Below are 144,179 nucleotides of genomic sequence, written 5' to 3'. Positions count from 1 at the left end.
CTTACTTTGAAAAGTTGAAGTACTGTCTTTTTTGAACAAAATATTCTCAACAGAAGCAAAGGCAATGACTGAAGGACAATACCCCATCATTAAAATTGTCCCTCAACGGCATTCTGTAGGCAACACTAAGTTGACACGTTTCGGGTTATCCACTCAACATCCATCTTGTTCTCTGTTTTGGTTGGTATTGTTTCGTTCTTTGTTTACAGGTGAATACCTGGAATAGAAACCTTTTTAGCGAAGGAAAGTTCGTGACAGATCTGGCCAAAGGCAGGAAAACGGAGTTATGTAACAAATCAGTTAGAATAACCTTAAATTGTGGATCAGGAGCAAGGGGTTCAACAACCTCATCCTGCCCTGATCGTATTGTGTTCCACATTGCAATGGCATGGCGATCATGCATCCAATTACAAACTCATCTCAGCAGATAATTCTTCAATTAAATTACATGGAGTCATTGATTGTAACAAATTGAAGTCGTATTGACAAAAATAGCTTAGATCATATCTAGAACAGCTACGCTCCCATGTATAAGAAAGGGTACATGTGTAGTCCAGATTAATTGCCACGACATCCACAACATTCACTACCTCCACTATGAACCCTCAAAGGAAGCAGTGTATTCCAGCTATAAGATACATTGCAGACATTTGCCAAAGTCCATTCGACAGCACATTCCAAGCCTTGGTCATCTGACGTAACAAGGGCAGCACCAACCCTGCAAGTTACAAAAAAAGTCAATGACCATCCTGACTTGAAAATATATCTCAGTTTTGCGGGTGTCACTTGATGAATATCTTGACTTTCATTCTCTAACATTATTGTGGGTGCCCCTGCACCAACGTGACTGCAAGAGTTCAAATGGGCAGTGCACGGCCACCATGTCCAGACAACAGTGTATGGGCAATAAATGATGGCCCAGCCAGCAATGTCTGATAGCTATCAATGAATAATACAATAATGTTTCACTTTTTGGCATCTGAGTTTCCCTTGCTGCGTTTCTTAATATATTTAGTCAATATTCTTGAATCTCAGGTAATAGAGAAGTGATTTGATTGAGGTGCAAATGTTTCTGAGTGGAAAGAACGTGATAAGGCAGATGGTGAGAAATTATTTCTGTGTGTCTGGGAATCCAAAACATGATGACAAGATCTCAGGCTAAGGGGCAACTTATCTAGGATTAAGATGATGTGAAAACACATCCCTCGAAGGGTATCAGCGTATTCAGTATTCGCCATTCCAACGATTGTGGATGCACTGTCAATGAATTCAGGGAAAACTTCTCAGAGATATGGAGGAGCTTCCGGTTAGATGATGTTACAATGATATGGAGATATAGGTTCAAGAGGGTGTTATAGATGAGGGGAAGCTGCAATAGAACAGGGAGATGACCGAGATACGGACGGGTGTATGTGCTGGAAGACTTTACAAATTTCGAGAAGGCTGTAAGGGCTGAAAGGCAGGAAGGAGTGGAGGAGCTTATGGAGATTGTAGCGAGAGGGTAGTATGGAATTGCTAGAGTGGGTTCCAGAGATATGGAAAGTATTCGTGATGAAGGAAGCCACAGTGATAAGAAGGACAGAAGATACTGCAGGAGATTACAGGGATCAGTAGAGCTGGAGGACTGGAAGATGTATGTGTTGATGGAGGTTATGCAGATAAGAATAGATTTAGGTGTTGGAGGATATAAGCGATATAGGGAGGTGTGGAGAGGCTGGAGGAGGTGACAGAGCTCAGGAAGACCATGGATAATGGATGAAGTTCACAGAGGTAGTGATGGGAAGAGCGGCTGGAGGAGTGTACGTTGATCGAGGAGGATGAAGTGGGTGGAGGAGGTACAGAGATGAAGAGGGCTGTAGTTACTGAAATGGGGAAGATGTAAGTGTTTATAGAACATAGTAGTACAATACAGCGCAGAACATGCCCTTTTGCCCTCAATGTTGCACTGACCTGTGAACTAATCTAGGACCAACTCTCTACACTGTCCCATCATCATCCATATGCTTATTCAAGGATTGTATAAATCCCCCTAACGTGGCTCAGTTAAGAACATTGGCAGGCAAGGCATTCCATGCTCTTACTACTCTCGAAGTAAAGAACCTGCCTCTGACATCAGTCTTAAACCTGTCACCCCTCAATTTGTAGCTATGCCCCTTCGTAAAGCTGAGGAAAAAGGCTTTAACTGTCTACCCTATCACAACTTTTCATCATCTTATATGTCTCTATCAAATCCCATCTTAGCCTTCTTCTCTCCAATGGGAGCAGACCCTCGTTTCTCAGCCTTTCCTCATAAGACCTTCCTTCCAGACCAGGCAACATCTTGGTAAATCTCCACTGCACCTTTTCCAATGCGTCCACACACTTCCTGTATTGGGGCGACCAGAACTGCACACACTTACAAGTGTGGCCGCACTAGCATGTTGCATAGTTGCAGCATGACATTACAGCTCCAGAACTCAATACCTCTACCAATAAAACCTAGCACACCGTATGACTTCTTAACAGCATTTCCAACTGGGTAGCAACATTCAGGGATCTATGTACATGGAAACCAAGATCCATCTGCACATTCACATTACCAAGAATATTTCCATTGACCAAATATTCCGCCTTCCTGGTATTCTTCCCAAAATGAATCACCTCATATTTAGCTGCATTAAAACTCCATTTGCCACCTCTCAGCCCAAGTCTGCGGTTTGTCCACGTGCCTCTTCAACCCGCAAAATATTTCCACACTGTTCATTGTTCCTCTGACTTAAGTGTCATCTGTAGACTTACTAACCCATCCAGCTATGCCTGCATCTAAGTCAATTATAAACATGACAAGCAGTTGTTTTCCCAGAACAGATCCTTGTGGTGCACCATAGTAACCGGACTCCATGCTGAATATTTTCCATCAACCACCACTCGCTGCCTTTTTTAGAAAGCCAGTTTCTAATCCAAACTGCTAAATCACCCTCAATCCCACGCCTCTGCACTTTCTCCAACAGCCTACCACGTGGAATCTTATCAAATGCTTTACTGAGGTCCATGTACACCACGTCAACTGCCTAACTCTCTTTAACATGCTCGGTCACCTTCTCAAAAACCTCAACGAGGTTTGAGAGACAAGATCATGTTGACTGTTTGTAATCACATTGTTGTTTGCTAGATGATTATAAATCCTATCTCTTACAATCCTTTCCAAAATATTTTCTACACACAAATAAGGCTAACTGGCCTGTAATTGCCTGGGTCATCTGTTAGGCCTTTCTTGAACAAGGGCAAACATTTGCAATCCTCCAGTCCTCTGGTACTAAACGTGTAGACAATGAAGACTCAAATATCAAAGCCAAAGGCTCCAACAACTCCTTCCTAGCGCACCAGAGAATGCTCGAATGAATCGCATTCGGCTCAGGGGACGTATTCACTTTCACTTCTTCTCGAATTGATAACACCTCTTCCTTACCAACCTTGATCCTTTCTCGTCAAATATCTCGCATCTCATACTTCTCTATAATATTCTCCTTTCCCTAAGTGAAAACCAATGAGAAATGTTCGTTTGGCACCTCTCCGATCTCCACAGAATCCACACTCAACTTCCCGCTTCTGTCTTTGACTGGCTCTATTCCTACTCTATTCATCCTTTTCTGCCTAACATACCTATTCAAATCTTCAGGATTCTCCTTTATTTGACCTGTTAAAGACTACTCCTATCCTCTCTTTGCTCTTCTTAACTCTCTCTTTAAATCCTTCATAGATAATCTGTAACTCTCCATTGTCTCATCATCACATAAGCCTCCTTCCCTTCTTAACAACAGATGTAATTTCTGTAGTAAACCATAGTTCCCTTACATTATCACTTCCTCCCTGCCTGATGGGGGCATGTTATTCAAGGACACGCGACGTCTGTTCTTTGAACCAGCTTCACATTTCGATTATCTCCATTCCCTGCATATTGCTACCCCTTTCTATGCATCATAAGTCCTGCCGATTCACATTACAATTGCCCTTCCCCCATTGATAACGCTTGGCCTGTGGCGTGTACCTATCGCTTTCCATCACAAAACTAAATGTGTTTATGGTGGTTATATACATAACAAAAGGTAGAGGTACTGAGAATGCCAGAACCATGGAGCAGTATGGAGAGGCTGGAGCACGTTACAGAGATCATGGTTGGATGAGGTTTACAAAGGTCGGGAGCGGGGTGTGGCTGGACAAGGTTACAGTGACAGGATATATTTGAGAGCAGCTTAGAGAGATATGTAGGGTTTGTAGGGGCTGAAGTAAGTCAGAGGTAAAGGGAGATATGTAGATGATGGAGGAGGTTAGTACGATAGGGAGGGATGTAGGGTTGGGAGGTGGTGAAAGAGATAACGAGGGGTGCAAATGTTGGAGGTGGTTAGGGAGAGAAGGAGGGATCTGAGTTTCGAGGAGGTTGCATAGTTAGGGAGAGGTGAAGGAGTTGAAAAGTATTAGAGAGATGGAGAGTGGTGTTGGATTTGAAGGAGATTAGAGAGGTAGGGAGTGCTGTAGGTTTTGGAGGTGATTAGAGAGATAGGAAGGGATCTGGGTTTAGAGTAGGTTGCAGCGATAGGGAGGATTGAAGGAGGTGGAGAGTATTGGAGAGATAGGAAGGTGTATAGTGTTTGGAGTAGGTCAGAGAGATATGGAGGGTGTAGGATTTGGACTAGGTTAGAGTGGTGAGGAGGGGTGTCGGATTTGGAGAAGGTTAGAGAGACAGGGATGGGTGTAGGATTTGGAGGATGTCAGAGAGATAGGGAGGGATGCAGGGTTTGGGCGAGGTTAGAGAGTTGGGAGAGATCTCTGTTTTGAGGAGGTATAGGAGCTAGGGAGTGGAGTAGCGTTTGGATGAATTTAGAGAGATAAGGAAGGTCTGGGTTTGGAGCAGTTTGCAGAGATAGGGAGTGTTATGGGGGCTGGGGAGGTGACAGAGATAGGGAGGAGTGTAGGGTTTGGAGGTGGACAGAGAGGTAGGGAGAGGTGTAGGGTTTGGAAGACGTTACAGAGATACGGAGGGGGATAGACTTTGGAGGAATTTAAAGTGGTAGGGAGGAGGACGGTTCTGCAGATATTTACAGTGATAGATTGGTTGATGAATGGGCAGACAAGGGACAGAGAGTAATTGAAGGAGTGAGACCTTGGAGTGTCTAATCACGAGAGCCAAGGAATCAGTGTCATCCACACAGGAGTGGCCCTTCTGCTGACTGTAATAAAATAAAAGACCCTGTAGACCCTGCAAACTCCTCCTTCCTAATGCATTGGAGCTTATGCCAGAATTGCGAGAGATGTCCTCCAGACTGCTCAAGCAACAATGTGACAGAAGAAAATCTCATCGGGTCATATCAAAGACTGAAACGGAAACCTCCTGCTGACTCCCCTCCCTCACCCTCACGGTGTCACATCAAACATTGACACAGAAAACTCCTGCTGACTCTCCTCCTCAGCCTCACGGGGTCAGATCAAACACTGAGATAGAAACCTCCTGCTGACGCCCCTCCCTCAGTCTCACGGCGTCAGATCTAACAATGACACGGAAACATCCTGCTGACTCCCCTCCCTCAGTCTCACAATGTCATATGAAACACTGACACAGAAACCTCCTGATGACTCCCCTGCCTGAGCTGGTGGATCTGTGTCCCTCCACATTGAACAACACTTGGAGGAAGCACTGAGAGACTGACAGAGCTGGAGGGTGGGCCATTTCAAAACCACCACCAAGGGGAGCTCAGCAGCAGCGTTGCTGATCGAGGTGGACGAGTCCAAAAGGACACAACTGCTTCACTGCGTCTGCACCGGGTCAGGGGGAATGACTGATAGGGAGAAACATCCTTGACCTCATCCTTACCAACCTACCGACTACAGACAGATTGTTCAATGCCCATATTGGGAACGGTGGCTACAGTCACACTCACAGGAATCCGATTCACTAGAGAGGAAGAAAAGGACAACCAACTCCGATTCCTAGACGAGATGGTACAGAGAACACCGAACGGAGAATTCACCACAAAGGTTTACAGGAAAGCCACACACACAGACCAAGTCCTAAACTATGAAAACAAGTACCCCAACACACACAAACGAAGTTGCATCAGGACACTATTCAAAAGGGCCACAACACACTGCAGCACACCAGAACTACAAAAAGAGGAAGAGGAACACCTATACAAAGTATTCGCCAAAAACGGATACCCTCGCAATTTCATCAACAGATGCCTAAGGGAGAGACAACGGAACGAGGACATGCCGCAACCCAAAGGACTAGCCACACTACCATACATCAGGAGCATTTCTGAATTGACAGCCAGACTACTGCGATCACTAGGACTCATAACAGCAGACAAACCAACAGCCACGCTCAGACAACAACTCACCAGAACAAAGGACCCGATACCCAACATGAGCAAAACTAATGTAGTGTACAAAATCCCATGGAAGGACTGCACAAAACACTACATCGGACAAACAGGAAGACAGTTAACGATCCGGATACACGAACACCAACCAGCCACGAAACGACACGACCAGCTATCCTGAGTAGCCACACACACAGACGACAAGCAACATGCATTCGACTGGGACAACACTACCATTATAGGGCAAGCCAAACAGAGAACTGCCAGGGAATTCCTAGAGGCATGGCACTCATCCACAGACTCTTTCAACGAACACATCGACCTGGACCCAATCTACCGACCACTACAGCGGACAGCTCGAACTGACAACCGGAAGCGGCAGGGACAGGCCACTATAAATGCCGGAGGAAACAGCACAGAAGCACTTCACAGGAGGCTCCCAAGTACTGAGGATGTCACCTCGACAGGGGCCGAAACGTTTGCAAAACAAATTTCCAGCTCGGCGAACAGAACCACAACAACGAGCACCCGAGCTACAAATCTTCTCCCAAACTTTGTACAGCACACAGTATTTCTGGAGACCATGTTCCACTTTTACGTTGTGAAGACCCCCTGTGTATGTGTGACACCATCACTGTGCTAAACAGGGCAGATTTCCAATAGATTTTGGAATTTTGTACTGGCCCGTGTGAGGTGGTTCGGGTCATTACCAACAACAGCAGATTTGTACTCCAGTATAATTTTCACTATCACTGCCTGGTGTACACTCCACTTTATCCTGACCATCAAGCCAGGGATACAGCCTTGGAGAATGGAGAATACAGGAGGGCCTGCCTATAGTATCACCAAATACACCTCAGAATGAGATGAAGTTACTAAATTGGGCCATTTACTCACCACATGGTATAAATAGCAAATGATCCATAGATCTAACCGTGAATCAGACCTAATTTCTGCAATCCTCTCGCAGTCTGGGTGAGTGGTGGTGGACAATCACACAACTCACTGGAGAAAGAGGACCCAAAAATACCACCTTCTTCAAAGATTGAAGAGCTCAGCACAATAATAGAAAAGCTAAGGCTGTATGTTTCACTAAAGTTTTCAGACAGAAATATCGATGAGATGATCTATTTCAGTTGAAAAATGTGTTGCTGGAAAAGTGCAGCAGGTCAGGCAGCATCCAAGGAGCAGGGGAATCGACGTTTCGGTCATGAGCCCTTCTTCAGGAATCATGCCCGAAACGTCGATTCCCCTGCTCCTTGGATGCTGCCTACCTGCTACACTTTTTCAGAAACACATTTCTCAGCTCTGATCTCCAGCATCTGCAGTCCTCACTTTCTCCTACTTTTTCTATTTTAGTCTCCTCCACATGGCAGTCTTCAGCTAATCCTATTCACTGTGTGTGGTATTTACAAACAGCTGGAGGGATTGGAGAATGCAAAGGCTGTGCGCACTGATAACATTCCATTCAGGCTGTTCCTGCTGGGATACAGCACTGGCATCTATCTGACAATGTGGGAAACTATCCGGGTGTGTCCTGTACACACACAGAAAAAAAATCAGACAATCAATGACTGCCCCATTGCTCTCATCTCTATCATTAATAAAGGGATGGCAGATGTCACCTACAGTGGGATCAAGCAGCACTTCCTCAGCACCAACCTGCTCACTGAAGCTCAGTTTGGGCTCTCATCCCTTCGGCTCATTGAAGCCTTGGTTTAACGATGTCCAACAAGAAAACACATAGAGGTAAAGTGAAACTGACAGTTAACATGATCATAACTGCATTCGACCAAATGTTGTTTCCAGGATTAACAACAAACCTGGAGCAAATAGGAATCGTCTGCATTGGCAAAAGTTATACCTGGTACAAAGGAAGGTGGCTGGGGTAGGTAGAGAGCAGCCATCACAGCTCTCCAGGGGAGGGTTTTTTGGGTAAGCCTGCAGATTAGAAACGGAAAGATAGGGCACCATACCAGACAGGATGATAGGACTACTCTCTTGTTAGACAGAGACGACGGGTGGTAGTTTAACTGGATAGTCATCAGGCCTTAAGTGAGGGAGAGCTTGAGTAGGACAGCCCTTTTCAAACACCTCAGTCAGTGTAGGAATTGAACCTACACTGTTAGCATTAGTCTGCATTACAAACCAGTCGGCCAACTGATTGAGCTAACCAAGTCCTCACTCGACTCCTTGGGGAAGATACTGTAATATTATTCCATTCAGATATGTTGTTAGACACCTCTTGAGCAGGTCATACGAGAAGCAAACTTCCTAGTTCAGAGAGAAGGACAGCATCACTGAGCTGTAAGTGAGCTCTCTGCCCTAGGCGCAATAATTTTCAGCTACTTCATAGATGACCATCTCTACTCAAGTGAAGTCACAACTGGGGATGTTTGTCACTGATTGGACAGTATTCAACACTATATGTCATTTACTGAAACAATCCTTATCCAAATGCTACAAGGACCTGGGAATATGAAGGTGTGTGCTTAACCGTGACAAGTACATTTTCCATTGCACACATGCCAGACAACGACTACCTCTAACAATTGAAAATGGAACCATATCCTCTAACGTTCAATGCCACCACCATCACTGAACTCCCAACGACCAATATCCCGGGGATTACCATTAACCAGAACTGGACCGACCACATAATTTTATTACCCATTCCTGTAAAGGGCTTATCCTAAAACGTTGACTCTACTGTACCTCAGCTGCTGCCTGACCTGCTGTGCTTTTCCAGCGCCACACTTTGATGCATATAAATTAATTGGCTACAAGAATATCTCAAGGGCTAGGAATCCTGCAGAAATAACATACCTCATGATTTCCAAAAGCCTGTACACCATCTATAAGACACACATTGAATGTGTGTGTGATGAAATACCCGCCCCCTGCCCATTTGCCTGTGAATGCAGCTTCACCCCTCAACCACTAACACTCAGGAGCATCAATACCTGCCATCTACACGGTGCTCTGCAGAAATTTTACAAGGCTTCTTACAACGTAGCTCTGAAACCATGACCGTGAAGATGGACAAGGGAAACAGATACATGGGATTATCATCGTGTTCGCTTTCCCTTCCACCATCCTGATTGGGAAGTATATTGGCGGTCCTTCAGTGCCACTATTTCAAGTTCCCTCCTAATGGTATCGTAAGTCTAATTACAGCACATTGACTGCAGTAGTTCAATATGGCAGCTCACCCTCACCTTCTCAATGGCAACAAGAGCTGGGCAATAAATACTGACCCAATCATATTCCATGTATAAATGAAAATGAATATATAGTCCAGACCAGCTCAGTGCTGGACACTGTGCTTTGGGTTTTGTGAGCTCAGGCTGTTAGGGTCCAGGAAGTAACCTGTTTGTTGTGAACAGCTGAAGGGATATGCTGTTTTAAACAATCTGTCAGTCTCTCAGAGGCGTGGCCGACGTACCGAGCATCGCACAGACACTGACATTCACATTACACATTACCGAGCTCTGAAATAGACCGAAGCAATTCAAAATGTACTCATATCTGACTGTAACATGTTTAAAAACACGGTGATATTGTTGCCATGAAAGTGATTATGAGTGAATATCAGCAGGAAGAAAGTGAGGACAGCAGATACTGGAGATCAGAGTCAAAAAGGGTGGTTCTGATAAAAAGAAACACAGCCGTTCAGGCAGCGTCTGAGGAGCAGGAGAGTCGACTATGTGTTCACAATATTAATACAAGGGAAAATAAATGAATACTTTCAAAGTCCTTGTCCTTAATAATAATGTGGTCTTGGGTGTGGTAATGAGATTCATCATTTCAATGCTCCTTACTGTGAGTTGGCCACTCACATCATATTGTTGTTATAAAAGTGAACGGAATAAATGGGTGGAATTTGTGCTTATTGGGCAATCTAAAAGCTGGTATTATGAAAGGATGTCGGAACTTCAGTGAAGAGACTTTGCTGTTAATGGTTAGAACAATCCTGTAAACATTTGCACAGAGATTTCCAGCTCAAGTCATACTAAATGACATTGGGCTGGGATGATTCTGGCCATCAGTGGGGCTGCACAAATCTGTTTGGATACTGACATTGTGGAGCTAACATACCCAGGATATGGTTAATGATGGATTCAGTGTAAGATGCCATGTGTTGCAGGAGCCCATCACCTTTATAACACCTTCATTCAGGATTGGGTCCAAGGTACAGAATTACAGAGTTTAGGTGGCACATAGAAGAGATACACATGCAAGACATGGTTGTTTACAGGTCATTGTTACAAATGTTGAACTGCGTCTGGATTAGCGCCATGTGCTAGTCCATTGACCAGTTTTCCCCACTTACATCTCTCCGTTGTTCAGGTATGTCTCCAATCAGTCTATTGTGAGGGATTGTGTAAGTAACTGCCCAGATCCAGTTTGGAAGCTGTCTGGGCAGATTTTGAAGATGGTCAGTGTTTTGGAGGTCATGGTGAGGGCCAGTAACACTGTGTCTGAATTCAGGCTTTTCCGCAAAGTCATTTCCAACAGCTTTGCTGCCTGCAAAACGGTGTGTTCACTGATCTGAACATGAATCGGCTGTTTACTACAGTCACTGATTTGTGTAATAGTTAGGTGTCTTTCTGGTATTTCAATTATTGTTCACTTCAATTGTTTTCAACTGAAAAACAATGATGTTTCTTTTATTTTAAATTATATAAGAAATAAAGTGATATGAACACTTCATTATACAAAATGTAAAAGTGACTTGTTGTATATTTCCCATGGACTAATAAAAAAAACAGTCAGATATTGCCTGTAAAGCAGGATTCTGTGAACGCGACTACGTCCCTGGTAACTTCACCACCCTCTCTGGTAGGTTATGTCCCACTGACAGGACATAGCCAGGCTGAGGGGGCAGCTCCTTGGTATATATTAAATACAGTGCTCAGCATTGGTGCTGGATCCTGCGGCTGCTATACAGCTCTGTGGCAGGTTATGATGGAATCAGTAAAAGGGAAACATATAATTGACCACATTATCACCGATCTGCCTACTGCAGATACACCTCTCCATTTCATATATCGGTAAGAATGGTCACTGCACAATGGGGAGCAAGGGCTAACTTCACATTTTGTAGACCCAACTCACCATGATATGGGTTCCTAATGGGACAGATGTTAAACAGATTGAGCAACAAATGATGATGCATCTATGAGGTGCAATTGGCCAACAGCAGCGGTCGAATCATACTCTGGGCAACTCAGTCTGCAACCTCACAGCCCGACATACCTCCCACTGTACAGTAACAGTCACAGCTCGACATACCTCCCACTGTACAGTAATAGTCACGGCCCGACATACCTCCCACTGCACAGTAACTGTTAATCGCTCAGTGCTTAACACTACTGCCCCACAGCACAAAAGTCGTAGGTTCAATTCTGACCTTGGGCGACAGTCTGTGTGGAGGTTAGACATTCCCTCCGTGTCTACGTGGGTTTTCTCTGGGTGCTCCGGTTTCCTCCCACAGTCCAAAGATGTGCAGGTCAGGGGAATTGGCCATGCTAAATTGTCCACAGTGTTAGGTGCATTTGTCAAGGGTAAATATAGGGCAGGGGAATGGATCTGGGTGGGTTACTCTTCTGAGTTAGTGTGGACTGGTTGGGCCGAAGGACCTGTTTCCACACTGTAGGGAATCTAATCTTTTCCAAGTTTCAAGTCAGGAATATGATGGAATAATCACTTGTCTGAATGAGTGCAGCTCCAACAGTACTCTCATATGGACTTACTAGCAACAGGCAATGCAGTTGTGTAGGGAAGATCATGTCTCACAAACTTAATTGATTATTTTGAGGAAGTGACAAAATTGATTGATGAGGGCATGGGGCTGGATGTTGGCCGTCTGGACCTTAGCAAGGCCTTTGATATGGTTCCTTATGGCAGGCTCATACAGAAGGTGAAGTGAAATGGGATCAGCGGTCAGTTAGTAAGATGGATAGAGAACTGCTTGGTCATGGATGAAAGTGTAGTGGTGGAACAGTGTTTTTGTGACTGGAGATCTGTAAATATTTTGGTGGAGTTGCAGATTGTGAGGATGATTGCCAGAGAATACAGTAGGATGTAGGTCAGCTGCAGACTTGGACAGAGAAAACGCAGAAGTAACCTTATCTGGACTGCTGCAACGTGATGCATTTTAGAAGGTCTAATGCAGGAGAGAAGTTTAAAGTGGATGGAACAACTACTGATTGCATCAACATCCGAAGGGATCTAGGTTTACAGCTCCACAATTCCCGAGGAGTGGCAACACGGGTGGATAGGGTGATCAAGAATCTGAGGCAAACTTGCAGACATGCATCGGAACGTGCAGTATGAAAATAAACAGGTCATATTGTAGCTGTAGAGAAACTTAGTTCGGGCACATTTGGAATATTGTGTACAGAACTGTTTGCCACACCAGCACAACGATTTGGAAGTTTTGGAGAGGGTATGGAAAGTTTGACAAGCATGTTGTCTGTTATGGAGTGTATTAGCCAGAAGGAGAAGTTGAACACACATGTTTGTGTGCATCTAGGCATCATTGACTATGGGACTACATGATAGATATTTACAAAATTATCAGAGGCATAGATAGAAGGACAGTTAGAAGCTTTTTCCCAGAGTAGAAATGTCAATTACTCAGGATCGTAGATTTTTGGTAAAAGGGAGAAAGTTTAGGAGATATGATCAGCAAGGTTTTCTTTTGCTTTTCCAGACAGAATGTGCAAGTGCCTGGAATGCACTGATAGAGGAGAAGGAGCTAATTTAGCAAGGTTTAAGAGGGATCTTTGCACAAATATGAGTAAGTAGGGAACAGAATGACATAGTGGGTGTCGGAGCAAAAACTTTCGTTTTAACTTGAGAACGGTATCATGTGTCAGTGCGGGCTTTCTGGGATGAAGGGCCTGTTCCTGTACTGGACTGATCTCTAAAACATGATTTGAGTGCAGGAGTGGCAAGATGTTGACTGAATAATTACTAATGATCAACAATCACATTCAGTGGATCTCTCCTCAACAACTTGCAGCTTCATACCCTCCCTTCCACAGTAGGGAAACTCAATATGGAGAATTGGACGTGAATGTCCAAGCTGGTAACTGAAGACTCCATCTCCTCCCCCCCCCCCCCCCTCCCCCGCCCGCTCCTGCAGCCTATCTTGGACAGCAGCATCTCGGGGGATTCTGCACAGACAGAAGCTGCATGTTCTCCACACCCACCAATGCTGGCATCTGTCACATGCTAAGTTCACCATGCCGTCCCAGCACATCGCCGACCCACTGACACTATGCTTCTGTACTTCAATGCTGCAGCTCAGGGTGCACCGACAACTCTCATTGAATGCTTCTGCAAGGATACCGTGCTCAAGGACACACACCTACCTCATGGACTAACCCTCTGGGTTTCTCACTCCGTGTTTGTACACAGTCAATGCTGCTGCAAGGAAACTGTGCACAGGGACACCAACCCAGCTCATGGACTGTCCCTCTGGTCTGCTCACTCCGTATTTGTACGCACTCAATGCTACTGCAAGGACACTGTGCTCAGGAACACACACCCAGCTCATGGACTGTCCCATTGGGCTGCTCATTCCATGTTTGTACACAGTCAATGCTGCTGTAAGGACACTGTGATCAGGGACACACACTCAGCTCACGGGCTGTCCCTCTGGGCTGCTTTCTCCGTGTTTGTACGCACTAACTTTAAACTGACTTCAATGCTCACAGAATTATTACCTTGCCTTACACTGCCCTCAGCAGTGTCTCCCCTCAGCCAGGGCTACCAGGCTCACCCGCCTGCTGTATTGTCTTGGTGTTTAGCACAACCACAAAACCAGGAAGCCTGATATCATTTTCCACCGTCAGTCACGGTGCCCAGCACAGATAGACAAGGGGTCTCTCAGATATCAGTCCGGGAGCTTGGACACTCTCAGTCAGTCTCTCGTGGTAGTTAGGGTCAAGATCCTTCCCCTGTGATGGGGTGAGGAGCTGAATGTTGGGGACCCCCCTATCTCTCTTAGTTCTTTCTCTCCTATTGTGTGATGGTTCCTTCTCGGATGTGAAAATTAGCAACAGGTATAAAGGAGATGGAAGTGTTTGTTACAGCTGTTCGTGCTGGGACAGCTGAGGGAAAGGTGGGGAGGTGGCCTGAGTGAGTGAGTAGGCAATACAGACACCAGGCAGAGTTGGCTATAGGGGAAGAGATGAGTTTGGAGAGACTGAGAGAAGGTGCTGCATTTAGTTAGGGTGGGTAAGTCACATGCAGTTACAGGTGTGAGGGTGGGAGAACATGAGCCTTGGTATGAGGTGGGTGCAGTAACAGGGAGAGAGTGAGGGAACGTTTAGAAATTGCAGATAATGGCACTTACCCTGGTGGTGTGGAGAAGGTCACTGACCTTCTTCCTCCACTGCTTGGCATTCACCCAGAAGGCTGGCAGCTCATTAACACAGGGGTCAATCTTGGGTGAAGCTGGCAGGGTCTGGTGCCAGGGCCTTCCCTGCCAGTCTTTGAGGAAGATAATGTCCCGCTCCTGCACCATGTCATCTACCAGAATTTCAGGGGCTTGTCCACAAAGTGGGGCCACACTTTTACCAACTCTGCCATGTCTAGGCATTTTCGGACTGACAATCCAAGAGTATAATGACTTTTTAAAGACGGCCACAGTAACAGGGAGGCCGGTGCATTCTGGGATATCCAGTCAGTCGGCAGTTGTTATGACCAAAGGGAAAAAACATGGGGTTAGTGTCAGATGAGAGGAAGACCACGTGGGCAGGGAGGGTAGTTAATGAGGCAGATTGGGGATGGTAACAGCAGAAAATGCACTTCATCTTGTAGAGACTAACCCTCCATGAAACCCGACTAAAATGGGACTTGACCAAATCATAAGATGGGTTAGGTTTCTTACTGTCTGAATCAAATAGAGATGAAGTATTGGGAGCAACAAACTTCGAGCGGAGAATTTTACAGGAGATTCAAATCCTTAAAAACGGGCAACACAATGTTCCAGACTGTTAAAAGGAGCTGGGGAAAATCCCCTGCCTTATTGTTACCTATACTATCCTATCCTCACTGGATGCCGGGATGGTGCCAGAGGACTGGAGAACGACTTACACCGTAGCTTTGTTTAACGTGGAGAAAGGGACTGACTGAATAGGTCGCGGCTGGAATTCTGAGACAGTGGATAAACGGTCACTGAGAAAGTCGGTCTGGATTTGTTCAAGGAAGATCGTGTGTAATTGATCTGACTGTGTCGGTTTCAGGCACTGACCTGTAACTGCATGTGATTCCTTGGATTTAACGAGAGATCCGATGGCAGACTGTTTCAAAACAGAAACTGTCGGATCCAGGTGAATAGAGCAAACGACCCAGAGAAGTGCAAGGCAAGGTATTTAGGGACATCAACAATAGAGAGGAATGTACAATAAATGAGAGTATGGTCAATGTGGGCAGATAAATGAAGGTAGCTGGAAACGTCAATAATCTTAATATAGCAAATGGCATTATTTCCTCTATCAGACAAAATAGTCTTCAGAGCAGGAAGCTTATGCAGGAACTGCATAAATAATGAATTCAGTCACAGCTTGGGGACTGTGTGCAGTTCTGGTCACCCCATCACATGGAAGGATGGACTTGGACTGGAGAGAGTACAGAGGAGATTCTTCACCCTGTGACAGTGGAAGTGCAGTTATGAGAAAAGATAGGAACGGAGGATGCTGAGAGGAGATTTGATTGTGGTGCACACATTGTCAGGGACCTGGGTAGAAAGGGAAAGAACACTTTGTTCCTGTTGGAGAGCTCAGTTACCAGCGGTGAATATTTAATGTAATTGGATGAAATATTAGAGAAGTGGTGAGGAAAGCTGTTATTTTACCCAGAGTAAGTCGGGATCTGGGAGGCACACACAGAAGCGGACTAGAGGCAGAAATTCTCAAACCATTTTAAAAAGCTGCCGGGTTCTGCACCTGAAGGCCGACACTATCCGGGGAGACAGAATGTTACATCTTGTCCAATGTTACATCTTGTCCAACGCAGACAGTGGACAGTGTGATCTCCTCTATACTGTGCTATTTTCTGAAGTTTTCAAGGGTTACCAATGTTTGACAGGATCAATACGCAGGGCTGAGGGAAGAGGGCAGGGAGGAGCAGTGTGTAAATTGATTAGCATCACAATAATAGTGATCCCATCCTTTATACACAATGCTACTTCACTGTGTTGTCCTATTTATCCTTCCTGTAGAAATTAGAAAAAAAAACTTTGTTTATCCAGTTCTCAGTCGTGGTCACACTACAGCCCCATCTCCATAATGAGAGCTACATCTGACCTGGTTCACACTATTGAAAGCTACCATTTCATTTGCCTTTTTGACAGGTTCCCAGCTTTATTCTTGCCCTATTGAAGCCTGGTCTTAGTCAACTAATGTTTCTCACTCTCAATTTTGTATATGATTCTCTACCATCATCCTGAACTTTACAATAAATGATCGCTACACGCCAAAACGCTCCCCTAATGGCACTGTATCGATTTTCCCCACGTCTTTCCGTGGTTCCAGGTCGAACAGTACATGCTCTCTTCGGCTGGACACATATTCCTGCAGTGAGCTCTCCTCCATGTAATCCAGGAACACTTGCCCCTCATGACCCTGCACCACCAGTAACTCAGTCAATATCTGGATAAATTAAGTTTCTCAGTACAACTAATCTTTAGTATTGTCATCGTTCTGAAATGACCCTGCATATTTATTCTCCATCATTTCTTTGGTTGCTTGCTGACAGACTGTACCTCACAGTGTAATTGCATATTTTTTGTTCTGTAGCTGCAGCCAAATTCATTCTGTCCTTGGACGGATCCTGTTTCTCTCGGACTCCTTAACTAACGCTAATCAAAACCAATACTTCTACCTTCATCCTTTCCCTTCCCTTCTATTATTTCAGAATCCTTTATACCCAGCAATATTTAACACCCAGTCCTACCATTCCTTGAGCCAGCTCTCGGTGATCAGTCCATCAGATTTCCACACACCAATCTGCATCTGGAACTCCCCAAACTCTGAGTATTTATGTCCTTGCAAAGTACCTCAGATTAAGGCTTTCTTTCTTATTCCATCTTCCACTGGTAAACTTGTTGTTCTAAATTAGTACCAAATGTATCTCCCATGATGTTGAGAATCCTAGTAGTCTCCTCTACTATGCCTTTTTGGATCCTAAGCACACACCAAGTTATTTTCAATTCCTCCCAAACACCCCGTAAGAAATTCAGTCCCAGCTCTATCACTTGTTAGCCCATCCAGCTTGTATAGTTGCTGACTTCCTCAGAACCAGTCCCGATGTCCCAGGAATGTGATGCCCTTCCTGCAGCACCATCGTTCCAGTCACACTCTCATCTATCTAAAATTCCGAGTTGTGTTCACACTTGGACACGACACTGGGAGTATTCCAGGGATTGTTACATTTGAGGTCACGCTTGCTAACCATCGAGCGAGCTCCCTAAATTCTGATTCCCAGACCACTTCAGCCTTCCTACCCACGTCATTCCTACCAACATGAACATGACCTTTGACTGCTCACTGGCCCCCAGAGGAATGTCCTGCAGACACAGTGACATTCTTAACCCCACTATCCTGGAATTATAGACATGCTGACATCTTCTTCAATTTCCTGTCCCCCCTATGAATATTGCTCCTCCTTCCTTCTCCCTCCCCTCCTGTACAGTCAGGCTGCATGTGGTGCCACGAATTTGGCTCTGACTGCACTCCCCTGAGCAGACAGCTTCTTCATCAGCTTCGAAACTGGGAAACTGAATTGGGAGGGAGACACCAGGATATTCTTGTATTCCCTGACTGTTTCTCTTCGATTGCCTAATCCCCCATTCCCTTACTTCTTCCATGCCGTCATGTCTGCAGGGTGATCTGCTGTGTGTGTGTGCTATCCCCCTAACTCTCAGCATCACAGATGCCCCATAGAGTCTCGAGTCATTGTCTGAGCTCCAAAAACCGTGTTCATCTAGGGCACGAGCAGGGGCTATGACTTCCCAATGTAACAGACCGCATTTTCCATCTGACAAACATGTCTTGCCATGTCTTAAAATGCAACATGTTTAGAGTAACTTAATTAATTATAGAATGAAGTTAACATCCGTGAAATAACAATATGGTTAAGTCCCTTTTTTAACTGTGACTTACTGAGGGAAATTTAGTTCATTGGTTCACAATTTCACTTGTCCCTCTTATTTCTGTTGTCAAGCCTCATTTCAGAAGTTGAAAAAATAAATTTGCTGACTTACAACAATTAAATGACAGTTGCTAATAACAGTGTATTTATCAGCAATGAACTTACAGCCTTTTCTGTGATGGCTCTGCCACTTCTTTCAAAGTCAGTGCAGGCAGGTCCCAGCAGCAGAAAGTTATCTCTGTAACTCCCAGGTACATGTAATCCTCCAGCTCCCACTCCACTCTGCTCCCTCACAGGGTCACTGTCTCTGTAACTCCTAGGTATGTGTAATCCTCCAGCTCCCACTCCACTCTGCTCCCTCACAGGGTCACCATCTCTGTAACTCCCAGGTATGTGTAATCCTCCAGCTCCCACTCCACTCTGCTCCCTCACATGGTCACTGTCTCTGTAACTCCTAGGTATGTGTAATACTCCAGCTCCCACTCCACTCTGCTCCCTCACAGGGTCACCGTCTGTGTGACTCGCAGGTACATGTAATCCTCCAGCTCCCACTCCTCTCTGATCCCTCACAGGGTCACCGTCTCTATGACACCCAGGTACATGTAATCCTCCAGCTCCCACACCACCCTGCTCCCTCACAGGGTCACTCTCTCTGTGACACCCAGGTATAACTAGGCCTTGAACCTCTTTGCTGATTTATATCCTCTCACTTTGCTGCCTCTGTCACTCCCCGGTGTGAGTGAGCCTCAAACACCAGCTCCAAGTTGCTCCCTCAAATGGTCACTCCCTCTGTGCCTCCATGCTGATTTTCAGCCTCCTGCTCCACTGTTTCTCCAATTTCAAGTCCCAGCTGGCCTCGGTCCTCGTTGCTGATTTATATTCTCCCGATCTGTGCCTCTCTTTCTCAGGTTCTCTCCCTTTGTGACTCCCAGGTAATTGTCGGCCTCAAGCCTCAGCGGAGATTTATGACATCACATTCCGCACTGCTCTCTTACAGGATCGTGGTTGTGTCTCGAAGATTGTGGAAAAGAGGAGGATTAGACAGAGCAGATGGTGTTACAGTGATTGAGCGAAATGTATGGAATGGAACTGTTTATCTTGGGAGCTGGGACGACCTGCAGCAAATAAAGACGTTTACTGGAAGATACAGTGAGAGTTGCAGACACTGAAGAAAGCAAAGGAAAGAGAGAGATTGTGGCATGTTCATGACGGAGATTTGTAGAGTCTAAAGGGCTTTTTCTGAGCTGCTTACAGAGATGTGTAGACTTCAACAAATGCAAATTGATAGCCAGCAAGTGTTGTATGGTTCTGGATTCTGGGATGTTACAGAGTTAGAAAACTTGCAGTAACTGGGGGGAATGTAAACTTTTGGAGCACTGGTGTGTTCAGGGAACCCCAGGACATGAGGAGGTGCAAAGAATGGGAACATTCCAAATGGTCGGATTGTAGGGTCTGGACGTCCTGAGATGGTTACGGAGGATGAAAAGTGCCAATTTAACACATACAAACATTGCATTTATAGAGATTTAGGAAAGAAATCTCTGCTGTCATTGATTGCAGTTAGATGAAGAGTTACAGAAGCTGAAGGGGTTACAAATTTTTAAAGGGAGAGATTTCAGGTGATCAGAAGTCTAAACAAGAATAAAGAAATTTTAGAGATCCCTAGCACAGATGGGTATGCAGGAGGTAAGATATTGTGAGGAACTATAAGTGGGGGAGGATGACAGATATAAAAGGGAGAGCTGAATTTTCTGTGTGCAGTTATAGACGTGAGATTGTGCTGTAGCACTTGCTGGAGTGTACACAGATAAGAACAGTTCCAACGGCTGGTGAAGGGACGCAGGAAGGCAGCTCCCCACCATATACTCCAGGGAATTACAGATGGGAAGGTAATGGGGAAACTCTGCTGTTTACAGCCAGACAGAAAAATAAATCCAGCAGTGGGTGTGAAATGAAATTTCCCTGTCACAACAACATGCTGAGCATGGATAGAGGATTTGTATGATTGCCACAAGGCAGAGAGAGTGAACAAAGTGGTCTTTTTCACGATAGGAACTGATGATTAGGGGAGCGCCGCAGGGGTCAGTGTTGGGACTACACTCTACACGTTATTCATTCAGAGTCTGGACAAAGGATGTGAAGGGGTATGAGGAATGGGTTTCCAAGAAAGATCCCATGGATGAAATTCATGCCATATAAGGAGCATGTGAAGTCTCTGGGTCTGCACTTGATGAAGATTCGAGCCGCGCGCAGTATCTCATTCAGACTGACAGAATACTCAGGGGTCTGGATGGAGTGGACGGGGAGAAGATGTTTCCACGAGAGGAGAGACTAGGGTCAAGGGCACAGCTTCAGAGGGAAGGGACCACCCATTGGAATAGAGAAGTGGAGGAATGTATTCAGCCAGAGGGTGATGGATCAGTGGAACTCACTGCCTCATGGGGCTGTGGGTGATAAGTGACTCAGTGTATCAGACTCCGAGATAGCTAGGTTCTTGATAAGTAAGGAGATCAAGGATTATAGGGAGTAATTGAGAGAATAAGCTTTAGAAACAATTCAGCCATAATCGAATAGTGGAATAGACCCGATGGACCGAATGGCCTAATTCTGCTCCTGTACATGATGGTCTTATGGACTGCGCTTTTTCCATAGGTCTCTAACTGTTCAGTTATAATTTCTGGCATATTGTTTACCATACATTCCAGCACCTTCCTGATTACTGTTGTCACCTCTTGGTTTCAGATCAACTGCAGAAAGCTACATCACAGAGTAACGTTGGAATCGTTGTGTATAAAGCTCAGAACAGTGGAATACAGGGTTAGCAGGACATAGTGAAGGCAAATGGAAAGCTGGCATTGATTCCAAAGGGAATGCAGAATAAAAATAGGGAAGGCTTGTCATAAATATAGAGGACTCTATATAAAGTCACACAGAATATTGAGAACAGGTTTGGTGCTCTATCTGGAGGGAAAATGTCCTTGCATTTGAGGCAGCAGAGAGGAAGTTCAGCAGGCTGATCTTCAAAATGGAGCGATATTGATGAGAAGAGGTGGAGAAGGTTGAACTTGCAGTCGTTAAATTTTAGAAAATGAGGCAAATTTATTGATACAACAAAGAATTTTGTGTTCTTACAGATTCGGTACTGAGACATTGTTTCCCTGAGCAAGGATCTGTAACGGGAGATAAAGGGGAATACAGACAACAGACAGACGAACATAGAAAAGCTGTGTTGTAGAGACTGGAGGATGTTACAGAGTTCGGGTGGTTTGAGATCACTGTTGGTGGTTGGAGATCAGATGGGTTTTCGGACTGACAGATGTCAAGGAGAGATACAGGGTTATCAGTCCTGAAGGAGTTACAGAGATCGGGAGGAATATAGGGACTAGAGCTTAAACAGATAGGGGTGGTTGTTGGCGCTCCAGGAGATACAGAGAGGGGGAGGCTTGTCGGGACTGGAGATTACACAGAAATTGGTGGGAGTTGGAGCTACAGAAGGTTTTAGAGAAAGGGAGAGTTTTGGCCCTGGAGATTACACAGATGGGGTGGGATTTGGAGCTACAGGAACCTATAGACAAAGGGAGCCTTGGAGGAACTGGCGACTACACAGATTGGGGTGGTAATAGAGTTGCAGGAGTGAATAGAGAAAGGGAAGATTGTTGGTGCTGGCAATTACACTGACATGGAAAATAGTTGGAGCTGCAGGAGTGAGTGAGTTAGGCAGGGTTGAAGGGACTGGATCAGTGCACACAACCAGGGAGAAGTGTAAGGGTTGGAGGAGCCAGAGATACTGAGGGTTGTAGGGCTGCAGGAGTTCAGAGAGTTGCTGAGGACAGTGAAGGCAGGTTTGCAGCATTCCCATCAGTTACACAGAGATGTGGAGTGCTGTTCTGGAGGAGGTTACAGAAATCAACAGGGTTGCAGATACTGCAAGATATTGCAAAGACAGTGAACTGTCGTATTTGAGGAGGTTACAGCGACAGGATTCATTGAGGAGTTGGAGGCAGCTAAAGGTTTTAAACATGCTGCAAAGGTTCAATAGCCTTACATCGATCAGGGGGATTTGAAACGCTGGAGATAAAGAATTGCAGTGACTGAAGAATATCACAGAGATGGGGAGTAACACATGAGTTAGAGGAGTTATAACAGAGATGATCAGTAGGCAATGGAGTAATAGAAGATACAGTGTGATCTGAAGGGACTACAAAAGGACAGTGAGGCTTTTCAGTGTAGGACTGGGGCAGTTTACGCAGACAGGGAGTATTTTATGGAATGTTGCGATTTACAGAGATTAAGAGATTTGTATAGATTTGAGGAATGAACAGAGGTATGCACGTTCATGAAGACCTTTGTTGATGTCGGATGCTGAAGTTCTGGAAATTAAATGGACCGATAAGCTGGACAATCTGTCAGATCTTACAGAGACAGGAACAACAATCGAGCCTGGAGACAAAAACACAGATAGGGAACATTGCAGACACTGGAAGAGGTTTCTGCTTTAGGGATGGTTGTAGGGGAGTGTAACGCTTACACAGATAGAGGTGTAAGAGCTGGAGAAGGTTATGGAGATGATTAGATTGATGGGGAGACTGGAGGAGCTTACATTGACAGGACAGGTGATAGCAACGGGAGGATGTTATGTAGATAGTAAGTCTTGTAGAAACTGATCAGGAGAGTCACAAGCATTGGAGTTGGTTCCACAGATCGGGGCGTTGCATGAACCTGTGAGGATTAGGCAGATCGGGAGGATTGTAGGATGTTCACATGTTCAGGACTGGAAAAGGTTACACAGATAAGGAGGAATGTTGGAGCTCTGGGAGTTCACAGAGACTCAGAGGTTTGAAGGGTTTGGGGCTGTTTATGGATAGCGGCATATATGTAGGGACAGTAATATGAACGCAGAGGGAGAGATTAGATTAGACTCCCTACAGCGTGGGAACAGGTACTTCTGCCCAACAAGTCCACACTGACCCTCCAAACAGTAACCCACCCAGACCAACTTCTCTCTGACAATGCACCTAACAATATGGACAACTTAGAATGGCCAATCCACCTGTCCTGCACATGTATGGACTGTGGGAGGAAAGCGGAGTACCCAGAGGAAACCCACGCAGACACAGCGAGAAAGTGCAAGCTCCACACAGCCACCCAACGCTGGAATTGAACCTGGGTCCCTGGCGCTGTGACGCACCATTGCTCACCACTGAGCCACCGTGCTGCCCCGAATTGCAGAATTACACAAGAGAGAGTGTTTGAGGTGCTGGTAGGGCTGCAGGGAGTGGAGGAACAAGCAGAGATGTAGACTGCTGATGTGGCTTGAAAAGTGTCTGGAGGTGTTTACATACTTTATTCATTGCTAATGCTTGGTTTGCATTTATAACTGTATTTTCATACATTCAGGATTTGTGAATGTGCTTCATAGCAACTGAAGTCATTGTGAAGTGTAGTCACTGTTGTGGAAGATACAGCGGATAGGTTGTGCCGATGTGCAGTGGGAACCCAGTCCCACAGTGAGAGCACGTGAATGATTTCTCATCAGTGTGAACACATTGATGGGATTTCAGTTGCTGGGAACTTATAAAGCACTTCCCACACTCTGGCATTTAAACAGTTTCTTGTCACTGTGAACCCGTTGGTGTATCTGCAGGATAGATGAATTAAGTGCATCTTTTCCCAAATTCAGAATGCCAATGTGAATTCTCTGGTCCCTCAGTGAATTTGATTACTGAGAGGTCCTTCCCCACATTCAGAGCAGGTGAATGGCTTCTCTCCAGTGTGAAAACATTTGGATTTCAGCAGGTTTCTGGAATCAATTAATTTACTCCCACACACAGCAGATGAGTGGTCTCTCCTCTGTGTGATCTCTCTGCTGCTGTCTCAGCAGACTGAATGACTGACTGTATCCTTTCCCACAGTTACAACAGGTGAACGGCCTCTCTCCAGTGAGATTGCAGATGTAAAGTGAGATCAGATGTTGGCCTGATCCCACTCCCACTTTGAAAACACTTGAATTGTTTCTCATCAGTCTGAATATATTGATGATGCATCAATTCCTGAGAACTTTTAAAACATTTGGCGCACTCTGGACAATTAAATGATCTCTCCTCAGTGTGAACCCACTGGTGTAACAGTAGGTTAAATAACTGAGCAAATCCTTTCCCACACTCTGAACAGGTGAAACGTTTTTTCTCCCAGTGTGGCTGCACTGATGAATTTGCAGAGCAGACGGTTAATTGAATCCTTTCCACTGTTAACACACTTCAATTTCTCTCCAGTATCCCTCCAGTTACATATTGAAAAGACAGAAGATTGGCTGAAGCGCCGCTCACAGACAGACCACAGGAATAGGTTCACTCACCTGTGAATTGTGTTTACTCCTTTCATTCTCAAAGGTCGATGAGATTCAGGCGACATCAAACAGAGCAACTCCATCAGATTCTGATGTGATGCTTCATTTCAGTTTCCCAACTGCAAATCCTCATCTTTAATATTTCTAAAATTAAAACAGAAATAGTCCACTAAGAGAGAACTTTTAAAAACACCAAAGCAGAAAATTTCATTCCGCATTGGATGTGGATATTCCAGATAAGGGCAGCATTTATTGCCCATTGCTAATTTTACTGGACAAGGTGACGATGGGCGACCTTCTTGAACAACTGCTGTCCATTTACTGTTGGTAAACCCAAAACATAAAGAATGCAATTTCAAAATTATAACACAGTGACACTGGAGAAATGGCAAAATATTTCCAGGTCAGAATAGTAAGTGATTTGTAGGGTTTTCCTATCTATCTGCTAACTTTTCCTTTTAGATCCAAGTGGTTGTGAGTTTGAAATGTACTGTTTAAGAAGCTTTGGTGAATTTCTGCAGTGTATCTTGTGGATAATGCTGACGGCCTGTCTGAGTGTTTGGAGGTGAAGTAAGTGGATCTTTATCGATGCTGTGTCAGTAACGTGGTTCTGATCAATTCGGCTGCTCTCTTCTGGATGTTGTTGAGCATTGCCGTATTGTTGGAATTGCACTCAGGAGTCCTCAAGAAGGTCATGATTGAAATTTCTCTTGCTACTTCGATGCTGCCTTATCTGCTGTGCTTCACCTGCGCAATGCTTTCTCAACACTGCACTCATCCAGGCAAGCAGGGAGTATCCCATCGTGTTTCTTACTTGTGCCTTCTAAAGCAATAAACGATTTTTGGGAAAACAACCCAAAGAAAAAGAACAGTTGACAATGGAGCGGAGAACAATCAGGTTCAGAGAGTGAATAGCTGTTAATGGAGACTGCTGGTCACTAAACATAGGGGGACTCTAATAGCAGGTTATCTGACAGATAGGCTTCAGGGAATAAAGAAGTGTGTTATTCGCTGTAGAAATCCAGCCTCTGACCTGCTCTTGTAGCCACCGTGTTCATATGGGTGGCGCAGTTAGTTTCTCATAGAGACTGTGACTTTCACAGCACTGAAACAGGCTTTTTGATCTATCACACCAATGTCAAGTATCAAGCAGCTATCCACTCTCACCCCATATTCCAGAACTTGGTTTATAGCCTTATGCACGGTGGTGCTTCAAGTGATCATTGAAACATATTTTTAATTCCACTAGCTCCAGCAAAATGCCATCACCATACACATATTCCACTTCCATCCTTTGTCCACATTCTGCAGGGAACATTCCCTCTGGGACACACTGGTGCATTCTGCCTTCACTCCCAAAACCTCCCCCCACAGCCCATGGAATCTTGCCCTGTAATCTCTGACGAGGTGACCCATGCACACATACACAGCAGATAAGAACGAGGAGCAGGGGTAGGCCATCCGGCCCTTCGAGCCTTCTCCACTATTCGATAAGCTCATGGCTGATCTTTCCATGGACTCAGATCCACTTAACCGTTCTCTCACTGTATCCCTCCCTTCCTTTATTGTTAAAGAAAATCTTAGCTTTAAAAACGTTTCCTGAAGTAGTGTTAACGACTTCACTGGGCAAAGAATTCCAAAGATTAACAATCCTCTGGGTGAAGAAGTTCCTTCTCCATTCAGTGCTGAATCTTCTCTCTCTAATCTTGAGGCTACGCCCTCTTGTCCACGTTTCACCCGCTAGTGGAAACACCTCTCCACTTATGCACTGAATTTACACTGTTCCAACTTTCAAAAAGTATACTCAGCCTTCATCACAGTGTGCCAAAGGCAACTGTTGGCTGCCCGTGTGGTATACGAATTCCCTTTCTGACAGATATCTGGGCAGAGCTGCGTTTTCACCGTAGAGATCATCAGCCCCTTTAGACAAAGGAATTCAGGTGTTTGTCTTCATATTGGCACTAGAAAGAGTTCCACGCTGAGTCAGTGTTTGTAACATGGAGAAAAACAAATCACAGTATGAAGTTTGGGCTGAGTGTTGTTTATCTATCATTTTGAACATTGTTTCAAATTTGCAGTGCTTATCTTTAAATGCTTGTTCTTGAAAGTGGTAGCAGATGGAGTGCGGGAGGTTGAGGAGTGACATTATGGAAGTTTATCAAATCATGAGAGGTATGAATAGGGTGAATAGCCAAGGTCTTTTCGATAGGATAGGAGACTTCACACATAAAGGACATAGCATTAAGGTGAAATGGGGAAGATTTAAAATGGACGAAGGGGCAACGTTTTCACACAGAGGGTGATATGTTTATGAAATGAGCTGCCAGAGGAAGACTGATAGAAGTAAGAACAGCTCCAACATTTCTAAAACATTTGGACAAACATATGAATGGGAAACTTTTAGAGGTATGTGGACCAAATGCAATCAGATGGGACTGTTGTAGATTGAAAAACCTGGTCAGCATGGGCAGGTTGGAGCAAAGGGTCTGTTCGTATGTGATATGACTGTATGAATGCAGAAAGCGATGAAAAGGAAAGAAAATATTTGATGCAAGCAAATTGGCAGGAAACATAAAAACAAGCATCATAAACTTTCCTGTGTATATAAAAACAGTTCAAGATGGCTGCGTGACCTTTGGTAGAAATGAAGTCAGGAAAGTATATTGAGAACGTTTGGAGGCTGTGACTGGGAAATTGGCTCAAGGGAATAGGCAGATAATTTACACCGGTATTTTACATCATTCCGCATGGGGAAGGCACTGTAAGTACATCAATGATATAGGCAAAATGGTAATAGGAAGGAAGTTCTTGGACCATGCCGAACGAAAGGAACAAGGTTTCGAAAAAGCAGATGAGAGTAAGTGTAGACAGGTCAGCAGCAATTCTGAGTTGATTTTAAAAGAAGTGGCCACAGTCTTGGGATCATTGTTCCCCCTTTATCAGATGTTAGTTCTGCTGTTTGTTTAAGTAAGCAGTAAGTGCAGTAGCTTTAATGGATTGTCAACAGGTTTGGTTATACATGGTTCTGACCCTGGCATGTTCACCCGCGCTCGTGACTGAAACATAGCTCAGCCTCATGGTAATGGTAGATTGCAGGGTTATCCTGGGGAAAATGTTACAGATTGTGGTTGAATATAAGTCTACTGCTGCTGCTGCTGTTATGATTTCAGCATCAAATGAATGCCCAGTTTGAGCTGCAATATCTGCAATGCAATTATGCTACATGTCCCCATTTCATACCGGGACCCATTCACTCATCACCCCTATACACAGTGACCTACCCTGGTTTCTGATGTAGGAACACTTATTTTTATATTACTATTTTCATCCTGTTAGGGTCTCTTAATGATGTCATGATGCAATTTATCTCATTTCTCAAAACCATGTAACGTTTTCATCTGAATCTTTTACCCTCCAGTAATGTCAGCTTCTGTTTAAAGTGATTGCGTTTCCCTCTGTTTCTCTCCCTTATCATGATTAAGAGCTCTTTAGTGTCAGAGATGCCAGCCTTCTGTAGTTTCATAACAAATGAATTAGTGCGTTATTGTTCACTTCCCGATGTGTGGCGCTCCATGTTGGAAAGAGCGTGTGAGCAGCTTTGAGAAACATATTTGAAATACTGAACAGGTCTGGCGGCATCTGTGGAGTGAAAGCTGAGTTAATTTTCAGGGCCTGTGACTGTTCTTCAAAGCTGCCAGTATCTGCAACAATTTTTGTTTTTGTTTCAGATTTCCTGTATCCAATGATCTTTGATATATTGAAAATGTGTTCTGTGACTTTTCATTGTTGAAGAAACTCAGTGGATCTGGCCACATCTGTAGAGACAGAGAAACAATGTTAATGTTTCAAGTACATTGTAAAACTTCTTCAGAAGTGTAAAGGATTGGAAAGCGAGCCTTATAGTATCTTGGCAGAGGTGGGAAAGAGTGTTTTGCGGCCCAGTGCGAAAGCCAAATAGGCTTGAAATTGTGGTGAAAGAGTCACAGATGTAAAATGTTTGTAAATTAATGTCTAAATATTAGAAATTGATTTTCTCTCTTGACTGCATGATAAACAAAACAAAGTCGTATGGAGGCCAGGAAGGAGTCTGAATGAAAATGGAGAACAGCCATAATGGGGTCAGGCTGAGAAGTTATGGAATTAAATATTAACTACTACAGGCTGCAACATACCAAAGTGTAAAGTGCGGCGTTACTTGAGCTTGGGTTGTGCTTCATCGGAACATTGCAGCAGCCTGCATTTTCTTAGAATCCCTAAAGTATGGAAACAGGCCCATACTGACCCTCTAAAATGTATGAAAACCAAACTCATTCTCTACCCTATGGTACATTGACCCTTGACTATTGCACCTAACCTGCAATCCCTGAACACCAAGGGCAACTTAGCATGGCCAATTCACCGAACCTGCACAACTTTGAGCTGTGGGAGAAAACCGGAACACCCACAGGAAATCCACGGAGACACGGCAATAATATGCAAACTCCAAGCAGGCAACACCACCAGCTGTAATCGAACCCAGGTCCCTGTTATTGTGAGGCAGCAGTGTTAACCACTGAGCAAACGTACCGCCCAGGGCCGAGATATTACAAGGCCACAAAACTATACGTGCAGAAATGAAGCCATCTGGTCCATCGACCCTGCTCCACCATTCGATCAAGACTGATGGATTTCCCTCAGTCTTGTACAAAGCTCCCCATCACAGAGAAGGAGCTAAATGTGACATCCTCTTGGGAAATAAGGCAGGGCAGGAGACCGAGGTATCGGTGGCGAAAGCCCTTTGGGACAGTAATCAGAATTCTCTTAGTTTTGAAATATAAATGGAAAAGGAATTACGATCTAAAAGTTAATATTTTCTAAATCGGAGGAAGGCCAATTTTGATGATATTAGTCAAGGCCTTCCAAAGTGGATTTTGACAGATATTCGCAGGTAAAGGATTATTTGAGAAAAGGAAAGCCTTCAAAAATGAGATGTCAAGAGCACAGAGGCAGTATGTCACTGTTCAGGTGAAGGGTAAAGCTGAGATGTGTAAAGAATGCTGGAGGATTGAATAAATTGAGAGTCTGGTCACGGATAAGAGGAAAGCATATGTCAGGTAGAGACATCAGGAATGAAGGGGTTTTTTTCTGTATTCATTCACGGGATTAGGATACCACTGGTTGGGCCTGCATTTATCCCCAATCACTAATTGCCGAGAGGGTAGTTAAGAATCAATCACATTGTTCTCAGTCTGGAGTCACATGTAACCCAGAGCAGGTAAGGATGGATGTTTGCTTCCTTCAAGGACATCAGTGAATCGGATGGGTTTTTCCAACATCCGAAATGGTTTCATCCTCGGCATCAGCCTCTACATTCCAGATTTAAAGTGGTTGTCCAGAAGAATCTAAAGCCAGTCGGAGTAAACTTAAGAGGGAAATCCGGAGGCCATGAAGGGGTGATGAGATAGTTTTGACAAATAGGGTTAAGGAGAATCTAAAGGGGCTCTACACAAACATGAAGAACAAAAAAGTATCTCGGGAGAGTGTTGGGCTACTTAAAGTTCAGCAAGGCTGCCGATGTGCAGAACAGCAAGAGATCGAGGCGATAGTAAGCAAGCATTTTGCAACAGTATTGACTGTGCAGAAGGATATGCAAGTTAAAAAACTTGGGAAATAAATCATGACATCTTGAAAAGTGTTTGAATCACAGAGCAGGAGATTCTGGAGTTCGTAAAGCCTGTAAAGGGAGAAGAAGCCACGTCACCTGATCAGGCGTACCCGAGAAGTCTGTGGGAAGCTAGGGAAATGATTACTGGGCCCCTTGCTGAGATATTTATATCTCAATTGTCACATGGCAGATGCTGGAAGATAGGAGGCTTACTAACTTTGTTCAATTACTCACAACATTTAATAAGGATGGCAAGGAAATGTTGGGGAGCCTGAAGTCAGTCGTGGGCATGTTGTTGGATAGGATTCTGAGGCACAAGTTTGCATGTATTTTGAAAGGCAAGGACTGATAAGGGATAGGTAATATGGCTCGAGGCGTGGAAAATTGTGTCTCACTAAATTGACTGAGTTTTTTTAAAAAGTGACTAAGAGGATTCATTGAGGCAGACAGGTTACATTGTTGACATGGACTTCATGTTGACAACTTTCCACATGGTAGACCGGTTAACAAGGTTCATTCACATGTAATGCAGGGAGAACTAGCCATGTGGATACAGAATTAGTTCCAAGGTAGGAGACAGAGGGTGGTGGCGGTGGATTACTTTTCGAACAGAAGGGCTGTATTCAGTAGTGTGCTACAAAGATCGCTGCTGGGTCCACTGCTTTTCATTATTCATAGAAATCATTTGGATGTGAACATAGCAGAGATTGTTGGTACGTTTGCAGATGACAGCAAAATTGATGGTGGAATGGCCAGAAAAGAAGGTTTACCTCAGAGTACAATGGGATCTTGATCAGATGGGCTGATGGGCTGATGGGCTGAGGATTGGCCGATGATTTTTAATCTAGATAAATGTGAGATGCTGCATTTTGGAAATTTAAATCCAGTCAGGACGAATACACTTAATTGCATGGTCCTGGAGGGTGTTGATGAGCAAAGACACCTTGGAATGCAGGTTCATTATTCCTTGAAAGGAGAGTCGTAGATATATAAGATAGTGAAAACGGTATTTGGTATGTTTGCCTTTATTGGTCAGTGGTTTGACTATATGAATTGGGAGATCACGTTGCTGCTGCCCAGCGCATTATTTTAGCCATTTTTGGAGTACTGGATTTAATTGTCGTTTCCCTCCTACTGGAAAGATATTGTGAAACTTGAATGGAGTCAGAACATATTTACAAGGATGTTGCCAGGATTTTAGCTGTAGGGAAAGTGTGAGTAGGTTGGGGTGCTATTTTTTTTTTCCTGGAGCGAGAAGGGCATGTTGAGGGTGAATAGTCAAGATATCTTCCCCAAAACTAGAGGGCATGGAATTCAGGTGAGAGGCGAACGATTTAAAAATGACCAAAGGAACAACTATTTCCACAGAGAATGGTGCATGTGTGGAATGAGCTGTCAGAGGTGGTGGTGGAGGCAGCTATGATTACAACATTTAAAAGGCATTTGGATGGGTACATTGATGTGGGCCAAATGATGGCAAATGGTACAAGCTTATATTGGGATATCTCATCAGCATGGAGGAGTTGAACTGAAGGATCTGTTTCGTGCTGTGCATCTCGGAGAATCGATTATTCTGTCTGACCTCATACCAATATCACATTAATTAATCATTCGCGGAAATACCAACCAATGTTACTAGATGCCATCGATATGTCTTCACTTCTGCATTCTGAAACTTGCAAAACCATTCTTCCATAATACTGACTCTGAGTCTCTGTTCACTGTCTATTTCTGAACTCCGTCCTATTTGTTGGTATTTAAACTGTTGGTATTTAAACCCTGAAATCCAGTTTTAATTGTCCAATTTTAATGTGAATAACTAACCTATATCTTTCTCTGGCCTTGAATGTTGCTTACCCGAGAGCATCAGCTTCCAAAATTAAAAAGCCTAGAAATAATAGTCTGAAATCATAGCTTGAGTTTCTTTGACTTCCCAGTGTCCTGCGCTGGGCTTCATGTTGGAAGGTGGGTGTCAGTTTTGAGGCACTGCTTTGTAACTTGTTCTGTGCCAATCCATTGATCGCCTGTGTTAATCAACCTCTGCTGATCATGTGCTCAGTAACATGATGAATCCCCTCCACTGTTACTGATTAAGACCAGACTTATCACTTGAATTTGACTGACATTTGACTTAATTCTTGTTTTGGAACGTTCGTGGAAATGTTGGGGATGGTTTCCTGGAGGCTGTGTTTTAAGCTGTTGTGGAAATTCAGGAAGACCAGATGTTTTGGTGACCCACTCTGGATGAGTCACGGTGACTGTGTTTACAGCATATGGGTCTACAATATGACCAACAAATAGAGCAGCGACTGCAGAGAGGGGAATCTCTGAATGGAATGAGGGAATCAAAATCAGATCAGCCATGGTTATAGAAAATGTTGGAGCAGGATTGAATGACTCGCTCTTGCAACTTATTCAAATATTTCTGTTAATAACGAGCCAATTCCTCTTCTCTCCCACCGTCTCACAGTGATGGGGAGTGAGTCACCTGGGAAGTAGAAATCTGCGGCCTCACTTGCCCCCAGATATCCCGTGTCCCAGTCTGGAGCAGTTGAGTGACTGCCTCCTGTTCCTGTGTCCCAGTCTCAACAGTTGAATGACTCCCTCCTGTCCCGGTGTTTCAGTCGCGAGCAGTTGAATGACTATCTCGTTTCCCTGTGTCCCAGTCTCAAGCAGTTGAATGACTGCCTCCTTTTCCTGTACCCCAATATCGAGCAGTTGAGGGATTGCCTCCTGTTCCTGTGTCCCAATCTCGAGTAGTTGAATGACACCCTCCTGTCCCGGTGTCCCAGTCTTGAATAGTTGAATGGACTGCCTCCTGTTCTTGTGTCCCAGTTTCATGCAGTTGAATGAATGTCTCGTTTTCCTGTGTCCCAGTCTCAAGCAGTTGAATGGCTGCCTCCTGTTCTTGTGTCCCAGTCTCGAGCAGTGAATGACGGCCTCCTATCCCTGTGTCCCTGTCTCAAGTAGTAGAATAAGTCCCTCCTTTTCTTTTCGCCCATTGTCGAACATTTGAATGACTCCCTCCTGTCCTGTTGTCCCAATTTCGAGCAATTGAATTACTGCCTCCTGTTCCTGTGTGCCAGTCTCTGTGACTGCCCCCTGTTTCTCCCTGTTCCTGAGCAGCAATTTCAGTGCTGTGAATACTGTCTCAAAATTGTGAAAGGACTCGATAGCAGGGCATTTCAAACTAGGAGCAGCATTTCATAAAGATATCTAAACACTTTCCCACACGACATTTTATGCAGGCGGTCTGTTATTTTATCCCTGACCCTATAGAAATACGGTGAAGCCTATACAACCCAGCAGTGTTACAGCTGTACTCCCACATACAGGGAACAAAGATTTAAAAAATGTAAGATTTATAATTTATCCTTCACCAACCCCCATCCATTCCATTCAAACTAAGCAAATGTTCCCCTTTGTTGTGGTATGTAAACTGATGTACGGAACTAGTTAACTGAATCTGTTTGTTTGCTGACTGTGATTAATGTCAGTCTGTGTGGTTTCTAATTATCCCAGTGGAGAAGGTCCATATTCTAATGATAAATGAGCTCTGTTCAATGTGTTATCCCATAGCATGGGTGGGAGCATCACCGACGGCACTAACAGGGATCAGCAGCAGCAGAGAGAGGGGGCGGAGAGATCAAAATCTAAGAACATTAGACTGGAATGTTCCAACAATGGATCAGAATCTAAGAACAATAGACTGGAATGTTCCAACAATGAACAGGGGTTTATCCTATTATGTTTGGATTATTTCTACATATTTTGATGGGTTGTCATTACCAACGCGGATTCAATATGTACTTCGCCTCATTCAATATTTGTATTATCCTATCCTGGCTACTGTTGGTGTCCCTGGTAGGTTTGACTGTCCACTTACTATTTGCATTAACCATGTGCGACGGCATACTGTTCTTTTCATTTACTCTACTCTGTAAACATTCACTCTCCAAACCACTACGAACTACAGAGAACTTGTTCATTCTTCCTCTGCCTCTTTCGTTCTGACACTGTGTCTTGTCGATTGACCTACTCAGTTTCAGGTATGAATCAGGTGTCACTGCCCTTGCGATTCAAATATTGAAAGCTTGGAGTTCACTTGGAGAGAGAGAGAGAGGAAAGGTGCTGCATGCAGCAGTGAGAGTGGTGGAGCAGGAGCCTGGTTCGGTGGTCGGTGCTATAACAGATATACAGTGAGTGAGAGGGTTCAGAGACAATATGGTGACCCTTATCCTGACAGAGCGAGGAAGGTTATTGATGATTGTTCTGTATTGCTGGACATTTCTTCAGACCGCACTGAGGTGGGTAGTGAGCTCAGAACCAGGCTCAGTGGGTCTGGTGGTGTGATCCCTCTGGGAAGAGAATGGTCCCCTCCTCTACTTGCCCATCAACCAGGACATCCGTGCCCCTGTCAATAAACCGTGGTGTGATTGACCCTTATCTGCCATGCTCGGGTTAATCTGTGCAGGGCAGCTCCAAACTGAGAAAGCTCAACCGTGTGCCCATTGGCCTTTTAAAGATGGCACCATCAAGGTGCATCCGGAAGACTATGAGTACCTCAAGCCATGATGGGTGGGAGAATCACGCTAGAATTGCATGAGAGGGACACCATAGAGTGGGATGGATAGTCAATGAAGTGAATTTGATAAGGTAGCACCAGGAAACTAGCTCAGCCTCGTGCAGACATTTCCTCTGTCACACTCAATGAAAATAACACAGATTAATATTTGTTAGATTCAGCCCAATGAGGCTATCCTCACTCCGGGTTACAAAGCTGCAGAACAAATGCTCATCCAAAACTGGCCATCGTCTGAACTCACAGCAATATCACATTCACTCATAATTCTCCTAGTACTGACCCGTGTTGCATGATACTATCGAAATGGCTTCATTTCAGCATTCTGAAACCTGTGAACATACCCTTCCATGACGGTTGTTTTTGTCAGTTTCCCCCTCTCTGTCTCAACTCCAAAACACACACATTTACAGCCATGCTGAACGGTAACAGGCCATTCGGCGAAGCTGGTCCATGCCAACCAAAATGTCCATCAACACTCACCCCATTTCTCTGTCCTTATTCTGTATCCCTCTAATCCTTGCCTTTCAATGTATGGTCCAAATGCTCTTTCAATGTTGTTATTGTGTGCACCTCAATCACGTCCACTGGCAGATCAGTCCATATGCGTTCCACAGTCTGTGTAAAAAACGTTGACTCTCAGGTTCTTTTTTATTTGTCTGCTCTCCAAACATTATCGGATGCTCTGTAGTCCTCGATTCCCCAATCCTAGGAACGAATTTGAAATATTCACCCCTATGTACGCCTCTCATGATTTGATAAGATCTCCACTTCTGTAAGACGCCCCCACCCCTTTCCAACGCTGTAAAGAAATAGGTTCTAACCTATCCAACCTCTCCCTATAAATTAGACCCTTTAGCCCAGGAAGCATGTTTGTAAATTTCTTCTCCAACCTTTCTAGTTCAATAATATCCTTTCGAGAGCAAGGTGAACAAAACTGAGCACAATACTCCAACCGCAGCCTTACCAACATCCTGTACAACTGCAACATAACGTCCCACCCACTATACTCAATGCCCTGATGAAGGCCAGTGTGTCAACAGCCTTCTTCACTGGCCTGTGTATCTCTGACTCAAATTTCAGAAAACCGTGCGCCTGATCTCCAACGTCCTTTTTTTTCCCCATTACACTCCTTAATGCCCTCTCATTCATCATTAAACTCCCACCTAAATTTGACTTTCCAAAATGCAAGACGTCACACTCATCGATATTAAAATCCATTTGCTATTTCTCAGCCCACTTTCCCAGCTGGTCAAGGGACTGCTGCAATTTCTGATAATGTTCCTCACTGTAAACGATGTCTCCTATTTTAGTGTCATCTGCAAACTTACTACCCTTGTGTTGTGTACTCTCGTCCAAATCGTTGTTAGAGCTAACAAATAGGAATGGTCCCAGCACCGACCCCTGAAGCAGTCCACTAGTCGCAAGCCTCCAGTCCGACAAGCATACCTCCACCATTGTCATTTGCTTGCTAACATAAAGCCAATTGTCGCCAATTTGCCAGTTCACCTGGTATTACATGCGATCTAAGCTTTTAGAGCAGCCTACCTTGTGGAACCTTATCAAAGGCCTTACTGAAATCCATTTTAGACTATGTCCACCCCCCCTGCCCTCGTCAACCTTCTTGGTCACTTCCTCCAAAAACTTTAACAAAATTTGCAAGGCATGATCTGTCATGCACAAAGCTATGTTGACTGCTCCAAGTCAAACTCTGTTTTCCAAATGCATGCAATCTTATCTCTCAGAAACTTCTCAGGTTATATTTCCCAGGCCTTTCTTTGCAGACCTTCTTAAATAAGGGCACAACATTTTCTACTGCCCAGTCTTCCTGTAATTCGGCCCCTGAACTTTCTTCACTTCCTTCCTGGATATATCTGGTCAAAACCAAGAGATTTATCTGACTTTATGCATTCTACTGTGATATGGACTGTACCAAGATATGACAACCAACCCCTCCCCCCGCCCACACCCCCCCCGCCCCCCCCCCCCCAAATGTCACAGTTCTTCAAGGCTTTCTTCATGGAAAGAAAAGGTTAAATTGGGACTTCGCCCATCTCTTGCAGTTTTACATACGCATGCCCATTTTGGATTTTAAGGCATCCTATTCTCTCTCTACTTGTTTTTTTTACTATACTGAAAGAACATCTTTGGATTCAACTTAATCTTCTCAGCCAAGGCTATCTCATACCCCCTTTGTCGCTTTCCTGATTTCCTTCTTCAGTAAACGCATATATCCCCTGTGTACGCCCAGGGATTCCCTTTATTCCAGCCGCCTGAACCTGAGCTACCTCCTTTTTTTCTGGTCAAAGCCTCACTATCTCTTGTCATTCAGGGTTCTCTCAACCAGCCTCAACTTGCCAACACCTTCACAGCAACATATAAACCTTGAACTCGGGTTATCTCACTTATAAATGCCTCCCACTTGCCCGAGATCCTTTTACCTGCAAGTCCCTGTCTAATTCGAATAAAATTCGGCTTGCCCCAATTTAGAACTTGAATCTGTCGACCAATAATGTCCCAATTTTAAAATTAATATAACTTTAGTCATTTTTCCCAAAATGCTTCTCTACTTTACCTCCTTCACCTATCCTGCCCCATTTGCAAACCATAGGTCGAGTTTGTCCCTTCCTGAGTAAGACCCTCGACATGCTGTTTGTGGAAACGTTCCTGAACACACTTGATAAATTTCATCCCTTCTAAGTCCTTGATCCTCTGGAGAGCCCAGTCTATGTTAGGAAAATTAAAATTACCTATTATGACAACCCTATTACTCCTGCAAGTCCCCCCACCCCACCCCCCATCTCCCTGCATATTTGTTCCTCCAATTCCCATTGATGATTTGAAGGCTTATAGTGCAACCATTATAACATCACCATCCTCCTCTTACTTGTTTGCACCATCCACAAAACCTCATCGGATATTGTCTCAGTTATTTCATCTTTAAATCCTGGAGTGATAATCGCCTGAAACAGAATAATTGGTATTTAAATTGTTTCCATTTACATCTCATGCTCGCAGTGATTTTCACATCGGCAGCAGCCCATGTCAAGGCACAGTGGAGACATGGAACTTTAAATGGCTGGGAGCTGCACATCGTCTCACTTCCAGCATTTGGCTGCAAGTTTCCCCACACTTGGCAGTGATCTAACACAGTGTTATCGAGCAACGCAACAGCCTTTGAATGAGTGAACCAGTGCGGTCTGGGCAGCAATCCGCGCTGGACACGTAGCCCAGAATTATGCATCAAGTATTGGTGTGGGCTGCACAGAGTTCCACTCTAGACATTACCGGATTGCATGCAGCTGTATGCTAGTTTGATCTACACAGTGCTCCATCCTGAACGTATAATGGATGGGCTGGTTATGTGAGTTGGATTGCGAATGTGAGAGAACTAAACATGTGGCAATAACTTTATTTTGTGTTTTCATTCTTGCGATTGGACCCTTCAAATCATGACTCATTCGGTTAGACCCATCCCTCTGGATGAGTGATGGTGACTGTTGTTACAGCATCTGGGTCTGTAACATGACCAACAAATGGAGCAGAGGCTGCAGAGAGGGGTTCTCCGTAAAATGGAATCAGGGAATCACAATCAGATCAGCCGTGGTCTCAGTGAATGGTGGGGCAGGATTGAATGGACAACTAATGCAACTTATTCATATATTTCTGTTTGTAACAAGCAAACTCCCCTTCTCTCCCAGTGTACCATACTGGTGGGGAGTGAGTCACCACCTCCTGTTCCTGCGTAACAGGATCCTGGGACCTCACTAACCTCAACATTTCCTTGTGCTCCAGACTTGAGCAGTTGTATGACTGCCTCCTGTTCCTGTTTCCCAGTCTCAAGTAGTTGACTGACTGCATCCTGTTCCTGTGACCCAGTCTTCAGCAGCTGCCTTGAGTGACTGCCTCCTGATCCCCGGTTTGTGAAAATAGATGTCCTCCTCCTCCTCCAGAGTAATAGGCTCCAAAAGCTCTGTGCTCCACTGCTGCTCCTGTGGAATGGAGTTGACGACTGAATGGCCTCTTCATATTCCTTACAGCTTCTCTAGACTAAAAGCCTTTCTCCTGTTCTGTAAAACACCATCAAAATCTGTATGATGTACTTTTGTAGTTGACTATCAATAATTGAGCAAACAAACTGACTGGCAGAATTCAGAAGCTGAATAGCCTCCTCCAGTTCCTGTATTATACACTCAAGAGGCTATAGAGTTTCAGAGATGGACAACACAGAAAAAGACCCTTCAGTCCGATTGTCCATCCCCACCAAATATCCTAAATTAATCTCGATCCCCTTTGCCAGCACTTGGCCCATCTCCCTCTAAAGCCTTCCCATGCATGTATCCATCCAAATGCCTTTTAAATGGTGTAACTGGACCGGCCTCCACCACCTCTTTTGGCTGTTCAATCCATACACACAGCAGTCTCTGTGTGAAAATGTTGTCCCTCATGTCCCTTTTTAAATCTTTCCCCTCTCGCCTTAAACCTTTGACTTCTAATTTTGGACTCGCCTATCCTGGAGAAAAGACATTGACTGTTTAACTTATCTATGCCCCTCGTGATTTTATAAACCTCTTTAAGGTCAACCCTCAGCCTCAAGACTTGAAAATTGCCCCAGCCTATTCAAACTCTCCCTGTAACTCTAACCCTCCAACACCTGTAACATTCTTTTAAATCTCTTATGTACCCTTTCAAGTTTGACAACATCTTTCCGACAGCAGGGAGACCAGAATTAAAGGCAGTATTACAAAAGTGACCAAACCAATGTCCTGTGCAGATGTAACATAGCAGGCAAACGCTTAGGCTCAAAGCACGTACAAAAAAGGGAAGATCATCAAATGCCTTCTTCACTGCGCTGTCTACCTGTGACGGCACTTTCAAGGAACGGAGAACCTGCACCACAAGGTGACACAGTACCTCAGTGACTAGCATTGCTGCTTCAGAGCGCAGCGCTCTGGGTTTAATTCCATCCTTGAATGACTGCCTGTGTGGAGTTTGCACATTCTCCCCGTGTCAGCGTGTGTTTCCTCTGGGTGCTACGTTTTCCTCCTATAGTACTAAAATATATAGATAAGGGTAGATTGGCAATGCTGAGTTGCCCATATCACCCAAGGATGTGTAGGGTAGGTGGATTAGCCATGGGAAATGCAGGCTCAGAGGGATATGGTAGGGGTTTGTCTCGTGAGATATTGTTTAGAGGGTCGGTGTGGACTCGATGGACCGAATAGCCTGTTTCCTCACTGTAGAGATTGTATAATTTCTGGGGAGTTCTCCTTGCTTGGCAACTTTCGACAGGACGCTCCCTACATGTCTTGCCTTGATTTGTCTTGCCAAAATGAAACACTTCACATGTATCTAAAATAAACTCCATCTGCCACTCCTTGGCTCACCTAACCTAGGTCCCATTATATTCTGAGTTATAATCCTTCACTTATGCACCACCAAATTTGGAATTATGTACAAACTTACTGACCATACTTCATATATTCAAATGCAAATGATTTGTATAAGTGACAAAAGGCAGTGGACCCACTATTGATCTTTGTGGCACGCCACTGGTCACAGGTCTCCAAGTTCAATGAACAAATGTCCACTGCCACGGCCTGTCTCCAATATTCAAGAACATTTTGGATCTAACTGGCGAGCTTTCCCAGGATTGTAGGCAGTCTAACCTTGCTAACCAGTCTACCATGTGGAACATTTTGGGTTTCTTGCTGCATTCCATAAAGGCAACATCCACTGCCATGCATTAATGAACCACTTACATCACTTCCTCAAAAGCTTCCACCGATTCAGTGAGACGTGCTCTCCAAGGTACAAAGACCTCTTCAGTCCTTGTCTTTCCAAATGCGTACACATCCTTTCCCTCAAAATCCCCTCCAACAATTCAGTCACCATTGACGTCAGGCTCACTGATGTATTGGTACCTGGGGTTTCCTCAATTTCTTAAATAATGACACTATGTTAGCAGCCCTCCAGTCTTTTGTCACATCACCTGTGGAAGTCAATGATACAAATATATTAGCAAAAGGCTGAGCAATCTCTTTCCTAGCTTCCCACAAACTTCTGGGATACAACTGATCAGGTCCCAGGGATTTGTTCACCTTTATGCGTTTTAAAATGTCAAGCACTTCCTTGTAATATAGACACTTTTCAAGATATCACTATATATTTCTTGTTCTCTCGTTCTTGTAACCTCTTCCACATTAAATACTGAGGAGAAATACTTGTTTAGTGTCCCTCCCATCTCCTGTGGTTCCACACATAGGTAGCCTTACTGATCTTTAAGGTGCCATATTCTCTCCCGAGTTATTTGTTTTTTGGCATTAAAGGATTTTTAGAATTTCTTTAAAGCCTCAGTATCCCTATTTCCAAATCCATCTCTTGTCCACATTTTTCTGGCCCGATTTCCCCATTGACTATACACTTACTGCCCTTATACTCCTCTCGAGATTCACTTGATCTCAGCTCTGTTTACCTGACACATGCCTCCTTCCTTTCCTTGATCAGTCCATCAACCTATCGAGTCATCCAGCACTCCCTGAACTCACCAGCCTTGCCCATCTCACTAATAGGAACTCGTTGGCTCTGGATTCTCTGAATCCAAGTTTTGATTGCCTTGCATTTTCCAACCATCCCCTTACCTGTGAACAGGGTGTCCCAATTAGCATTTCACAGGACTCGCCTAACACTTTCAAAAAACTGGCCTTATTCAAGGTTAGAACTTTAATGTTTACATCGTATCTTTCCTATTCCATAACTGATTTAAAACTAATATTTACACATAACAGACTTGAAATGTTAAATAAACACTTCCTGCCACTCCGTAACAGTCTCGAGAAGCTGAATAGCCTCCTCCTTTCCCTCTGTAATAGACTCAAAAGGCTGAATGACCTTTTCTGTTTCTCTGTAATGGGCTCGAGGGGCTGAATGACATCCTCCTGTGCCTGTGTAACAGCCCGGGGACATTAAATAACACAGCTACCTGTGGATTATGATCAGCCTGTAAACTGATGGAGGTCCATCCCTTCTGAGTTACGGAAACACAAAAAACACAATGTACTCCAGGTGCTCTCTCAGTAACACCTCGTACAGTGCAGCGACACATCTCTTTGTTTTGAATGATTCTGTTGGCAAAATGTGCCAACATTCCATCTTTTCAAGTCTACTATGGTGTGAATAGCGTTCTGCTATCCCTCTGTAAAAGACCCATAGGGACAGAATTTCTTCGCCCAGTTGCTGAGCAGCAGTTTCAATGCTCTGTCTCAAGGTTATGAAAGGATTTGATAACAGGGCACTTACAACCAAGCGTAGCCTCACATTGGTCAATATGTACCGTACGTTTTGATAAGGTATCCAGAAACTTGACCACCTGACATTTTTATGCAACCGATCTGTTATTTTACAACTCCCTCCTTGAATAAACAAAATGGAATATATACAGACCCCTGCAGTGTTCTATTAATACTCTCATGTACAAGGAAATAAAGATTTAAAAAGATTGAAAGATTTATGGTCCAGCACTCAGCAACCCTCATCCATTCAATCCAAACCCAGTAAATATTCCCCTTTTATCGTGATATGTAAAGCGATGTTTCGAACTGGTTAACTAAACCAGTTTGTTCAGGGAATTTACTAATGCCAGTCTCCATGGATTGTAATTATCCCAGTGGAGGGTTTCCATCTTTCAATGATAAATGGGCGCCGTTCAATGTTTTATCCCATAACATGAGCGGAAGCATCACCGACAGCACTGACAAGGATCAGTAGATCCAGAGAAAGTGGAAGGAGAGATCAGAATCTGAGAGCATTAGACTGGAATGTTCCAACAATGGATCAGAATCTGAGAACAATAGACTGGAAAATTCCTACAATGGAGAGGGGTTTACTCTATCATATTTCGTTTCATTCGACATATTATGATGGGTTGTCATTATCATTTCGGATCTATTTTGCTCTTCTCATTATTAAGTATTTTTGTTATCCCTTCCTTGCTAGCATTGGGGTTCCTGGTGAGTGTCACTGTCTAGATGTTTTATTTCTATAAACCAGTTATGACTATATTTCCGTTATTTCATATAGTCTACATATCTTGTCACTGTTATTGTTCCTGTTGAATCTCGCAATCCAGATATTCACTCTACAGACCACTACTAACTACATCAATGAACGTGTTCAATTACTGTCTCCCTCTGCTCTGGCAGTGTTACTCATGGGTCTCTATGTTGACTGACTCAGTTTCGGTGGAGACCCACAATGCATTGCATCATTGCCTTTGCTATTAAGAGCATGGAGGTCACTGTCTACTGGTCTGGTGCTTCCTTCCACTGTTTCCATCGTATCCCTGGCCAATATCTGCAGCTGAAGCAGACAAGTCTCAACTGTGGGTGATCCCATTGACAATGAGCTGATTCCTGACACCACGCCCTGAACATTTTTAACTTGAAATACTCATCACTCCAGAATATATCTCACTGGTTTATTCCATCTGCTGTTTGAACTTTGAACTATGAAGTACATTTGTAAGGAAGACAAAACTCTGCTACTGAAACTCTCGGCTTCAAACCTGCCGAAGCAATTCTGATTCGCACTCACACCAAACTCCCATCCATCTGTCACTCATGCGCACGCAGATATATATTGCTATTGTGTATGGCAATGCCTTTACTTTAACATTCTCAAACACTTTATCTCATCAGTTTATGAAACCTCTCACGTTCCCTCTGTTGATTATCCAAAAGCCTGCCAGTTGTTCGTAATTAAAATAGTTTCCTCCATGTGTGTTCCTTCTCAAACAATGAGTTTCCTATTCCAGCACTCCAATCGCACACACACACGCACTCTCTCTGTTTCTGATGAGCACACACACACGCAGAGAGAGCAAACCTTCCCATTGTGGGCAGTAATCCGATGCGAGTATAGTTAGCATATGATAGTAAAGTTTGCAATACTCTCCATGCTGGGCAGATAGTGCAGTTTACTGAGCAACACACTAGCATGGTCTGCACAGCACTCCATGCTGGGCTGTCATCTTGTCCCAGTTTATGTTGTTTGTGGTGTTCTGTGAAGAAGATTCAGAATGATTCAGAACAAACCATTCCAGCTGATCTGACAATGCCTTTATTCAATGTTCTCATTCTTGTCATTTTAATCTCGAAGATCTCACTTCTCCAGTTTGCCCCACTGCCCTTTCTTTTTCCCCATAATTCCACAACATCTTTTCAGTTAATTTACTGTCTGTTTCTGTCTTTTATGTGAATCTGTCTGTCTCTCTGTATCGTTCCCTAGTCTTGGGTTTTGGCTCTTTGTCTCTGGAGTGCTGGCATTGTGCAGCTCAGAAGTAATGAAAGGGTGTGCATCAGGCTATTGTTCACTTCTCTGTATGTCCCATGTGATGGTCCATGGACAGGGGTGTTTCAGAAGTTATAAGACACATCCTTGTAACTTGGTCTGTACCTGTATTTGTACCTCTCAGGTTACCTTGCGATCAGTAACACGAGGAAGCCCCTTAAGTAAAGGACCAGACATCTAAATTGTGTGACAATGCTGTCACTTTTTAAAAAATATTATTTTCTCCTTTTTTTAAAATAAGAGATCTTAAAGGCCACACTGCCGGCTGAAAAAGGCTCAAGTAAATAACTTACGATGCTTTCAGGGCTTTTAATAAATCGTTATCTCCAGCTGCTACTCTCTCTGAAACCTGTCTTGATGCTGCTTCCTCCTGGATTGGAGAACTGTATGCAAGAATGTATGTCTGAAATTTCCATTTTGCCAAGGGGTTTGTTTCGGTGATGTTAGTATATTCGAACAGGTCATTTGTAGAAGGTACTGTTTCCATTATTCTGTTAAGGTTTCCAATAGTTAAAGTATTCTAAGTTCCTCTTCAATTTGTATGGATTTTCATTACCGTGTTTAAATATATTGTGTCTTGCTTAATGGTGAGTGGTTTGACTAGTAACATCACATCTGAAACAACCAACTCGCATCTACCTTTAAAATAAGAAAAGGTTGGCATCCAAGCTACCTTCTTAAAACAGTTTGAGGCAGTCTGGTTGGTCTGTAGTAAACTGGGAATTCTTGTCCGGTTCTAAATCGATAATACCAAATTCGGTTTAGAATTTCCAAACAGGCCATTCGACTCAACAAGTCTGCACCGACACTCCGAGGAGTAACCTACCCAGACCCATTCCTCTCCCCTATTATTACACATTTACCCCGACTAAGGCACCTAACCCACATATTCCTGAAATGAAGAAGAAAGAGAGAAAAGGATAGAAGAAAAGCAGAGAGTTTCAACTGAAACAGTTAGTAATTAGAAAGGAAAATTGACATAGAAGGCGGAGATGAAGGTAGATGGTCGGCGGGATGAGGAGGTTCGTGAGGTTGAGCAACCCTATTGTAACCAATTCCCTAATGGGGTTATGTTTAAATGCATCCAGGCATTATCTAAATTTGATGAGAAGGATGGGGAAGCCTTTTGATTTTCATTTGAGAAAGTGGCGAAACCAGTGACAATGTGGATTTAGTTGATCCAAACAAAGCTGATAGGTATTTGCATCCCTATCGGAGGAGGTATCTGGCCAGTATGGGGTAGTGAATAAAGCCGTCTGAAGTGCCAGAAGCTGACAGACAGCGTTTTAGGAATCTAAGAAAATGTCCTGGTTAAACGCACATTCAGTTTGAAAGGATCAAACTAAGTAATCTTGAAATATGAGTAAGGGGATTAAAAACAGAGCAAACATATGACACTCTTAGAGAGATTCTTATTTTGGAGAAGTTCAACACTTCACTTCCTGCAGTCGGGAGAACTCGTGTGGAAGAGCAGAGAGTTAAAACGGCAAGACGAGAAGCTGAAATGGCTGATGATGATAATTGATTTCAGAAATCAAGGTTTGATTTCTGTGAGAGATTGAGAAGAATGTGCGAGATTTCTTGAAACATTTACCTGTGAGAGTGAGGTTTATTGGCAAACGCCAGGAGTAGCAGGTAAAGAGGTTACAGCATTAAGAGGTACAGAAGCATGTAATTCTTTTATTCTGAGACATGAGGAGCTATGTCATTCAGAAGGACTATTGGAGAGATGAGAAGTGCTCCATTATGTAACGTGTGGTTGGAGTGTCCAGGGAAAACATCAACAGATTTATTCCACAATGAGGAAGGAGGCCTTGAGTTTGATGTTGGCGTCACAACATTTCAGAATTTAAATTGTGAATAACATACATGAGACAAATATTTATAACTGATTGTGACCCCGTAAAGTTTTTCGAGAAGTTTAGGGAGAAAAATACCTGTCTGTTTCGATTGAGCTTATTATCGCTGCCATTCAATTTGAAATTATACGGGTGACAGGGTGAGAAACTTAAGTTTGACACGTTGTGGAGATTTGGGTGAAGAAAGACAATGGCATTCTATGGGAGGAGTAAAATGACTGAAATCGAAACTAGTTGTCAATATTTGTATGCTGACAGTCAATGTGAAGCATATACATTTCAGTCTGCTAATAGTGGGAGATTAGGTTGTATAAAATTATTCCACCTTTGTATATTGATGGATGATTCTATTAAAGATGGAGTTGTGAGGATACTATCACTGTAAAAAGATTATTTTCTCCTGCTTTTTTAAGAAAAGTTTTAAAGGCAGACGTGCAGACCTGCTGACTAAAAACAGTTTAAGTTAATAACTGAGAAAGCTTTTAGGTTTCATTAAAACGGTGGTAACAATGAAAGGGCAGTGGCCAGCTCTCCCAGACCAGGTTTCCTCGCTTTGTTTTTAGCTGCAGCATTCAAAAGCTGCTGGGCATCTCAAAAGGGTTGGAAGTTTCAATACATGATTTCCAGCTGCTTTTCTCTGAGATCTCTGTTGATGTTGTTTCCTCCTGGATTGGAAAACTGCTGTAAGGATATAGAACATAGAACATAGAACATAGAACATAAAACAGTACAGCGCAGAACAGGCCCTTTAGCCCACAATGTTGTGCCGACCACTGATCCTCATGTATGTACCCTTACATTTCTGTGACCATATGCATGCCAGCAGTCTCTGAAATGTCCCCAATGACCCTGCTTCCACAACTGCTGCTGTCAACGCATTCCATGCTCTCACAACTCTCTGTGTAAAGAACACATCCCCTGACATCCCCTCTATACCTTCCTCCAACCAGCTTAAAACTATGACCCCTCGTGTTTGTCATTTCTGCCCTGGGAAATAGTCTCTGGCTATCGAATCTATCTATGCCTCTCCTTATCTTGTATACCTCAATTCGGTCCCCCCTCGTCCTCCTTTTCTCCAAAGAAAAAAGTCCGAGCTCAGTCAAGCTCTATTCATAATATATGCACTCCAGTTCAGGCAGCATCCTGGTAAATCTCCTCTGAACCCTCTCCAAAGCATCCACAACTTTCCTATAATAGGGTGACCAGAACTGGATGCAGTATTCCAAGTGCGGTCTAAACAAAGTTTTATAGAGCTGCAACAAGATCTCACGACTCTTAAACTCAATCCCCCGTTAATGAAAGCCAAAACACCATATGCTTTCTTAACAACCCTGTCCACTTGGGTGGCCATTTTAAGAGATCTATGTACCTGCACACCAAGATCCCTCTGCACCGCCACACTGCCAAGAATCCTGTCCTTAATCCTGTACTCAGCTTTCAAGTCGACCTTCCAAAATGCATCTCTTCGCATTTATCCAGGTTGAACTCCACCTGCCACCTCTCCGCCTAACACTAGCTGTCAATGTCACACTGCAGCCTACAACAGCCGTCTATACTGTCAACAACACCTCCAATCTTTGTTTCATCTGCAAACTGGCTGACCCATCCTTCAATCAACTCATCCAAGTCATTAATAAAAATTACAAACAGTAGAGGCCCAAGGACAGAGCCCTGTGGAACACCACTCGCCATAGACTTGCAGGCAGAATATTTTCCTTCTACTATCACTCACTATCTTCTGTTGGCCAGCCAATTCTGTATCCAGACAGCTAAGTTCCCCTGTATCCCCTGAACTTCTGAATGAGCAAACCATGGGGAACCTTATCAAATGCCTTGCTAAAGTCCATATACACCACATCCACAGCTCGACCCTCATCAACCTTTCGAGTTACATCCTCAAAGAACTCGATAAGGTTTGTGAGGCAAGACCTGCCCTTCACAAAGCCATGTTGACTGCATTTAGTCAAGCCATGCTCTTCCAGGTGTTCAAAATTCCTATCCCTCAGAATCCTTTCTAACACCTTGCAGACGACAGACGTGAGACTTACTAGTCTGTAATTGCTGGGGATTTCCCTATTTCCTTTCTTGAAGAGAGGAATTACATTTGCCTCTCTCCAGTCCTCATGTGCGACTCCAGTGGAGAGCGAGGATGAAAAGATCTTCGCAAGTGGCGAAGCAATTGCATTTCTCGTTTCCCAAACCAGCCGAGGACAAATCTGGTCCGGGCCTGGTGACTTGTCAATCTTAATGTTTGACAAAATTTTCAGCACATCAGCTTCCTCTATCTCTATCCATTCCCGCATGCAAGCCTACTCTTCAAAGGTTTCATTCACTACAAAGTTCCTTTCTTTCGTAAAGACAGAAGAAAAAAATTCATTTAGCGCTTCCCCCACCTCCTCAGACTCCACACGCAAATTCCCTATGCAATCCCTGATCGGCCTGATTCTTTCTTTGACCATTCTCTTATTCCTCACATAAGTGTAAAATGCCTTTGTGTTCTCCCTAATCCGTTCTGCCAAGCCTTTCTCATGCCCCTCCTGGCTCTCCTCAGACGATTTTTGAGTTCCTTCCTCGCCTGCCTGTAATCCTCTAGAGCTGAGCTTGACCCTAACTATCTCCACCTTATTATGCTACCTTCTTCCTTTTGATGAGAAGCTCCACCGCTCTCGTCATCTAAGGTTCTTTTATCTTACCACTTCTTGTCTGTCTCAGAGGGACATATTTATTCATCACTAGCAACAACTGTTCCTTAAACAGTCTCCACATGTCTCTAGTGCCTTTACCATGGAACAATTGCTCCCAATCCATGCTTCCTAACTCATGTCTCATCGCATCATAGTTTCCTCTTCCCCAATTAAATATCCTCCCATTTTGCCTTATCCTCTCCTTCTACATAGCTATGTAAAATGTGAGGCAGTTGTGGTCACTATCACCAAAATGCTCTCCCACCACAAGATCTGATACCTGCCCTAGCTTGTTTCCAAGCACCAAATCTAGAATGGTCTCTCCCCTGCCAACGTACGGAGTTACGAAACCCTCTTGAACGCACCTTACAAGAACATCTCCTTCCAAACCATCTGCTCAAAGGAGATTCCAATCAATATTGGGAAAGTTAATGTCACCCATTACAACAACCCTACTACGTCCACACTTTTCCAAAATCTGCTGACATATGCTTTCTTCCATCTCCCTGCTGCTATTGGGGAGCCTGTAGTAAACCCCTAACAAGGTGACTGCTCCCTTGCGGTTCCCTATTTCCACCCATACTGACTCGGTAGGCAGATCTTCCTCGACAATGGAAGCTTCTGAAATTGTGATACCCTCTCTGATTAGTTGTGCTACACACCCTCCTCTCCCCCCCCCCCCCCCATTCTTTTTAAATACTCGAACCCTGGAACATCCAGCAACCATTCCTGCCCCTGAGAAACGCATGTCTCTGTAATGGCCACAACATCATAGCTCCAGGTCCGGATTCATGCTCTAAGTTCATCACTTTTATTCCCGATACTCCTCGCATTAAAGCAAACGCACTTTAACTAATCCCTTGGTTCCTTCCCAGGAAAATCCTTCCCACTAGCTGGTCTACCTCTTGCTATTGCCTCGTCTGGATCAACTCCCACCTCCGGTACACAGCTCAGGTTCCCACTCCCCTGCCATACTAGTTTAAACCCTCTCGAACTGCATAGGGGGAATTGTAGACAATAGATTAACTGGTCCAGATTACGGCTCGTCGGTCCGTCTGGGTGAACTGCAAACTATAACTCAACCGATATTCTAAAGAAAGCAGCTGTCAGGAAACGATTGATGAGAACTGCATATCATCCTCTGTGTATTTCTGTCGACTCCAATTGACAACATGGGAAACACATAAAATGATCATGACATCCCAACCAGGTAAATACTTGAAGATCAAATATAATTCAAACCAACAACTCTTTCATTACAATGGAACAGCCTTTAAACAGATATTAATCTTAATTATTCCAGAAATAAGTTTAGACATCAGAAGACAAACCATTCAGCACAATTTCAATATTTGAATATGTAATATGTCTTCACTCGACAATCATAGAAATCTGACCTTTGAAATTCATTCATAAAATAGATTTCTGATTGTCTGAGTCCCTATTATCTAAATGACTGCCATCATTTACGCTCAAATATTTGTTTCCCATGCTCTGTGCTAAGGGAATAAATACTATTTCTCACTTAACCTCCCCATTACTCACAATGCTATAATGTCTTTCAGACGCATCCTAAGGTTGGAAATCTTCATTATGCTGCAAGTATCAAACTTGATGGGCCAGAATGTCTCAAAAATTTACAAATTATAAACACAAATCAAATAGGACAATTTGAGCAAACCTTCGACCCAGGACAATGGTCCATTTCCAGTTAAGATGTACAGGTCCCACATTCCCCAGAAGGCATCCCAATTACCTACATATCTGAATCCCTCCCTCCGACACCAGCTGCGCAGCCATGTGTTAAGCTGCGCCTGCTCCCTGTTCCTCACCTCGCTATCTCGTGGCACCGGTAGTAAACTAGAGAACACTACTCTGTTTGTCCTGCTTTGTAGCTTCCATCCTAACTCCCTGAAATCACTATTTATATCCTCGATCCTTTTCCTGCCAATATGCAACAAGATTTGTGGCTGTTCGCCCTCCCCTTTTAGAAGCCTATACACCCAATCGGAGACGTCCCGGAACTTGGCACCTGGGAGGCAACATACCTTTCGGGAATCCCGATCCTGACCACAAAATCTCCTGTCGATTCCCCTAACTATCAAGTCGCCTACCACGAGTACTTTTCTGTTCTGCCCCCTTCCCTTCTTTTCCACCGTGTCAGTCTCAGTGCCAGAGAACTGACTGCTATGGCTTTCCTCTGGTAGGTCATCCCCCCCAGCAGTATCCAAAACAGTATACTTATTGCTGAGGGCAATGTCCACAGGGGATCTCTGCACTGTCTGTCTGTCCCCTTTCCTCCCCCTACCTGTAACCCATCTATCCTTGTCCTGAGTCTTAGGAGTGACTAACTCCGGGTAACTCCTCTCAATTACTCCCTCAGCCTCCCGAATGATCCGTAGTTCATCCAGCTCCAATTCCAATTCCCTAACACGGTTTATAAGTAGCTGGACTTGGGTGCACTTCCCGCAGTTGTAGCCAACGGAGACGTGTGCCACATTCTGCAGGAGGAGCGAGCAACTGCCCGAGCATCCATACCCGACTTATCTGAACACTCACTCAGTACAAAACTAGAAAGCTTATTTCAAGTTGCTATAAAATTATTAACAAACTTATGTTCAATAGAGGAAGTTTAGAATGAACTTACCTTATTAAGTAGGTTAGAGGAGGAGGGCGGGTCGGAGACACAACAGTTGTAGACCCCTATGTATTTGAATATATCTTTGTGCCAAGCGGTGTAAACCCAGAATGTACGGTATCTAATGTTTGTGTAAGTGTTCCAACTTATAAGCTATCCCAAAATGTTCTTTTCTTTGATTGTATTTTAACTAAAGCGTTTTTAATAGATTATATTTTGCTTAATGTCGAGTGGTTTGACCAGTCACAACATATCTGGAACGCAGATTTCCCATCTATATTCAAAATAAGGAAAGGTTTGGTTCTAAACGGCCTTCTTAAAACATTTTTTCGCGGATCTTGTCTGTTCCACAACATTGTAGCTGAGGGGTTTGTGACTTACTCCTGTAATTGGAAATTTAGTGCAGGGTCTGGGGATGGTTTGCTGGAGGTTGTGCTGTGAGCTGCCTCAAATATTCAGGGAGACCTGAGGATTTGGTGACCCAACTCTGGATGGAGCATGGGGACTGCAGTTACAGCATCTGGATCTGTAACATGAAAAAATGGAGCAGAGGTTGCAGAGACGGGAAGTTCTGAAACTACAGAGTGAGTGTGTGTGGGGAAAGGGATCTGCTGTATCCAACACGAGTATTCACGGAAAAGCTTCCCAAGCTCCACTTAACCCAGTAGCAGAGTGTGAGGGGACCCTGACTGAACAAGGAGCTGGTCACAGAGCGGTGTCACCTCCTTCAACACGACCTGCAGGTTCACACCAGGGGGAGGATGGTGCTGCCAGTGGCTGTTAGGGTCACTGTTTCGTTCAGCTTCTATGATCCAGAGTTTCCCAGGCAGGACTAGGTGACATATCCATCATCTCCCAGTATCTCAACATCATTGTCAGCATTCGGTGATGGAGGATGTAAACGGTGGATGTGGTCAATACATTCTTCCTCCCACAGCAGGGAGCTGCCGGGTGTATCCAGTATAGTGGGATTTCCGTTGGTGTACTTGGCATCTGCAGAGTACCCATGTCAATGGGAATAGGTAGAGGAACTGAAGGAGCTCTCTCTCTATTAATGTTACAGCGTGCCCATGCACACTACATCATGTTGGTGAATACCCACTGTCCTGGCAGCAGTCACAGTCTCTTTGTTCAGAAGAACTCAGCCATTTCCATCGTCATCGGGTCTCCACTTAAAAAAAAATGAAGATATCTTGGATAAAACCCTCCCCTTGATGCACGTTTCAAAACACCATCCCCACCGCCAATCAACCACATCGAAGTATTCCATGTGTTCGGAGAGCAATAGGGTCACTTGGAGCGTCTGGTAGCTGACAATCATGGATGGAGCAAAACCTCCCATGTCTGAACGGGGCTGAGTGAACCCTCCAGTACACAATATCATTAAGCCCTGTAATCCCTCTCCATTTCAATAACATTCTGACTTCCATTATTCCTGTAGATGAAATGACAGGTTATATCATTTTAAGTTCCACCTGCCAAACTATTATCTTCTGCCTTTACCTCTCTGAATCTATTTGCAGACTCTCCACCCTCTCTTGATAATTTAATCTCTTGCTTATCACAGCGACATCACCAAAATCAGCATCTGTACATCTTTTCCATCCTCCTGATCATTAATATAGAATGTAAATATTTGAGAACCCAGCGCTGGTCACTGTGTGACCATACTGGTTACTTTCTCTCTAATTTATTTATCCTGAGTGCCTGCTTCCTGTATGATACCCAGTCCTTACCCAGTCCTCCCCCATTCCTGGGCAACACCGTCGAAGTGTTGAATAAGAACAAGGAGCATCTGTGAGGAACCCAACCCCTTGATGAGGCTAATGTCAACGCGTCCTCTGTTCCACTTTCCTGCCATCTCTCCATCCTAAAACCCTAGTCTCTTATTGTAGATTGCGCCACATGAAAAAATATCCACTCCACATCTACACTTTCAATTACTTTTAGCATTTTACAGACCTCAATGACCTCTCCTTTCATTCTTATAAACTGGAGAATATAGGCCTAAACTGCTCAATTTCTCTTCATAAGACAAACACTTCAAATATGGAATCAATCTAATGAAGCTCTTCTGAATTGCCTACAATGGAAATACCTAATTCTGCAGGACACCCAAACTGTACTCCAGTTGCAGCCTCACTAATGCCTTGCATAGCTACACCAACACTCCCTACCTTTCTACTCTCTCCTTTTATGAATAAACACTGAAATTATGCTTGTATTTCTCATTACTTGCAGTACCCCCATGCAGGTTTTCTGTGATATGCAAGCAGACACCCAGATCCCTCTGCACCTAAACACTTTGAACTTTTTCTCCATTTAGATAATAATTTGTCTTTCTATTACACTGGTCAACTTGAATAGCCCCATATTTATTCACTGTAATTTTCCTTGCCAAATGTTGGCCCATTCACCCAACCTATCCATATAGTTTTAAAACCTCTTGCATCACCATTCCAAAGTAATTTCCCACCGATGTTAGTGTCATCTGAAAATGTGGCATGGTATTTTCTATGCCGTCAACCGAGTACAGTAATGCCATCGATCGCAAATAGTTGAGGTTTGAGAACTGAAATCAATGCCACCCCACAAATTGCATGTGCCAAAAGAAAATTACACATTTCTTCCATCTGACTACATTTTGGTTGGTTAGCCAATCCTCCATCCAAGTTAATAAATTGCTCCTAAACCCATTTTATCTGATCTTAGCATTTACTCTTTGGAGAAGCAACATATCCGATGCCTTCAGGAAGACCAGATATGTTCTATCTCCAGGATTCCCACAATCCACCTTGTTTGTGGCGCCTTCAAATAACTCAAGCAAACAATTCAAACATGATTTAGCCTTCTTAAAACCATGTTGACTCTGACGGATTGTGGTTTAATTTTACAAATGTCCTAAACAATGGACTCTAGCAATTTGCCTTAAATTACAATAGTTTATTGTTACACTTTAGTCCCTAATGTATACCAATTTTATAAATTCTTCCCTTTCGAAAACCTTGACGTTTTCTTTGAATTCCTGTTTAATGGACACAAGGCTTTAAGACGTCTGCTCCAATTGCTGAGTAAGAGCCATGTGTGACTCAATGCACTCATCATCCTGCTGATGTGCAAAATCGATGGGCTGATGTCTTTCTAGTGTTCCCATGTTTCCATCTCGAAGGCCAGAATGACCTCCTCCTGTCGATGTTTTAGAGGATTGGGAGATTATAGAATCTTCCTGTTGCTGTCTAACCTTGAGGGGCTGATGGGTCTTCTCATACTTCTCCATAACAGGTGGATATACTGAACGGTCTCTTCATGTATCCCGGAGATGGGACCGAGGGAATGATTGGTCTTCTCTTGTTCCCATATAACAGACATGTATCTAAATTACTTCTTCCTTTCTCATGAAAGAAGTGTCAGATAGTTTTTATCCTATCCAATTCCCTTGCAATAGGCTCGGTGGGTCTGAATGGCCTCCTGATACCCCAGTGTACAATCTCCAGTCACTGTGTGACCTCTTCCAGTTCCTATGTTGCAGACATGAGGAGGCTGAATGGACTGATCCTGTTGCTGTTTAACAGGATACTGGTGCAGCATGGCCTACTGTTACAGGATCGAGTGGCTGGTTGTCCTCCTTCTGTAAATGTATGTCAGCTCCAGGGGCTGAATAGCCTCATCCTGTTTTGGTGTAACAGGTTCGAAGGCCTGAATATCGTCCTGTTGTTCCTGTGTAACAGGCTGGAGAACGGAATGGATTCCCCCACTATCTGTGTAATTCACTTCACTTGTTGACTCCTTCCGTCATCTATGTTCAAATAAGATCATCTTTAATTTTTGTAAACTCCAATGGCTACTGGGTCAACGTGATGATACTTTCGTTATAAGTTAGCACCTTCATTGCGGAATCAGTTGTGGGAACCATCTCTGAGCTGCTTCCAATATAACAACATCCTTTCTTCATTGAAGAGATTAAATCTGTACACACTACTCCAGATATGATCTCAAACTTTAATTTCTAAAGATCTCCCGTTATGCTGATGGAGAAGAGAAGGACAACGATCTTTCAGCAATGCTTAGTGGGCGACATGGTGGCACAGTGGTTAGCATTGCTGCCTCACAGTGCCAGAGACCTGGACTCAACTCCCACCTCAGGCGACCGACAGTGTGGAATTTGCACATTCTCCCTGTGTCTGCGTGGGTTTCCTCCCACAGTCCAAAGATGTGCAGGTTAGGTGAGTTGGCCATGCTAAATTGCCCGTAGTATTAGTTGAAGGGGTAAATGTAGGGGAGTGGTTATGGGTGGGTTGCGCTTCGGCGGTTTGGTGTGGACTTGTTGGGCTGAAGGGCTTGTGTCCACAAAGTAAATAATCTAATCTAACCTAATCACTAAGATCCTATACAGCTGCAGCAACACTTTACCAGCCAGCTGTAAGTTCTCACCAAGGTTAGAGCTGTCTCAGCTATCTGGGGAAATACAGAGCATTTGTGGAAGATCATTGTCCTTCTCTATTCCATCAACATAACGGGAGATCTGGAGAAATTAAAGTTGGAGAAGATCATAAATGATGTGGTGAGATGATCTCTACCATTAATCTCCCCAGAGCCCACGTAGCTCAGATTCCACAGAATCTAGTAAGGTGGAGCGCAAAAACAGCAAGGAGGAGCAAACATTGATGGGCGTTATATATCAAAGTGAAAGCTGCAATACAAATGCTGGGCATGTTATAAAACAGGAAATGAGATATTCACATTTGTATGTACTGCAGTAATAATGTACTGTTTAAATTATATCTAAACTGTGTTAACCCAAATGAATGCTAATGCAGAGAAAAATGGATTTCATGACCACGTGTGAGATGGTTTACATGAACATTATATCGAGCATGGAGCTCGCGATCAGGTTATTTAGGAATTGGTGTTGAGTGATCAGAAGAGCTAATTGAAACTTTTGCTGGAAAGGGCTTTTTGGAAACAGTGACCACAATGTATTTGTTTTCTTTTATGCTGTTTGAGTACACGACAGTTTTTGTTTTATTTGAAGTAACCGTTATAAATCTGAGTCATGCAAAATATGAAAGTGTGAGGAGAAAGTGGGGACTACAAATGCTGGAGATCAGAGTCGAAGAGTGTGGTGTTGGAAAAGCACAGTCAGGCAGCATACTAAGAGCAGATAAATCGATGTTTCGGGCAAAAGCCCTTCATCAGGAATGAAGCTTATGGACCAAGGGGGCTGGGAGATAAATGGGAAGGGGTGCGGCAGGGGTGAGGTATCTAGGATTGTGATAGGTAGATGAAGGTGGGGTTGAAAGTGATAGGTGATAAAGGGAGACAGAACGCCCCATCTACTGCATCGATTAAACCCAGTGTAGTCTTCTCTACATTGGCGAGGCAGGAGATCAACTTGTGGATCATTTCAGAGAATATTTCTGGGACAGCCACATTGAACAACTTCATTGCCTTGTGGCTGAGCACTTTAACTCGCCTTCTCACTCTGCCAAGGACATGAGGGTCCTAGACCTGCTCCATTGCCAAACCGGAGTCACCAGAAGCCTGGAGGAAGAAAGCCTTGGGACCCTCCTACCACAGGGGATCATAGTGGATTTCCCCATTTCCCCTAATCCGATCTTATCCCACTCCAAACTTCCAAGTCAGCACCGCTCTTTTGAATGTTCCTATTTGTCCACCTTCCTTCCTATCAATCTGGTACACCCTCCTCTCCGACTATCACTTTTAACCCCACCTTCATATTCCTATTAGTTGAAAGGACGCAGCTTAGAAAAATGCCAAGTGTTGCAGTAAGCCAGTGGATTCAGAGAAATGTAGGACCCAGCAAAGGATGACCAAGAAACTGAGAAGAAAATCAAAAAGAGAAAAAGCGTGCAAACGAAAGAAAAACATAAAGTCTGCGAAATAGCGTCTATCAATGTATGGGAAAAAAAACAAGGTCCAAAGTGGAACAGTTCGTGTACGTTCAGGATAATTTATTGCAGAGAACAGCGAAATTGCAGGGAAAAGAAACAGTTTCTTTGTGTCTATCTTCATGGAAGAACGTCCAGAAATTCTTCCAGAAATACCAAGTGACCATGGTACTTGTGTAAGTAAAGTCTAAGGTCATTCTTATCAATGTTGAGGTCATCTTTGTAAAGAAAGCCGGATTGAGTATTTATAAACCTGACAGACTAGATGTACTTCATACAAGAATTTCAGAGGAAGTAGCAATAGACATGTTGATTGCATCGCGGATTTTCATTTTATTTTCTGACACATTCCCGAAAGGCATTTAGCCAATCAGGATAAGGCAAAGGTTATAAATATGATCCAACAGTTTAAGAAAGTATGAATTTGGGGAGTGGTGAACTACAGACCAGTTATCTTGTCATCCGCAGTCATGTATCTGTTGGACTCGATTACAAAGAACATGCTACTAGATAGTTAGAAGGTAATAACTTAACTGGGGAGTGTGAGAAGGTACCGATGAAAGGAAAACCAGAAGTGCAAACATATTTTTGGAATGGTTTCAAGATGATTCTTGTGGACATGGGCAATGATGTACCTTTGGATAACGTATAGTTGGATATTCATGAACTTTTTTGAAAGAACTCACACAGCAAGTTCAGAAGAAAAATTAAAACGAGAGGTATTGGGAAGAACATATGCAAATGGGAAAGTAAAAATTAGGTTTACATTCTTGTGAATGTAATTGGAAGATAGAGGATGTCGTGCACCAGTTGTATCGAGCGTTGGTGAGACTAAACGTAGACTATTGTGTATCGTTCGGAGTCCCAATCTAAGAAAGAATATAGTGACTACAGAGGAACTGCAAAAGGTATTATCCAGATTAATCCGTAAAATGCCAAGATTGTCTGATGGGGAACCTCAGCCTGTAATCTCGAGTTTCAAAACATGAGAGTTGATTGTAGTGAATCTTAGAAACATTGAAAGGACTGAATAACAGAGGGACATGGAGAAGTACAAGCAACCGAGATAAGGGAGAATCCCACGATATTCTACACGGAGAAGTAGAACAGAATAATTAGCAAACAACTAGTGTCCATTAGAAACTAAAGGGGCAATCTGTGTGTCAAGCTGGAGACATTGATGGATTATAACACGAGACCTTCACATCTATTTTACTTGGGAGAAGGGGGATGCAAGTACAGAATCAAGAAGATGGACTAGGAAGCTCTTGAACAGATTGATGTAAAATACGAGATTGGATTTGAGGTTTTGTTCTGTACAAATTTGGACCAAACTCCATGTCTAAATGAGTTGTATCACAGGCGGCTGTTGGGGTCAAAGGAAGAAAGACCCTGACTGAATATTTTAATTAGAATCTGACCATGGGGGGGTGCCAGAGAACTGGAGAACAGCTAATACGATTCCACTTCACAGTAAGGGTGGGAGAGATAGACCAGGGAACTATGGACGAGCGAGTATTAGATCACTGTTAAGGAAACTACAGGATAAAATAGGGAAGGAGAAAATCGAACTCCAATCAGAGTTGCAAGGTTTATTCAGGGATAATTATCATGACTTTATCAGGAGGAAGTCTTTTCCAATGGATTTGATTGAATTAGTTTGAGGAGGTCGATCATTTAGTTTTGTAGGAAGGCCTTTGACAAATTTCCACCTGGGAAACTGAAAAATAAAGTAAAAGCTCACAATATGATGGATAACTTGACAAGTTACAACGAAAATTGTCTTCGTGGCAGGAGGCAGAGAGTGGTGGGAGAAGGCTGTTTGTGTGACTGGAGACCAGCGTCCCCTGGTGTACCACAGAGATCAGTGCTCTGTCCCTTATTATTTGTGTTATTCATATCAAAATATAGATGTGAATGTGGAGGGGGCTAGATGGAGAGTAGTGGAGGTGTGATAAGAAAGTGTAAGTTTGACATAAAGATTGGGTGGTTAGCAGTGAGGAGGAAAGCCTTAAGTTACAGGAAGATGCAGATTTAATGGTCAGATGGGCAGATCAATGGCTTATAGAATGCAATCCTGATAAATATGAGGTGATGCACTTGGGGAGATGGAACCAGCCAGGGGAGGACTCAATGAATGGCAGCACACTGGGAAGCTCAGATTGTGCTTCTCCACACAACCCTGAATGTGACTGGACACGTTCATGCTTAAAAATATGTTACTGGAAAAGCGCAGCAGGTCACGAAGCATCAAAGGAGCAGGACAATCGATGTTTCAGGCAGATTCCTGAAGAAGGCTTATTCCCGAAACGTTGATTCTGCTGCTCCTTTGATGCTGCCTGACCTGATGCGCTTTTCCAGCAACACGTTTTTAAAGCTCTGATCTCCAGCATCTGCATTCCTCACGTTCTCCTGGACAGGTTAATGGACTAGTTAAGAATTGGATCTTGGGTGTAGCGTTTCCTAATCAGGGTGTAGATTATAAGAGCAATACAGGGCTTTGGTTCGGCCAAAATGGAGGACTGTATGTAGCTCCGAGAACCACATTCCAGGAAGGATTGTACTGGAGAGGGTGCAGAGGTGATTCACCAGGATGTTCCCTGGGATGGAGCATATCAGCTATGGAGAGATGCTGGATAAGCTCGGGTTGTTTACTTTGGAGCAGAGAAAGCTGAGGAGTCAGTGATTCAGAAGGATAGGTTTATGAGGGACATGGACAGGGTGGATAGACAGCAGCTGTTCCTTTTAGTCAGAGGGTCAAAAACAAAGGAGCACCCTTTTAAAGTGAAGAGCTTGAGGTTCAGAGATGATTTAAACATTTTTTCACCTCAAGGTGTGGGGTTCTGGGATTACTTCCTGAGAGGGGAATGATCACCTCACAATCTTTAATAAGTACTTCGATGAGCAATTGGAAGTGTCATAACATTTCAGACTCTGGGCCTGGTGTAGGAAAGTGGGACTAATATAGATCGTGCTGTATTTCAGTATGCACAGAGTCTGTGCCCCTATAAGTGTATAGTGTGGAAGGTCAATTATTGAGCAGTTTAAGGTAGGAATTGATGGATTTCTGAAGAGTTATATTCGTAAGGGTTATAAGAGTGAACTGTATTAGCTTGTTAAATCATGTCAATGTGAGAAATATGAGAAAACAAGTGCAGTTTCCTTACGGCTTGAAACCAGAGAATGGAGAATGGGGAACAGGGAAATGGCAGAACTATGAAGCCACTACTTCAGTTCTGTCTTCACAGAACGTTCCAACAATACAAGGAAAACCGAGTTTGATGTGGGAAAATGATAGAGTACATGGAACAATAAACATAGTAAGGAAATGGTTTAGCAGAAATTATTGGGGCTGAAAGTAATGGTCATAGACAACACTAACATAGATTTATGAAATGGGAATTATGTATGAGAAACAGACTGGGAGACAAATGAAAGAGAAGCAATGGATGTAAAGCATTTTGATTTTTAGAAAAATGTTGCTAAAGCTCCAAGACCAGTTTGCAAAATCAAATCTTAGTGGATTGGGGCTAATATATGGGACAGCTGGCAGGAAACAGTGAATAGAAATAAACAGATTCATCAAGTAATAGCCTGCCATTTTCTGAAAGGTATGATTCTGTGAGTATGACTATGTCCCAGATTCCCCATTACCTTCCCCTGATATCTCCTGTCTCATCAGCAGGACGGACACAGCAGAAGTGGCGGTAAAGTGGGAGACAGTTGGAAGGGAATTGCTCTTCGAGTCCTCAAGAGTGACTCCATATCCCATGAAGTCTCATGGCATAAGTTTGCACATGGGAAAGGAAACCTCCTGCTGATTACCATGTACCAGCCTCTCTCAACTGATGAATTAGTACTCCTCCATGCTGACCAACACTTGGAGGAAGCACTGAGGGTAGCACGTACACAAGATGTACTCTGGGTGGGGGATTTCAATGTTCACCACCAACAGTATCTCAGCTACAGCATTACTGATCGAGCTGGCCGGGTCCTAAAGGATATAACTGGCGACAGGTGGTGAAGGAACCAACAAGTGGAAAATACATACCTGACCACAGCCTTACTAATCTGCCAGTTACAGAAGTATCTGTTCATGACAGTATCGGTAAGAGTGACCACCGCATCGTCATTGTGGAGACAAAGTCACACCTGCATATTGAGAATAACCTCCACCATTTTGGGTGGTACTATCACGGTGCTTAATAGGGCAGACTTCGAACAGATCTAGCAGCTCAAATCTGGATGTCCATAAGGTGTTGTGGGTCATCAATAGCAGTGGAATTGTACTCCCACATAACCTCATGGCCTGGCATATCCCCCTCGCAACAATTGCCATCAATCCAGAGGATCATCATTGGTTCAATGGAGTGTGCAGGATGGCAGGAGCAGCACCAGGCATACCTGACAATGGGGTGTCAGTCTGGTGATGCCACCAAACAGGACAACTTGTGCGCCAAACAGCATAAGCAGTAAGTGACAGACAGAGCTAAGTGATCCCACAAGCAACGGTTCAGATCTAAGCTCTGCAGTCCTTCCACACCTTGTCGAGAAACGTTGGGGACAATAAAACAATTCACTGGAGGAAGAGATTCCACAAATAACCCCTTCCTCCATGATGGAAGAGCCCAGCACTTCAGTGTTTCAGATAAGGCTGATGTATTCGCAACAATCTTCAGTCAGAAATGCTGAGTGGATGATCCATTTCAGCCCCCTCCAGTGGCCTTCAGCAATTCAGTTACCAGTCATCAACCAATTTGATTCTGTCCACGCGATATCCAGAAACGATTGGAGATACTGGATACTCTATAGGGTCCATAATCTGACAATATTCTGGCAATAGTACTGAAAAATTGTGCTCCATATCTTGCCACTCCCTTAGCCAAACTGTTTCAATACAGTTACAACAATGGCTTTTCCTCATTATGTGGAAAATTACCCCAAGTACCTCCTGGATATAAAAAGCAGAACAAATCCAATCCGGCCAAATACCACCGCATCAGTCTACTCTCGATCATCAGTAAAGTGGTGGAAGGTCTCAGTGCTTTTAAGCAGCACCTGCTCAGCAATACCCTGGTCAATGACGCCCAGTTTGGGCTCCACCAGGGCCACTCAGCTCCTGACCTCATTACAGTGGTTCAAACATGGAGAAAAGAGCTGAATTCCAGAGGTAGGGTGAGAGTGACAGCCCTTTACGTCAAGGCTGCATTCGACCTTGTGTGGTATCAAGGGGCCTTAGCAACACTGGAATCAATGGGAATCAGGGGCAAACTACCTGCTGGTTAGATTCATACCTGATACGTAGGAAGGTGGTCATGGTTGATGAAGGTCAGTAAACTCAGCTCCAAATCTGTAGGAGTCCCTCGAGAAGTGACCGAAAACGTCTTCAGGCTGCTTCATCAATTACCTTCCCTCCATTTTAAGGTCAGCAGTGGGGATGTTCGCCGATGATTGTACAATGTTCTGCAACATTTGTGGATCCTTAGATACTGAAACAGTCCATGTTCAAACTCGACAAGATCTGGAGAGTATCCAGGCTGACAAGTGGCAAGTAATATTCAGCCCACAGGAATGCCAGACCGTGACCATCACCAATAAAATACAATCAAACCTGCCTCTTGGTATTCAATGGTGTTACTATCACTGAATCCCCCAGTATCAAATTCCTGGTGCGTAATCCTTGCTCAGAAACACAATGGTCTCGCCACATCAACACAGTAACTATAAGAGTAGGTCAGAAGCTAGGAATACTGCGGCGAGTAACTCACATCCTGACTTCCAAAATGCTGTCCATCTTCTACAATGCATTAGTCAGAAGTGTAATAGGAGTCTCCTAATTTGCCTGCTTGAGTGCAGCGCCAACAACACTCAAGAAGCTTTATACCATTCAGAGCAAAGCAACCAGTTTGACCGTCCATTCATCCACAGTGCTCCACCATCAACGCTCAGCAGCAGCAGCAGTATTTTCCTATCTACATGCTGCAATGAAATGATTCACCAAAGATCCTCAGAGACCACCTTTCCAAATCATGACCACTTCGAACTAGAAGGACAAGGGCTGCAGATGTATGGAAATATCATCATCCTCAGGTTCCTTCCAAGCCATTCACCATTCTGACTTGGAAATATATCACTGATCCTTCGCAGTCACTGGGTCAGAATCCTGGGATTCCCTCCCTAATGGCATTGGAGGTCAACAGCAGCAGGTGGACTGCAGCGTTCAACAAGGCAGCTCACCACCACCTTCTCAAGGGCAGTTAGGGACAGGCAATAAATGCTGGCCCAGCCAGTGATTCCTAGATTCACGAAATAAATAAATAGAAATCAACAGAGGACGGTTGCTGAGATGTCACAGGGATCGATGCTTGGGGCCCAGCTGTCCACAATGCCCTTTAAACATTTGGTTACTGGAATCAGCTACAATATATCCCAACCTGCTGAGAGCACTAACGGATGTGGGATTGTGAGTGGGTGAGGAGGATGTAAAAAAGCACTGAGAAGACTAAGACAAGTGGAGTGAATGGGTAAATACGTGACAGATGGAGAACAATGTGTATAGAGGTGACGGTGTGCCCTTTGGTGGAAACGATAAATTGGCAGCCTACCATTTGAAAGGGATTGATTGAAACATGTTGATCTACAAAGGGACGTATGCTCCTGTTTGTTGTTTCCTTCTGCATAAACCTCTGAGGTCCCTGCAGCGCAGTGAGTTCTGTAACCAGAAGTCAATACTAGGATTGACATTGCCATGTTGACCAGTGTATATAGAACCAGCAAGTGGGGAGCTATAACATTGAAAAGGATCTGGATCTCCTTGTACACCAGTCACTGAAAGCAATATTGCAGGAAAGAAAGCAGTTAAGAAGATAAATGGTGTGCTGACCTTCATTTCAGGTCCAGGAGAAAGGATGTCTTACTGTAGCTGTACAGGCACTTGGTGAGACATCATCGCAAATATTGTGCAGTATTGTGGGCAGTTTTGATCTCCGTACCTAATAAAGGACAAACCTGACATTGAGAGAGAGCAGCGAAGGATGACCAGACTGATCTCTCGGATGACGGGCTTGTTGTGGGAGCAGGGTTTAGGGTGACTGGGCCAGTATTCCATGGGGTTGAGGAAAATGAGTGGAGATCTCAGTGAAGTATTTAAAATTCTGACAGGGTGAGACAGTTTGGAAGCAGGGATGATAATTCCCCAGGCTGAGACGTCTAAAACAAGGAGCCACAGTATTCGGTACAGGCAGGCCACTCTGCATTGAGATGAGAATAAATGTCTGCACTCACTGACTGGTGAACATGGGAAATTCTCTCGCACCTGGAAACCAAGACACTGATTATAAATAAGGATTTAGAGACAGTAAAGGGATGGTGGGAGAGCAAGAGTACGGTGTGGAAATGAAGGGCCAACCATCATTACATTGAGTTGGGGAGCAAACTCGATGGATCAAACGTACTGCTACACTTCCTATTTTATAGCTTCCCAAGGTTACTCACATTAACGGATATATATAACGTGTGGGGTAAGTGCATTGAGGAGATTTTTTCTATGAACTAGAATGGGGAGGCTCAAAATGTTGTATGATCTACTCCTTTCCCGCTGTTTCTGTGCAGTCTGTGGGAAAGCTCTGTACATGTTGTCACAAGCTCTCAGATGTTAGGAAAGGGGTCTTTGCAGGGTCGACAGGACTGTATACCCATTTCCTTTTCCGACACTGATGCTGAGGCCGGATGTTCTGTTCGGTTTCATCCTAAAAGACCTCGGAGTAGTTTGATACAAATGATTGCCTTGATTGGCCGTTTCAGAGATCATTGAAATGTTTATCACATGTCAGGGTCTTTGGAGTTAGTTTTCGGCCAGCCCAGGAAAGCACGGGAGATTCCCTTCCTAAAAGTACATTGGAGAAGGAAATTCTGTTTACAATCGATATTGGCTTCAAGGTCATTATTACTGGCACCAGACTTTACATCTCGAAATTTAATTAATTGTTTTTAACTTCCACCCACTGCCAGAGCATTAGCCTGGTCTGGATTAGTAATCCAGTGACATTTCCACAACAGCATCATCTCCACATGGGGACATATCTGAAACCACACTGAGCAGGTTATTTCTGTGTTGCTTGACAGCTCTGTCAAAAATAACTCCCACCAATTTGACTGTCGTGATGGGACTGAGGGGATAGTAATTGGTCAGATTGTAATTATTCCCCTCTTAGGGAATGGGACATAACTGAGTAATTTTCCACATTGCCAGGGAGATGTCAGAGTTGTACCTGGAATGAAACAGCTTCCCCAGGGACACGGCTTGTTATGCAGCACAAGTCTTCAGTCCCATTTCAGGAATGGGGCCAGGGCCCATTGCCTTTGTCGTATCTACTGTGTTCAGCTGTTTCTTCAAGTCACGGGCAGTGAATCGAATCTGTTGAAGACTGACATCTGTGATTCTGTGGGCATCATGATGAGGGTGAGGTGTATCATCAACTCAATACTTCTGGCAGAGGATGGTGCAGATAAAACACCCTTCTCTTTTACACTGGCGTGCAGGTCTGTTCCATTATTTAGGATGGGGATGTTTGTGGAGCCCTTTCCTTTGTCATTGTGTAATCGTCCATTACAATTTATGACTGACTGTGGCAGAACTGCAGGGCTTCGTTCAGATCTGTTGGTCAAGTCAGCTAGCTTACATGAGTTAGAATCAGGTTACGGTCCAATTGATTCTGACTCTGATATGTTCACCCACACCCGTCATTGAGCCATAGATGGTATTGATGGTAATGGCAGACTGAGGTGTCATCCTGGCAAAAAATACAGGTTGTGGTTGAATGCAGGCCTGCTTCTCCTGATGCTATGGTCTACAACACTATGTGAATATGCAGTTTTGAGCTGCAATACCTACAATGCAATTCTGCTGTCTGTTCCCCAATTCTCACTGAGACCCATTCACCCATCAGCCCTGCACTCAGTGACCTAACCTGGTATCTGATGTGTAAATACTTCCATTTTCATACTGTCGTTCTGCTGAACTGTTTTGTTGTCGTGCTAGCAGGATATATGAACACCAACTGGCCACCAAAAGACATGACCCATGATCACTAGTTTCCATACATACAGACATAGAAGGACACCACGTTGACTGTGACAACACACACTTCCTAGGACAAAGCCACGCACGAAAGTTCTTAGAAGAATTACATTCTAGCCAGAAGTACATCAATAAACACATCAATTTAGATCCTATATACCTTCCCTTGAACAAAAAAAACTGGAAATGACATCACGCAACTTACGAAACCAAGACGTATAAATAGAAAGACGATACATACCACCAGTGCGTCACCAGAGACTCTCACTGATGATGTTACCTAGTCATAATGACCAAACATCTGAAATGAAACTTTAAAGCTCAGCGAGCTAACTTGCATACTTATAAACGGTTATTTTTCTCTTAATAGTTGAATTTGGGACTTCTCTGTCACTCATGTTTTAACAGAGTAAGAGGCGAGGTGAGCTTTTCTGGGTGTGTGGTTTAATTGACAGGGGAGTTCGATATCGTCATCGTAACGGTTTGAGGGCTTGTCATACAGGATTTGGACAGATTTGAACAGATTTGGGGTACAAAAGGTCCCAGCAGATTCCACCACTTGCCAGGAGACCGAGATCTTCAAATAAAACAGGTGACAAAATTCATTTAATTTTATTTCCTTGTGGTTGGTTAAATTTTTAAAAATGGCTTTTAACATTAGAAAAGAGGTTCTGAGGTTTGAAGATGATTCACAAATTTGCCGACAAAGTTTAGAAATACAAAGGAAGGGCATACTTTTTGAATTAACATCTAGATTAGAATTGGGTTTCACCAGGGACAAAAGGAAAGCTGTCACCATAATGGAGTTGGTCAAGCACTTTGGTGGATCAGAGAAGCAGGCAACTGCATTCGATTTAGAAAAAAAAAATTGCAAGTGGAGCAATTGGAGTCAGAAGATAAAGAGAGAGACAGAAAGAGAGAGAGAAGATAGCGAAAGAGAAAGTGGGGAAAAAGGAATTAGGGGAGAATTTGAAATTCAGAAGTTTGGAATTAGATAAGAAAGTTAAATTAGCGGAATGAAGATGAAGGGAGAACGTAGGGATGTATACAAGTGTGTTAATACACTGCAACATTTCGATGAGAAAAATGCCAAAAACCTTTTTATTTCATTTGCAAAATTGGCTCGGCAGATGGCGTGTCCAGTGAACATGTGGGTAATGCTCGTTCAGACTAAGAAGGTTGGCACAGTTTGGGAGGTATGTGCAGTGCTGTCACATGAGGGAGCAAGAGATTATGCAGATGTCAAACAGGCTACTTTGAGTGCTTATGAATTGGTACTCAATGAATATAGACAGCAGTTCAGAATGATCGAGACGGAACCAGGTCAGTGTTATGTTGGGTTTCAAAGAAATAACCACAGTCATTTTGATAAATGTGTGCAGGCCTTAAAAATGGATTAGACCTGTGAGGCCCGATGGGAGATTATTCTGCTGGACGAGTTTAACGACTTACTTCCAGAGACGGTAAGAATTCATGTGAATGAACAGAAAGTTCAAGAAGTGAGAAGTGCAACAGAAATGACAGTTAAGTATGCATTGGTGCATGAGATGAAATTTAGCTTCTGGGAGGATTTTCATCCTGTTGAGGGATAGAAATTGGGAGAAGGGGAGGTCCTACACTACAAAACATCGAGAAAGGCACACTGGCAATAGTTTAGCACCGGTGAAAAAGAAACCCAAGGGGGTTGAAAGGTGGTGAAAGGCCTCAGGTTTTCTCACTATAATGGAGTGGAACACATAAAAATACAGTACCGATGGTTCAAGAAGGGCACTGGGAAAAGGTGTTTTCACTGCAGTAAGCTGGAACACACAGTGCTGGGGGTTGAAGGAAGGCACTTTGGGAAAAGACATGGTAAAAGAGTTTAAGCCAGTGGTATTTGTGAACCTGGTAAAGGAGACCCCAAGTAGAGCCGAGGAGCTGCAGGAGAGTGCACAGCCTTGGCAGGGGCTGTGTATGGAGTGAGTGCCTGATCCCTATAAAGAATTTGCCTCCGTAGATAAACCTTACTAAGAAAAAAATGGGTGTTGGGGGAGGACAAGAAGTTATAATTTTGCAAGATAGGGGATTGTTCAGTATCGAATAGTTGAGAAGCAAGGAGCCGGAAAGGCACAACCGATCAGGCAGCAGCCGAAGAGCAGGACAATCGACATATCAGGCATAAAACTATCGTCAGGAATGTGCCGGGGGACAAGTGGGCTTAAAGAAAAATACGAGGGTAGGAGCTGGGCGAGCTGGAGGGTCACTGGGAGGGTGATAGGAAAACGTAGGTGGGACTGATAGTGATATGTCGGAGGGGAAGGTGGAGTGAATAGATGGGAAGGAAGATGGTCAGTTAGAACAGTTCAAAAGGGCAGTGCTAAGTTGAACGGTTGGATCTGGGATGAGGTTGGGGAGGGGAGATTTGGAAATTGGTGAAGTCAACGTTGATGCTGTATAGTTTGAGTGGTCTAAATGTCCTACCACCTATCCACTTCACCCTCGTCTCTGACCTGTCACCAACACCCCCTACCTGCATCTACCTATTGCCTTTCAAGCTACCTCCCACCGAGCTCCATCCCCACCCTTTCTATTTATTTCTCAACCCCCTTCCCCCTCCCTTACCCCCCACTTTCCTGATGAAGGACTTATGCCTGAAACATCAATTCTCCAGCCCCTCGGATGCTGCCGACCTGCTGTGCTTTTCCAGCCCTACACTTTTCAACTCTGATCTCCAGCATCTGCAAGCCTCACTTTCTCTCGGCCTCCAATAATATGAGATGGAAATATTTTCACTCTTTCTGACATGTTACTCAACAGCGTGATAATTTGTGGAATGGGGACAGAAATAAAGCATTTACTGTTTAACATTAGGTTGGAGTACCAAGTCAAGGTTGGGGAAGTAACAGTGAGATTGAGTGACAGGGTGTCAGTTCCAGGAATGCAGTTTGTTCTTGGGAATGATTTAGCAGGATCCAAGGTAGGAGAGGCATCCCTTGGAGTGGTGAAGCTAAAGTAAGACCAGGGAACAGGGGAATTAAAAGAAAAATACCCAGGGATTTTTTCAGATAGTGTAGTAACAAGATCCCACTGTCATAAGTTACAACAGGAAGGAAAACTGAAAGAAAAAGCCAAAGGAGTTGATGCTCGGAAGATTCAGGCTAAAGCATTTATAGTGGCTGGAATGCACAAGGAAGTGGTTAATTTTTGTTGAACATGTCATACATGCCAAATGGTAGGTACGTCACAGGCAGTAATAAAAACAGCACCGTTGTTGCCAATTCCTGTATTCGAAGAACCTTTCACGTGGGTTATGATTAGTTGTGTAGCTCCCCTTTCCAAATTAAAGTGGAAACCAATATCTGCTGATCATAATGGATGTGTCCTCCAGATTTCCAGAGCCATTTCCATTACGGAGTGTTAAGGCAAAAGGGGAGGTGGAGGAGTTGGTAGCTTTCTTTACTCACTGTGGGCTACGCAGTGTGATTCGGTCAGACCAAAGGTCTCATTTTACCGATCAGCTGTTTAAGGACATCTTGGATGGCTTCGGCACACAGCAGTTTATATCAAGTGCATCGCATCCCGAATCCCAGGGAGTCTTGGAAAGTTGGCATCAGATACTGAAAACAATATTAACGGCGTACTGTCAGAATTACCTGAATGATTGGAATAAAGGTGTCTCATTATATTGTTTGCCATTAGAGATGCCCCAAATGGTGGAACCAAGATGGCGGCGACCCAGCAAGTCTGAGGCTATAGTGCTCTTCCCAAGACTTGGGTAAAGTGGGTCACCCACCCCCACCACACTCACCAAATCATTCATAATAGCTGTTTAATTTAATTAGTTGCTTAGTATTACATTTAAACAGACAAATATTTATTAAAAATGACCAAAGGGAAGGGACACGCAGCTCTCAGCAAGCAGGAACCCCTCTCCTAACCTCCCCAGCTGCAGCTGAGGCGTCCACAGCCGCCCTGGGGGACTTACCTACAATGACAAGCCTTGTGGAGATGATCTCCAAGCTGGATGCGAAGATCGACGCTTTTATCGAGGAGTCCCGAAACCGATGGGACTCACTCTCGGCCGCGCTGCAGAAGCACGACCAAGACATTGTGGAAATCGAGCGATGAGTCGAAAGGAGGGGCAGAGCTAAAGGCCGCGACCTCCGAAACTACAGCGCAATCGGCCGTGGATCAGGTCCAGACTCGAAAAGCGAGTCCAGACATTACAGAATTACATTGACGACCTTGACAATCGAGGTCGTCGAAAAAATATTCATTTGCTGGGCCTTCCCGAACGGGAAGAGGAAGACCAGCTTGCAGCATTCCTCGAGCAGTGGCTGCCCCAGCTTTTAAATGTGGAAGCTGGATCAGGCCAGGTAAGGGTAGAATGGGCCTACCGGGTCGCAATACGTGGGCCCGGCTCGAACCAGCGCCCACGCTTGGTCATGTTCTGGCTGCAGAGCTATAGGGAGAGGCAGATACTCGTAGAAGCTTCTAGAAATCTTGGAAAAGACCCCCAAAGTATGACCTATAAAGGATCCAAGGTCATGTAATTTCAGGACTTTTCCCCAGCTCTGGTCCGAAAGAGGAAGGCGTTCGACGAGGCGAAGAAGCGTTTAAGGGACTTAAATAATCAATACTCCTTACGCTTCACAGCGACGCTATGCTTTAACCATGAAGGATTCGTGTATAACTTCGGATCGCCAGAAAAGGCTAAGGAATTCTTGGACTCTCTTGATAAATTGTAAGAGATAATGGATGTTGGTTTGCCTTTCCCCCCGCTTTGGTTTATATACCCACACCCACTTTTTTTCTTTTTTCTCCTCATCCTATTGAGGAGTGCCTGGGTCAAGGGTGTGGCATTGGTTGGGAGAGGATATGATGGACCTTTGGAAAGGAAGTGACACCCCCTGGGAACAAGGGAGAAAATCTCCACTTAAATAAGATTTATATTTTTTTTAATTATTTAGAAATAGTTTTTTTATTATACTGTTGTTAGTGTATTAGAGAGCCTTTATTTTTGTAAATTTTATATGCCCTATGCTCGGGATGTTCTGGATAGGGTTTCCCCTCCCGAGGGGTCTCGGATTTGCCCGGATGATTATGGTTGATCAGTCGGTTAAGTGGTGCCACTGGAATGTCAAGGGGAGTAATTCGCCAGCCAAAAGGAAGAAAATATTATCAAATCTTAAGAAGGAGAGAAATGATATAGCTCTCCTACAGGAGACATACCCTGTCGGATAAAGAACACTTGAAATTACGACAGGGTGGATTTGATCAAACCTTTCTTTTCTTCTTTTAGCTCAAAATGCAGGGGAGTTGTTATTCTAGTTTGGAAGAATTTCCCTTTCAAAATTCTAAATCAGATAAAAGATGAATTTGGACGATATATTTTGATTAAAGCCCTTATAAATGGAGAGGAATATGGGATTTTACATTTGTACTGCCCCCCGGCATATCCCTTTAAATTTATAACGGAAGCCTTTTCAAAATTGATGGCTTTTGGTGTCCGTCATACAATTATAGGGGGAGACTTTAATTGTATTATGAATCAAGAAATAGATAGCATTCCCAACAGTACTGCAGGAGTATCTCCCAGATCTAGACAACTGGTCTATCTGAACAAAGAATTATGATTAGTAGATGTATGGAGATGTCTTCATCCACAGGGCAGAGATTTTTCTTTCTACTCCAATCCACATTAATGTCATACCAGAATTGATATGTTTTCCCCCTCATTTTTTAAAAATTCCGTATTATCCTGTAAAATAGGTAGTATAGCAATTTCCGACCACACTGCTGTATATATGGAAACTAGGGCGAGGAACAATGGGACATCCCCTTGGCATTGGCGTATGGACCCCTTCCTAATTAAAGATAGTAAATCTGCAAAGTACTTCTCTCAAGGATTTAAAACTTTTTTTAGAAATTAATTCAAGTGTGGCTAGCAACTCATCAATGATGTGGGAGACCATCAAAGCTTACATGCGAGGTTTGATCATCTCCTATTCAGCAAACCAGAAAGAATTGAAGGGAGAACAACAGCGTCTGCTTGACGCTTGCTTAAAAGCAGCTGAAACAGCATACACTGATAGACCTTCTATTATTAAATTGCAAAGGATTACAGCTCTTAGGACAGCTCTAAACACTACGCTTACTCAAACGGCTAAGAGGGAAATATTATTTGCAAAACAAAGGTTATAGGAATATGGTGACAAACCAGGTAGATACTTAACATTTCTTGCAAAGAGAAAAGGCCCCACAGACTATTACATCTATCAAGGAAAGTACGGGTATTTTGACTCATGATCATAAAAAGATTGATGCGATCTTTAGAGAATTTTATCCTGAGTTATATAAATCCCAGGATTGTGAAGACAGGACTAGGAGGTTTTAGTCAATTTTTAAAAATTTGACCTTTCCGGGCCTAACTCCGGAACAGGTATCGGTCCTAAATGCTCCTCTAACAGTCCAAGAAATACTTGATGCAATTAGGCAACTTCAGAGCAGTAAGACACCGGGCCCAGATGGTTTTCAAGCTGAATTCTATAAAGAATTCACAGAAACATTGGCTGGTCCACTAATGGACATGTTTTACTATGCACATTGTCAGGGTTGTCTCCCGCCTTCGCTGAAAGAGGCAAGTATCTCTCTTATCCTTAAAAAAGGAAAGGATCCAGAAGATTGCACGTCATACAGACCAATATCCTTGCTAATTGTAGATTTTAAAATCCTTTCTAAAACGTTAGTATTAAGACTAGAAAGGGTACTGCCACATATTATAAAGGAGGATCAGATGGGGTTTATTAAGGGCCGTAGATCATCCAATAATATTAGAAGGGTTTTGAATATAATTCAAGCCTGTCATCAGGGAAAGATACCAGGAGTCGTAGTTTCATTCGACGGGGAAAATGCATTTGATAGGGTTGAATGGTCATATTTGTTTTGCACATTGGAAAGGTTTGGCGTTGGACAGGTGTTTACCAAATGGGTCTCAACATTGTATAGTGATCCCAAAGCAGAGTGGTTACCAATGGATTAGTTTCGGATAGCTTCAATGTGGGTAGGGGCTGCCGTCAGGGATGTCCTCTCTCGCCACTGTTATTTATGTTAATAATTGAATCACTAACAGAAGCTATACGAGCTGATCCGAATATAACAGTCCCGAGGATTGGTACAGGTAAACATAAAATTACCCTTTAAGCGGATGATGTTCTTCTATTCCTCAATAATCCTCTGATGTCCGTACGTCGCCTAATCTAAGTTATTAATACATTTAGCGCATTCTCAGGCTATAAAATTAATTTTTCAAAATTGGAGGCTATGCCAGTAGGTGGCCTTGCTATCATACCCCACTTCGTGGATGGATCCCTTTTTCCCTTTCGCTGGTCCCTGGAGGGCTTCTTATATTTAGGCACTTTTATTACCCCAGTATTTGGTCAGTTGTATAAGGCTAATTTTGTGCATTTACTGGAAAGGATAAGGCATGACCTCCAGCGATGGGGAGACATTCCGATTTCCTGGTTGGTTAGAATAGCACTAATTAAAATGAATGTCCTGCCCCGTCTCCTATATCCTATGAGAATGCTTCTGGTGATGCTGCCGAGGCTGGCTCTATGTATATTATATAGCTGGCTGGGTTCCTTTATCTGGAATCATAGACGGCCCCTCATTAAGCTGAAGAAGCTACAGCTTCCACAGGCAAGGGTGGACTGGACTTCCCAGATTTGAGGAAATATCAGTTAAGTTCCCTGTTAAGTTACATAGCTGATTGGGTCTTGTCTGATCCACAATCAATCTGGTTGGACATCGAGGCTTCTCAAGTAAAATACCCACTTATTAACCTTTTATTTTCAGACAAGAGGAAAATCATTACAGATCACTGTAAAAACCCTATAATACTAAACACAACTAAGGCTTGGAATATAATGCGGCAAAATGAGGGTAATTCACATAAAACTTCCCCCTGTGCACCGATAGTGGGAACATGGGGATTCCAACCGGGGTTTACAGATGCCACTTTTAAACTCTGGAGATCCAGGGGTATCTCATGTCTAGGGGACCTATTTAAAGATGGGGCCCTGATGTCTTTTGAACAGCTGTGTCAGAAATTCGGATTACCTAATGGAGACCTCTTTCGATACTTCCAAATTCGAGACTGTACACAGAAGAAGACTACGTTATTAGATAGTCTTTATAAATCAGATAGAGAATGTAGTGTCCTACGAACAGTGGGGATATCTTCCGTCAGTACTATTTATCATTTACTACATGATGAAGTATCGGGAGATAAGGATAATCTGCTTAAAACATGGGATCAGGATTTGGGACTAGAAATCTCTATTGAAATATGGAATGTTATTTGGGAAAACGCTAGAAGAATTACTATTTGTAACAGAACCCCGGCTATCCAGTTGAAGATACTTCATAGGGCCCATATAGCACAGTTTCAATTGGCAAAATTTAAGGCAGGAGCATCTCCAACGTGTCCCAAATGTAAAATAGAGGTGGGCACTCTTGTACATTGCCTATGGACTTGTCATAAGATGCGTAGATATTGGACTAAAGTAGCAAGTACCCTGACAGAAATGTTGGGAACGGAAATTAAAGTGGACCCTGTATCTCTCCTTTTGGGCTTTTCGAACTTTCCCTCCCTGGACATGTACGGGAAGAGAATATTTTCTCTTCTCTCTTTCTGTGCAAGGAAAAACATTTTGGTGAACTGGGTGGCTGAGGGCCCCCCTGGACTTTCAAATTGGCACAGATTAATTATAGAATATATTCCCCTTGACATCCTTACAAATATAGTACACCGAAAGACGGAATTATTTTATAAAATATGGCAGCCCTTCCTGAATTACATAAATACAGATATTTCGGCTATCCTAACAAGGGCTTTTATTTAATCGAGATTACAAACCTGGCTGGTCCGGGGTCTCTTAGAAGAGGAATCACGCACGAATACGGATTTTGTTACATTTGATGTTATCACATTCCGAGCATGTAAGAGACTTAAATATACACTCTGGTTAGTTGTAGGTTAGATTAGTAGATAGTTGAGTTTTGTTTTTTTTTTCCTTTTTGGGTATTTTTTCTTTTGTTAAATTTTGGCTATTATATACTTGATTTAATTGTATATCAATGTTTGTATTTGAGAGTTTTGTTTATTTTTGTAAACTTGTAAAAACGTTAAATCTCTAATAAAAATGTCTGTAAAAAAAAGAGATGCCCCAGATAAATCTACTCACTTTACTTCCTTAGAGTTAATAATCGTACATGAAGTGAGAGGTCCTTTGAAATTAATTAACTATAAACTGATAGGACCGAAATCGGAAATCTCAGACCGGGATTATGTATCTGAGGTGGGGGAGAGATTAGATGGAGTAGGTGAGTTAGCTAAACAGCACTTGAAGTGGACATAGCATGGAACGAAGCAGGTGGCAGATAAAAACTCTGAGACTTTGACGATTTCCCGTGGGGATGACGTGTTAGTATTGCCACCAGTGGTAGGAAATCCCTTCAAAGCCAGGTTTAGTGGCCCCTTTCAAATAAAAAAAGTGTTGAGTCAGTTCAACTATTTGGTAAAGATACCGGAGATGACAAAAAAAGTTAGAGTACGTCATGTGAATGAATAATGCTCCAGACACATTTAAGACTCAGGGACAGAGTTGTGGCCAGATGTACAAATTGTATAGTTTATCTGTATGATGTAGCGTTCTTTAGCAAGTGATTGAAAGCTCACATGTTGACCATGTTGAACGATTACAAGAAGGAAACTTGGTAATAAACTTAAATAAAACAGAATTCTTGAAGGCAGAGGTGACGTTCTTGGGACATTACATTGGACATGGAAGGTTGACCCCATGGAACACAAAGACGAAGGCCTTGAAATATAGATTAGATTACTTACAGTGTGGAAACAGGCCCTTCGGCCAACAAGTCCACACCGCCCCGTCGAAGCGTAACCCACCCATACATCGACATCGACCCCTTACCTAACACTACAGGCAATTTAGCATGGCCAATTCACCTGACCTGCACATCTTTGTGACTGTGGGTGGAAACCGGAGCACCCGGAGGAAACCCACGCAGACACGGGGAGAACGTGCAAACTCCACACAGTTAGTCACCTGAGGCGGGAATTGAACCCGCAGCTCTGGGGCTGTGAGGTAGCAGTGCTAACCACTGTGCCACCGTGCCACCCACAAAGCTTTGAGGAATTTCCACGACCATCCTTGAAGAAAGAGGTGCTTCGATTTTTGGAACTGTGTGGATTCTATCGAAAGTTTGTTCCAAACTTCAGCAGCGTATTGGCACCACTGCTGGATTTATTAAAGAAGAACACAGAATTGTGGTGGACAGAAAAATGCCAGGAGGCATTTGAGAATTTTAAAGCAGGATTAATCACCGCATCAGTTTTAGCTGAACCAAATATTTTGAAACCCTTTCAAAATTGCATTTGATGCTCGGGATATAGGGCTGGGAGATGTATTGATACAGTTAGATGATGATGGAATTGAATGGCCAATTAGCTACTTGCCGAAAAAACTCAATATCCACCATAAAAAATGCAACATCTCCATTATTGAAAAAGAATGATTAAGTTTCGCACTGGACTGACAATATTTTAATGTTTATATGATAAACAAATTGTCAGAGATGATTGTGGACAACGACAAACCTCTCGCATTTTTTGAATATTTAAAAATCAGAACATGAGAGTATTTCATTGGAGTCTTATTTTACCGACTTTGAACTTACAAAATGTACATGTTGTGTGTCCTAAAATGTGATAGCAGTGATGTCATCGCAGATTTAAAGGAAGAAGTTGAGATAAGATTTGACTTATTGCAATGTTAGTTTTGTGTGCAGAGTTAATATGTATGGTATAGCCGAGATTAATACTTTTGTAATTCATAATAATGGGATTAAGAATTAGAGGAAAAGAAATGAAGCCATCTTTTCATTCTGCTGTTTCATGTTTTTTTTCCTGAATGGGGGAGGTGTTATGAATCCGAAATCATATCCGGTCACTTTAAGACAGAACAGGTTTTGCTGAATAGAAAGGACAGCCACAGATGCCAGCTGAAGGTCGTTTATCAGAAATTGCCGCTTGACCTTTATCAGGTGGGGATGTAGGTTGAGAAATGGCAAATGGAGTTTAATATAGACGTGTGAGGTCTTGCATGTTGGAAACTCAAATCAAGGTAGGAGTTTCATGGTGAATGGAAGGGTCTTAAGGGGTGTAGTGGGCAGAGAGACCTTGGTGTTCAGTGCACAGTTCTCTAAGAGTGGAGTCACAGGTAGACAGGGCAGTGAAAAAGGCTTTTGGCACATTGGCTGAGTGCTTAATCGGTCGAAGAAATGGTGATGCTGAAACACGAGGAGTGGCAGCAATCTCTTATTTGCAAAAGAGATATTGACCAGGGAGAGAAATTCCATACTTAAGCCAGGATTGATTGGTTTGATTTATTGTCACGTGTACCTCAGTACAGGGAAACACTTTATTTATGAGCAGTGGAGGCAGATCATAGTAAGCATGGCCAGACAGTATCATAGGGTGGAAATAGACTTGGACAGAGTAAGGCACACAAGATACACTGAACAGGACAAGCACTGGACAAGATCAACATGAATAAGATCAGCATTTTTTGAACTTAGAGAGTCCATTCATCAGACGAACGTGACTTTCCTAATAGTTTATATGCCTTAATTAACTCTCCCCAAGCGAAGTCGGCACGGTGGCACAGTGGGTAGCACTGCTGCCTCACAACGCCAGAGACCCAGGTTCAATTCTCGCCTCAGGCGACTCTCTGTGTGAAGTTAGCGCATTCGCCCCGTGTCTGCGTGGGTTTCCTCCTGGTGCTCCGCTTTCCTCCCACAGTCCAAACATGTACAGGTTAGATGAACTGGCCAAGTTAAATTGCCCGCAGTGGTAGGTGTAGGGGAATGGGTCTGTGTGGGTTGCACTTCGGTGTGGCGTTGTTGCGCCGGAGGGCCTGTTTCCACACCGTAAGTGATCTAATCTTATCGGCGTGTGAACCCTCTACTGAACGTTATACTGTTCACAATCCCCAATACCTTCCATCTGAAACAGGTAGCCATTCTCACCAGCTTCCGCCCTGCAGAGAGAACACCAGGCTGTCGCCTCAGAGAGGGATAGATGCCTTCTTGAGACTTCACACAAGACATATGGCTTCCCTCCTCACCACGAGTAAACCACATTAAAGTCCCACGTGTGTATCATGAGCGATGGCGCCACGAGTTGCAACGTGGAACAATCTGTCTGTGCAGCCTCTGCTCCAATTGTTCATCATGTAAGGGCATCTATTAGGAGCCAGTGAGGACTGCCCATGCTGGAGATCAGAGTAGACAGTGGTTGGCTGGAAAAGCACAGCAGGAGAGTCGACGTTTTGGGCATAAGACATTCATCAGGATCAGCATCAATTACCCTATTCTGCCATCGTGTAAGTTCATTGAGGTGGAAATGGCCTCCTAATGCTTCTATATAAGTGGCTCAACTGACTGAATAGCCGCCATCTGTTCCCGTATAAGTGGCTCAACGGGCTGAAGGGCCTCATTCTGTTTCTGTGTAATTGACTCACAGGACTGAATGACTTCTTCCTTGTCCGGTTGGACATAGCCAAGGGCCGGATTGGGTTACCCCTGGTTCCTGTTTGACAGCTCGATATCCTGACAAGTGTGATGTTGCTGCAACTTTAAGAGGTTATTTTGTCCTGGTTTCTTCTAAGAGAGAGATTGAACGAGTTGGCTAGTTAAGACCACTGGGTAAACAGCGAGGAAAGCCTTGGGTTTATTTTAATGTAGCTTGAATAGGTGTGGTCAACTCTCACAGGTTAGGATCTCTGGGTTTTGCTTTCTCAGTAACATCAGAAAATATTCGGGTCTACACAGAGTTGAAAGCTTCAGTGACTATCTCTTGGCTGCTACTCTCTCTGAATTTTCTCTTGCTGCTGTTTTTAATTCCTGAATTGGAGAAATGTTTGTGAAATTCTGTGTCTGAATATTTCTTTTCGCCAAGGGCTGTGTTTATGCGATTTTCCTATATTTGAACACTTCATTAGTAATAGTTCCGCGGTCTATTATTCTGTTAAGTTGTCCAATAGAAATACGTTATTCTAGATGCCTCTTTCTTTGGATTCATTTTATCTTCCGTGTTTAAATAAATGGTGTTTGCTTCAAACGGAGTAGTTTGACCTGTCACATTGTATCTGGAAAAGACAGTTTATGTATCCTTTAAAATACGAAAACATTAGAGTCTCATCTACCGCCTTCAAATATTTTCAAGGGGCTCTGATGTGGTCCATCACACTAGACTCCTTCCCTTCCTGAGTAATAGGCTGGAGGCACTGAATGTGCTGTCCCTGTTCTACTCTAATACTGTCGATGGGCTGAATGACTTCCACATATTCCTGTGAAACCAGCGTGAGCTGCTGAATGAAATCTATTTCATTGTGGCAATATGCAGTGCCAGGCAGTGCTGTTTCATGAATGTTACAGACCATTTAACAGCACAAACCTGACTGGTGTCTGGGTCTTCCTGCACATGGACAGAGACCGGTTCAGGAGCTGACGGGCGACAAATGTTCTGAACATTGTGGAATCTTCAGTGACCATCCCCACTTCTGATCTTATGGTGGGGAGGGTGGGGGTGGGGAGACATTGATGAAGTAGCTGAAGCTGTTTGTGAAGAGGAAGCTACCCTGAGGATCTCCCAGAGGTGACCCAGGACTGAGATGATGAACATCTTCCTTTGTGCCATGTTTGACCCCAAACACTGGAGAGGTTACTCTGATTCCCATTAAGTCCAGTTTTGTTAAGCTCCTTGATGTCAACAAAAGGAAACCACTGCCTTGATATCGGGGCCACTCATTTTTACTTGAACTCTTGAGCCAACCTCTTTTGTCCAAATCAATAGGCCATGGTATAGGAACAACACGTGTTTTCTACAAACAAATGGTACTGAATGTCAGGGTTTCTCTTCTCAAGAATGTTAAGGAGCAAGACGACTGAAAGTATTTGAAGAAGACGTAGATGGGTATGGACCTGACAGGGAGTTGAAGGCGATGAAGAATTGGGTATGAAAGAGGATTTGAGACCAACAGCAGACCAGTCATGATCTTAGTGAAGGGCAAGGCAGGCTTGGGGAGTGAACGACCTGTCCCAGTTTCTGATTTTCTCACATTCTGTTATTGGAGGGTTAGTGGGTGTTATTGTCATAAATATGCAATTACTGAATATTGCGGTCAGGGAGACCAGATGATTTTGTGAGCCATCTCTGGTCTGTTTCAGAGTCAATCTGCGTCGACAGCATGACCAACAAATGAAGCCCAAGCTGCAGAGAGGGGAAGCTCTGTGAAGAGAGATGAGGGGCCTCTTTCATACCTGTGCCTGGATTTTCCATTTATATTTCCCAAATCACTTCAAAGCGTGTGTGACAGTCTTGAGAGGCTGAATGGTCTCCGCTGTTTCTGTGCACCAGATTATAGGAGTAAGTGGCCTCCAACTTTCTAGCAGGTATGAGGGGCTGAATGGAACACAAAAACATGGGACTGAGGAGCAGGAGTGGGTCATTAGATACTTTGAGCCTTCTCCACCAGGAACTACGATTGTGGCTGATCAAGTTGTGGACTCAGCCCTACCTTCCTGTCTGTATCCCAATATCCGTGACTTACTTCCCTGTCAAATATTTAGTAATGCAGCTTTCAATCAATGTGAACATAGAGGCATGATAAACTTCCAGTGAAGAGAATTCCCACTTGAAAGGTAATTTTAGATTTTTCGTTGTTTCTCTTAGAGAATCAGAGAGTCATGCAAAACAGAAACAGACCCGTTAGTCCAACCTTTTTCACTCCGATCAGATATCAAATCTGATCCAGTCCCATTTGACAGCATTTGGCCAATCTCCTTCCTCTTTCAGATACTTTTTAAATGTGTGATCGTAACCACCTTCAGCACTTCCTCTGACAGCACTTTCTGTACAGACACCACTCTCTGTGTGAAACATTGATCTTCAGGTCCCATCTAAATCATTCGCCCTCTCCCCTTTAATGTATGCCTCTGAATGTGATCTTCCCTACCCTGAAGAGCAGAACGTGGCTGTTCAGAATATCCATTCTCCTGATGATTTTATAAACATCTATAATGTCACCCTTCAGCCTCTGACACTCCAGGGAGAAACACCTCAACCTAATCAACCTCTCCCTGCGACATCAGTGTAAATCTTTTCAGCAGACAACCGCGTTGTATGCAGTTTTCTTAAAATGGCCTTCCCAACACGGTGTACAGATGCAACATGCCACCACAAACCCTATACTCAATGCTATGACTGATTAAGGCAAATGTGCCAAATATGTTCAGAACCACTCTGTCTACCTGTGACTCCACTTTCAAGGAACAATGTACCTGCAGCCCTCGGTCCCTTTGTTCCACAACACTCCCTAGCACCTTGCCATTAAGTGTTTAATTTCTTCCTAAAATGCAAAACCTTATATTTGTCTAAATAAACTTCATTTGTCACTCCTTGCCCCTTAGCCCCATCTAATTGTGGTCTCGCTGTACTGTGACATAATCTACTACACCACATTTCTGATGTCATCTGTAAACTTACTAACTATGGCCCCGATATCCACATCTGAGTTCTTTTCATAAATGATGAAATGCAGTGAACTGAGCACTGATTCTTGCAGCTCACTGCTGGTTACAAGCCTCCAGTCTGAAAAATATCCCTCTTCCTTCAAGCCAATTGTGACTCGCTTCTTCTGTTTCCCATGTGACCGAACCTTTAATCTGTCTACCAATTGGAATGTTATGAACACCTTGCTGAAGTCCATATAGACAATGTCTACCAAATTGCCTTCATTAATCTTCTTTTTTCCCTCTTTATAAAACTCAACCAAATTAATGAGACATGATTTCCCGTGCAGAAAGCCACGTTGTCTACCCCAATCAGCCCTTGCCTTCCAAAATGTATTTAAATCCTATCCTTCAGAATCCCCTCCAACAACTTACCCACCACTGACATCAGGCTCACGGGTCTATAGTTCCCCGACTTTTTGGGGTGACTGTTTCATTTTCTAGTCCCACTCCCCCACTGCTCACAACAAATGTTAAATGTGACCAGGTTGGTGATATGGCCGATGATAAAGGTCTTAGACTGGGTCAGGGTCAGTTTTAGGAACAAGTCAGGCTAGTTTCTTCAATCTGCTCAAATAGAACGTTTATGATCCAGAGCAATGTTACTCAAACTATGATGGAAAGATGAATGGCAAACCTTTTGGGTATTGCAAATATATAATCAATACTTCCCTGTTTAAAATGCTGAGAGACACACACACAATCTCTGCAACTTTATGTTGAAAGAACTTTGTCCAAATATTTGTTTAACTTATGACAAAAGGAAAAATTGAGAGATTGTCCAAAATGTGATTCTGCTTCTGAAGATATTCTACTCACACAAGCTGCTAGCAATGGGATTTCATCCTGGGACAGTTGGATTTGGCTGAATTCCCTTTGCATTAGGCAGTGAGAAGAGTCCAATGAATTCTGGTCAGTAATCACCCAAAGGGTAGCATAGTGGCTCAGTGGTTAGCACTGCTACCTCACAGCACCAGGAACAGAGGTTCTATTCCAGCCTCGGGCGACGATCTGTGTGGGGTTTGTACATTACCCCTTTGACTGCGTGAGCTTCTAATATGTGCTCCAATTCCCTCCCACAGCTCAAACTGTGTACATTAGGTGGATTGGTCATGCTACGTTGTCTGTCGTATTCAGTAATTTCTAGGTTAGGTGCATTAGTTAGAATTAAATCTCAGGGAACGGGCCTGGCAAGGTTACAGTTTGGTATGGACATGTTTGGCCGAAGGGCCTGTTTCCACACTGCACGACTTCTTTAAAAATGAGAATGGTAATGATGACTGTATAGGTGTTTCTTTTTAGCTCACACACATTGCTGTGTTGAGGAATAATGAGGGAGAGACAGCGCGTGTAATAGGCCATTCCTTCTCAGGAAGATTACATTGTCTCCCTGTCTGAGTTGAATCACACAATAATGTCATCCTCTCCCAAACTGGATCATGTGAGGTCTCCTTGTATAATGTCCAAACTATGTTTCCATCACATTCCCTTTTCCGTGTCGATGCATCATTGTTGCCATCTCGTACAGAGCCATACGCTGAGCAGAAAATGGTCTTGGTCAATTTGAAAATATGTTTATATGCCCCTGCGTCATTAAAAAAATAAAATATTTAATGTATTTAGAATACCTGTGTTTAAAAAATGCATTCATTTTAAGAAATACAGAAATTGCTGGAAAAGCTCGGCACGCCTGTCAGTACCCAGATGCCTTTTACATGCTGCAGTTGTACCAGCCTCCACCACCTCCTCTGGCAGCTTATTCCATATGCACACCACCCTCTGCGTGAAAAGGTTCCTCTTAGGCCTCTTCAAAACCTTTCCCCTCTCACTTTCATCCAATGCCCTCTAGTTTTGAACGCCCCCTAACCTGGGGGAAAACCCTAGCTACTCACTCTATCCATGACCATTCTGATTTTATAAACCTCTACTGTTGCAAGATGTGACTCCAATCAACACGAATAGCTGTGCTTTCAGTCATTCTGAGCCTAAATTCTGAAATTCAATTCTGACACTTCTTTCTCCATCAGATCACAATTCTACAACCAGTTTTATCAGTTTGTTCAGATGTATCATGAAACACTTGTGGGATTTACACCGAGACCTTTGTGCTCGGAGGTAGGGACACTAGCATCACTGAGCATTACCCATAAAGCTGTAACAGTATTCTCCTGTGTGTTTGTTCATCAGCCTGTTCTGCAACAGGCAGGACTTGAATCCAGTCCTACTAGTCCAGAGCTAGGAACACTACCACACAAGTTCAGGAATTAAGATCAAATCCAGAGTTCTGGTTCAGAGCCAGGGACACTACCCTCTACACTACCATACCCAGACTTGGGTCATATTTTAAGGCCAGCTTTCTGCTCGGTGTGGATTTATTATAATCAGGTTCCCATTACTGAACTACACAAAACACTTTGTATTGTTAAATAAATGCAAGATATTTGTCTCAACTGTAGGATATTGAGTGTACATGTTGTGGTACTGAAATTAACTATGAACGTCTTCAATCGCTATTATCTGTAATCTACAATATTAAGGAAAGACAACCTGCAATCACAGTCTGCCCAATGAAGGGTTTCGAATAGATTTTTATCACTGAACACCACAGACAACGAAAAAGCATAATTTCTGTTCCCAAAAATCGATCAGTATTACCCACCTCTAATGTGCAACTGCCCTCTTCCTAAAACAATGAAAAGACATTAGGCCGCTGATTACTGTCCAGCCTCTCCTCCCCATTGACAGTGTCTGCAATCTGTCCCTCCTCCCCCAAACCACACAAGGCAACACAAGCTCAGGGTCTTTGCGAAACTCAAGGCCGGAGTGTGCAGGTATCCTGGAGACGGGGAGGATATTTTAAAGGGGGAGAGTGAGGAGGTGGTAATATCACATACGGGGCTGAGGGGTGGCAGATGGAGTTTAGTTCGGATTAATGTGAGGTATTAGATTTGGTAAATCAAACCAGAGCAGGACCTATACAATTAAAAGCAGGGCTTTGTCAGTGTTGTAGTACAGAGACCAAAGCCATCAGATATAATTCTTTAAAATTTGCATTTCAGATAGATAGTGTGGTTAAGGAGGTGTTTAACACACTTGTCTTCATTGGTCAGACCTTTGAGTATTGGAATTGGGACATTATGTTGAGGTTATACGGGATATTGGTGAGGCCTCTTCTGGAATACTGTGTCCAGTCTGGTCATCCTTCCCGCTCATTCCATAGCCACACCATCCTCTGGGTGAAAAAGCTGCCCCTTAGGTCACTTTTAAATGTTCCCCTCTCACCTTAAACCTGTACCGTCTAGTTTTGGTCTCCCCACCCATAGAAAATACCTTGATTATTCACTTTGATATTACTGACCTTGATATTATTAAGCTGGAGAGGATTGAGCAGACATGAACCTGGATGTTGTTGGAAATAGAGGGAGTGAGCTATAAGGAGAGGCTGGGTAGACTGGGACTCTTTTCAATGGAGAGTATGAGATTAAGGGGTAACTTTACAGAGGTTTTGAAAATAAAGATGGGTGCAAATAAGCTGAAGGGCTGGTGTCATTTCCCGTGAGTTGGGGATTAAAAACTGAGGGAAATTTTACGGTGTGAGGAAAAAGATTTACAGAAGTCCTGAGAGATAATTATTTTCGTCAGAATCTGCCTTATGTGTGGAATGAACTCCCAGAGCAAGTGGTGAAAGCAGGGACAGTTACAATGTTTGAAAGACATTTAGAACAGTACATGGATAAGACATCAGTTTGGATGGTGCTGGGAGCAGCTGCCCTCTCCCTCCCCCTCTCTGAATGAATCTCTGTTCGTTTTCACCCTCTACCAATCCCGGTGCAGTGGCGTGGGGAACCCAGCAGAGTGTGGCATTGCATTACTTTAAGCACCACAGAGACTGCCAGACTTGCCCCACACAGATACACACACACAGGAATTGTCAGGGCGCGGCGTGAAGCTCATCTGGTAAATTAAACTAAACATAAAGGAATGCGCAATTTGCCTCGTGAACTGTTAAAATACGAGTGACAGAAAACTCTCAAATTCCACTGTTTACATAAAAACATCAATTTATTTTTTAACTCTGATAGTGAACATTTTACATCAAGCATTCTGAAATCTGAGACCCCCTTTCTCTTAATTGTTTATTACCCCACTCCAACTCTAATATACTGTTTCAATAAGACACTGATTAAAATTGCACTCGTTTAATTTTAAAATCACACAGCAGCTGTTGTTTGTGTGTCTTCTTGTGGCCAAAGATCTCCCTGGGTCATCTTCTTTCTTTTTACTGCGAATATGTTCCAAATGAAAAGATATCTTTGATAGAGAGTGTTTCCTAATCTCTTGGATCTGTGTGGATGGCATTTACTGTGTCTGCAATTTTTAAAATGCCTGCATTTTAAATATGCACAACATCGGATCATCTCATTGGTTCAACTTCCGAAAACCAATACATTCAAACTTAATTTGGTTTTAGTATCCTGTGGCATAATTTAAACTGATTGGTAATATTCGAAATGTTGTCCAAGGTGCAACCACCTCAGGGATCTATTTCACAGCCAAATGTGACATATTTTCAGTTGTCCTTCACACTCTAGGTCTGCCATCCTCTCATATCACCGGTGCTTGGAAGCTCTCAGTTCAGAACAGCTTTCCCTCTCTCTTAAAGGTACATACACACTTTTGACTTCATGACATTAATATCCTGATGTCAATACAGAATCTTGGAGCCAATCTGGAATTCTCTTCTATATGGTTTGTCAATATTTCATGCACTCCGTCTGGTTTGTATCAGGAATTTTGTTGCTCCATTGACAGCATGTCATTATTCGACTCTGTCTGTGGGAATATAGCGTTATTACACTTGCTCACACTAGGGAGAGTCGCAGAATTTCAGTTATTGCATGGGAACTGTGACGCTATAACAATCTCAATGCTTGTAGATGGCACCATACCTGGAAGAATTGTAAAGTCTAACAGTGTAGAACTCTAACAGTACAATCACACGTTGGTGTAGTGTTCAGGTGCATGGCAGCTGGGGATCAATGCAGAGCAGTGTGAAGTGATGCACTTTGGTAGGAAAGACAACAAAAGACCATATAAAACAGGCCATACCGTTAAATAGGGGGTGCAGGAGCAGAGGGCGCTGGGTGTATATGAGCACAGATTGTTGAAGATGTCAGGACGAGTGGGGAGAGCAGTTACTATCACAGATTAGTTTCAGTATCTGAGCTGTTTACAGGGGGAGGTGTAGGAGGGAGTGTCGGTGCTCCCTTCCTGGGAGGTGGTGGTGACAATGTGTTGTGAGCCTACCCTCCTGCCAACGAGACTGTGGGGATTCCATTTGTACCAGCTCAACACAAAACGGAGATGGCATCAGGGCCACGGCTTCTAAGTTGTGCCGGGGGGAAACGGAGCTGCCAGTGGGTTGAAAGTGAGAATTGCCCTTCACTGAACATTGCTCCTTACTCGGTCGGTGGGACGTGGATGTTTCAGAATCTCCACACGAGGCGTCCATGTCCTCTCCGGCTCCTACCAGGGTCCTCCCCACATGTCTGGGGGTGTTGGTGAGGGAACGGATATTGGGCACCCCACCACCCGGCTTGGCCCTTTCTGTCCTATTCCAGGCTGTTTCTCCTGGAATGGGAGAAAGGGAGGAGGGAGGGTGGGAGTGGGTGGCCCTGCTGTTAGTGCTGGTGTAGGTGTGGGACGGTGTCATGGTGAGGTGTCCGGAGGGAGTCAGTCAACAGTGTTGTATGCATGCAGCATTATTAGTGTCGGGGAGTGGGGTAATGTGGAGGGAAGGGGGGGCGAAGGTGCTGCATGCAGCAGTGAGCGTGGTGGAGCATGAGCCTTGTTCGGGGGTCGATGCTATAACAGATATACAGTGAGTGTGAGGGAGCAGAGAGAATACGGTGACTGTTATCCTGACAGAGTGGGGAAGGTTATTGATGCTTGTCCTGTATTGCTGGGCATTTCTTCAGACCACAGATACTGCACTGAGCTGGGTGGTGAGCTCAGACCATGCTCCGTGGGTCTGGTGGTGTGGCCTCCTCTGGGAAGAAAATGGTCTCATTCTGTACTGGCCCATCCACCAGGACCTCCGTGCCCCTGTCGACAAACCGCTGTGCAATTGCCCATGATCTGCCATGCTCGAGTTAAACTGTGCAGGGCAGCTTTGAACTGAGAAAGCTCAACCGGGTGCCCATTGGCCTTTTCAAGGTGGCACCAGTGCCAGGGATCACGGAATATCCAGGGGCATCCGGGCGATGGTGAATACCACCCGCCATGATGGTTGGGAGAATCAGGCTGGTATTGAATGAGAGGAACACCATGGGGTGGGCTGGGTAGTTAATGAGATGAGTCCGATACGATAGCACCAGGAAATTAGCTCAGCCTCGTGCGGACGATCCCTCTGTCACACTCAAGGAAAAACAAAACAAAGATAAATTATCGTTAGAATGTGCCCAATGAGTCATAGATTCGGTTGAAAGCATTTCCACGAACAAAGATGGAGAACAAATGCTCATCTGGCCTCACACCTTTTTTTCCCATCATTCCTGGGAAGACAGGCTCATGTTACAGGATGCGATTGAAGTGTCGACATTTCAGCATTCTGAAACCTGGGAACACATCCTTCCATGACACTGTCTCACAGTCTCCCCCTCTCTGTCTATACCCCAAACCCCTCCCATGTGGTGAAATTTAAATTGATTCCCCCGCCATCTCTCTCTGGCAGTGATGTTCACACCCACAACACCCCCTTGTCATGGTACAATGGAGAGATGGAGCTGTAAATGGGTGGGAGCTGTACATCCTATCATTTCCAGCATGGGCTGTAAGTTTCCCCACACTGCGCAGGGATCTAACACAGTGTTACTGAGGAATGCAATGGGTTGGTGTACAGAGCTCTACATGCCGGGAGGGTAACTGCTCCTGGTTTACAGATTAATTCAGGTCGCTGTGCTGAACAGACTTTCTGGTTGACGTTTATAGATAATGCAATGATGTGGTCAGTGTAGCTCCCAGTGCTGGAAAGATATGTAGCCTGTGCACAGTACATCATGTTGGTGGGGTGGGTATAGGGGAAAGGTGATGGACAGTTGAAAGAGATTCTGGAACGTTCTGCCCCCGACAATCTATAACTGACATTCCCCGGAACGTTCTGTCCCCAACATTCCAAAACTGACATTTTTTTCAGTATTTCAGAACTTCCCATTTGTTATTCCAGCTCCAATTATTTTAATAAATCCTGAATACAGGGACACATTTGAAAATCTCACTGGATCCCAAATCAAAGGGTTACCTTTGCCTCCAGGCTGATGGATAATGGGTTTGTTTTCCTTCCTCACAGTTAACGTAGTGACCATCTACGTCCTGCTTTATAAAGATTGTGGATTGTCTCCATGTGTCAGACGTTACCTGGGGGCCATGGCAGCGGCGGATCTCCTGGTCATTATCCTCGACCTGATCCTGAGACACATTCCCATTGTTTATCGGGAACAGTTTTATTTCCTGGTGTACTCCGTCCCCGTGTGTAATATCCACGCCGTCCTGATTTATGCAGCCACTGACTGCTCTGTCTGGTTCACCGTCACTTTCACCTTTGATCGGTTTGTGGCCATTTGTTCCCAGAAGCTGAAACGTAAATATTGCAGTGAGAAAACGGCGGCTGTGGTTCTGGGAGCAGTGACTGTGCTGAGCTGTTTAAAGAACATTTCCTGGTATTTTATGCTTACGGCTCGGTATCGGCTGTGGAACCTCCCCTGGTTTTGTTCTGTAACAAACGCTGCTTTATCCTCCAGTGTCTGGGTCACAATCGAATTTCTCCACAACCTTCTAACCCCGTGTGTCCCATTTCTCCTGGTTCTGCTGCTCAATGTTCTCACCGTCAGACACATTTTAGTGACCAGCAGAGCCCGCAGGAGACTCCGCGCTCACACCAATGGGGACGCTCAGTCTGACACTGAAATGAGAAACCGAAAAAAATCCATCATTTTACTGTTTGTGATCTCGGCCAATTTCATCCTGTTATGGTCAATGTTAATGCTGTATTCTATATGGAGCCGGATGTGGTGGATTGGGTATCGGTCTGTGTATCTCGATGCCTACGTGCAGGAATTGGGCTTCATGCTGCAGCTCCTCAGTTGCTGCACAAACACCGCGATTTATGCCGTGACCCAGACTAAGTTCAGGCAGCAGCTGAAGAATGTGCTGAAATATCCCTTCACCCAAATCCATCCATCAATCAAATTCCCTCATTAATCAATCCATCCGGGATTTTCTCATTTCAGTTCAGTGTTTCAGTGATGGAGCAGCCTGTTGCTATGGTAACAGACTGAGGGCAGCGCTGGTTTGTCCATCCTTATCGCACAGGGGGTTACAGGGAAACATTTCAATGTTTCTCACTACTCAGGGGCCAGTGAGAAAAGGCACCATCCCACTGACTGTATCCATCACTTCCATTTGTAACCAATAAAAATGTTGATTAAATCGTGCCGAGCAGCAGAGTGACCGATGTTGTTGCGTGTCTTTGTGTTGGAGAAGCTGAGCTGGAGAGAGACAGACTCAGCCCCAAGTCCTGGTCCTCAGGTAAGGGGAGGGCACCGCGCCCTGAGCTCAGGAGCTGGGTTTCACTCCCTCTGTCCCCCCCCCCCACTCCAACCTGACCTCCACATTTCCTCTCCCCTACTCTTTCTCCTCATTTCTCTCCCTCTCTCTCACTGCACACTCTCTCTTTCTCCCCACCTCTCCCTTTCACTCTCCCTCGTCCACCCTCTCTCTCATACACACCCCTAACCCTGATTTCTCCAACTGCCTCCACTCTTTCCTCTCCCCCTCCCCTGCACTCACGCTCTCCTGCAATCTGCCTCCCTCCCGCAATTCCGACTCTACTCCATTTTCCCCCTCCTCCCACCTCCAATATCTCTCTATCATCTCACGACCACCCTTCCAACCACATGCAGCCAAAGCACCAACCTTCCCCAAACCCCGTCTGGATTAGAGGAAGAGGGAGACGTCAGAGAGACAGACTGTGTCAGAGAGAGAGGGAGGGGCAGAAGGGAGAGAGATGTAGTCAGAGAGATACAGAGCAAGGTGGGGAGAAAGAGAGTCCAAGATAGGGGAATCGAGAGTGAGAGAAGGTGGAGAGAGAGTGAAGAAGCAGGGCAAGAGTGAGAGAGAGAGAGATGGAGAGAGAGAGAGAGAGACAGAGACAAGGCAGAGATATGGTGAGGGAGGGAGAGATAGGGAAATGGGGAGGACATAATGAGAGAGGGGTCAGAAAGAGGGGGACAGAGAGAGAGGAACAGAGAGCGGGAGACAGAGAGAGGGAGACAGAGAGAGGGAGACAGAGAGTAGGGGACAGAGAGACGGGCACAGAGAGAGTGGAACAAAAGGAGGGGCAACAGAGATAGAGGGCGAAAGAGAGAGGGGGACAGAGAGAGACGGCCAGAGAGTGGAAGACAGAGATAGCGGGCCAGATAGCGGGGGAGAGAAAGAGGAGGACCGAGAGATGGGGGTCAGAGAGAGGGCGGGACAGAGAGCGGGGGCCAGATAAAGGGGGACAGCGAGAGGGGGTCAGAGAGAGTAGGACAGAAAGAGGGGGATCAAAGAGAGAGGTGGACAGAGGGAGGGAGACAGGGAGAGGGGGACAGAGAGATGGGGGACAGAGAGTGGGGAACAAAGAGAGGAGGCAATGACAGAGGACAACAGAGAGCGTGGGACAGAGAGAGGGGGACAGAGAAAGGGGGTAAGAGAGAGGGGGAACAGAGAGAGGGGCAGAGAGGTGGTAGAGTGAGCGGGGAACAGATAGTGGTGGACAGAGAAAAGGGGGAAGAGAGGGGGACAGAGAGAGGGGACCGAGAGAGGGGGACCGAGAGTGGTGGAGATAGACAGTGTCAGAGAGAGGTGGTCAGAGAGAGGGGGACAAAGAGGGGGTCGGAGAGTGGGGGGGACAGACAGTGGGAGGATAGATAGTGGTGGGGAGGAGAAAAAGGTCGACAGAGGTGGGGATGGGGGAGAGAGACAGAGAGGACAGAGAGAGGAGAGACAGAGAGGGGGGAACAGATAGAACGTGGGGACAGAGAGAGGGGGCACAGAAAGAGAGGGGAGACAGAAAGTGGAGGACACAGAGAGGTGGCAGACAGAGAGGGGACAGAGAGGGGGTCAGAGGGGCGGGATAGAGAGAGGGCGAAAGAGGGGGTGACAGAGAGGGGGTCTGAGAGTGAGGGGTCAGAGAGAGGCAGGACAGAGAGGGGGTGACAGAGATAGAGGGGGAATGATAGGGGACAGAGAGTGGAGGACAGAGAGAGGGGGACAGAGAGATGGAGACAGAGAGTGGGGAACAGAGGGACGACAGAGAGGGGGCGAGTGGGGCAGAGAGATGGGCGACAGAGAGGGGGGCGAGTGGAGCAGAGAGAGAGGGGCGACAGAGAGAGACAGGGGACAGAGAGAAGGGGACAGAGACATGAGTGACAGAGAAAGGGGGAGCAGAGAGAGGGGGACAGAAAGACAGTGAACAGAGAGACAGGCTCAGAGAGAGAGAGTGGCCGGAGGGACAGAGAGAGGGGGGACAGAGAGAGGGGGACAGAGAGAAGGAGAGAAAGAGGGGGGATGGAGAGGGGGACACGGAAGGGGACAGAGTGGGGGTCAGAGAGAGGGGGCAGAGATAGGTGTACAGAGAGGCGTGACCAAGCGTGAAGACAGAGAATGTGGGACAGAGAGGGGGTAAAGAGTGTGGGTGGCAGAGAGAGGGGGTGACAGTGCGAGCGGCGGACAGAGAGAGTGGTACAAAGGGAGGGGGGCAGTTTTGAATGGGGTTGGGGAGGGGGCGGTGATGGACGAAGATGGGGAGCGGGGGCGATATTGGACAGAAATTGGGGAGGGTACGGTGTTGGAAGGGGTTGGGGGAGGTAGCAGTGTTGGATGGGGATGGGGAGCGGGCGGTTGTTGGACAGGGTGGGGGGAGGGGGCGATGTTGGATGGGGTTGGTATGGGAGGTGAAGGACGGGGTTGGGGGAGGGGGCAGTGTTGAAGGGGGTTGGGGAGTCGGCGGTGTTGTATGGTAATGGGGAGAGGGCAGTGTTGGATGGTGATGTGGGGAAGGGATGGTGTTGGATGAGTTTGGGGAGCGGGCGGTGTTGGATGGGGTTGGGGGAGGGGGCGGTGTTGGATGGGTTTGGGGCAGGGGCGGTGTTGGACGGAGTTGGGAGGGGCCGGTGTTTGACGGGGTTGTGCAGGGGGCGGTGTTGGAATGGGTTGGGAGGAGATGGTGTTGGACGGTGTTGGGGGAGGGGGTGATGTTGGAACTGGTTGAGGTTGGGGGCGGTGTTGGACGGAGTTGGGGGAGTGGATGGTGTTGGACGGGGTTGGGGAGGGGGTGGTGTTGGACGGGGTTGAGGGGAGGGGGCGGTGTTTGACGGAGTTGGGGGAGTGGATGGTGTTGGACGGGGTTGGGGAGGGGGTGGTTTTGGACGGGGTTGAGGGGAGGGGGCGGTGTTGGACGGGGTTCGGGAAGGGGGCGGTGTTGAACGGGGTTGGGGAGGTGGCGGTGTTGGATGGGGATGGAGGAGGTGGCGGTGGTGGACGGGGTTGGGAGGTGGCTTTGTTGGATGGTTTTGGGGGGCGATGTTGGACGGGGTTGTGGTTGGGGGCAGTATTGGACGGGGTTTGGGAGATGGGCAGTGTTGGCTGAAGTTGGGGGAGGGGGTGGTGTTTAACGGGATTTGGGGGAGGGGTCAGTGTTGGACGGGGTTGGGAGGGGGCGGTGTTGGACGGGGTTGGGGAGCGGGCGGTTTTGGAAGGGATTGGGGAGGGCGCTGTTGTACGGGGTTGAGGAGGGGGCGGGTTTGGACGGGGTTCGGGAAGGGGGCGGTGTTGGATGAGTATGGCGGAGGGGCGGTGTTAGGCGTGGTTGTGTAGGGGGCAGTGTTGGACAGTTTTGGGGAGGGGGATATTGGACGGGGATGGGGGAGGGGGCGGTGTTGGACGGGGTTGTGGGAGTTGGCGGTGTTGGACGTAGTTGGGGAGGGGGCGGTGTTGGATGGGTTGGGGGGGCGGTGTTGTTCGGGTTTGGGGAGGGGGCTGTGTTGGATGGTGTTGGGGAGGGCGCGGTGTTGGACAGTGTTGGGGAGGGGTTGGTATTGGACGGGGATGGGGAAGGGGTGGTGTTAGACGGGGTTGGCAGAGGTGCGGTGTTGGACGGGGTTTGGGGAGGTTGTGGTTTTGGACGAGTATGGGGAGAGGGCGGTGTTGGACGGGGTCCCCACCGTCCCCACCCCAACACTGTCCAAAAACACCCCCTCCCCAACCCCGTCCAATACTGCCCCTTCACCAACCACGACCGACACCACCCCTTTCCCAACCCCGTCCAACACTGTCCCCTCTCCCAACCCCGTCCAAAAATGCCCCCTCCCGCCACGCCGTTCTTCACTGCACCCTCCCTCCAACCCCGTCCAACACATCCCGTTCCCCAAGACCCAGTCCAACGCCACCCCTTCCCCAACACTCTCCAACACCGCCCCCTCCATAACCGCATTAAACAGCACGCCCTACCCAACCCCATCCAACACCGCCACCTCCCCCAATCACGTCCAACACACCCCTCCCCCAATCCCGTCAAACACCGACCCCTCCCCATCCCTGTCTAATAGCGTCCCCTTCCCAACACTGTCAAACACCACCCCTCCCCAACCCCATCCAAAACCGCCAGCTCCCCAAAATCGTCTAACACCGCCCCCTCCCCAATCCCGTCCAAGAGCGCCCCCTCGACAATCCCCATCCAATACCACCCCCTCCCCAACACTCTCCAAAACCACCCCTCTCACAACCCTGTCCAACACTGCCCCATCGCCAACCCCATCCAACACCGCCTCCTCACCCAAACTCGTCCAGCACCGCCCGATCCCCAACCCCGTCAAACACCGACACCTCCCCCAACCCTGTCCAACACTTCCACTCCACCAAGCCTGTCCAGCAGCACCTTCTCCCCATTCCCCAGCCAACACCGCCCCCTCCCAATCCCTGTCCAATACCGCCCCCACCCCAACCCCATCCAACACCGCTCCCTCCACAACCCCATCCAACACCGCCCCCTCCCACAAACTCGTCCAGCACCACCCCATCGCCAAACCCGTCCAACACTGTTCCTCACCCAACCCCATCCAACACCGCCCATTCCCCATTCCCCGGCCAACACCATACCCTCCACATCCACGTCCAATACCAACCCCACTCCAACACCATCCAACAACACCCCCTCCCCAACCCCGTCCAACACCGCCCCCTCCCCATACTCGTCCAAAACCACAACCTCCCCAAACCCCGTCCAACACCGCACCTCTGACAACCCCTCTAACACCGCCCCTGTCCCATCCCCGTCCAATACCAACCCCTCCCCAACACTGTCCAACACCGCTCCCTCCCCATCACCATCCAACACCGCCACCTCCCCCAAACCCGACAACCACCACTCCCTCCCCAACTAGGTCCAACACGGCCAACTCCAACAACCCCGTCCAACACCGCCCCCTCCCCCATCCCCGTACAATACCGCCCCCTCCCCAAAACTGTGTTTGATGGCGTTGGGTGGAGGGGGTAGGTTGCACCGGGTTGGGGCAGGGGCCGGTGTTGCACAGGGTTGGGGACGGGGTGGTATTGGATGGTGTTGGGGAAGGGGGTGGTGTTTGTTGGGTTTGGGGGAGGCTGTAGTGTTGCATTGGGTTGAGGGGAGGGGGCAGTGTTGGACAGTGTTGGGGAAGGGGCAGCTTTGAACGTGGCTGGCGGAGTGGGCGTTGTTGTTTGGTGTTGGTGGAGTGGGGGGAGATGTTTCCAGTTGGGGAGGGATCGTTTGTGAACAGGACTGGGGGAGTGGGCGGTGTTGGACGGGGTTTGTGGAGGGGGCGGTGTTGGACGGGTTTCGGGAGGGGGCGGTGTTGGACGGTGTTTGGTATGGGGCAGTGTTGGACGGGGTTAGGGGAGGGGGTGGTTTTGGATGGGGTTGGGGAGGGGGCGGTGTTGGATGTGGTTGGGGAGGGAGCAGTGTAGGACGGGTTTGGGGAGGGGGCGGTGTTTGAAGGGGTTCGCTGGAGGGAGCAATGTTGTGTGGGGTTGGGGAGGGGGCAGTGTTGGACGTGATTGGGAGGGGGCAGTGTTGGATGGGGTGGGGAGTGGACAGTGTTGTATGGGGTTGGGCAGCGGGTGGTTTGGGAGTGGTTTGGGGAGGGCATGGTGTTAGACAGAGTTGTTGAGGCGGCGGTGTTGGACGGTGTTGGGGAGGGGGCGGTGTTGGACATTGTTGGGGAGGAGCGGTGATGGATGGACTTGGGAGGGCGGTGTCGGTCGGGGTTGTGGAGGTGGCAGTGTTGGACGGTTTTGGTGGAGAGTTGGTGTTTGATGGGGTTTGGGGGAAGGGGCGGTGATGGACGGGTTTGGGGGGAGGGGCAGTGTTAGACGGGGTTTGGGGGTCAGTGTTGGCCGGGGTTGGGGAGGGGGCAGTGTTGGACAGGATTGGGGAGGGTTCGGTTTTGAATGGGTCTGGGGGAGTGGGCGGTGTTGGATGGGGTTGGTGGAGGGGGCGTTGTTGGATGGGATTGGGGGTTTGGGGAGGTGTTGGACGGGGTTGGTGGAGGGGGCGGTGATGGACCGAGTTGGGGCAGGGGGCGGTGTTGGATGGGGTTGGGAGAGCGGGCGGTGTTGGATGGGGTTGGGGATGGGGTGGTGTCGGATGGTGTTGGGGTGGGAGCCGTGTTGCACAGGGTTGGGGTGAGGGAGCAGTGTTTGACAGGCTTGGGGTGGGGGCGGTGTTGCACCGTGTTGGGGAGGGGGCGGTTTTGAACGGGGCTGCGGAAGTGGGCGGTTTTGGGCAGGGTTGTGGGAGAGGGCGGTTTTGGACTACTTTGGGGGAGGGAGCAGTGTTGGATCGGGTTGAGGAGGCGGCGGTGTTGGACAGTTTTGTGGGAGCGCGTGCTGTTTGACCTGGTTGTGGGAGAGGGGAGGTGTTGGACGGGATTGGGGAGGGGGCGGTTTCATACAGGGTTGGGGAGGGGGCGTTTTTGTACCATGTTGAGAGAGGGGGCGGTGTTGGACAGGGTTGGGGAGGGGTTGGTTTTGGACAGCTTTGGGGGAGGGATCAGTGTTGGACGGAATTGGGGAGGTCGCGGTGTTGGACGGGATTGTGGAGGGGGCGGTGTCAGACGGGTTTGGGGAGGGGGCGGTGTTGGACTGTGTTGAGGGAGGGTGCGGTGTTGGACAGGGTTGGGCGAGGGGCGGTTTTGGGCAGCTTTGGGTGAGGGATCGATGTTGGACGGGGTTGGGGAGTGGGCGGTATCAGACGGGGTTGGGGAGGCGGCGGTGTGCGACGGTTTGGGGAGGGGTGGTGTTCAATGGTGTTGGGGGAAGGGGGCAGTGTTGGACGGGGTTGGGGGAGGGGGCGGTGTTGGACAGGATTGGGGAGGGTTCGGTTTTGAATGGGTCTGGGCGAGTGAGCGGTGTTGGATGTGGTTGGTGGAGGGGGCGGTGTTGGTCGGAGTTGGGGGAGTGGGCGTTGTTGGATGGGATTGGGGGTTGGGGGAGGTGTTGGACGGGGTTGGTGGAGGGGGCCGTGTTTGACGGATTTGGGGAGGGGCAGTGTTGGACGGGGTTGGGGAGGGTTCGGTTTTGAACGGGGCTGTGGCAATGGGCGGTGTTGGATGGGGTTGGTGGAGGGGGCGGTGATGGACGGAGTTGTGGCAGGGGGCGGTGTTGGATAGGGTTGGGAGAGCGGGCGGTGTTGGACGGGGTTGGGGGATGGGGTGGTTTCGGATGGTGTTGGGGTAGGAGCCGTATTGCACAGGGTTGGGGTGAGCGAGCAGTGTTTGACAGGCTTGGGGTGGGGGCAGTGTTGGACCGTGTTGGGGAGGGGGCGGTCTTGAACGGGGCTGGGGAAGTGGGCGGTTTTGGGCAGGGTTATGGGAGAGGGCGGTTTTGGACTATTTTGGGGGAGGGAGCAGTGTTGGATCAGGTTGAGGAGGCGGCGGTGTTGGACAGTTTTGTGGGAGCGCGTGCTGTTTGATCTGGTTGTGGAGAGGGGAGGTGTTGGACTGGATTGGGGAGGGGGCGGTGTCATACAGGGTTGGGGAGGGCGCGTTTTTGTACCATGTTGAGAGAGGGGGCGGTGTTGGACAGGGTTGGGGAGGGGGTGGTTTTAGACAGCTTTGGGGGAGGGATCAGTGTTGGACGGAATTGGGGAGGTCGCGGTGTTGGACGGGATTGTGGAGGGGGCGGTGTCAGACGGGTTTGGGGAGGGGGCGGTGTTGGACTGTTTTGAGGGAGGGTGCGGTGTTGGACAGGGTTGGGCAAGGGGGCGGTTTTGGGCAGCTTTGGGTGAGGGATCGATGTTGTACGGGGTTGGGGAGTGGGCGGTATCAGACGGGGTTGGGGAAGCGGCGGTGTGGGACGGTTTGGAGGAGGGGTTGGTGTTCAATGGTGTTGGGGAAGGGGGCATTGTTGGACGGGGTTGGGGAGGGGGCGGTGTTAGACGGGGATTGTGAGGGGGCAGTGATGGACCGGTTGGGGGAGGGAGTGGTGTTGGATGGGGCTGGGGAGGAAACAGTGTTGGACGGGGTTGGGGGAGGGTTCGGTTTTGAATGGGGGCGGTGGAGTGGGCGGTGTTGGATGGGGTTGGTGGAGGTGGCGGTGTTGGATGGAGTTAGGGGAGAGGGCGGTATTGGACGGGGTTAGGAGAAGGGGAGGTTTTGAACGGGGTTGGGGGAGTGGGCCGTGTTTGACGTATTTGTGGAGGGGGCAGTGTTGGACGGGGTTAGGGAGTGTTCGTAATTGAATGGGGTTCGGGGAGCGGGCAGTGTTGGATGGGGTTGGTGGAGGAAGCTGTGTTTTACGGAGTTGGGGCAGGGGCAGTGTTAGACGGGGTTTGGGGGTGGGAGTGGTGTTGGATGGAGGTGGGGGATGGGGCGGTGTTGGACAGTGTTGGGGTGGGAGCAGTGTTGGATAGCGTTCGGGTGAGGGAGCAGTGTTTGACAGGGTTGGGATGGGGGCCTTTTTGGCCCTTTTTGGGGAGGGGGCGGTTTTGAACAGGGCTGGGGGAGTGGGTGGTGTTGGACAGGGTTGGGGGCTGGGGCGGTTTTGGACAGTTTTGGGGGAGGGAGTAGTTTTGGACGGGATTGGGGAGGGGGCAGCAGCGGACGGGGTTGGGGATGCGGTGGTGTTGAACGGTTTTGGGGAGCGGGTGGTGTGTGTTGGCGTTGGGGGGATGGTCCGGTGATGGAGTGGGTTGGGGAGGGGCCGGTTTCGGACGGGGTTGGAGAGGGGACAGTGTTGGACCATGTTGGGGGATTGGGCGGTATTGGACAGGGTTGGGGAGTAGGCGATATTGGACGGGGTTGGGGAGGCAGCGGTGTTGGACGGTTTTGGGGGACGGGGTGGTGTTTGATAGGGTTGGGGGAGGGGGCGGTGATTGAGGGGGTTGGAGTGGATGTGGCATTGGATGGGGCTGGGGAGGGGGCAGTGCTGGATGGGGTTGGGGAGGGGGCGGTGTTGGACGGGCTTGGGGTGGGTTCGGTTTTTAACGGGGCTGGGGGAGTGGGTGGTGTTGGGCGGGGTTAGGGGCACGGGGAGGCGATGGACGGGGTTGGGGGAGGGGGCCGTGTTTGACGGGTTAGGGGAGGGGGCAGTGTTGGACTTGATGGGGAGGGTTCAGTTTTGAACGGGGCTGGGGGAGTGGACAGTGTTAGATGGGGTTGGTAGAAGGGGCGGTGTTGGACGGTGTTGGGCGTTGGGGCGGTGTTGGGCGGTGATGGGGTGGGGGCGGTGTTGGACAGGGTTGGGATGAGGAATCAGTGTTTGACAGGGTTGGGGTGGGGGCGGTGTTGGACCATGTTGGCGAAGGGGGCGGTAGTGAACGGGGCTGGCGGAGTGGGCGGTGTTGGGCGGTGTTGGCGGAGGGGGGAGTGTTGGACGGGGTTGAGGGAGTGTGCGGTTTTGAATGGGTCTGGGGGAGAGGGCAGTGTTGGGTGGTATTGGTGGAGGGGACAGATTTGGATGGTGTTGGGGAGGGGGTGGTGTTGGATGGTTTTGGGAATCGGGGCAGGGTTGGACGGGGTTGGGGAGGGGGAGGTGGTGGACCCGGTTGGGGGAGGGGGTGGTGTTGGATGGGGCTGGGGAGGGGGCAGTGTTTGACACGGTTGGGGTGGGGGTGGGGTTAGACCGTGTTGGGGAGGGGGCGGTTTTGAACGGGGCTGGGGGAGTGGGCAGTGTTGGATGGTGTTGGGGGAGGGGGCGGTGTTGGACAGGGTTGGGGGAGCGGGCGATTTTAGACAGGGTTGTGGGAGGGGGCGGTTTTGGACAGTTTCGGAGCGGTGTTGGACGGGATTGGGGAGGGATTGGTGTTGGACGGGATTGGGGAGGGGGCCGTATCAGACGAGTTTGGGGAGGCAGCGGTGTTGGATGGTTTTGGGGAAGGGGATTCTGTTTGATCTGGATGGGGGAGGGGGCGGTGTTGGACGGGAAAGGGGAGGAGGCGGTGTTGGACTGAGTTCAGGAGGGGGCAGGTTTGTACCGTGTTGAGAGAGGAGGCGGTGTTGGGCAGGGTTTGTGGAGGGGGAAGTGTTGGACTGTGTTGGGGGAGGGTGCGGTGTTGGACAGGGTTCGGGGAGGCGGCGGTTTTGGACAGCTTTGTGTGAGGGAGCGGTGTTGGATGGGATTGGGGAGGGGGTGGTGTTTGATGGGGTTGGGGGAAGGGAGCAGTGATGGAGGGTGTTGGGTGTGTGGCAGTGTTAGACGGGGTTTGGGAGGGGGCAGTGTTGGACCGGGTTGGGGGAGGGTTTGGTGTTGGATGGGGCTGGGGAGGGGGCAGTGCTGGACGGGGTTGGGGGAGGGTTCGGTTTTGAACGGGGTTGGGGGAGTGGGCGGTGTTTGATGGGGTTAGTGGAGGGGGAGGTTTTGGACGGAGTTGGGGGAGTCGGCCGTGTTTGACGGGTTTCGGGAGGGGGCAGTGTTGGACGGGGTTGGCGAGGGTACGGTTTTGAACGGGACTGGGGGAGTGGGCGGTGTTGGATGGGGTTGGTGGAGGGGGTTGCGTTGAACGGAGTTGTGGCAGGGGCGGTGTCAGACGAGGTAGGGGAGGCGGAGGTGTTTGACGGTTTTGGGGGGGGGTGGTGTTGGATGGGGCTGGGGAGCGGGCAGTGATGGAGGAGGTTGGGTGGAGGGTCAGTGTTAGACGGAGTTTGGGAGAGGGCAGTGTTGGAGCGGGTTGGGGGAGGGCATGGTGTTGGATGGGGCTGGGGAGGTGGCAGTGTTGGACCTGGTTGGGGGGAGGGGGTGGTGTTGGATGGGGCTGGGGAGGGGGCGGTGTTGGACCTGGTTGAGGGAGGGGGTGGTGTTGGATGGGGCTGGGGAGGGGGCGGTGTTGGACGGTTTTGGGGTTGGGGCAGTGTTTGATCAGTTTGGGGGGACGGGGCAGTGTTAGACGTTGTTGTGAATGGGGGCAGCGTTGGACGGGGTTGGAGAAGGGGGCGGTGTTGGAAGGGGTTGGTGAGGGTGCGGTGTTGGATGGTGTTGGGAATGGGGGCAGTGTTTGACGTGTTTGGGCGAGGGGGCATTGTTGGACGGCGTTGGGCGGAGGGGGCAGTGTTAGACCGTGTTTTGGAGGAGGCGGTGTTGGATGGGGTTGTGGAGGGGGTGGTGTAGGACGGGGTTGTGGTAGGGGGCAGTGTTGGATGGGGTTGGGAATGGGGGCAGTGTTTGACATGGTTGGGCAAGGGGACAGTGTTGAATGGAGTTGGGGAGGGGGCAGTGTGAGGCCGGTTTTTGGAGGGGGCAGTGTTGGACGGGGTTGGTGAAGCGGCGGTGATGGATGGTGTTGATGGCGGGGTCGGTGTTGGATATGGTTGGGGGAGGGGGCAGTGTGGGACAGCATTTTGGGATGGGACGGTGTTGGACCATTTTGGGGAGGCGGCGGTTTTGAACGCGGCTGGGGGAGTGGGCGGGGTTGGACGTTGTTGTTTGAGGGGGCGGAGTTGGACGATGTTGGGGAGGGGGCGGTTGTGAACGGGGCTGGGGAAGTGCGTGGTGTTGGATGGTGTTGGTGGAGGGGGCGGTGTTGGACGGGGTTGGAGGAAGGGGCGCTGTTGGACGGGGTTTCCGAGGGGCGGTGTTGGATGGTTTTGGGGATGGGGCCCGTATTTGATGGGGTTGGGTGAGGGGGCAGTGTTGGACCGGCTTGGGGGGAGGGGGCAGTGTTAGACGGGGTTTGGGAGGGGACAGTGTTGGACGGGATTGGGGAGGGTGTGGTTTTCGATGGGAATGGTGGAGTGGGCGGTGTTGGAAGGTGTTGGTGGAGGGGGCGGTGTTCGACGTGTTGGAGGAGGGGGCAGTGTTGTCCGGGGTTGAGGAGGGTGCGGTGTTGGACGGTTTTGGGAATGGGGGTGGTGTTTGATGGGGTTGGGGGGAGGGAACAGTGTTGAACCGGGTTGGGGGGAGGGGGCAGTGTTAGACGGGGTTTGGGAGGGGGCAGTGTTGGAGAGGGTTGGGGGCGGGGGTGGTTTTGGATGGGTTGGGGAGGGGACGGTGTTGGACGGGGTTGGGGGATGCGGCGGTGTTGGACGGGGTTGGGGGACGGGGCAGTGATGGACAGGTTTGGGAGGGGGTGGTGTTTGAAGGGCTTCACGGGAGGGGACAATGTTGGACGGGGTTGGGGAGGGGGCAGTGATGGACGGGGCTGTGGGAGGGTGCTGTGTTGGACGGGTTTGGGGAGGGGATGGTTTTGCACGGGTTTGGGGAGGGGTTGGTGTTGGACTGTGTTGGTGAAGCGTCGATGTTGGACGGTGTTAGTGGAGGGGTTGGTCTTGGACATGGTTTGGGGAGGGGGCGGTGTGGGGTGGCATTGTGGGAGGGGGCGGTGTTGGACCGGATTGGGGGGGAGGTGTCGGACAGGGTTTTTGAGGCGACGGTGTTGGGCGGTGTTGGAGGACGGTGTGGTGTGGAACTGGGTTGGGGAGGGCGTGTTGTGATACATGGTTGGGGAGGGGGCGGTGTCGGATGTTGTTAGGGATGCGGCAGTGTTGGATGGGGAGGTGTGGTACGGGTTTGGAGGAAGGAGTGGTGTGGTATGGGGTTGTGGAGTGGGCGGTGTTGGACGGTGTTCGGGTGTGGGTGGTGTTGAACAGGGTGGGGGTGATGGAGCAGTGTTTGACAGGTTTGGGGTGGGGATGGTGTTGGACCGTGTTGGGGAGGCGGTGGTTTTGAACGGAGCTGGGGGAATGGGCAGTATTGAATGGTGTTGGTGGAGGGGGCAGTGCAGTTGTCTGAAGTTACGTGTTTGCACTTTCACTGATACTCTCTTCCCCCAGGAGCTGCAGTTCTTCCCCAGCTGATTTAGACAGCACTGTCCTTCCTGTGACATGTCCCATCGAGAATGGAAGGCCAAGCATGAACAACCGTCACTGGTGAGCAGAACGACAAGTTTAAAACATTTACGATGCCCCCAGCGGAGAATTGAGCCCTGTGACAGGCCAGGACACGAACCACGATACTGTGGAGGACAACAACATCGAAGGAGACCCTTCAGCCTGTTGTGGCCGAAATTGTCCTACACAACTGCTTAACGACCTGAGTTAAGTTTTCCATGATTTAGCACATAGTCTTGTATGTGTTGCCATCACAAATTCACATCTTTTTTTTCAGGTTAGAACGATTCCAGCCTCTCTGACCCTTTCCACAAATCGACTCAAACTTTTCTGCCTTTTCCCTAAATCTCTTGGCCCCAGTGTTCGATCCCTCCAACAATAACAAACGCTTCTTTCAGTCTATCCTAACCCTATCCCTCATTATTTTGTACATCTCAGTCATGTTTTCTCCAATCTTCTCGGCTCGGCGAGAAACAACCCCAGTTTGTCCAATCTCTCCTCACAACTGAAACTCTTCAGCCCAGATAATATCCCAGTAAATCACTCCTGCAATATTCCCAGTGCGATAACATCCATGCTCTTCTGTGAGTGGCAGGACTGCGCACAGTAATCTAGCTGGAGCCGAATGAACTTTTTATCACGATTCTATTACAGTATGAGGGCGTCGCTGGCTCGACAGTATTTATTGCTGTCCCTAATTGCACAGCGGTAGTTGAGATTCAATCATATTGTAGTGAGTCTGGAGTCACATGGAGGCCCGAACATGTAAGAATGGCAGTTTCATTCCTTAAATGACGTCAGATGTTTTTTTTTCAACAATTGGCTATGGATTGACAGGAGTTATTAGATTCGTTTTTCCAGATATTTATTGAATCCAAATTCTACCACCTAGCATGGTCGGAGTCAAACCCAGGTCCTTGGTGTCTCAATTAACAGTTCAGTGTTCAGTGGTAATAGCGCTCGGCCATTGCAGAAAAGCAGTGAAACTGATCATATCCAATTAAGTCGCTTTTCCCCAATACTGTCCTGTGCCATTTTCCTGAGCTTGGCTGCCCCCCCCCCCCCCCACCACATCACACCACACCACACCACACCACCCCATCACCCCACAATAATCTCTGGTCCATGTCGGTAAAAGCTGTTACATGAGTATTGATCTCACAACAGTGTAACCAAATGGATCAAATGGTCTGCAGGTCCCGATGGTGGGGTTGGGGCACGTTCACCCAGCAACAGTGGCCCCAGCCACACAGACTGATAGGCATCAACGTGAGAGTCAGTGTTAGATTCTGCAATGCCTTAGTGAAATAGGAAATGACTCCACAAACACATGATGAAAGAGCAGTGCTCCGAAAGCTAGTGCTTCAATTAAACATATAAGATCATAACCTGGTGTTGGGTGATTTTTAACTTTGTACTCCATAGTCCAACACCGGCATCCCTAAATTAAGGAAATGGGGGTATGGGATGGAAAGTTCGGTTAGTTCAAAGGAGGGAAGAAATCTCTGAGAACGGGTGGAGTTGAATTCTGAAACTCAGAAATGTGAGCGAGCAGAACTTGAAGGAAAAAGTCATCACTTTGGAGAAAATTACTATGTTAAAATAACTGATTCCTTTGTGTTTCACAAAAGACTGGGACAAATAGAGCGATTGCTGCCGTAAATCGGATTCGAATCGAGGTTGCTGTGGCCACAACGCAGAGCACTAACCACTATGGGATCACAGCACCCCACAGAGGAGCATACCATGCGGCAGCCATAAGTACAGTATCATAAGAAATGTTATGCAGAACACCAAATGCACAATATCAGTGCTTAGCGAACAGTGTCAGATATGTGGGAACTCAAAATGGGCTGGCCCTTTAACTTCAGTGCACTAAGTGGCTGTGGTGATTCCATCATTAATATGCTGAAGGCTGAGACAAATAGATTTCTCTAAAAAATCAAAGACTCCGGAAACAGTGTAGCTTTTGTTGAAATGTATGCTGCAATAGCAATGCAGTTTAACATCGGCTCTTTCACCAGCTCCCCACAGAAGTCAGTAACCCCTGCTGCCACAGAGTCCCAATTCCCAGCCCCAGAATCAGAGGAATTGAGTGGCGCAGTTGAGAAGGTCCAACTTGAAATCGGGATGGGAATGAGATACTCAATGGCTCAAGTGATATGACCGGTGAATGCACGTCATTTCTATGACGGTTTAGAGGTGCAAGCAATTCCGAAGTTGGAAGTGCTCCTGGTCAAAGGCGGGGCAGAAGGGAAAATTTGTTCCCGTTATTATAAAATAGCAATCGACAGTGCATTTGCTGAGATAACTGAGTGCCATAACTGGAGCGAGGGCGGCTGGTTTGAAGTTTGATTTTACTTCACTATCACCCACTTCCCTAGAATGATTTGCTTTCACCATTTTTATTTCCAATTGTTTGATATCTCCCTGCAGTCTGCGGCTTTCTTTCTCATGGTTAATTGCATGATTAACTGTTGTATGATCTGCATACTGCTAAATCACGGCCACTACAAGTAAATATGAATCAGTGATCTATATGAGAAAGCCTTGGATCTCACAGCAGGCGTGCTTCGTAAGTTTGCAGGCGACATCAGTATTGTAGACAATGAAGAAGATTACCTAAGATTCAAAAGGATCTTAATCCAATGAGTCGTTGGACTGAAAAAATGTAACATGGAGGTCAATCTGGATAAGTGGAAGGTATTCCATTTTGATACAGCAAAAGGAGCAGGGCTTTACGTCGCGTTGGAGAACACGGAAGCTAGTGATGCAGGTACATAATTCCTTGTAGTTTGCATCACCTACAGACAGGATGGTTCAAAGGCATTTAACTTACTTCCCTTCATTACTAAGTCTTTTGGATACCCGAGTTGGGACGTTAAGTTTAAACTTTTCAGGACATTGGTGAGGCCACTTCTGGAATATTATGTCCAGTTCTGGTAGCCCAGTTGTAGGAATGATATTATTCAGCTGGAGCAGGTTCAGAAAAGGTATACACGCATATTGCTGTGTACGGAATGTTTGAGTTCTAATGAAAAGCTGGATAGGCTGAGACTATTTTCAGATTCGAGATTTGGGGGCTGGAAAACCACAACGAGTTAGGCAGCATCCGAGGAGCAGGAGAATCAAATTTTCGCACAAGTGTCGCTCATCAGGCTCTTGCCCGAATTATCGATTCTCAAGCTCCTCAAATATTACCTGACCTGCTGTGCTTTCCCAGCACAACAAACTCGATTCTGATCTCTCATCTGCAGTTCTCACGGTCCCCTCGTTGCGACTGTTTTTACTCTAGGTTAGGGGTTTGAGCGGCGACCTGATGGAAGTTTATGAGAGGTAACTTAGAGTTCACCATAGCTGCCTTTTCCCAGCAGGGTAATTTCAAGACGAGAGGGCATATGTTCAAGATGGAGAGAGATTTTTTTTAAAAAAGACATGTGAGGCATTTTTCGAGAGTAGGTGTTTTACGTGCGCAATTAACTTGCTGAGGAAGTGATGGATGAGGGTACATTTGCAACATTTAAAGGACAATTGGATCCAAAAATGAATGGGAAAGTGGGATTTTTAAAAGAAATTTATTCATGCCTAGCACATCAGTTATTTCCCAGAGGACAGTAAAGAGGCAATCACGATATTATCCATCTGGAGTCTCATGTGGGACAGAGCAGCTGAATATGACAGTTTGCTTCCCGAAATCGGATGGGATTTTCCACACAACTGATTCAGGTCACCACGAGACACTTCAATTGCAGGTGCTTATTGAATTCAAACTCCACCATCTGTCATGCCAGGACCTAAACCTTTTGTCCCCAAAATATTACCTGGGTTTTTGGATGAGCAACACAATAATAAAACTACAAGGGCATTATAACCACTCAGCTGGTTCAACAGGAGACAGATGGGACAAGATTAGTTTGGCAGCACGTTCAGCATGGATTGGTTGGACTGACGGGCCTGTTTTCATGCTGTATGACTCTATGATTGACGCTACGGAACAAATAGCTGGTTGGGATTAATAACCGCACTGACAGCATAATCGAACACCTGATGGGATATGTAATCCTGCTGGAGTCTCCGGAGGTTGTTTTGCTCAGTGATCCCTTCCCACACACGGGACTGGTGAACGGTCTCTCCCCAGTGTTACTGATTAAATAAATTTCAACTTCTGTGCGTAATTGAATCTCTTCCTGCAGTTCCCACATTGCCCTGCTTTCTCTGTCGTATCAGTGTCCTTTTTACAACCCAGGGTGAACGATCCTTTCAAATCGTGTCCACACAGATATAAATTCCGTTTTCCAAGTTGTGAATGTGTTTTCATTCTTCCTCATTCACCCACAGGGTGTGAGTATCAGTGGTCAGGACAACATTTATTCTTTGCCCCTTGTTCATTTCTGTCTGGCTACACCACACACCCGGGTGTGATCCCAGCCTCGGGTATCTGTCTGCGCAGACTGCACATTCTCTGTGTGTTTGCGTTTTTATTTCTCCCTCTGACCAAAAATGTGCCAGTTACAGGGATCAACAATGGGATATACAGGCTTATGGGATAGGGAATACCGTGGGGTCTGGTGGGATGCGCTTCGGATGGACCGTGTGGACTGGAAGGGCCGACTTGCCTGCTTCCACACATGACGGGGATTCCTGAATTAAGGGTAAGCTCATGTTTTTCTGCTCCTGGAGTCCCTCGTAGGCAGAACTGGGTGAACATGGTAGAATCCCCTGCATAAGGGACATGAATGAATGGGATTGCAGGAAATTAAATTTTTTATCTCTGTTCCTGAGGTCAGGCTTGCATTCCAGGTTTTATTTGTCGAACTTAAACATCACCGTTTCCGTGTCCCAGTCTCCAAGGATGACCAGTTTAAAATATCACCCCAACACCACCTTCTCCAGGTTGAAGTTTTGACTGTGTGGAAGAAATTGACACTGAGCTGATGCAAGCAAATGTAGCTGCCACCGCCAGTGTCAGAAACACAGATCCAAATAGCAAAATCATCTTTTAAACCCACCACTGCAAATTTCACGTTCCAGTTGTGCCACTCAGCTGTCTTAGCAAGATGCACTGTAGATCGCCATGAGAGTATAAACGGGGACAACCATTTCCTTGATCAGTAGCACACTCAATCTAGGAATTTCTTCCATCTCTATACCATCATAAAAGGACTGCACGCTCACCTGTTGCATCACTGGAGCGAGAGAGTAACTCCGCGCACTCATTCCCATCCCATTTCCGTTTGGATCTGGGCGGCTGTGCTGCAGTTTCTCTGATTCCGAGGCTGGGAACTGGGATTGTGTGTGATTATCTGCAACACTGATTACAACTTTAGGAAGCTGGTGAAGTCGCCGATGTTACCTAAAATGCTATTGAAGCATACGTTTCAACAATATCCTGTACTGTCCCCTGAGTCTTTGATGTTTTGTCAAAATCTATCAATCTGAATTTTCAACATTCTCATTCAAGGGATCTCCACAGCCTCTGAGGACATCCAACTGAAAGATTCAGCTCATTCTCAGCTCCCACATATCTGTCACTGTTCGCTGAGGACTGATATTGTACACTTGCTGTTCTTCCGAACATTTCCTCTGCTAGTATACTTATTGCTGATTGCAGGCATCCTGTTCTGTTGTTACTGTGATCGTGGTTGTCGGTATTTTGCATTGGGACCACAGCAACCTCGATTTGAAACCAAATCATGGCACTAAGTGTTCCCTCCGTTGTCTTTTTTTGTGATAAATGCGAAGAAATTAATTGTTTTACCTTCAAATACCGCTCGCTCACATCTCTGCGTTTCATATATCAGGATTCAAACACACCCGTTGTCGGAGATTTCCCTTCTACCCACGATCATTAAACCTCCTTTCCGTCCCTCCTCCCATTTCTCTGAGGCAATGCCCAATCTATCACTCTCTTTCACATTCATACTGTTCTGTCTGTGCTGCTGCTGCGGTCACTGTTGTTGAGTGAACGTGCCCCAATCCCACCATCGGGGCCTTCAAACAAATCGATCCATTTGGATACCGGGGTTGTGAAATCAATCCCCATGTAGCAGCTGTTACTGACCAGAGACAATTGGAGCGTCAGGCTCATGGAAAAGACCCAGGGCAGTTTAGGTGAAAAGACACTTTATTGGAAAAGATCAGCTTTGTGGCTTTCTGTGTTGGTCTGGTGATAATTTCATAGGACTGATAATCCAGAGACTGAGGTAATAGTCTGGGTACTCGAGCTTGAATCCCACCGTACCATAATCGTCAAATTTGGATTCAATAGATATCTGCAATGAAGAATCTAATGACTACTATATATCCATTGACAATTGTTGAAAAAAAATCTGTTTCACTGATGTCATTCCGGGATGGAATTTGCTATCCTTACTTGGTCTGGGCTGCATGTGACTTCAGACTCATAGCAATATGGTTGAGTCTCAACTGCTTTCTGGGAAATTAGGAATGGGTAATAAATTCTGCTTAGCCAGAATCGCCCTCATACTAATTCAGAAATTTTAAAACAACTGCTCATTAGGCTCACACAAGAGTGTTGTTGTGCAGTTTTGCAAGTCACATTATAGCATGGATGTGATAACACTGAGAAAATTGCAGGAGATATTTACTGGGATATTGTTTGGGCTGAGGAGTTTCAGTTAGGAAGAAAGACAGGACAGAGTGGAGTGTTTGTCGCAGTGCAAAGGAGATGTAGACAAGACATGATCGAGTTAGGGCATGGACAGGGTTGACTGAACGAGTTTCCCATTGATGGAGGCATCGATCAGCAGGGGCCAGAGATTTAAGGAAAAAGGCTGAGTAGTTTGAGAAGATGTGCGGAAAAGCTTTATCAGCCAGCGCGGGGGGAGGGGAGTGGAGGGGGGGTTGGAATTTGGAATACGTTGTCTGTATTGTTCAGTAAGGCAGAAACCCTAATGACCTGAATAAATGTTCAGATGTGAATGTGTGATGCCAAAACAGATAAGGCTGTGGGATAAATATATTGAAATGGGATTCGGTTCATTAAGCAGTTGTTTTTGACTAGTGTGGCCACAATTAGCTGAAGGGCCTTCTTTGACACTCTTGTCCTTGGTAGTATAATGGTTGGTGTCCCCGCCTGCCAGAGGGCTCAGTTCTCCGCTGGGAACAGTGGGAATATTTTAAAACTGTTACTCCATTTCCAAGTGCGGGTATCGATACCTGTCCTTCTATTCTCGATGGGGCATGTCACAGGTAGGACACTGCTGCCTGATTCATGGTGGGGAAGGGCTACAGCTCTCAGGGAGGCAGAGTGTCAGTGAACGTGCAAACATGTGACTTTTGCAAGCTGCATCTTGTGACTGTGATGGAATGAAAACCATTTGACAGACTTGTTCCGGATTGAAATGTTTACCGGAAGCACGAAGGTGAGGAATAAACAGGATAAAAGCATTCAAATATAAGTGCAGAAACACTTCCCGCAGCACGAATGAAATTGTAGAGTAGAGGGTAATGTTTCGATACATTGAAGTTGGGTTGATTTGCATTGATGAGGCTGAGTTACCAGGGTATAAAGCTAATAAAAATGATCCACCATTTGCTCACGGTGATGGAACATTGTGTCAGTAATTCGCACTGCTGTTCGCTCGGAGGGTTAGGTTGATTGGCAAAATTAAATTTCCTTCTCGTGTCCAGGGATTTAATAAAGCATGTTAAGAGTGAATTAACCATGGGTTACGCGGGGGCAAGGTCAAAAGTCACAGAACGCCAGGTTATAGTCCAACAGATTTATTTGAAATCGTAAGGGAGACGGCTGCCCCTTCTTCAGGTGAAATACACGGGAATAGGAAGGAGAACTAGGTCTGGGTGAGATGCTCTACAGGGTGTCGACACCGGCTCGATTGACGTAAATGCCCTTTCTGCTCTGTAGGATTCTGTGATTCTATCGGAGTGGGTAATGACGGTAAATAATGGGGTGTAACACCATGAGAGACGATGCTGACGGGGTGTACTGAGGATAACATTTTATTCACTTGTTGCCTTGGAAAATTTACAACAGTTATCCCTGTACTAAGGAAGACTTAATGGGGCTTATGAAATATTTGGACAGAGTAGATCTGTGGAAAATCCCCTCTTTCAATTAAGTAAACATCTCGACGTCAGGCATTCAAAGCCTTTGATAAAACCTTTGAAGGACAAAGAAATGATGAGAGCAGAATCGCTCCCACTCTGATAATCTGTTTTTCAAAATATTTGGAAAGGCACATTTGGTGACGCACAAGGAATAAATTTCACAAGGAGAGAGACAGGGTGTGGCTGGATAAAGGTGTTGGGGTGGGATGTAGTTGGTCAGAAGTTGCAGGGAAAAAATGCCTAAGTTGGTTGACTTTAAATATAAAGACATTTCGTGAACGCGTGCAGTTGAATAAGATTCGGTTCCAAAAACCCTGTATTTTGAAGGATTTGGCAGAATATTCCACCTAAACCATTGTAAATGGAACTGAGTGGATTTTCTTATTGTGAAGGGAAAATATTACATAATGAAAAGGAAGTGCTCAGTTGCTTGGAGATATACCCCCAGCTTTAATCAAATGCGTTAAGTATGTGAGATCAAACACCATGATGTTTGGTCTATTTAATACTCGGTGAAATCTGCCAAAGCAACGAGCAATAAAACTGCTGGGTTTTCTTTTGCAAATTAACCCTTTGTTTCTCTAAGCAGTATTTTCCTTAAGCTGAAATAAAGTCGGAGCAAATTTGAATACATCATTTATCATTCCAATGAGATAAGTCTAATTCACTTCCGATTATTACAATGAACATTGTGAGGTTGCAGCAAAAATAAAATGAAATGAACAAAACAGTGTTTCTTGGAATTCAATCTAATTCAGGTTGAGCAATATGAGAAAGGTCATTGAGCCACAACATCTCCTTTATTTCCCCCTCCATGGCTTCTTCTTCACGTGAGAGAGAAAGTGACTGAAGAAATTACGAGTCAAACGTAGGTGAGAAGATGACGGAAAATTCTTGTTCTATGTTTCACTCTGACACAGTTCTGACTCAGAATGTATCAATAACAGCTATTCATTCTGCGAACATGGGTATTTATTGATATTTGTTGTTATTACAATTCTGGTGAAAGCAGAAACACCATGGTGTGGATTCGATTCCACTCTGGAAATTTCCATGACTTTCACCACATGTAACCTGATGAGGTTACAAGTCACACCTCTACAAATCGAACTGAGGAGACTGAGCGATTTATGGTGGTGGGTTGTTATACCACTGTGCTCCACATTCACGGGTTAGAGTCACACTCTGGTTGCCAACTTCACAAACCGGTTCAGCAGTTTTTCTTTGCACGTCTGGTATATACTGGTTCGAGGATCTTGTTCTTGCTGTTAACTGCATAAGTGATTCACGAATAATCGACACCACATTAAAGTCGAAATGATGAGTGAGAGCGGTCATTCCATTCCATTTTCGATTAAATTGGTGTAATGAAATTGATCGCATTTTTCTTTCTGCTCCACATTCCATCTTGTCTTTCTATGAATTTTCGTCGAAAGAAAGAGAAACAAATAACAAGAGAACGGAGCGCAAGTTTATCCAGTGGGGTCGTTCATGAGTATTTTAAACTAACATTTCACACAATGATCTGATCAGTTATTCAAACAGTCACTCGGCATTGGAACCGCAGAAAACCTCTCCAATGAGATGAACTTTTCATTCTTTCACAAATTTCTGCTGTGTGTGAATTATACAATGATCCATCATCCAGCGTGATCACTGACTTGCCAACTGTATGAGGTCTACCAACTTTCTTCAGCAATCACAGCTTCAGTACACAACCACGTGTGCTGGGCCCAGTGTCATTTGTTGCCCCCAGGTCATAGCACATTTCTTCCTCCTGAGTTTATGAGCGTTGTTCCTGATCTGTCTGATCTGTTTATTAAACCTTTTCTATCACTTCATCCCATTCCCTCACAATTCTGAATTTATGAGTAAAATAAGGCGTTAGAGCAAATGTTAAGCAAGTGGAAATTTGCCATTCAGCCCATGGAGTCTGCACCACCATTCAAAGGAATCATGGTTGATCTGATAATCTTTAATTACTTTCTGCTCACTTACCTCGACAAAGTTTTATCATCTTTCTGATGAACTATCTGGCACAGTTTGAAAATGCCCACCAACACAGTCTCAACAGCGATTGCTGAAAAATGCCACATATTTTTTGGTCCCTGTGAAATTACTCCTCATTTCTGAATTAAATGGGCAATATCTAATTCTGAGATTATGTCCTCTGGTGCTCTCCTCACAGCATGGGGAACACCACATGCCCGTTTCTCCCCAGTAAAGATTCCACGAATATTGAACGTTTATAATTCTCCCCTCCACCTCCTTTGTTTCGAGGAGAAAAAAGCCCAGCCTAACCAATCAGTTCACGAGCTCCATTTGATACAGAGTTGGCAACATACTTGTAAATATCTGCTGTCCCCTGCAGCGTCCTTACATTTATTAAAAAAGCTGAAGAAATTTCGGCGAGGAAATGGGTTGAAATTTCAGGCGCAGACGGAATTGGAACTTGAAGTCAGAAAGTGATTGGAATCGGATTGATGTATAGAAGGAACAAATACAGCAATGATTACTCTGACCAATGTGAATCTTATCATATTCGATTGGCCTTTAAAGGCTTCATTGTCGCTGAATTCCTCCGTGTAATCGTCCAGGGAGCTAGTATTTAGGAGAAATGGAACCTGATCGCCCATATAAAGAAGTTGAATCCAAAATAATGTCCGTCGGTCGACTTTGTTTGATTATTAATTCAACTCTTCTCACCGTGAAGGCTACATCGTCTGCAACGCACAAATTAGATGTGTAACAGAACCCTCTCCATTTGCCTAGGTCGGTGTCGCTTCAATACCATTGAAGGAACTGGACACACTCCACGACAATACAGTCACATAAGTGTACATTGTTCAACACCGGAATATTTATTCCCTGAACTGCTAAGGCGCAATTTCAGCAGAGAGCACCTCCAAGAAGATTCCCTGAAGTAAGTCATCCAGGTTTTGTTGACACAACCGTCAAAGCTCAAAAACTGTACTGACTATAACGACAAGTTTGAAGATGCACTGAAAGGTCACCAATTACAAATTACCCTCCAAGTCACATATCAGCATGACTTGGAGAGGAATCAGTGGTAAATTCATTGAGTGATGAAGCGGTCTTGATGGGCAAAGACTTATACTTTAGCCATCCACCTTTTATTTTACAATTTTTAAAAATGTTGATTATTGCATGGACCAGACTTGTGCTCATTCCTTAAGTTGTTCCCTAAACTGGCGGTTGATAAAGATCGAATATCATCCTGAGCCTGTGGTCACTAATAGAAAATATCCAAAAAGCCTCACAAACATCTGATCTCCCTGTCCAACAATCTTCAGGGATCTCTGAATGTTTACTCCAAGATCTCTTTTTTCCTGTACACCACTCAGAATCCTCACTGCTATTGTTTCAACTCCCCAACTCCCCAAGTGTCTGTTCCTGGGCTGTGAATTTTCTCTGTGTTCTTTGTTCTTCTTTGTTAATACTCTGCCAACTTCATGTTACATTGCTGCATCTCAGAGAATGACATTGTCAATTCTAATTATCACAGAGGGAATGAGAACATAATATGCGGCTGTGTCGGAATGTAAGTGATGTACGCTGGATTGGAGTGTTTACTGGGAGCAAGCGGCTGATGTGGAGACGATGTGATCAAAAACAGGTATTACTGTCAAAGTAACAAAACAGCGCATTGTTCAGGAAAATTTCAGAGAATGCTTTCAATTAATTGACCTCTTGCTCAAGGCTCCAGCACGCTTCAGCTGAGCTACTCTGCAGTGCGGTTCATGCTGCTGTTGTATTTTAATAATCTAATAAACAGAGACAAATATGATCCTCCTCCCCGCCTTTGACCAGGAGCACTCCCAGCTTTGGCATTTCTTGCGCCTCTGTGCCGTCATAGAAGAAACACGTGTCCGTGTTCAAATCAGTCAATCGATTTCGATACAATGGTTGTGACATCAATTCTCATGTAGCAGCTTTTACCACATAGACCAGAGATTATTGGAACATCAGGCTCTGGAAAAGGACACAGGGCAGCACTGAGGAAAAGAAACTTTATTCGAAACTACCTCTTTCTGTGGACTTCTACGTCATTTATTTCACTTGCTCATTTAGCTCTATCTTGTCTATTGTGTGCAGTTCTGCAATTCGCATGATAGCACGGATATGATAGCACTGGAAATGATATTTACCAGAATATTGTCTGGTAGAAGAGTTTCAGTTATGAAGAGAAATTGTATGAACTCGAGGCGTTTTTCTTAGAGCAGAAGAAATTGAGAGGAAACATGATTGAGATGTACAAAATAATAAAGATATGGACGGCGTCGATTGCAATAAACGTTTCTCTATGATGGTGAGATCGATCACGGGGGAGGGGTAGGGTGGCAGAGATATAAAAATGGAAGAGGAAAGATTTGAGTGAATGTGCAGCCAAATGTTTTGAAACAGCCGTTGAATAAAATCTGGAACTCAGTGCATGCAAAGTTTGCAGAGGCAGAAATGCTCATAACTTTCAGAAGTTTTCAGATGTGAATTTGTGATGCCAACACATACAAGGCTATAGGCCAAGTAATTTTAAAAAAGAGTTCGGATAGTTAAGCGAATGTTAATTTCCAGTATTAACAAATAGGCTTCTTTTTGCACAGAATTCCTGGGTAGTACCACCGCCTGTCACTGCGTGAGGTCGGGTTCAATTCGCTTCCAGGACGTGCGCTGGTATATTGGGAGGGCTCAGTGAGTGAAACTGTACCATTCAGCGTCAGAAACCCGGCTTCATTCAAGTCTTGTGTGACTTACTGTGTGGAATTTGCACACTCCTGCTCTCTCTCTCCCGTGTGAGTTTCCTCTGGCTGCTCCGATTCCTTCCCACAGTGCAAAGGTGTGCAATTCTGGTACATGGCAAACAAAATCTGAATGGACTGTAAGTGCTGTAAATAAGAGACAAAAGTCAGAATTGCAGCTCGGGGAACACAGAATGACCATTTCGGGACAACAGACCCTTCCTCGGAAATGTTTTGAATTCTCAATGATAACTCTAATTTCCCTCCACTGATGCTGCCTCACTTGCTATGCTTTTGGAGTAATTTCTATTTTTGTAGCGGGATCACAAATGCGGGTTTAGAAAGATAGAGTGGGGGAGTGTGGATCTCTTCCACGGCACAGTGCAGATTCAACTGGCCAAATGGTTTCTGTCTGCACTGTGTCGACTTCCATAAATTCTAAATCTATAAGTTTTTCTCCTTTTTTTTCAGTCCTTGGTTTTCACATCTCTCCTGTCATGAGAATTGCAGAGCAGGACAATCGACGTTTCGGGCATAAACCACCATCAAACCGTTACCGCCTGACGCCTCTAAGATGAACGCTTCATGTTCTGCCGTGGGACCCTGCAACCACACGGGATAAATGTAAATTTCAGCGGGTTCCTCATTTCCCCTCCCCCGACATTATCACAGTCTGAAGCATTCAAACTCAGAACCACCCTCCGGACCCATTCATCTCCCCGCCCTCTGACTGATCACCTTCTCCCCGCCTCCATTCACCATTCGCTTTTCCAGCCATCTTACACCCAACCCCAACCCCCTCCCATTTACCTCCCAGCCCCCACCCACAAGACTCATTTCTGATGAAAGACTTATGCCAGAAAACGTCGATTCTCCCGCTCCTCGGATACTGCCTGACTTACTATACATTTCCAGCACGACACTATCGCCATGGCGAATACAGACGAGCTCAGCTCAGGCGCCTTCTCTGAGAGCAGGGAGGGCTGAGTGAAGAAGTGATTAAGCTGCACATTAAAGGGATAGATATGTGTGATAGGAATAATCTTCTTATGAGAAGCGTTAACAACCAGGGATCTCCGTCAAACCCCAGTAAGAGGATGTTCAGAGGAGAGATAGGAAGAACGTTTTCACTCTGAGAGTGTTGTTTATTTGGAATTCACTGTTTGAACGTGTGGTAAAGCTATGCGTCAGGGGTATTTAGCCGAATACTTGAGAAGTTAGAGCACACATGGATAAGGACCAGGTACGAGAAAGTGGGGTGAAGATAAATAGAAGTCTGATGAAAAATCCAAACACTGTACAGAAAATACAGAGCATGAGACTGGGCTGAAAGGTTACTATGGCAGGCTGAAATAATAACAATTAATAACGTCCGACTCGCCTACTAAATATCATCATGGCAGGCTGGGACAAGTCGTGACAATAAATACTTAGGACATGACTTTAAATAATAAATTGATAGTAGAGTCAGCCTGCTTGAGACGCTTGTAGCAGGACACGACATTAAATATCTAATCAGTAGTTTGTCGAGTCAGCTTGGGACAGGAGAACATTGTGGTAGATAGGGTAGCTAAATATCAAATCATGACAGGTTAGTCTGGGATGGAAGATCATTGCAGCACAGGTGGCAGTAGAATACCTTATGGTCACAGTAGAATAATATTAAGTATAATTATGAAAAAGCATAGCGGGAGAAGTAGAACGATAATGGGAACTAACACGATTGGTTTATTGTATAGTTGAAAAGAGGTAATTCTGACTAACACAGTTGGCCATTTTGATAAGCTAAAAAAAACATGATTCAAGGAAAGGGAAGAAGTGATGGAGTTTAATTCAGATACATGCGAGGGGCTTCACTTTGAGAAAGCAAATCTTAGCAGGACTTAGACACTTAATGGGAAGGTCCGAGGAAGTGTTGCTGAACAAAGAGACCTTGGAGTGCAGGTTCATAGCTCCTTGAAAGTGGAGTCGCAGGTAGATAAGATAGTGAAGGAGGCGTATGCTTTCATTTTTTGGTCAGAGTGTTGTGTACAGGAGTTGGGAGGTCATGTTGCAGCTGTACAGGACATTGGTTAGGCCACTGTTGGAATATTGCGTGCTGTTCTGGTCTCTTTCCTACCGGAAAGACGTTGTGAAACTTGGAAGGGTTCAGAAAGATTTACAAGAATGTTTCCAGAGTTGGAGGATTTGAGCTATTAGGAAGAGGCTGAACAGGCTGGGACTCTTTTCCGTGGAGCGTCGAAGGCTGAGGGGTGACCTTATAGAGGTTTACAAAATTATGAGGAGCATGGACATTATAAATAGACAAAGTCTTTTTCCTGGGTTGGGAATTCCAGAACTAGAGGGTATAGGTTTAGTTTGAGAAGTGAAAGATAAAACAGAGACCTAATGGGCAACTTTTTTCACACAGTGGGTGGGACGTGTATGGAATGAGTTGCCAGATGATGTTGTGGAGGCTGGTACAATTTCAACGTTTAAGAGGCATGTGAATAGGAAGGATTTAGAGGAATATGGGCCAGTTGCAGGCAGGTGTGATTAGATTGGGTTGGGATATCTGGTCGGCATTGACAAGTTGGACAGCAGGTTCTGTTTCCATGCTGCATATCTCAATGACTCTATGACTCTATGCCATGGACCCTGAGGTTCGGGGGATTCAAGAATTTGTTTTCTGAGTGTCTCGGTTTTTGTTTGCAAATAAAAGATCTTCTCCTTGAAAAACTCTCCGTAATCTCCTGGTGATTGTTGACATTTCCTCCACGACAATCACAACTTTGGGTGCAGTAAAATTGTGGCTACTTCAGCTCTGTGGTGCAATGAAAAGTGTGTTAGATTTCTACAAATTTGGTAACTTTGCTATTCAAGGTTTGTGGGTTTGAACCACACCAGAATTGGAGTTTAGTTCAGTGAAGCATCAGGTTGCAGAAGTCACGTGTTTGCACTTTCACTGACACTGTCTCACCAGGAGCTGCAGTCCTTCCCCACACTGATTCAGACAGCACTGTCCTTCCTGTGACATGTCCCATGGAGAATGGAAGGACAGGCATTAATAACCCGCACTTTAGAACTTAGCGACAGTTTTAAAACATTTGCACTGCCCCATCGAGGAATTGATCTCCTATCTCCCGCATAACATGCGGCGACATGAACCACTATACTACCGAGGACAACAGTTTCAAAGGAGAGCCCTCAGCCCATTGTGACTCCATTTGTCAAAAACAACTGCTTAACGACTCGAATCGTTTAGCCCATAGCCTTATAGCTATTGGCAGAACATATTCACATCTGAATATTTCTTCAGGTTCTAAGGGTTCCTGCCTCTCTGACCCTTACAGACACAGTGTTGCAAATTGCAACACCTGCCAGCCCATACCGCTTTTCCACACATCGACTTATACCTTTCTGTCTTTCTCATTAAATTTCTGCCCCCCTGTGATCGATCTCTCCGTCGATGGGAAACGTTACTTTCAGTCTACCTTATCCATACCCCTCATTATTTTGTACATCTGAACCATGCCTTCTCACAAATGCCACTGCACCGTGACAAACAACCCCAGTCTGTCCTGTCTCTCTTCATGATCAAATCTCTTCAGCCTAGACACTAACCCGGGTGAATCTCTCCTGCACCTTTCCCAGTGTGATCACATCCCTGGACTCATGTGAATTGCAGATAATTGTCGAGGTAGAGTCAAATTAAACCTTTTTTTACATTCTGTGCCAGCATGCAGTGTGGCTCTGCAGCATATATTGCCTGGCGGTCTGGAGTCACATGGAGGCCAGACCAGTTCTGGACGACCGATTCCATCCCTCAACGCCTTTAGTGAAACAGATGGGTTTTTCAGACAACGGGTTTAGCGTATTCTTAATTGGAGGCATTTCTTGCATTTATGTTCTACCACCGGCGTGGTGTGGTGAGAATCGAACCTGTCTCACCAGAATGTGGCCTGGCCTTTTGTGTTAACAATCCAGCGATAATACCAGTAGGCTATTGCAGAAAGCCGTCATGGCTGATCTTTTCCAATGGAGTCGCTTTTCCCCAATTATTCTCTGTGCTCATTTATTGAACCTCCAATAATCTCTGGTCCATGTCAGTAAAAGCTGCTAAAAGAGAATGGATCTCACAGCCACGATATCCAAACGGATCGAATGATTTGAAGGTGCCAATGAAGAGATTGGGGCATGGTCGCCCAGAAACAGTAAGGGCAATGGCATAGACTGGACGGTATCAACGTGAAAGTGTATGTCAGATTGTGCAATGCCTCAGTCAAATGGGACGAGGGACGGAAAAGAGAGTCAGGGCGAGTGGGAGGGAGGGACATCTTAGAGAACTTTTGGGTTTAAATCCTGATACATGAAACTCTGAAATATCAGGGAACGACATTCGATGGAAAACAAATCATCATCTCGGAGAACATTATCAGGTAAAAACGAGTTATTTCTTACCGTGTTTCATCAAAAGATAAGCTTTGAGAGAACTGACCGCTATGATGTGGATTCGATACGAAGTCGCAGGAATCCCAGCGCAGAAAACGAAATACTAAATGGTTGCAGCACTCCACAGACCACACTTGCCAACTGCAGCCAGTATGGTAGCAGAGGAAATGTCAGGAAGATTACACAATATCAGGACTTAGCGACAGGCATGTGGCAACTCAGAATGGGCTGAATCTTTAACTTTAACGTCCCCAGAGACTGTGGAGATTCCATGAATAAGAGTACTGGAGAATGGGATTAATGAAACTCTCCAAACTCATGGGACAGTGCAGGATATTGTTGAAACGTATACTTCAAGAGCATTATAGTTGAACATCGGCTACTCCATCACTTTGCCCACACAAGGCAGTACCAACTGCTGCATACAATCACACTTAATTCCAGTTCCAGACCCGGAATCAGGGAAACTGTGTGAAGCAGCCAAGAAGATCCAATTGGAAGTTGGGATGGAATGACGGGAGAGAGGCGCATGTATTTCTGAGATTGGGAATGCTCCTGGTCAAAAGCGGGGCGGAAGCGAATATTTGCCCCCATTTATTCTATTATAGCCATAAACAGTATATGTTGTTGATACAGCCAACTGGTGTATCTCAAGCGTGTTGGACCTTTAACGTTGGGGTGGCAATGTTCGAAATTTCATTTTCCTATTTGGATCAATGTTCTTGACATTGGCAGTATCAGCTGTTTATGTTTGCATCAGCTCAGGATCAGCTTCTTGTTCCCAGTAAATGCTGGAACCTGGAGAAGGTGGTGTTGTGGTTATGTAATAAATGAGTCAACTTTGGGGACTCAGACACGGAACTGGTAATGTTAAATTTCGACGAATAAAACCTGGAATGGAAGCCTGACCACAGGAACAGAGAACATGCCTTTAATTTCCTGCAATCCCATTCATGCATGACCCTTATGCAGGGGATGCTACCATCTTGACCCAATCCTGCCTACGTGTGACTCCAGGTGCAAAACAACATGGCTGACCCTGAGTCCAAGAATGCCGACACTGTGCGTAGGCTGGCCATTCGGCCCATTCCAGTCGACACCATCCCTCCGAAGCACATCCTATCCACCCACACTCCATACCTATTCCATTCCCCTTCATTTCCCATGGCTGATCCCAGTAACCTTCACACCTTCAGACTGTGGGAGGAAACTCACACAAGCAAAGAGAGAATGTGCAAACTGCATGCAGTCACACGAGACTGGGATCGAATCCATGTCTCTCGTGCAGCGAGGCAGCAGCGAATCAGGATGAACAACAAATGCTGTCCTGACCTGCGACATCCACACCCTGTGGGTATATCAGGAAGAATAAAAACATATTCACAACATGGACAATGGGACTTACGTCTGCGTGGACATGATTTGAACCAATCGGTCACCCTGGGTACAGACAAAGACACCGATATCACAGAGAAACCAGGGCAATGCGGAATTCAAATACCTGCTGTAGTGGAAACTTATTTACTCAGTCCAACTGGGGACAGACTGTTCAACAGTCCCGTGTGTGGGAAGGGCTCAATGGCCAATAAAAAGTCCAGCGTAGCCAGCAAGATTACATATACCAAACGGAGGTCAATTAAACTGTCAATGCTGCTGTTAATCCCAACCAGCTGCCGGTTTCATAGCGTCAAACTCATGCAGCATGAAAACAGGCCTTTCACTCCTTCCAGCTCATACTGTACATAATGCCAAACTAAACGAGTCGCATCTGACGGCTCCTGTAATTGCTAAGGGTTAATAATGCCCTTGTAATATTATTACTGCATTGTTAATATGAATGTCCAGATATAATTCTGTGGACACGTGTTCAAATCCTGACGTGGCAGATGCTGGAATTTTATTTCAATAAATACCTAGAGTTGATGAGTCTAATGATGATGTTGAATCAGTTGTTGTAGATCTGATTCACTAATGCCTGATAGGGAAGGAAACTGCCATACTTATCTGGTCTCGCTGGCATATGACTCCTGATCCATAATATCGTGGTTGATTCTGAACTGCCCTCTGGACAATAAATAATGGACTACGTATGTATGAATAGCTTTTTTCTAATCCCACGGAAACTTTCCAATTCATTTATCGATCCAAATATCCTCTGATTATTGTAAATGTACTTTCATCCACCACTGCCTCAGGAAGTGAATTTCACACATCAACCATCCTCTGTTAAAAAAGCCTCTCATGTCTTATTTTAAATCTCTCTCTTTTGACCTAAAACATTTGCCCTCTCGTCTTGAAGTCCCCCTCCTTGGAGAAAAGACAGTTACAGTTAACTCCAGCCGAACTCTCAATAATTTTTACATTTCTATCAGGTCGCCTTTCAAACTCCAGTGCTCGAGTGAAACTATTCTCAGCCTATCCAGCCTTTCGTTATAACTCAAACCTTCCCCACTAGACATACGCTGGTATGCCTGTTCTTAACCTACTCCAGCTGAATAATTTCCTTGCTATTACTGGGCGACAAGAACTGGATGCAGTATTCCAGAAGAGGGCTCACACAATGTCCTATTCAATTCAACATAACATACCAACTCCTACGCTCAAAGGACTGTGCAACGCAGGCAGGATGACAATTTTTTTAACCATTCTGTCTATATGTGAAGCAAACTAAAAAGAAATATTTAAATGTATCCCTGGCCTTCGTTTTCCACAACACTATGCAACGCCCGATCACTAATTGTATAAGCCTTACTCTTATTTGATGTAGCAAAATGCAATACCTTCCATTTATCCAGATTGAACTCCAAGTGATTTTTTTCAGCCCAAAGACGCATTGGATTAAGATCCTTCTGGAAACTTCGATCACTTTCTTTACAGTCTCCAATTCTGGTGTCCTCTACAAGATTATGAACCATGGCTTCTAAGTGTTCCATTGTTTTCTCATATAGGTCAATGATTTATATTTATTTGTCGTGGCCATCATTTAGCAGCTTACAAATCAGGTAACAATTAGTTATGTCGTTAACCATGAGGAAGAAAGCCATAGACTGCAGGGAGATTGGAAACAATTGGCAAGAAAATGTGCTGAAAGGAATTCAATCCAGTGAAGTGGGTGATAATGAATTTGAGGACGCACAATGAGAAAAGTGTGAATACTGAGTGGTTTAAAGTAATAAAAGAGAAATTGGACTAAACATTCACGAATCTTTGTAGTTGATTAGACAAGGGATCAAGTGGTCTCGAGGGGTTGGAGATACTTTCTGTTCTTGATCGCAGATGAGAATATAAGAGCAGGGAAATGATGCTGGAACTTCAGCAACGGCCTATTCAAGATCAATGGACAGGGTAATCAGTTGGATGGAAGTGCGTACTGCAGGTGCTGGAAATCAGAATCAAGATTAGGGGGTGCTGAAGAAGCACAGCAGGTCAGGCAGCATCCGAGTTGCAGAAAAAAAATCACATTTCGGGCAAAAGCTCTTCATTAGGAATAAAGCTGGCAGCCTCGAGGGTGGAGAGATAAACGGGAGGACTGAGTGTGGGAAGAATTTAACTGAGAGTGCAAGAGGTGAATGGAGATGGGGTTAAAGGTGATAGGTCGAAGAAGAGGGTGGAGCGGACAGGGAGGAAGGAAGTTATACAGGTGAGACAGGTCAATAGGATGGTGCCAAGCTAGAAAATTGGAACTCGGATAACGTGGGAGTGGGGAGATAAGGAAACTGGTGAAGACCACGTTGATGCCCTGGGGTTGAAGGGTCCTGCGGTGGAAAATGAGGCGTCCGGTGGTGATGGAATGGCAGTGGAGGAGACCCAGGAACTGCAATTCCTCGGGAGAGTCGGGGGGGGGGGCGGCGAGTTGTTGATGTTTTTGGTAATGGGGCATTGGGGTTGATTGTTGCGGGTCTCTTGGAAATGTTCTCAAAAGCGCTCTGCGAGAAGGTGTCTGTTGGCCCCAACGTAAAGGAGACCACTTCGGGAGCAACAGATGCAATAAATGACTCGTGTGGAAGTGCACATGCACATTTGATGGATGTGGAAGGCTCATTGGAGCCTTGGAAGGATGTGAGAGGGAAGATGTGGATGCAAGTTTTGCAATTCCTGTGGTGGCAGGGGAAGATGCCGCGAGGGGAGAGTGGGTCATTGGAGGGCGAGGACTTGATGAGGTAGTCGTGGAGGAAACAGTCTTTGTGAAAAGTGGATCGGGTGGGGAGGGAAATATATCCCATGAGGTCAGTGTTGCTGACACTTTTTGCAAACCCACTTATTCCCACAGCTATCTGGATTATACCTCCTCCCACCCCAATTCTTGCGCAAATGTTGCCCTGTATTCCCAATTCCTCCACCTCAATGGCATCTGCTCCCAAAGGTCCAGTTCCACCATAGAACATACCAGATGGCCTCCTTCTTTAAAGAGCGCAACCTCCCTCCTATGTGGTTGAAAATGCCCTCTAATTCACCTCATCCATGTCCTGTAACTCCACTCACGAACCACAAACCTTCAACCACAACAAGGACAAAACCCCCTTGGTCCTCATCTTCTATGCCTCCAACCTCCGCAAAAATCACATCATCCTCCGACAGTTTCACCACCTCTAAACTGATCCCACCACCAGGGATATGTTCCCCTCCCCACCCCTATCCACTTTCTGCCAAGACCGTTGGCTCTGTGACTGCCATTCAAGTCCGCACCCTTCAATGACCCACACTTCCCTCCTAACACCTTCCCCTGTCACTGCAGGAATTGCAAAACCTGCACCCACATCTACCTCCTTACCTCTGTAAAAGGCTCTAATGGAGGCTTCCACATCCATCAAAAGTTCTCAAAAATTTCCACACATGTCATTTCTTGCATACATTCCTCCCGATGCGGTCTCCTCTAAATTGGAGAGAATAGATGTGTTCTCACAGAGCACTTCTCTGAATATCTCCAGGATAACTGCAAGAATAAACCCCAGTGCCCCATGGCCAAACATTTCAACTCCCCCTCCCACTCTCCCGAGGACATGTAGGTCATGGGCCTCCTGCATCGCCACTGCCTCAGGACCCGATACCTGGAGGAAGAAGGTCTCATAATCCGCCTCGGGACTCTTCAAACCCATGACATCAATTTGGACTTCACCCGTTTCCTCATTTCCCCTCCCCTACCTTACCCCAGTTCCCACCTTCCAGCTCAACACCGTCCACCTGACCTGTCCCACCTGTGCATCTTCATTCCCACCTATCCACTCCACCTTCTTCTCTGACATTTCATGTTCACCCCCCACCTGCATCCACTTACAACACTCTTAGCTACCTTCTCCCCAGCCCCACACCCTTCCCAATTACCTCTCCATCTCATATGCTGCAGTCTCATTCCTGATGAAGGGCTTTTGCCTGAAACGTCCATTTTTCCTGCTCCTCAGATACTGCCGGACCTGCTGTGCTTCTCCAACACCACTCTAATCTGAAGGGGAAACAGTTCATTGAGACGGTTTTCGGATATTTTCTATTGTTGACCACAGGCTGTGGATGATAGCAGAACTTTAGCAACTACCAGGTTAGGGAGCAGATAAAGGACTGACCACAAGTCTGGTCACCGCATAAATCAACATTTTTTAAAAATGTAAGATAAAATATGGAAGGCTGAAGGATGCAACTTTGCCCATCAAGACCGTTTCACCAATGAGTTTATCACTGATTCCTTTCCAAGTCAAGGTGCTATGGGCATTGGAGGGTAACTTAAAAATGGTGGCGTTTCATTGCATCTCCCTTATTATTTTTTGTTGTCCTTATAGTCAGTACAGCTGTTGAGTTTTGAAGGTTCTGTCAAAAATGCCCAAATGACTTACTCCTGTGCATCTTGTAGTTGGTGCACTCTGCTGCAATTGTGCCTTAGCGGTGTGGGGAATGAATATTGCAGGGATTGAAGAGGGTACACTCAAGTGACTGCATTGTCGTGGACGGTGTCCAGTTCCTTAAGTGTTATTGAAGCTACATCCATCTAGGCAAATGGAGAGAGTTATGTTCTACATCCCATTTGTGCCTTGCAAACGATGTAGGATTCACGGAACATTGAGTTGAGTTTATAATCAAAACATGTCTCAAGAACCTGTTGTTGTTGTAAGAAGTATATATGGAGAGAGAAGTGAAGGTGATGTTTTAGCTCGATGGGCTTTCTCATATGGCTGAACGTAAGCTGGGTTCCCGGAAATGCAGTTTTGTTCGTTTTATTTTATTAATTTTGCTGCACCTTCACTCTGTTCATTCCAATTGTCGGAAGGGAATTGGATTTATATGATTGGAACGTTTAATGTTGTATTCAATTTTGCTCCGAATTTATTTCAGCTTAAAGAAAATACAGATGAGAAAAACAAAAGTTTAAACTACAAAACAAGATGCCAGTTTTGATGCTCAGTTACTTTGGCAGATTTCAGTGGGTGTCAAATGAACCCAACATCATGGCGATCGTCTTCCCATCTTTAAGGCATGGGATTAAAGCAGGAAATCGATCTCCAAGAGACGGGTCACTTCCTATTCATTATGGAATAGCTTTCCTTGACAATATACAAAATCTGCTCAGTTCCATTTATAATGCTTCATGTGGAATATTAATATAAATCTTTCAAAACTCTGAGGTTTTTTTTGCTGAATCTTGCTCAGCTGCAGACGTTTCCGATATTTCTTTTCATCTGAAGTCGTCCAAATTAGACATTGTTTCCTCGCACCTTCTACTCCCTACACCCTCCTTTACATTTTTACCTGGCCACAGGTTGTCTCTCTCCTGGTGAAACTCGCTGTTTGTGTGTCTCTAAATGTGCTTTTCCAAATACTTTGGAAACGGATTGTCTGAGTGACAGAAATTTTGCTCCCATTATTTCTTTGGTCTACATCAATGGTTTTGTAATCTTGACTTTCAGAAATTTATGAACTTGAAAGAGAGAATTTACCACATATTTACTCTCTCTCCAAACCTCAAATACTCCGGAAAACTTCCATTCAGTTTTCCTTGGTTTAGTTTCAAATTTTCCAAACACAAATAAATAAAATTCCATCCCCACTAAACGCCGTCAGCATCGTCTCCAATGTCTTAGCAGCCCGGTAAACGCTGGCAGTGTCCTCTGATCGAATCACAGATTCCCTACAATGCAGAAAGTACAATTCAGCCAATAGATTCTATAGGGACACTCTGAACAGCATCTCAACCAGATCTAGCTCCCGTTTTTATCCACACAGGCCTTTGGCTTGTTATTTCAAATAAACCTGCTGATATAAAACCTGGCATCGTGTGACCTTATCACTGCGTTACCCATGGATAATTCACTTAACTTACTGAAGTCACTCCCTGGACACATCAGCCCAATTTAACATGGCCAATCCACCTAACCTACAGACCTAAGAACAGTGCGAACCACTGTAGTGTACCATCACATTGAACACTATCTGTATCATGTGTAATGGCTTTACACACTGGTAACTCATCCTAGTGAAAGCCTGCTGCGCCCACCAACCCGAATTCAATCCATCCAAACGCGGTTCTACGCTGTACAACCTCGTTAGTGCTGCTGGAAATGTTTCTGCACTCAGATCTGAATGGGTTTACTTTGTTTTCTTCCTCAGATTCTTGCTTTAAATAAGCACATCAGTCAGGAACAACTGTATAAAATGGATTTCATTGTAAGGCAAACACAATGTGCAGTTTGCTGAAGTTACATGTTTGCACTGTCACTGACACTCTCTCTCTCCAGGAGCTGCAGTCCGTCTCCACGCTGATTCAGACAGCACTGTCCGTCCTGTGACATGTCCAATCGAGAATGGAAGGCCAAGCATTAATAACTTTCAGTTGCGAACAAAGCGACAGGTTTAAAACCATTACGATGCCCCCAGCGGAGAGTTGAGCCCTGTGACAGGCGGGGATACTAACCGCGATACTGTGGAGGACAACGACATCGAAGGTGGCCCTTCAGCCAGTTGTGGCCACACTTGTACAACACAACTGCTTTACGACCTGAATCAAGATTTCCAAGATTTCAAAACTTTCTGCCTTTTTCCGAAATCTCTTGGCCCCAGTGTTCGAACTCGCCATCAATAACAAACGCTTCTTTCAGTCTATCCTATCCATATCCCTCATTATTTTGTACATCTCAGTCATGTCTTCTCCAATCTCCTCTGCTTGGCGACAAACAACCCCAGTGAACTCCTCACAACTAAAACTCTTCAGCCCAGACAATATCCCAGTGAATCCTTTGCAACGTTCCCAGTGCAATCACATCCTTGCAGTACTCTGAATTGCAGAACTGCGCTAAGTAATCTAGATAGAGCCGAATGAACTTTTTTTTCTTATCCTTTACAGTATGAGGGCGTCGCTGGTTCGGCAGTATTTATTGCCATCCCTAATTGCACAGCGGGTTGTTGAGACTCAACCATATTGTAGTGAGTCTGGAGTCACATGGAGGCCCAAGCAGGTAAGAATGGCAGTTTGATTCCTTAAATGACGTTAGATGTTTTTTTTTCAACAATTGAACATGGATATATAGGAGTTTTTAGATTCGTAATTCCAGATATTTATTGAACAGTTCTACCACCGAGCATGGTCTGAGTCAAACCCGAGTCTATGGTGTCTGAATAAACAGTCCAGTGTTCAGTGGGAAAAGCGCTCGGCCATTGCAGAAATGCAGTGAAACTGATCATATCCAATGAAGTCGCTTTTCCCCGATACTGTTCTGTGCCATTTTCCTGAGCTTGACCCCCCAGTAATATCTTGTCCATGTCGGTAAAAGCTGCGACATGAGGATTGAACTCACAACAGCGGTAACCTAATGCCTACAGGTCCCGATGGTGGGGCTGGGGTACGGTCACCCACCAACAGTGACCCCAGCCACACAGACTGATCGGTATCAATGTGAGAGTCTGTAATAGATTCTGCAATGCCTTAGTGAAATAGGAAATGACTCCACAAACACATGATGAAAGAGCAGTGCTCCGAAAGCTAGTGCTTCAATTAAACCTGTAAGATCATAACCTGGTGTTGGGTGATTTTTAACTTTGTACACCATATTCCAACACCGGCATCTCCAAATTAATGAAATGGGGGTATGGGATGGAAAGTTCGGTTAGTGATCGTAGGAGGGAAGAAATCTCTGAGAACGGGTGGTTTTGAATTCTGACATATGAAGCACAGAGATGTGAGCGAGCAGAGCTTGAAGGAAAATAACATCACCTTGGAGAAAATCAAAACGTTAAAACAACTGATTCCTTTGTGTTTCACAAAAGACTGGGACAAATAGAGCGATTACTGCCGTGACTCGGATTCGAACCGAGGTTGCTGCGGCCACAACGCAGAGTACTAACCACTATACGATCACGGCACCACACAGGCAAACGCCCTTAGCGTGCACCCTAAGTACAGCATCATAAGAAATGTTAGGCAGAGCACCAAATGCAAAATATCAGTGCTTCGTGAACAGTGGCAAATATGTGGGAACTCAGAATGGGCTGACCGTTTTACATTGGTGCCCACAGAGGTCCTGGTGATTCCATAGTTAATGTGCTGAAGGCTGAGGTAAATAGATTTCTCCAAAACATCAAAGACTCCGGGGACAGTGCAGCTTTTGTTACCTGCACATCCACCAATATCATTTATTGCATCCGTTGCTCCCGGCGCGGTCTCCTGTGCATTGGGGACATTGGGCGCCTCCTCGCAGAGCGCTTTAGGGAACATCTCCGGCACACCCACACCAATCAACCACACTGCCCTGTGGCCCAAAATTTCAACTCTCCCTCCCACTCTGCCGAGGACATGGAGGTCCTGGGTCTCGTTCATCGCCACTCCCTCACCACCAGACGCCTGGAGGAAGAACGCCTCATCTTCCACCTCGGAACACTTCAACCTCAGTGCATCAATGTGGACTTCAACAGTTTCCTCATTTCCCTTCCCCTACCTCACCCTAGTTCTGAACTTCCAGCTCATCACTGTCCCCATGACGTGTCCTGACTTATCCTACCTGCTTATCTTCTTTTCCACCTATCCACCCCGCCCTCCCCCCGACCTATCACCTTCATCCCCTCCCCCATCTCAACTATTGTACTCTATGCTACTTTCTCCCCACCCCCACCATCCTCTCACTTATCTCTCCACCCTTCATGCTCTCTGCCTTTATTCCTGATGAAGAGCTTTTGCCCGAAACGTCGATTTTACTGCTCCTCGGATGCTGCCTGAACTGCTGTGCTCTTCCAGCACCACTAATCCAGAATCTGGTTTCCAGCATCTGCACTCATTGTTTTTACCAAGCTTTTGTTGAAATGTATACTTCAATAGCAATGCAGTTTAACATTGGCTCCTTCACCAGCTCCCCACACAAGGCAGTAACCACTGCTGACACATAGTCCCAGTTCCCACCCCAAGAATCAGAGGAACTGAGTGACGCAGTCGCGAAGAACCAACTTGAAATCGGGATGGGAATGAGGTCGCAGAGATACTCGATGGCTCCAGTGACACAACCGGTGAATGCACGGTATTTCTATGATGGTTTAGAGGCGCAAGCAATTCCGAGGTTGGGAGTGCTTCTGGTCAAAGGCGGGGCAGAAGAGAAAATTTGTTCCCGTTAATAATAACAGCAATCTACAGTGCATCTTGCTGAGACAGCTGAATGCCACAACTGGAGCGGGGGCAGCTGGTTTGAAGTTTAATTTTGCTTCACTATCACCAACTTCCCTGCAATGAATTGCTTTCACCATTTTTATTTCCAATTGTTTAATATCTCCCAGTAGTCTGCGGCTTTCTTTCTCATGTTTAATTGCATGTCTGTATGACCTGCACTCTGCTAAATCACGGCCACGACAAGTAAATATGAATCATTGATCGATATCAGAAAACAGTGGAACTCACTGCAGGCGTGTTTTGTAGGTTTATAAGCGATGTCAGAATTGTAGACAGTGGGGAAGATTATCTAAGATTCAAAAGGATCTTAATCAAATGAGTCGTTGGACTGAAAAATGTAACATGGAGTTCAATCTGGATAAATGGAAGGTATTGCATTTTGGTACAACAAAAAGAGTATGGCTATGCGTATGTTGGAGAACACGGAAACTCGGGATGCAGGTACATAATTCCTTGTCATTTGCATTACCTACAGACAAGATGGTTTAAAGGCATTTACCAAACTTCCCTTCATTGTTCAGTCCTTTGTGTATAGGAGTCGGGACGTTATGGTGAAGTTTTGCAGGACATTGATGAGGCCTCTTCTGGAATATTATGTCCAGTTCTGGTCGCCCAGTTGTAGGAATGATATTATTCAGCTGGAGTAGGTTCAGAAAAGGTATACACACATGTTGCCTGTGGAAGGTTTGAGTTCTAATGAAAGGCTGGATAGGCTGAGACCATTTTCAGATTCGAGATCGGGGTGCTGGAAAACCACATCAGGTAAGGCAGAATCCGAGGAGCAGGAGAATCATTTTTTTCGCGCAAGTGTTGTTCACCAGGCTCTTCCCCGAAACGTCGATTCTCCTGCTCGTCAGACGCTGCCTGACCTGCTGTGCTTTCCCAGCACAACACTCTCGACTCTGATCTCTCATCTGCAGTTCTCATTTTCTCTTAGTAGAGACTGTTTTCACTCTCGGTTAGGGGTTTGAGCGGCGATCTGACAGAAGTTTATGAATTGTTGAGAGGCAAGTTTAGAGTTAACGATAGCGGCCTTTTCTCAGGAGGGGGATTTCAAGGCGAGAGAGCATATGTTTAAGATGAAAAGAGAGATTCTTTTTTTAAAAAAGGCATATGAGGCATTTTTTTAGGGAAGGTGTTTTACGTGTGTAATTAACTTGCTGAGGAAGTGATGGATGAGGGTACGTTTGCAACATTTAATGGACAATTGATTCCAAACATGAATGGGAAAGTGGGATTTTTAAAATAAATTTATTCATGCCTAGTACGTCAGTTATTTCCCAGAGGACATTTAAGAGTCAACCACGATATTATCCATCTGGAGTCTCCTGTGGGACGGAGCAGATGACTATGGCAGGTTGCTTCCCGAACTCCATGAGTGAATAAGATGGGATTTTCTACACAACTGTTTCAGGTCATCACGAGACTCTTCAATTCCAGGTGCTTATTGAATTCAAACTCCAACACCAGTCATGCCAGGACCTGAATCCTTTGTTCCCAAAATATTACCTGGGTTTTTGGATTAACACCACAGTAATAACACTACATGGGCATTATAACCACTCAGCGGGTACAGCAGGAGACAGATGGGACGAGATTAGTTTGGCAGTATGTTCAGCATGGATTGGTTGGACTGACGGGCCTGTTTTCATGCTGTATGATTCTATGATTGACGCTATGGAACAAATAGCTGGTTGGGATTAACAGCAGCATTGACAGCCTAATCGAACATCTGATGGGATATGTAATCCTGCTGGAGGCTCCGGAGGTTCTTATACTCAGTGATCCCTTCCCACACACGGGACTGGTGAACGGTCTCTCCCCAGTGTTACTGATTAAATGAGTTTCCATTTCTGTGGTTAATTGAACCCCTTCCAGCAGTTTCCAAATTGCCCTGCTTTCTGTATGGTATCGGCCTCCTTTTTTTCTACCCAGGGTGAACAATCCTTTCACATTGTGTCTACACAGATACAAATCCTGTTTTCCATGTTGTGAATGTGTTTTCATTCTTTCTCATTCACCCACAGGGTGTGAGTATGACTGGTCAGGACAACAATTATTCGTTGCCCCTCGTTCGTTGCTGTCTGGCTGCACCTCAAACCCGGCTGCGATCCCAGCCTCGGGTGTCTGTCTGTGGGCAGTCTGCACATTCTCTGTGTGTTTGCGTTTTTATTTCTCCCTCTGACCAAAGATGTGCCAGTTACAGGGATCAACAATGGGAAATGCAGGTTTATGGGATAGGGAATACCGTGGGGTCTGGTGGGATGCGCTTCGGATGGACGGTGTGGACTGGAAGGGCCGATTAGACTGCTTCCCCACGCGGTGTAGATTCTTGAATTAAGGGTCAGCTCTTGTTTTTCTGGTCCTGGAGTCTCTCGTAGGCAGGACTGGGTGAAGATGGTAGAATCCCCTGCATAAGGGATATGAATGAATGGGATTGCAGGAAATTGAAGTCATGATCTCTGTTCCTGAGGTCAGGCTTGCATTCCAAGTTTTATTCGTCGAACTTAAACATCACCGTTTCCGTGTTCCAATCGCCAAGGACGAATGTTTAAAATATCATCCCAACACCACCTTCTCCAGGTTGAAGTCTTGACTGTGTGGAAGAAACTGATACTGAGCTGATGCAAGCAAATGTAGCTGCCACCGCCAGTGTCAGAAACACAGATCCAAATAGCAAAATCATCTTTTAAACTCACCAGTGCAAAGTTAAGTGCTCAACACGCATCAGTTTTGCCACTCAGCTGTCTTAGCAAGATGCACTGTAGATCGCTATGAGAATATAAACGGGGACAACCATTCCCTTGATAAGGAGCACACTCAACCGAGGAAATTCTTGCGCATCTATACCATCATAGGAGGACGCACGCTCACCTATTGCATCACCGGAGACAGAGAGTAACTCTGCTCACTCATTCTCATCCCCATTTCCGGTTGGATCTGGGCGGCTGTGCCGATGTTAAGCTAAAATGTTATTCAAGCATACATTTCAACAATATCCTGTACTGTCCCGCGAGTCTTTGATGTTTTGTCGAAATCTATCAATCTTACTTTTCAACCTTTTCTTTCAAGGGATCTCCACAGCCTCTGAGGACACCGAACTTAAAGATTCAGCCCATTCTCAGTTCCCACATGTCTGTCACTGTTTGTTGTTCTTCCGAACATTTCCTCTGCTCATATACTTCTTGCTGCTTGCAAGCATCCTGTTCGGTGGTTACTGTGATCGTGGTTGTCGGTATTTTGCATGGGGACCACAGCAACCTCGATTTGAAACCAAATCAGGCCACGAAGTGTTCTCTCCGTTGTCCTTTTTGTGACACATGCTAAGAAATTAATTGTTTTACCTTCAAATTCCGCTCCCTCAAATCTCATATATCAGTATTCAAACACACCCGTAGAAAGAGATTTATCTCCTTCCCACAATCATTAAACTTTCTTTCCGTCCCTCCTCCATTTCTCTGAGACAATGCACAGTCTATCACTCTCTTTCCCATTCATACTGTTCTGTCTGTGCTGCGGTGACTGTTGTTGGGTGAACGTGCCCTAATCCAACAATCGGGACCTTGAAACAAATCGATCCATTTGGATACCGCGGTTGTGAAATCAATCCCCATGTAGCAGCTTTTACTGACTTAGGACAGAGACAATTGGAGCGTCAGGCTCATGGAAAAGACCCAGGGCAGTTTTGGTGAAAAGATATTTTATTGTTAAAGATCAGCTTTTGTGGCTTTCTGCGTTGGTCTTGTGATAATTTCATAGGATTGAAATTCCAGAGACCGAGGTAATAGTCTGGGTACTCGAGCTTGAATCCCACCATGCCATGATCGTCAAATTTGGATTTAGTAAGTATCTGCAATGAAGAATCTAAAGACTAATATATATCCATTGACAATTGTTGAAAAAAAATCAGCTTCATTAATGTCATTTCGGATTGGAATTTGCTATCCTTACTTGGTCTGGGCTGCACGTGACTTCAGACTCATAGCAATATGGTGTCTCAACTGCCCTCTGGGCAATTCGGAATGGGTAATAAATTCGGCTTAGCCAGAATCGCCGTCATACTAATCCAGAAATTTTTAAACAAATGCTAATTAGGCTCAAGCAAGAGTGTTGTGTGCAGTTTTGCAAGTCACGGTATAGCAGGGATGTGATCACACTGAGAAAATTGCAGGAGTTATTTACCGGGATATTGTTTAGTCTGAAGAGTTTCAGTTCGGAAGAAAGACAGGACAGAGTGGAGTGTTTGTCGCAGTGCAAAGGAGATGTGGACAAGACAGATCGAGTTAGGGTATAGACAGGGTGGACTGAAGGACTTTGCTATTGATGGAGGGATCGATCAGCAGGAGCCAGAGATTTAAGGAGAAGGGCAGAATGGTTTGAGAAGATGTGCAGAACACCTATATCAGCCAGCGGGGGGTTGGAATTTGAAATCGGCTGTCTGCATTGTTCAGAGCGGCAGAAACCCTTATAACCTGAACAAATATTCAGATGTGAACTTGTGATGCCAAAACATATTAGACTGTGGGATAAGCATTGTGAATTGGGATTCAGTTCATTAGGCATTGTTTTTGACAAATGTGGCCACAATTTGTTGAAGGGCCTCCTTTGACACTCTTGTCCTCGGTAGTAGAGTGACTAGTGTCCCCGCCTGTCACAGAGCTCAGTTCTCCATTGGGGACAGTGTAAATATTTTAAAATTGTCGCCCCGGTCCCAAGTGCGGGTATTGATACCTCTCCTTCCATTCTCAATAGGGCATGTCACAGGAAGGACAGTGCTGCCTGAATCAAGGTGGGGAAGGACTGCAGCTCTCAGGGAGGCAGAGTGTCAGTGTAAGTGCAAGCACGTGACCTCTGCAAACTGCACCTTGTTACTGTGTTGGAATGAAAAGCATTTGACAGACTTGTTCCGGATTGAAGTGTTTATTGGAAGCAGGAAGGTGAGGAAGAAACAGCGCATAAGAATTCAAATATGAGTGCAGAAACATTTCCCGCAGCACGAATCAGAACGTAAAGCAGAGTGGTGTTTCAATACATTGAATTTTGGTTCATTTGCTTTGCTGAGGCTGAGTTATCAGGGTATAAAGCCATTAAAAATGATTCAGGTTTTGCTGACGATGATGGAACATTGGTTCAGTAATTCGCACAGCTGTTCAGTCTGAGGGTTATGTTGATTGGCCAAGTTAAATTGCCCTCTCGTGTCCAGGGAGTGAATTTAATAAGTTTAATGAATTAGCCACGGGTAACGCAGGGACAAGGTCAGAAGTCACAGGACGCCAGGTTATAATCCAACAGGTTTATTTGACATCATGAGGGGGAGGGTTTCCCCATGTTAGGTTTGGGTGAGATGCTCTTCAGAGAGTCGACACGGGCTCGATTGACTGAAATGCTCTTTCTGCCCTGGTGGATTCTGTGATTCGATCAGAATTGATAATGACGGTGTTTACTGGGGTGTAAAGCCATTAGAGACGATGCTGACAGGGTTTACTGAGGATGAGATATTATTTACTTGTTATCTTCGAAAATTTAGAACAGTACGGCACGGTGGCACAGTGGTTAGCACTGCTGCCTCACAGCGCCGGAGACCCGGATTCAATTCCTGCCTCAGGCGACCGACTGTGTGGAGTTTGCACGTTCTCCCCGTGTCTGCGTGGGTTTCCTCCGGGTGCTCCGGAGGTGAATTGGCCATGCTAAATTGCCCGTAGTGTTAGGTTAGGGGTATGGGTGGGTACGCTTCGGCGGGGCGGTGGGAACTTTTTGGGCCTAAGGGCCTGTTTCCACACTGTAAGTAATCTAATCTAGTTATCCCTGAACCAAGAAAGACTTAATTGGGGTTTGTCATGTTATGAAATGTTTGGATAGAGTAAATAGGTGGAAAATTCTCTCTTTCAATTAAGTAAACATCTAGACGTCATGCATTCAAATTTGAACAACTTAAAAGTGAATCGCTGTCACTCCGAGAATCTGTTTTACAAAATATTTCGAAGGCACATTTGGTGGCATACAAGGAATGAATTTCTCAAGGAGAGAGAGACAGTGTGTGGCTAGGTAAAGGTGTAGGGCTGGGGTGTAGTCGGTCGGATATTGCGGGGAAACAATGTCTAAGTTGGTTGACTTTAAATGTAAAGAAATTTCATGAACGTGTGTAGATAAATATGATTCGATTCCAAAAACTCTGGATTTTGAAAGATTTGGCATAATAATGTACCTGAAGCATTGTAAATGGAACAATGTGGATTTTTCTTATTGTGAAAGGATGATATTATATAATGAATAGGAAGTGACCAGTTGCTTGGAGTGCGACTTCCTGCTTTAATCACACGCGTTAAAGATGTGGGGACAAGCACCATGATGTTTGGTCCATTTAATATTCAGTGAAATCTTCCAAAGCAACGAGCAACAAGACTGTTGGGTTTTCCTTTGCACTTTAACCCTCTAGTTTTCTAAGCAATATCCACCTTAAGCTGAAATAATGTTGGAGTAAATTTGAATAGAACATCAATCGTTCCAATGAGATAAATCTAATTCACTTCTGATTATTACAATGAACATTGTGAAGTTGCAGCGAAATTAATATGAAATGAACAAACAGCGTTTCTTGCGATTTAATCCAATTCAGGTTCAACCACATGAGAAAGGCCATTGAGCCACAACATCGTCTTTATTGCCCCCTCCATGGCTGCTTCTTCACGTGAGAGAGAAAGTGACTGAAGAAATTATGAGTCAAATGTAGGTGTGAATATGACGGAAAATTCTTGTTCTATGTTTCTTTCTGACACAGCTCTGACTCAGAATGTATCAATGACAGCTATTCATTCTGACGAGCATGGCTATTTATTGGAATTTGCTGTTATTATAATTCCAGTGAAAGCAGAAACACAATGGTGTGGATTCGATTCCCCTCTGGAAATTTCTCATCCATGACTTTCACTGCATGTAACCGTGATGAGGTGATATGTCACCGCTCGACAAAATGTGCAGAGGAGACCGACAGATTATGGTGTTGGTTTATTACACCGCTGGGCTTCACATTCACGGGTTCGAGTCACACTCTGGTTGGTAACTTCACAAACTGCTACTGCAGTTTTTCTTTGCACCTCACACCTCTGGTGCACTGGATCGAGAGTATTTTTCTTGTCCTTCACTGCACGGGAGATTCACGAATAATCAACACGACGCTAAAGTCGAAATGAAGAGTGAGAGCAGTCATTCTATTCAATTGTAGATTAAATTGGTGTAATGAGAAGGAACGCATTTTTCTTCCGCACCACACCCCCCACCTCCACCCACACATTTCATTTTGTCCTTCTATGAATTTACATCAAAAAAGAGAAACAAATAACAACGGATCGGGAGCACAAGTTTATCCAGTGGGGTTGCAAATGAATATTTTAACCTAACACTTCACACAATGATCTGATCAGTATTTCAAACAGTCACTTGTAATTGGAACCGCAAAAAAACTTCTCCAATGAAACGACCTTTCATTCTTTCACAAATGCCTGCTGTGTGTGAATAATACAACGATCCATCATCCAGTGTGATTACTGACTTGCCAACTATATAATGTCTACCAACGTTCCTCAGCAATCACAGCTTCTATACACAACCACCTGCGCTGTGGCCAATGTCATTTGTTGCCTACAGGTCAGAGCACATTTCTTCTTCCTGTGTTTACGAGCCTTGTTCATGAACTGTCTGAACTGTTTAATAAAACTTTTTCTATCACTTCATCCCATCCCCTCACAATGCTGAACTTATGTATAAAATAAGGCATTCGACCAAATGTTAAATAAAGTGGAAGTATGCCATTCAGCCCGTGGAGTCTGACCCACCATTCAACGAACTCATGGTTGATCTGATAATCTTCAACTCCTTTCTGCTCACTTACCTCGACAAAATTTCATCATCTTTCTGATTAACAATCTGGAACTATTTGAAAATACCCAACAACACAGTCTCAACAGCGGTTGCTGAAAAATGCCACAGATTCCTTGGCCCCTGAGCAAAGAAATTACTCCTCATTTCTGAATTAAATGGGCAATATCTAAATCTGTGTTCATGTCGTCTGGTGCTGTCCTCAGAGAATAGGGAAACCACCTGCCGGTATCTATCCTGTCAAGATCCTACGAATATTGAACGTTTATAATTGTTATTATGTGATTATATCTCCCCTCCATCTCCTTTGTTTCAATCCTAGCCTAAACAATCATTCCTTGAAGCTCCATGTTATACAGAGTTAGCAACACGTTTGTAAGTCTCTGCTGTCCTTTTCAGCGTCCTTTTTATTAAGAGAGGTGGAGAAATTTCAGCGAGGAAATGGGTTGAAATCTCAGGCGCAGATGGGAATTGGAACTTGAAATCGGAAAGCGTTTGGAATCGGATTGATCCACAGAATGACCAAATGCAGCAATGGTAACTCTGACAAATGAGAATCTAATCATATTCGATTGACATTCAATGACTTCACTGTAACTGAATTCCTCCGTGTAATCGTCCTGGGAACTAGTATTTAGGAGAAATAGAACCTGAACCGCCCATATAAAGAAGTTGACGACAAAAACATGTCCGTCGGTCGTTTTTGTTTGATTATTAACTCAACTCTTGTCTCCGTGAAGCCTACCTCGTCCGCAATGCACAAATTAGATGTTTAACAGAACTCTCTCCATTTGCCTAGGTGGGTTCACCTTCAATACCACTGAAGGAACAGGACACCCTCCACGACAATGCAGTCACTTAACTGTATATTTTTCAACACCTAAATATTTATTCCCTTAACTGCTAAGGCACAATTGCAGCAGACTGCACCACCTAGAAAATTCACTGGAGTAAGTCATCCAGGCTTTGTTGACAGAACCTTCAAAGCTCAAAAACTGTACTGACTATAAGGACAAGGTTGAAGATGCACTGAAACTTCACCATTTACAAATTACCCTCCAAGGCACATACCAGCGTGACGAGCAGAGGAATCAGTGGTAAGTTCATTGAGTGGTGAAGCGGTCTTGATGGGCTAAGATTTATACTTCAGCCATCCCTCTTTTGTCTGACTTCTTTTAAAAATGTAGATTATTGCATTGACCAGACTTGTGCTCATTCCTTTAGTTCTTTCTTAAACTGACGGTTGCTAAAGATCGAATATCATCTACAGTCTGTGGCAACAACAGAAAATATCCAAAGACCCTCATGAACAACTGATCTCCCTGTACAATAATCTTCAGAGATCTGTGTATGTCCACTCCAAGATCTCTTTGTTACTGTGAACCAATCAGAATCCTCACTGTTATTGTTACAACTCCCCAAATTCATTGCCACTCATTCGTCTGGATTCAATTCTATTCTCCATTTTTCCTTTACACCTGATTCATACATGCCTGCGGTCCCTGACATTATTCATCATAGGCAACTACACGACCAATTGTTGTATCATCTGTAACTTCTAAATCATGACTCCTACAACGAAGTTTGAATTAGTGATCTACATCAGGAAACAGTGGTAGTTCACTGGAAACAGGCATCCAAACATGGTTCATGGCTGGATGGAATGAACACCTGCCATGTTCCAGTCTCCAAGGGTTGCTAGCCCAAATATCGCCATTACATTTGCAGGTAACACGAAGATTGGTGGAGTAGCCAGAAAGTATAGGGGACTGTCAAAGAATGAAGGGGAATATAGTTAGACAGAATAGTTGAGTGGATAAATGTCAGATGGAGTTCAGTCCAAGCAAATGTGAGGTGATGCATTTTGGGAAGTCTAATTCTAGAGTCAACTATATTGTAAACGGAAGAGCTGTCGGTAAAGTTGATGAGCAGTGAGATTTTGGAGCTCAGGTTCTTTGTACCCTGAAGGTGGCTGCACAGGTGGATCTTGTGGTCAAGAAGACATATAGCATGCTTGCCTTCACCGGACGGGGCATTGACTATAAGAGCTGGCAGGTCATGTTACAATTGTACAAGATTTTGGTTCGGCCGTGTTTAGAATATTCTGTACAGTTCTGGTCTCCACATTACCAACAGGATGTGGACGTTTAGAAGAGAATGCAAGAAGGTTTACGAAGATGTTGCCTGGTATGGAAGATGCTAGCTCTGTAGAGACGTTTAGTAGGTTACTATTGTTTTCATTAGAAAAAACGAGATTGAGGGGTCCTGATTGAGGGCTACGAAATCATGAATGGTACAGACAGGATAGATTGAGATAAGCTTTTTTCCCAAGGTGAGGGATTCAATAATGAGAGGTCACGCGTTCAAGGAGAGTGGTGAATAGTTTAGGGAAGATATACACGGAAAGTATTTTACATAAAGGGTGGTAGGTGCTGGAATGCGTTGCCAGCAGAGGTAGTAGAGGCTGACATGGTAGATTCATTTAAAGTGCGCCTGGACAGATGTATGAGTAAGTGAGGAGCAGAGTGATACGGATGCTTAGAAATTGGGCGACAGATTTAGACAGTTGATTTGGATTGGCTCAGGCTTGGAGGTCCAAAGGGCCAGTTCCTGGGCTGTACATTTTCTGTGTTCTTTGTTCTTCTTTGTTCACTACACTACCAACTCCATGCTACATTGCTCAATCTCAGAGAATGATATTGTCAATTCTGATTATCACAGAGGGAATGAGAATATGACATGTGTCTGTGTCGGAATTTAAGTGATGTACACTGGATTGGAGTGTTTACTGGGAGCAAGAGGGCAATGTGGAGACGATGTGATCAAAAGCAGCTCTTCGAGTAAAAGTAACAAAACGGCGCATTATTGAGGAAAATTTCAGAGAATGCTTCCAATTCATCGACCTCTCGTGACCCACAGCATGCTTCCGCTGAGTCAATCTGCAGTGCGGGTTAATGCTGCTGTTGTATCTTAATAGTCTAATTAACGGAGACAAATATGTCCTTCCTCCCGCCTTTGAACAGGACCACTCCCAGCGCCTCTGTGCCGTCATAGAATAACCACGTGGTCACCTTCAAACCAGTCAATCCATTTCAATACCATGGTCGTGAGATTAATTCTCATGTAGCAGCTTTTACTGATATGAACTAGAGATTATTGGAATATCAGGCTCAGGAAAAGGAAACAAGGCAGCACTGAGGAAAAGAAACTTTATTCTAAAAGACATTTTTCTGTGGATTTCTACATCATTTATTTCACTTGCTCATTCGGCTCTATCTAAACTATTGTCTGCAGTTCTGCAATTCACATTATAGCAGGGATGTGATATCACTGGAAATGATGTTGGAGAGATTTCCCAGGATATTGTCTGAGAAGAATAGTTTCAGTTATGAAGAGTGATTGAATAGATTGGAGTTGTTTATCTTAGAGCAGAAGATATTGAGAGGAGAAATGATTGAGATGTGCAAAATAATCAGGGATATGGATGGCGTAGACTGAAAAAAACCGTTTCTCTTAGATGGTGAGATCAATCATGGGGGGTTGGGGTGGGGTGGCGGGGGAGTGTGGCATGGATTTATGGACAGAGGAGAAAAGATTTGAGTGAATGCGCAGACAAATGTTTTGAAACAGTGGGTAGTTGAATTCTGGAACTCAGCGCAAGCAAATGTTTTAGGGGCAGATATCCTCCTAAGTTTCAGAAGTATTCAGATGTGCATTTGTGATGCCAAGGCATAGACCAATTCAGATAGATGGCAAACAAAACCTGAATGGTCTGTAAGATCTATGAATAAAAGACAAAAGTAGGAATTGCAGCTCAGGGAAAACAGAATGACGACTTCGGTTCAACAGACACTTCATCGGAACTGTTTTTGATTCACTATGTTAACTCTGATTTCTCTCTAGTGATGCATTTGGAGTATTTTTTGTCTGTGCATCAATAATGCGGGTTGAGAAAGATAGGGTGGGGGAGTGTGAATCGCGTCGATGGCACAATGCAGATTCAACTGGCCAAATATCTGTCTACACGGTGTCTAATTCTAACTCTGAATATAGAAGTTTTTGTCCATTTTTCAAGTCTGTCGTTTTTCACATTTCACCTGTAATGTGAATTGTAGAACAGGGCAACCGACGGTTCAGGCATAAGCCACAGCCAAACCATTACCACCTGACGCCTGGAAGAGGAATGCCTCATTGTCTGTCTTGGGAAACTGCATCCACACGGGATAAATATGGATTTAAATGGCTTCCTCATTCCCCCCACCCCCCCACCCCCTCACACACACATTATCACAGTCCAAAGCATCCAACCCGGCACTATCCTCCGGACCCATTCATCTCTTCCCCTTCTAACTTGCACTTTCTTCCCCGCCTCCATCCACCTATCACTTCACCAGCAACCTTTCACACAACCCCAACCCCCTCCCTTTTATCTCTCAGCCCCCACCCACAAGACTCATTCCTGATGAAAGGCTTATGTCAGAAACGTCGAATCTCCCGCTCCTCAGATGCTGCCTGACCTGCCGTACTTTTCCAGTACGACACTTTCGCCATGGCGAAGATAGACGAGCTCAGCTCAGGCTCTTTATCTGAGAGCAGAGAAGGCTGAGTGAGGAAGTGATTAAGGTGCACATTAAGGGGATTGGTATGTGTGATAGGAACGAACGTCTCATGGGAAAGGGTTAACAACCAGAGATGTACGGTAAACGTAAGGGAGTGGATTTTCAGAGCAGATATCGGAAGAACGTTTT

The 144,179-nt window shown here is 45.4% G+C and overlaps 1 non-coding gene across 1 annotated transcript; it reads right to left on the bottom strand.

Moving 5' to 3' along the window:
• Positions 1-130,192: 130,192 nt before the first annotated feature.
• On the bottom strand, positions 130,193-130,264 carry trnah-gug (transfer RNA histidin (anticodon GUG)). Its single transcript has one exon. It is a non-coding gene; the product is annotated as a tRNA-His (tRNA).
• Positions 130,265-144,179: the final 13,915 nt, after the last annotated feature.

This window comes from Chiloscyllium punctatum, unplaced genomic scaffold, assembly GCF_047496795.1.
Source record: "Chiloscyllium punctatum isolate Juve2018m unplaced genomic scaffold, sChiPun1.3 scaffold_82, whole genome shotgun sequence".
Taxonomy (NCBI): Eukaryota; Metazoa; Chordata; class Chondrichthyes; order Orectolobiformes; family Hemiscylliidae; genus Chiloscyllium; species Chiloscyllium punctatum.
Note: the sequence above shows the minus strand (reverse complement) of the source record. Positions and strands in the feature narration are given on the sequence as shown.